This window comes from Amblyomma americanum, chromosome 10 (genome assembly GCF_052857255.1).
Source record: "Amblyomma americanum isolate KBUSLIRL-KWMA chromosome 10, ASM5285725v1, whole genome shotgun sequence".
In the NCBI taxonomy this organism is placed as follows: Eukaryota; Metazoa; Arthropoda; class Arachnida; order Ixodida; family Ixodidae; genus Amblyomma; species Amblyomma americanum.
This window is the reverse complement of record NC_135506.1, coordinates 88260320-88402008: the sequence shown is the minus strand read 5'-3', so window position 1 is coordinate 88402008 and position 141689 is coordinate 88260320. Positions and strand designations below refer to the sequence as shown.

General features: G+C 47.7%; 2 protein-coding genes and 28 non-coding genes across 35 annotated transcripts; 1 reads left to right on the top strand and 29 right to left on the bottom strand.

The window, feature by feature from the left end:
• Positions 1-22560: 22560 nt before the first annotated feature.
• On the top strand, positions 22561-73418 carry LOC144107994 (uncharacterized). Of its 6 annotated transcripts, none has more exons than XM_077641253.1 (4): positions 22561-23145; positions 29486-29587; positions 36290-36441; positions 61650-63700. In XM_077641253.1, the coding sequence occupies exons 3-4, from the start codon at positions 36319-36321 to the stop codon at positions 62145-62147; spliced, it is 621 nt and encodes a 206-aa protein (XP_077497379.1). In that variant the 5' UTR covers positions 22561-23145; positions 29486-29587; positions 36290-36318; the 3' UTR covers positions 62148-63700. The 6 variants fall into 6 exon arrangements, 5 of the variants coding, with proteins under 5 accessions (XP_077497379.1, XP_077497380.1, XP_077497378.1 ...); XR_013309458.1 differs by lacking the exons at positions 22561-23145; positions 29486-29587 and adding exons at positions 34746-36223; positions 71728-71858 and having other exon boundaries at positions 61650-62843; XM_077641254.1 differs by lacking the exon at positions 29486-29587.
• A 13148-nt stretch (positions 73419-86566) lies between these two features.
• TRNAD-GUC (transfer RNA aspartic acid (anticodon GUC)) lies at positions 86567-86638 on the bottom strand. The gene has a single exon. It is a non-coding gene; the product is annotated as a tRNA-Asp (tRNA).
• A 500-nt stretch (positions 86639-87138) lies between these two features.
• On the bottom strand, positions 87139-87210 carry TRNAD-GUC (transfer RNA aspartic acid (anticodon GUC)). Its single transcript has one exon. It is a non-coding gene; the product is annotated as a tRNA-Asp (tRNA).
• Positions 87211-92426: 5216 nt separating this feature from the next.
• TRNAD-GUC (transfer RNA aspartic acid (anticodon GUC)) lies at positions 92427-92498 on the bottom strand. The gene has a single exon. It is a non-coding gene; the product is annotated as a tRNA-Asp (tRNA).
• A 213-nt stretch (positions 92499-92711) lies between these two features.
• Positions 92712-92783, bottom strand: TRNAD-GUC (transfer RNA aspartic acid (anticodon GUC)). Its single transcript has one exon. It is a non-coding gene; the product is annotated as a tRNA-Asp (tRNA).
• Positions 92784-92856: 73 nt separating this feature from the next.
• TRNAD-GUC (transfer RNA aspartic acid (anticodon GUC)) lies at positions 92857-92928 on the bottom strand. The gene has a single exon. It is a non-coding gene; the product is annotated as a tRNA-Asp (tRNA).
• Positions 92929-92999: 71 nt separating this feature from the next.
• TRNAD-GUC (transfer RNA aspartic acid (anticodon GUC)) lies at positions 93000-93071 on the bottom strand. The gene has a single exon. It is a non-coding gene; the product is annotated as a tRNA-Asp (tRNA).
• Positions 93072-93142: 71 nt separating this feature from the next.
• Positions 93143-93214, bottom strand: TRNAD-GUC (transfer RNA aspartic acid (anticodon GUC)). The gene has a single exon. It is a non-coding gene; the product is annotated as a tRNA-Asp (tRNA).
• A 71-nt stretch (positions 93215-93285) lies between these two features.
• Positions 93286-93357, bottom strand: TRNAD-GUC (transfer RNA aspartic acid (anticodon GUC)). The gene has a single exon. It is a non-coding gene; the product is annotated as a tRNA-Asp (tRNA).
• A 71-nt stretch (positions 93358-93428) lies between these two features.
• TRNAD-GUC (transfer RNA aspartic acid (anticodon GUC)) lies at positions 93429-93500 on the bottom strand. The gene has a single exon. It is a non-coding gene; the product is annotated as a tRNA-Asp (tRNA).
• Positions 93501-93714: 214 nt separating this feature from the next.
• Positions 93715-93786, bottom strand: TRNAD-GUC (transfer RNA aspartic acid (anticodon GUC)). The gene has a single exon. It is a non-coding gene; the product is annotated as a tRNA-Asp (tRNA).
• A 358-nt stretch (positions 93787-94144) lies between these two features.
• On the bottom strand, positions 94145-94216 carry TRNAD-GUC (transfer RNA aspartic acid (anticodon GUC)). The gene has a single exon. It is a non-coding gene; the product is annotated as a tRNA-Asp (tRNA).
• Positions 94217-94288: 72 nt separating this feature from the next.
• TRNAD-GUC (transfer RNA aspartic acid (anticodon GUC)) lies at positions 94289-94360 on the bottom strand. The gene has a single exon. It is a non-coding gene; the product is annotated as a tRNA-Asp (tRNA).
• Positions 94361-94432: 72 nt separating this feature from the next.
• On the bottom strand, positions 94433-94504 carry TRNAD-GUC (transfer RNA aspartic acid (anticodon GUC)). Its single transcript has one exon. It is a non-coding gene; the product is annotated as a tRNA-Asp (tRNA).
• Positions 94505-94576: 72 nt separating this feature from the next.
• On the bottom strand, positions 94577-94648 carry TRNAD-GUC (transfer RNA aspartic acid (anticodon GUC)). The gene has a single exon. It is a non-coding gene; the product is annotated as a tRNA-Asp (tRNA).
• Positions 94649-94720: 72 nt separating this feature from the next.
• On the bottom strand, positions 94721-94792 carry TRNAD-GUC (transfer RNA aspartic acid (anticodon GUC)). The gene has a single exon. It is a non-coding gene; the product is annotated as a tRNA-Asp (tRNA).
• Positions 94793-98542: 3750 nt separating this feature from the next.
• LOC144107019 (uncharacterized) lies at positions 98543-99734 on the bottom strand. The gene has a single exon (XM_077640003.1). It carries the CDS (start codon positions 99732-99734, stop codon positions 98544-98546), a length of 1191 nt encoding a protein of 396 aa, XP_077496129.1. The 3' UTR covers position 98543.
• A 134-nt stretch (positions 99735-99868) lies between these two features.
• Positions 99869-99940, bottom strand: TRNAD-GUC (transfer RNA aspartic acid (anticodon GUC)). Its single transcript has one exon. It is a non-coding gene; the product is annotated as a tRNA-Asp (tRNA).
• Positions 99941-100012: 72 nt separating this feature from the next.
• TRNAD-GUC (transfer RNA aspartic acid (anticodon GUC)) lies at positions 100013-100084 on the bottom strand. Its single transcript has one exon. It is a non-coding gene; the product is annotated as a tRNA-Asp (tRNA).
• A 71-nt stretch (positions 100085-100155) lies between these two features.
• On the bottom strand, positions 100156-100227 carry TRNAD-GUC (transfer RNA aspartic acid (anticodon GUC)). The gene has a single exon. It is a non-coding gene; the product is annotated as a tRNA-Asp (tRNA).
• Positions 100228-100298: 71 nt separating this feature from the next.
• On the bottom strand, positions 100299-100370 carry TRNAD-GUC (transfer RNA aspartic acid (anticodon GUC)). Its single transcript has one exon. It is a non-coding gene; the product is annotated as a tRNA-Asp (tRNA).
• Positions 100371-100440: 70 nt separating this feature from the next.
• Positions 100441-100512, bottom strand: TRNAD-GUC (transfer RNA aspartic acid (anticodon GUC)). The gene has a single exon. It is a non-coding gene; the product is annotated as a tRNA-Asp (tRNA).
• A 70-nt stretch (positions 100513-100582) lies between these two features.
• Positions 100583-100654, bottom strand: TRNAD-GUC (transfer RNA aspartic acid (anticodon GUC)). Its single transcript has one exon. It is a non-coding gene; the product is annotated as a tRNA-Asp (tRNA).
• A 70-nt stretch (positions 100655-100724) lies between these two features.
• TRNAD-GUC (transfer RNA aspartic acid (anticodon GUC)) lies at positions 100725-100796 on the bottom strand. Its single transcript has one exon. It is a non-coding gene; the product is annotated as a tRNA-Asp (tRNA).
• A 71-nt stretch (positions 100797-100867) lies between these two features.
• Positions 100868-100939, bottom strand: TRNAD-GUC (transfer RNA aspartic acid (anticodon GUC)). The gene has a single exon. It is a non-coding gene; the product is annotated as a tRNA-Asp (tRNA).
• An 8722-nt stretch (positions 100940-109661) lies between these two features.
• TRNAD-AUC (transfer RNA aspartic acid (anticodon AUC)) lies at positions 109662-109733 on the bottom strand. Its single transcript has one exon. It is a non-coding gene; the product is annotated as a tRNA-Asp (tRNA).
• A 71-nt stretch (positions 109734-109804) lies between these two features.
• Positions 109805-109876, bottom strand: TRNAD-GUC (transfer RNA aspartic acid (anticodon GUC)). Its single transcript has one exon. It is a non-coding gene; the product is annotated as a tRNA-Asp (tRNA).
• Positions 109877-109947: 71 nt separating this feature from the next.
• TRNAD-AUC (transfer RNA aspartic acid (anticodon AUC)) lies at positions 109948-110019 on the bottom strand. Its single transcript has one exon. It is a non-coding gene; the product is annotated as a tRNA-Asp (tRNA).
• A 1190-nt stretch (positions 110020-111209) lies between these two features.
• Positions 111210-111281, bottom strand: TRNAD-GUC (transfer RNA aspartic acid (anticodon GUC)). Its single transcript has one exon. It is a non-coding gene; the product is annotated as a tRNA-Asp (tRNA).
• Positions 111282-123094: 11813 nt separating this feature from the next.
• Positions 123095-123166, bottom strand: TRNAD-GUC (transfer RNA aspartic acid (anticodon GUC)). The gene has a single exon. It is a non-coding gene; the product is annotated as a tRNA-Asp (tRNA).
• Positions 123167-141689: the final 18523 nt, after the last annotated feature.

The window sequence follows — 141689 nt, the reverse complement described above, 5'->3', positions numbered from 1 at the left end:
ATTAATTAGTAAAGGATCAAACATTGTGTATGCACAGCCTCCCAGCTTTACCAAAAATATCCAAGTGCATGGTTGTGCAGATATTCAGAGCGTGTATTGAAAAAACTTTTCAGAATGTACAGCACAAAATCCTCTGCCCATGTGATACTGGCTGCAATGCTTAGCGTGGTGGTATAGGCACGGTGTGTATTTATGGCACCAGCAAAACCAGCCTCATGGCATTTTAATTACCACATGATCTCGTGTAAGGGCCCCAGCCATAAATGGGGTGTACCTCGTTTTAAACTATAGATAACTGAGAAAAACATTGTTATACTTTTTGTAATTCATGTATTGGCCACACCTTCAAAATTCGCACCCAAATTTTAAAAAAAAGTGTCTCCCTGACAGGAGTTTGTACAGTATCACAGCTAAATTTTACGTCAAGGTCTAACACTGACGCACTTGATTTTTCTTTCAGTGCTTTACATGAGCAACAGTTCAGCTTGTGTTCTGGAGCCACAGTTTGTGTTCTTAGCTGTTATCTTTAGTGAAGCATTTTGTGCACTTTGCAGTGTATCTGTTTCTTCTGAAGGGTTATTTGTTGCTAATTAGTTTTGATGTCTCCATTCCTTCATTTTATGGCATTGTTGCGCATGTACTCTGTTTTGACAGGTGCTGCACCCAGTCTCTTTGACGCGAGAGAAGCCTGCGTCGCAGAAGCCACCAAAAGGTGGCTTATGTTCGCGAGAGATCAGGAAGGGGGCCGGACCGCAAGGCGTTGAGCAGCCGGACTGGCTGCATCCAGCGTGCAAAATGGCTGTTATTTATAGAAAAATAAATGCATAAAGGGAATGTTTTACCTGAATGTGGCTATGTATTTTGTAGTGCTCATCTGTTGTGTCTTGAGTACAAAACAATATTCCTGATGGATGTGCAGGTATCCATATGTGCAAGAACGTAAAGTATGAGAACATTACTATTGCAGGTATACAAGCTAATGAATTTCAAATCTAGGACTAGGTGGTTATGCCTCACTCGTTCGAGCAGAATTGCAGCAAGTCTGCTTGCTTCTGGAACCTCAATGTCTGTGACTGCCTGTATATAAGGCTGTTGAATGCACAAGGGCTTTTTTTCTTTTGATGGTTGCTTTTAGTCCCTTTGCCTTTTTGTACCCAAGGATTGTCAATTTTACGTGACACAAAGTTTGATTACAGCATTTTCAGTCATGTTTTTTTTTCTAGTTTATCTGCAAACATCCCTCAACGAGATACAAGATGTCTCATGCACTGTCTGTCGCTGCTCAAGTCGCTGCATATTGCTGGCATTCAGTGCAGCAGTAAGAATACAAAATGCAACTGTGGCATCTGATTCCAGCATGAAAAAAAAAATGCATTTGCAAACAAAGTGTTCTAACCGCTCTTGAATTCATGCTGCCTCACCACCTTTGAATAGCACTGTAAATGCGAAGCAAAAAAGAGATGCATGTAGTGCTTGATAGATTAACAAAAATGTGCAATTCCTTAGATGCCTGGTCCAAGTAGTACTTTGTAACTTCCTTTGCAAACATCTTTTTGCAGCAAAGCTATCAGCTCCTATAGAGCTGCATTTCGCACCATGCCGTCAAGTGGTGATATTGCTGTTTTTTTTAGACTGTCATCTCCTAGAGGGAATTGTATATATTTGAGATATTTGGCAAGTGGTGGCCGCAAACTGCTTCTGTACAGTTAACAAATCTCAGAATGGTCCAGGGAGCTAAAAGCAGCAGCAGTTACTGAAAAAAGGTGCTAGGAAAAAGCTAAAATATTAACTGGCCAACATGATTGGCCTACAGTCAAAGAAACTGCTTGGATTTAGCATGGTGTTAGAGTGCAGGCCTTGTCGTGGTCCAAGGCATTTCCAGTGATTTTCCATGTTTGCCCTTCTTTATGTTGGCTTGTCACCACACCCAAGCACAAACTTTGATTGGTGTCCAGCATTTTGCCAATCATGAAAGCATTGGCCACATTTACCTTGCTTGGGCCAATAAAATTCTGCTGCTTGGGTTTACGCCGTTTCGCCTCGTCTAGGGGCGTGATGTAAAACGATGCTAAACGCCATGCTTCCGTGCCCCCCTGACGACCAGGCGCTCACGCCAGACGCCGACGAATTTACCCGGAACGCAGAGGAAGCCCGCCAACTGGCCCGTATGCACATCTGCCGGCAGCAGGCAACGGATGCACAACGCTATAACCAACGACATCGCCACGTCGAGTACCACCCCGACGACAAAGTGTGGGTATGGACCCCGGTACGACGCCCTGGCCTGCCGGAGAAGCTCCTGAGCCGCTACTTTGGACCCTACACAGTGCTGCGCCGCATCACAGATGTGACGTATGAAGTCCTCCCCGATGGCTCTCTGCCCAGTACGCGCCATCGACCTCAGCCTGAGGTCGTGCACGTACTGCGTATGAAGCCTTACTTTACGCAGTAACGGGCGCCTCTTTCGCGTTTTCTTTTGTTTTATTTTGCCTGCAGCCGTTCGGCGGCCAGTGATCGTTTGTTCGCTTGTTTTCCTTCCTCCCGTTCGCTCCAAGTGCGCCCACGTTTTTGTTTCCTATTTTGGGGGTAGGGGGAATAATGCCGCCAGGTGTCCCCGGGCGGCACCTTGAGGACAAAGAAGTGAGACGCGTGTGCTCTTGCAGGTGGGACACTGCTTGACTGCTTCCGGCGTGTGCCTTGCCCTTTTGGTTCTGCAACCTATTTGTGACAATATATAAACAAGAAATGCAAAAGCACAGTTGAAAATGCGGTTACAGTACAGCTACCAAGACAACAGTGAAGGTATCAAGAATGGTTAGAACGCAACGGAGAGTTCTCTGGTATAGCATTCCATTCAGAAACTTTTCTTGGAAAAAAAGAAAACTTGTACGACGGGGTGCTGAGAAGTTCCTGGCTTTGCACAGAAAGAAGAGCCAGAGTTATGAAAGTGCACATTTATTCTACATATTAGCCCTTCGACGGATGCACTTCTTACATCGTTGGTTCAGTTTTTCTATTCCAATAAAAAAATGTATATATATATATATATATATATATATATATATATATATATATATATATATATATATATATATATATATATATATATATATATATATATATATATATATATATATATATATATATATCAGCAGACAAGTTAAAGGAAATGAGGGGCCCGTTTGAGAAATTTTATGAAGGGAGCCAACAGTCACCGAAACCAAGGTGCATAGGGGAACGTTAATTTTTTTTTTAATGTGTTATGTTTATCAGTAAGATAATAATTCTTAGATTAATAAATTGCTTAAAGAAAATTACTTATAAAGCAGCAGAAAAAACAACCATGCCGCCGGTGGGATCCGAACCCACGACCTCCGAATATCGCGTCCGGTGCTCTTACCAACTGAGCTACGGCGACGGCTGTCCAATCTGCTGCTCTCGTGGGTATTTATGTTTAGTGGGTGTAAGCGAGCCTTGAGAGTGTTCACCAGCGCCACCCTCGACCATAGCGGCGGACGTAGCACGTCCTGTAATACCGCGAGCGTGACGTAGAACGTCATCTAACGGCGAGGGCGGAAACTGTGCGAGAGCCCTCTTATGCTACCTTTGGCATTAAGACTGCCAGAACCGAGACCCTCGTTAAGCTATCAGCAGACAAGTTAAAGGAAATGAGGGGCCCGTTTGAGAAATTTTATGAAGGGAGCCAACAGTCACCGAAACCAAGGTGCATAGGGGAACGTTAATTTTTTTTTTTTAATGTGTTATGTTTATCAGTAAGATAATAATTCTTAGATTAATAAATTGCTTAAAGAAAATTACTTATAAAGCAGCAGAAAAAACAACCACGCCGCCGGTGGGATCCGAACCCACGACCTCCGAATATCGCGTCCGGTGCTCTTACCAACTGAGCTACGGCGACGGCTGTCCAATCTGCTGCTCTCGTGGGTATTTATGTTTAGTGGGTGTAAGCGAGCCTTGAGAGTGTTCACCAGCGCCACCCTCGACCATAGCGGCGGACGTAGCACGTCCTGTAATACCGCGAGCGTGACGTAGAACGTCATCTAACGGCGAGGGCGGAAACTGTGCGAGAGCCCTCTTATGCTACCTTTGGCATTAAGACTGCCAGAACCGAGACCCTCGTTAAGCTATCAGCAGACAAGTTAAAGGAAATGAGGGGCCCGTTTGAGAAATTTTATGAAGGGAGCCAACAGTCACCGAAACCAAGGTGCATAGGGGAACGTTAATTTTTTTTTTTAATGTGTTATGTTTATTAGTAAGATAATAATTCTTAGATTAATAAATTGCTTAAAGAAAATTACTTATAAAGCAGCAGAAAAAACAACCATGCCGCCGGTGGGATCCGAACCCACGACCTCCGAATATCGCGTCCGGTGCTCTTACCAACTGAGCTACGGCGACGGCTGTCCAATCTGCTGCTCTCGTGGGTATTTATGTTTAGTGGGTGTAAGCGAGCCTTGAGAGTGTTCACCAGCGCCACCCTATATATATATATATATATATATATATATATATATATATATATATATATATATATATATATATATATATATATATATATATATATAGTGAATAAACAGAGACCAACGTTTGAAAACAATGTAATTTGATGTTTCTTTCAGCCGTGGAACGGCCTTCATCAAAATGATTCTATATATATATATATATATATATATATATATATATATATATATATATATATATATATATATATATATATATATATATATATATATATATATATATATATATATATATATATATATATTGTATGGTGGGGGTTTATTTAAAAGATATGGGAGGAAGGCAGCAGTGGCGAGAACAATCTGAGGGCAACCAGGTCGGGCACAGACACACGTGACGATAGCAATACGGCTGACGCGCAGGGCCGTCTTCTTCGTTTTCACGAGTCATCTGCTTTGTCTGGGTCATTATCATCTTCACAATCACCCCCGGGGCGAAGAGGAGCCATCCTGGCGACTTACGGCGACTGCAATATGGAGGGGTTGTAGTAAGGCTTGAGACGCTGGATGTGAAATGTCTCGCGGCCGCGGCGGCGGAGATCGGGAGATGGCGTGAGGGGTTCGACGACGTGATTAACGGGAGATGTGCGCTCCAGGACACGGTAGGGGCCGTGATACTTGGCGAGAGATTTCGAGGAGAGTCCAGGAGTACTTGATGGTATTCAGAGCCACACAAGCGTAACAGGAGAGAAGTGCGATGAGGTGTGAGCGTTGTCGTGGCGGAATTTCTGGAGATACTGGGTGTCAGTCAGTTGTGAGTGACCGGGCGATTTGGCGACAATCTTCTGCGTGTTGCGCGGCTTCGGAAACAGGGGTATATTCGGAGGCGTCAGGTTGGTAACGCAGAATGGTGTTTATGGTAGCAGAAGGATGACGGCCGTAAGGAAGAAAGAAGGGAGAGAAGCCAGTAGTAGACTGCTGGGCGGTGTTGTAGGCGAAAGTCACATAAGACAGGATGAGATCCCAATTCGAGTGGTTGGATGCGACGTACATAAAGAGCATGTCCCCGAGGGTGCGGTTAAATCGCTCGGTGAGGCCGTTGGCCTGCGGATGATAGGCAGAGGTGGTACGATGGATTATGTTACACTGGCGGAGCAGGGCGGTGACGACATCGGACAAAAAGGCGCGTCCGCGGTCGCTAAGCAGTTCACGAGGTGCATCGTGACGAAGGACGAAACGTTGCTAAAGGAAGGAGGCAACGTCTGTCGCTGTGGCAGACGGAAGAGCGGCGGTTTCGGCATATCTCGTGAGATGATCAACCACAACGATAGCCCAACGGTTGCCGGCCGCAGTGTACGGAAGCGGGCCGTAGAAATCAATTCCGATACGGTCGAAAGGGCGTGGTAGGCAAGGGAGTGGCTGCAACTCTCCAGCAGAACGATGAGGAGATGGCTTGCGACGTTGACAGGCGAGACAGGCGCGTACGTATTTAAGTACGACGGTGTACATGCCGCGCCAGTAATAGCGCAGCCGGATGCGGGTGTATGTCTTGAAAACTCCTGCGTGACCGGATTGTGGGTCAGCGTGGAAATAGGCGCATATGTTCGTGCGCAGGTGGCGAGAAATAACGAGTAACCACTTGCGGCCGTCGGTGCTGTAGTTCCGGCGATAGAGGAGGTTATCGCGAATAACGAAGTGGGAAGCATGGCGGCGGAGAGCACGGGATGGAGAAGCAGCCGTGGGGTTGCAGAGAAAGTCGAGAAGAGAAGCGATCCAGGGGTCAGTACGTTGCGCTGAGGGCATGTCGCTAATGTGAAGGGACGACGGGGAGACGTCAAAGGTGGAAAGGCTGGCGATCTCGGCTGAAAGTGGGCAGCGGGACAGGGCATCAGCGTCTTGATGCTTGCGGCCGGAACGATAGACCACGCGGATGTCATATTCTTGCAGACGAAGAGCCCACCTGGCAAGGCGGCCGGATGGGTCTTTCAAGGAAGAAAGCCAACAAAGCGCATGATGGTCCGTCACAACGTCAAAAGAGCGGCCATAGACGTACGGGCGGAATTTGGCAAGGGCCCATTCGATGGCCAAACACTCTTTTTCGCTTACGGAGTAATTAGTTTCAGCCTTCGTAAGTGTGCGGCTTGCGTAGGCAACAACGTATTCATCAAAACCACAGATGCGCTGGGCGAGTACGGCGCCGAGGACGACACCACTGGCGTCCGTGTGGACCTCGGTAGGAGCGGTCGAGTCGAAATGGCGCAATATGGGCGGCGCTGTGAGGAGGCGGCGCAAGGTGTTATACGCATCGTCACATGCCGGTGACCACATCTGTAAGTCAGAACTGCCGGACAGTTGTGTTAAAGGCGCAGCAATCGAAGCAAAGTTGCGAATAAACCTCCGAAAGTAAGAGCACAGACCTAAGAAGCTGCGCAAGTCTTTGATGGAAGTGGGTTTGGGAAAGTCTGCGACAGCGTGAAGTTTAGCTGGGTCGGGACGAACGCCTTGCTTAGAGACAACGTGTCCTAAAATTGTCAGCGGACGCGCAGCAAAACGGCATTTCTTCAAGTTGAGCTGCAGGCCAGCGTCAGAAAGGCAGGTCAAAACGTGCTTCAGGCGGGATAGATGGGTTTCAAAGTCGGGGGAAAAGACGACAATGTCGTCGAGATAGCATAGACACATTTTCCACTTGAGTCCACGCAAAATGGTGTCCATCATCCGTTCGAAGGTTGCAGGGGATTACAAAGGCCGAATGGCATCACAGTAAATTCATACAATCCGTCGGGTGTCACAAAAGCAGTTTTGGGACGATCGGCCGCTTCCATGGGTACCTGCCAGTACCCAGAACGTAAATCGAGAGAGGAAAAGAGCTCCGCCCCTTGCAAACAGTCCAGAGCGTCATCTGTGCGGAAGAGCGGATACACATCCTTGCGCGTTATCTTATTAAGGCGGCGGTAATCGACACAGAAGGGTATGGAGCCATCTTTCTTTTTCACAAGGACAACAGGCGATGCCCAAGGGCTACTTGAGGGCTGAATGACGCCGTTTTCAAGCATTTGGTCGACTTGCTCTGTAATAGTCTGGCGCTCGGTTGGAGACACACGATAGGGGCGCTGCCGCAGCGACGCGTGGGCACCAGTGTCGATGCGATGGGTGACGGTGGAAGTTCGACACAAGGAAGTCTGGTGAGCGTCGAAGGAGGAGCGAAATTGATGAAGGAGGTCGAGAAGCTGTGTTCTGTGTGGCAGGGGAAGATCGACGTCATGGAGCGCAAGAACAATTCGGTAGAAGAGCGATCTGGCGTAGAGGCAGGAGGGCTGAGCGCGTTCATGGCGAGGAGCGGGGCATCGTCGGTCTCCTCGCGGATGAGCAGAGATACGATGGGCTGCACACTGCCGAGGCATTCACCAAGGCGCAGAGCGGTAGGGCAGGAAAACGGGTTAGAAACCAAAAGTATCGAAAGGCCAGCGGACACAGTCAGTACGGCGTATGGCAGAGGGAGACACTTGCGCTGCAGAAAAGTATGGCCGGGAGTAAAGAGGACAGTGTCGTCGCCGATAGAGTCGCAAGACAAGTGTATATACAAGAACGGAAGAGCACGGGGGAATGTCGATGTCTTCGGCGGCGAGGGCTTTAACATAGGCAACAGGAGGAGTAGCGTCCAGAAAAGGATTGAGCAGAGAAGAGAACCCGACTTCCGCTCGAGCACAGGCGATGATAGCTTCATGGACGGAAAGGAAATCCCCGCCCAGAATAACAGGATGGGAACAGGAAGGCAGCACGACGAAGTCTATCGTGTAGAGGGAGTCCTGAATCACAACTCGAGCGGTACACGCTGCGGACGGCTTGATGTGCTCAGCGCTGGCCGTACGCAGCGACAGTCCAGCCATCGGCGTCTTTACCTTCTTCAACGAACTACAAAACTTTTCGTTCATAACAAAAATCGCAGCACCGGTGTCCACAAGGGCCAAGACAGTAATGCCCTCGACAGAAATTTCGATCAGATTAGCAGGGGATATGTGAGGCCTTTGAAAGTTCGACAAGGACGCAGTTCTCGCCTCAGGAACTGCGGCACCTAGTTTTCCTCCTGAGGGAGATTGGGGCGACGTCGCATAAGAGAAATGGAGCGGCGCCTCGGTGAAGGTGAACGGCGTCTAGAAAGGGCTGAACGGTCAGGAGAAAAAGGACGATTAGACGGCGGCTCAGCAGATCCGAAGTACTGACTCGTGGAAGGCCATTACGCGGGAGCTGGAGGAGGTGGCGCGTAGACTGGGAGACGGCGGCGGCAAAGCCGGGACACATGACCAGGCAAGCCGCAATTGTAGCAGATAGGCCGGTTGTCGATGGTGCGCCAGGGATTGCTGAGTCGCGGAGCCGGCCGAAGAGAAGGAGCCACCGTTCGCGCAGGTGTTGGAGGCAAAGCATAGGTAGGCGGTCGAGGTCTGGCGACGACGTCCGAGTATGTCAGCGGAGCCGCCATCGGGGGCGGCGTCTGGGCGACAACGTCCGCGTATGTCAGCGGAGCGGCGACAGGTGGTGGCGGATGGGCGGGCGGAAGAGCCTCGGCAACCTGCTCTTGGATGGCGTGTCGAAGTGCCGGAGCCAAATCTGGAGCTTGCCCTGTCGGGTTCGGCAGAAGAGAAAGCTGACGCGCCACTTCTTCCCGAACAAAGTCTTTGATTTGTTGCAGCAGAGATGAGGTGTCAGGTGCTGGTGTCAGTCCAGCAAGCGACTCAACCTGTCGAGGATGCTGTCGAGTCAGGAGCCTCTGCTTCCGCAGCTCCTCGAAGCTTTGGCAGAGGGTGACGAATTCAGCAACGGTGCACAAGTCGCGCGCTACCAGCATCTGAAAGGCGTCGTCGTCAACACCCTTCAAAATGTGTTTAATCTTGTCAGCTTCCGACATGTTGAGGTTGACACGCTTGCATAGGTCAATGACGTCTTCGATGTAACTGGTAAAGCTTTCGCCGACCTGCTGAGACCGTTCAAGCAAGCGTTGTTCGGCGCGGAGTTTCCGAACAGCAGGACGACCAAACACTTCGGAGAAGGTTGTCTTGAAAGCAGACCAGGTACGAATGTCCACCTCGTGGTTCCGATACCACAGGTTAGCCACGCCGGTGAGATAAAAAATTACGTTATTTAGTTTGGTGGCATCGTCCCATTTGTTGTAAAGGCTCACCCTCTCGTAAGAAGTGAACCAATCTTCGACATCCTGCTCATCGGTCCCACTGAAGATGGCCGGGTCCCGTTGGCGAAGGGAGCCGGCGCAGGTAACAGCTGGGCCCACTTGCACGGCTTGATGTTGAACATCGTGAGGCATCGCAGGTGGCGGGAGAGTACGGTTGCGCAATTCCAGGGCTGTTACCCGGCTCCTCCACCAAATGTAAGGCGGGGGTTTATTTAAAAGAGCTGGGAGGAAGGGAGCAGCGGCGAGAACAATCCGAGGGCAACCAGGTCGGGTACAGACACACGTGGCGATAGCAATACGGCTGACGCGCAGGGCCATCTTCGTTTTCACGAGTCATCTGCTTTGTCTCGGTCATCATCTTCTTCACAATATATATATATATATATATATATATATATATATATATATATATATATATATATATATATATATATATATATATATATATATATATATATAGCAGCAGACTGTACAGCCGTCGCCGTAGCTAGGTTGGTAGAGCACCGGACGCGATATTCGGAGGTCGTGGGTTCGGATCCCACCGGCGGCATGGTTGTTTCTTCTGCTATTATATAAGCAATTTTCTTTAAACCAATTGATTGGCACTACAAATTAAAAAAACAATTACAAACATTACCCTATGCTCCTTGGTTTCGGTGACTGTTGGCTTCCTTAATATATATATATCGACTGTTCGCTTTAAAGGTTTATTGTGCCAACAGTTTCGGGAAAGGTATTGCCTTCGTCAGGGCAGGCTTACAATGAAACAGTCTTGTCAATATAAGGACACAAAGCGGGCGAGGATGTATAAACTCCGCCCTCAAAGCAAACTTGAGAGTGAGGGCAAGGGGCCGTATAATGGACCGCGCAGCAGCTCTCACAGGGGCAGTGGCTAAATTAAACACAGAAAAAACGCAGAGCAAAACGGGGAGGTGGAAATAGTAAAGGAGTAGAAAAGACAACGAATTTGAACAGCGATAGAAAAGGGAAAGGAGCGTTAAACACGGCTCTCGACGCACCGGGAGGCCGCACCCCCCCCCCCCCCCTTCTCTACGACACCCCCGCAAGACGCCGCCGAGTCCGCGCCGCCGGCCCGTATCAGGTATCCTGAGACGCTTGCTGGGGACGCGCACGAGAGACACTTGTTGCGCGCCGCAGCGGCAACCTGCAGTGGTGTCGCATGCGTATCTTTGCTTCTTTTCTTCGGTAGGCCCTTCCGTCGGGCTTTTTCTACCAGACATCCTGGCGCCCTTCTTCCCATAAATAAATTAGGCCGTTTCAACCCGTGTCCGGCAGTGCGCTTCCCGTGAAAAAGTGGCAGCCGTGGGGGAAAAAAGACAACAAATATTGAGCGAAGCCCGAGTGCGTTGAGAAGGCAGAGAGGAATTTGGGAGAGAAAACGAAAAGGAAAAAGAGGAGAAAAATTAGTAGCACAAGAGAAGTTTGAAAGAAGAAAATATTAACACAGACAAAAAATAAAAAATAATAAAATATATATATATATATATATATATATATATATATATATATATATATATATATATATATATATATATATATATATATATATATATATATATATATATATATATGAATAGAATGGGGCGCCAACCAAATACCAAATGGTTAATCAGAATGAATAGGGCGCGGAAGACATAGCACAGAATTCAAGAAATCTATCGCACGGAAGTTAAAAAAAAAGAAGAAAATAATAATAATACATGTGTGCGGAAACCGTGAAAGGTTTGCGGCCCGCGGGGCTGCCGCGTGGTCCCAGTGGGCTAGGTGATAGAGTTAGAATATAGGTGTTTATTCCAGATAGAACATAGAAGCTGGCTGTAAGTTGAACAAAGGAGATTACTGACAAAATAAACAATATACAATAAAATAAACAGCTACATTCCCAGCCATTTAGAGCGTGGTTGAAGTTGTCAAGAACAACATCCGGCGTATTTTGATTTATAATGTTGTCCAAATCCTATGACGGGTGAAATTTTCTACGTTGCCTCCCTCAAGCAGGAGAGCCTCCCAGGAGTAGCGTTCATGCCATGGGAGAACGTGCGAAACTTGTGAATGAGGTATGACTCCCTTTGTTCCCTGTAATAGGTGCTAGGGAACCCGTACTGGAGAAGGATGACGCGGATGTTTTCGAAACTGTGGAGTGGCAAACGCAGGTGCTTGGAAAGGGGTAAGCTGGGTAATGATGACACGTGAGCTTTGTGGTTATTAAAGCGGAAGTGAAATGATGTCTTGGTCTGACCAATATACTCTTGTCCACACACCTCACAATGAAGTTTGTAAATCACATTGCTTGAGTCGCAGTCGAGGTCTTCGCTTATGTGAAACACAAAGTTGTCGAACTTGGATTTTGCCAGTTTGGTGTCTAAAATGTGCGGACAGACTTTGCACCGAGGTTTTCCGCATGGGTGGCACCCACCATGGGTAGAGTTCTTCTTTGTTTTCGCATTGACAAGCAAGTCTCTCAGGTTCTTGTCCCGGCGGTACACCACTCTGGGCGGTTCCTTGAATATTAGTGACAACTTATTACTCTGTCTGATTATATTAAAATGACGGCTTAGTATGTTACTTACTCTGGGAGCCGTTGAGGAGAATGTAAGGATTAAGTTTGTTTTGCTGTCGTCTTTGACCTTGTTTTCTGCCAGGATGGATGTGCGCTCTAGGTTGCGAGCGCGTTCAATCGCGTCATCGACTATTTCCCCGGGGTATTTCTGTCGTGACAGAGCGGCTTTGAGAGTCCTTGTATGTTGGTCAAATTCCTCTGTTGTAGAACATATTCTTCGGTATCTGTGCGCCTGAGAGTATGGAATGCTTGTTTTGCAGTGTTTCGGGTGGCTACTCTGGAAATGAAGATATTGCTGCCTATCTGTGGGCTTTTTGTATAGTGTAGTCGAAAGGCAGTTGCCGTCTACCGATATCTGCACGTCGAGAAAATTAATTCTAGAGTCGGAGATACTGTGGGTGAACCTGATTGAGGGGTGCAGGGCATTAAACTGAGCTATGAATTCCAACAGGCTTGCCTCATCATGTTCCCATACAAGAAATATGTCGTCCAGGAAACGCTTGTAGAAAAGTGGTTTTTTTGGCTGTTTCTCAAGGAACGGAATTTCTAGTGACGCCATGAATATTCCGGCGTAGTTAGGTGCCATTTTTGTGCCCATCGCAGTACCGCTCATCTGGAGGTAGTGCTCACCATGAAACTCAAAATTGTTCGAATTCAGGACCAGTTCAAGAAGGACGGAAAGAGTTCCATTGTCCAAATTTACCGAAGATTTTGAGCTTTCGAAGGCTGCCAGTGTTGCCGCTAAGCCGTCGGCGTGCGGGATGTTTGTATACAGGGAGCAAACATCCATAGTCGCTAGAAGGCCTCCTGTGGGGATGGTCAAGCTGGAAATCTCCCGAAGGAAATGACTTGTGTCCTTGATGTAAGAAGGAAAACTGGGAGGGATGTCCTTGATGAGAAAGTTGATAAAATTAGATATGTTCTCCGTCACAGCCCCATTGCTGGACACGATTGGACGGCCAGGATGGTTGGCCTTATGTATTTTAGGGAGGAGATAAAACCGGCCGGGAGCTGGATTGCTCGGCAACATTGATTTTAGCATTGCCGCACTTATTTTACCGTTCTCAGCGAGTCCAGCAAGAGTGTCCTCTATTACTATCACTAGTTGACTTGTGGGGTCGTTCGGAAGTTTCCTGTAGAACTGAGCATCGTTAAGCTGGCGGTGGCCTTCATTTAAATATTCTGATTTGTCCAGGATTACTTTAGCTCCACCCTTGTCAGCCGGTTTTATTACTATGTTTTCGTCTTTACCCAACGTTTCCAAAGCCTGTCGTTCCTTGTTCGAAAGATTACTACGGACCGGACGTTGTTTTCCGTACGCCTTGATGATATCCTTCTGCACCGCAGATATATACATATCAAGGTGTCTGTCGCGTTGTTCGCTCGGTGTCCACAACTTATCTGAGACAGTGGGTATCGTTTGTTGTCTGTCGCTGGTGTGCTCGTGGAAATACTCCCTAAGGCGGAGGTTTCGTGCGAAATTGTCCAGATCCTGAAAGAGTTGAAACTCATTGAACTTACCAGATGCTGGACAAAAAGTTAAACCTTTGGATAGGAGGCTCAGCTGGGCAGGCGTGAGAACCTTTTGTGAAAAATTCACCACATTTGTGTACCCACACGATGATTCACAGCTCTCAGCTGCGGACCCCGTACCAACACTATTCGGAGAGCTGTGAGCCGTTGTGTCATTCTCTTTAGATGGGACAACGGTCTCACGGCCAACAGCTGCCAACCGAACGTTAGAGCTCAACTTGGACGACCTGGTTCCCGTATATTCGTCTGAAGGAAGCGGAACTTTGTCGCGTGTTAGTTTTTTGCTCTTATCGTTGGAGACTTCCTGCCTTCTTTTTATCTCATAGTTTTTCAGTTCGCACAGTTCGGCAGGAGATAGAGCATGCTGGCGCATCTGTCTTTCTTCAACATCTCGAAGTTCGGCAACCTTCCGTTTACTGTGGTTGACCACAGCTTCTGTTAGCTTTAGCGATGCTTCCAATAGTATAATATCCCATTCCTCTTTCTCTCTCTCACTGAATGTGGACATGGACAGTGTACAGCCCAAACGAAGTCCCTTTGGAACAGTACCCCGCGACAGGTAGGACGTTAGGTGAGATGCATGCAGCTCAAATCTCACGCGCTTATCAATAATTTTCCTCACTGACAGGAACGTCTGGGACCACGTCTGATCTCCGTGGGCCGTACCTTTTGCAACAGGTAGTCAGTTGCTCTGTCCAGACGCAGCCTGCTGGGCGGCAATGGCGTAGGTCTTGCGGGTGTTGTAGCGTCGCTCCGGCACTGGCGGTGCCGCTGCGGCGCGCAACAAGTGTCTCTCGTGCGCGTCCCCAGCAAGCGTCTCAGGATACCTGATACGGGCCGGCGGCGCGGACTCGGCGGCATCTTGCGGGGGTGTCGTAGAGAAGGGGGGGGGGGGGGGAGTGCGGCCTCCCGGTGCGTCGAGAGCCGTGTTTAACGCTCCTTTCCCTTTTCTATCGCTGTTCAAATTCGTTGTCTTTTCTACTCCTTTACTATTTCCACCTCCCCGTTTTGCTCTGCGTTTTTTCGGTGTTTAATTTAGCCACTGCCCCTGTGAGAGCTGCTGCGCGGTCCATTATACGGCCCCTTGCCCTCACTCTCAAGTTTGCTTTGAGGGCAGAGTTTATACATCCTCGCCCGCTTTGTGTCCTGATATTGACAAGACTGTTTCATTGTAAGCCTGCCCTGACGAAGGGAATACCATTCCCGAAACTGTTGGCACAATAAACCTTTAAAACGAACAGTCGCGTTTGTCGTAATACTGTACTTACACTTGTAAACTGGCGCATTGGAACCCCTAAAGAATACAATTACTCACCATGGCTGCCAGCAACCCAACGACAGAGCGTCTGATTCGTCATTATCCAAGGCATCCGATCAAATGTGCAATCATCGGCGACTCTCTTACCAAGTACGTACACAACCACTTCACGCCAAGTGACCCAGAGGCCCCCTGCTTCATCTCTTACTGTGGCGCCTCGTATGCCGACATCCCCTTGCTGCTGCAGTACGTCCCTGCGAGTGTGACCACCCTGATCGTCCACGTTGGGACAGTTGACATTGCAAGAAATGGGTCGTCTTCGTCCCTGGAGAGACTGACACTGCTCGTTGAAGAAATTCGCCAGAAACGACCGGAAATTAAGAAGATAGGCGTCAGCCTTCCTCTTCCCCGGGGCCCAAATCGCCGGCGGAGAGGATCAAATCAACGCTTCGTGAAATGGTTCAACGGTCAGGTCTCTAAATTCAAGACCGGAGTTCGTCATCTCTGCAGGCGCAAAGAACTCGGCCCCGGTGTGCGCTACATCGACCACGGATTTACATCGCTGCCTCTGTGGCACTTCCTGGCTGCGGATGGACTGCACACCAGTTTTGAGGGCGTCGGACTGCTGGCCCAACACTTCAAGGCGGAGCTCAACTATGCACTTCATGGTTGGCAGCCGACCCCGTTCGTGGCACGCAGCAGATGCCCTGGACGCCGCTCTGGAGACGCGGTCGCTTCAACACCACCTCCCAGTATACCGCCGCCGCCACCGCCAGTGCCGGAGCAACGCTACAACACCCGCAAGACCTACGCCATGGCCGCCCAGCAGGCGGTGCCTGAACAGAGCAACTGACTACCTGTTGCAAAAGGTACGGCCCGCGGAGAGCAGACGTGGTCCCAGACGTTAATGTCAGTGAGGAAAATTATTGATAAGCGCGTGAGATTTGAGCTGCATGCATCTCACCTAACGTCCTACCTGTCGCGGGGTACTGTTCCAAAGGGACTTCGTTTGGGCTGTACACTGTCCATGTCCACATTCAGTGAGAGAGAGAAAAAGAGGAATGGGATAATATACTATTGGAAGCATCGCTAAAGCTAACAGAAGCTGTGGTCAACCACAGCAAACGGAAGGTTGCCGAACTTCGAGATGTTGAAGAAACACAGATGCGCCAGCATGCTCTATCTCCTGCCGAACTGTGCGAACTGAAAAACTATGAGATAAAAAGAAGGCAGGAAGTCTCCAACGATAAGAGCAAAAAACTAACACGCGACAAAGTTCCGCTTCCTTCAGACGAATATACGGGAACCAGGTCGTCCAAGTTGAGCTCTAACGTTCGGTTGGCAGCTGTTGGCCGTGAGACCGTTGTCCCATCTAAAGAGAATGACACAACGGCTCACAGCTCTCCGAATAGTGTTGGTACGGGGTCCGCAGCTGAGAGCTGTGAATCATCGTGTGGGTACACAAATGTGGTGAATTTTTCACAAAAGGTTCTCACGCCTGCCCAGCTGAGCCTCCTATCCAAAGGTTTAACTTTTTGTCCAGCATCTGGTAAGTTCAATGAGTTTCAACTCTTCCAGGATCTGGACAATTTCGCACGAAACCTCCGCCTTAAGGAGTATTTCCACGAGCACACCAGCGACAGACAACAAACGATACCCACTGTCTCAGATAAGTTGTGGACACCGAGCGAACAACGCGACAGACACCTTGATATGTATATATCTGCGGTGCAGAAGGATATTATCAAGGCGTACGGAAAACAACGTCCGGTCCGTAGTAATCTTTCGAACAAGGAACGACAGGCTTTGGAAACGTTGCGTAAAGTTGAAAACTTAGTAATAAAACCGGCTGACAAGGGTGGAGCTATAGTAATCCTGGACAAATCAGAATATTTAAATGAAGGCCACCGCCAGCTTAACGATGCTCAGTTCTACAGGAAACTTCCGAACGACCCCACAAGTCAACTAGTGATAGTAATAGAAGACACTCTTGCTGGACTCGCTGAGAACGGTAAAATAAGTGCGGCAATGTTAAAATCAATGTTGCCGAGCAATCCAGCTCCCGGCCGGTTTTATCTCCTCCCTAAAATACATAAGGCCAACCATCCTGGCCGTCCAATCGTGTCCAGCAATAGGGCTGTGACGGAGAACATATCTAATTTTATCAACTTTCTCATCAAGGACATCCCTCCCAGTTTTCCTTCTTACATCAAGGACACAAGTCATTTCCTTCGGGAGATTTCCAGCTTGACCATCCCCACAGGAGGCCTTCTAGCGACTATGGATGTTTGCTCCCTGTATACAAACATCCCGCACGCCGACGGCTTAGCGGCAACACTGGCAGCCTTCGAAAGCTCAAAATCTTCGGTAAATTTGGACAATGGAACTCTTTCCGTCCTTCTTGAAGTGGTCCTGAATTCGAACAATTTTGAGTTTCATGGTGAGCACTACCTCCAGATGAGCGGTACTGCGATGGGCACAAAAATGGCACCTAACTACGCCGGAATATTCATGGCGTCACTAGAAATTCCGTTCCTTGAGAAACAGCCAAAAAAACCACTTTTCTACAAGCGTTTCCTGGACGACATATTTCTTGTATGGGAACATGATGAGGCAAGCCTGTTGGAATTCATAGCTCAGTTTAATGCCCTGCACCCCTCAATCAGGTTCACCCACAGTATCTCCGACTCTAGAATTAATTTTCTCGACGTGCAGATATCGGTAGACGGCAACTGCCTTTCGACTACACTATACAAAAAGCCCACAGATAGGCAGCAATATCTTCATTTCCAGAGTAGCCACCCGAAACACTGCAAAACAAGCATTCCATACTCTCAGGCGCACAGATACCGAAGAATATGTTCTACAACAGAGGAATTTGACCAACATACAAGGACTCTCAAAGCCGCTCTGTCACGACAGAAATACCCCGGGGAAATAGTCGATGACGCGATTGAACGCGCTCGCAACCTAGAGCGCACATCCATCCTGGCAGAAAACAAGGTCAAAGACGACAGCAAAACAAACTTAATCCTTACATTCTCCTCAACGGCTCCCAGAGTAAGTAACATACTAAGCCGTCATTTTAATATAATCAGACAGAGTAATAAGTTGTCACTAATATTCAAGGAACCGCCCAGAGTGGTGTACCGCCGGGACAAGAACCTGAGAGACTTGCTTGTCAATGCGAAAACAAAGAAGAACTCTACCCATGGTGGGTGCCACCCATGCGGAAAACCTCGGTGCAAAGTCTGTCCGCACATTTTAGACACCAAACTGGCAAAATCCAAGTTCGACAACTTTGTGTTTCACATAAGCGAAGACCTCGACTGCGACTCAAGCAATGTGATTTACAAACTTCATTGTGAGGTGTGTGGACAAGAGTATATTGGTCAGACCAAGACATCATTTCGCTTCCGCTTTAACAACCACAAAGCTCACGTGTCATCATTACCCAGCTTACCCCTTTCCAAGCACCTGCGTTTGCCACTCCACAGTTTCGAAAACATCCGCGTCATCCTTCTCCAGTACGGGTTCCCTAGCACCTATTACAGGGAACAAAGGGAGTCATACCTCATTCACAAGTTTCGCACGTTCTCCCATGGCATGAACGCTACTCCTGGGAGGCTCTCCTGCTTGAGGGAGGCAACGTAGAAAATTTCACCCGTCATAGGATTTGGACAACATTATAAATCAAAATACGCCGGATGTTGTTCTTGACAACTTCAACCACGCTCTAAATGGCTGGGAATGTAGCTGTTTATTTTATTGTATATTGTTTATTTTGTCAGTAATCTCCCTTGTTCAACTTACAGCCAGCTTCCATGTTCTATCTGGAATAAACACCTATATTCTAACTCTATCACGTAGCCCACTGGGACCACGCGGCAGCCCCGCGGGCCGCAAACCTTTCACGGTTTCCGCACACATGTATTATTATTATTTTCTTCTTTTTTTTTAACTTCCGTGCGATACATTTCTTCAATTCTGTGCTATGTCTTCCGCGCCCTATTCATTCTCATTAACCATTTGGTATTTGGTTTGCGCCCCATTCTATTCATATATATATATATATATATATATATATATATATATATATATATATATATATATATATATATATATATATATATACATATATATATATATATATATATATATATATATATATATATATATATATCTTATTTTTTATTTTTTGTGTGTGTTAATATTTTCTTCTTTCAAAGTTCTCTTGTGCTACTAATTTTTCTCCTCTTTTTCCTTTTCGTTTTCTCTCCCAAATTCCTCTCTGCCTTCTCATTACGCACTCGGGCTTCGCTCAATATTTGTTGTCTTTTTTCCCCCACGGCTGCCACTTTTTCACGGGAAGCGCACTGCCGGACACGGGTTGAAACGGCCTAGTTTATTTATGGGAAGAAGGGCGCCAGGATGTCTGGTAGAAAAAGCCCGACGGAAGGGCCTACCGAAGAAAAGAAGCAAAGATACGCATACGACACCACTGCAGGTTGCCGCTGCGGCGCGCAACAAGTGTCTCTCGTGCGCGTCCCCAGCAAGCGTCTCAGGATACCTGATACGGGCCGGCGGCGCGGACTCGGCGGCGTCTTGCGGGGGTGTCGTAGAGAAGAAGGGGGGTGCGGCCTCCCGGTGCGTCGAGAGCCGTGTTTAACGCTCCTTTCCCTTTTCTATCGCTGTTCAAATTCGTTGTCTTTTCTACTCCTTTACTATTTCCACCTCCCCGTTTTGCTCTGCGTTTTTTCTGTGTTTAATTTAGCCACTGCCCCTGTGAGAGCTGCTGCGCGGTCCATTATACGGCCCCTTGCCCTCACTCTCAAGTTTGCTTTGAGGGCGGAGTTTATACATCCTCGCCCGCTTTGTGTGCTTATATTGACAAGACTGTTTCATTGTAAGCCTGCCCTGTCGAAGGGAATACCATTCCCGAAACTGTTGGCACAATAAACCTTTAAAACGAACAGTCGCGTTTGTCGTAATACTGTACTTACACTTGTAAACTGGCGCATTGGAACCCATATATATATATATATATATATATATATGACAGGTCGTAAAACCAGCTTTCATCAGCATGTTTGACATCAGTGATGTCATCGAAATGACGACCCTTGAGATGTTTCTTCAAGTTCGAAAAGAGACGGTAGTCAGAAGGGGCCAGGTCAGGTGAATAGGGGGAGGGTGGACCAACTGGAAACCCAGGGTCTTCAGTTTGACAGCCACAACTCTGGACGTGTGCGCAGGTGCATTGTCCCGCAACAAAAGGAGTCTTGTTCAGCTAGCTTTCCCCGGCGTTTCGTCTTAATTGTCTGTTTCAGCTTGTCGAGGAGGCCGGCGTAATTCTCTCCGCTTATATTGAGCCCTGAGGTAGGTAGTCCACCAACAGAACGCCATCTTTGTCGTGGAAAATGGACGCCTTGACTTTTTCGCCGATTTCTGGGTGTGGAATTTCTTCGGTCGCGGGGACCCACTGTGGCGCCATTTCTTTGACTGTTCCTTGATTTCGGGATCATAAATGTGGAGCCATATATCTCATCCTCAGTCCCTAATATATCTGAAAAGTACTTCGTATTATCTCAAAACAGCTCTTGATGCGTCAACTCGTGCCTCCTTCTGTTCAGTGTTCATACATTTCGGCACAGTGATTGTGAGGGGAAGGGCACTAAGCCTGACTCCAGAGCACCCTCTATGTAACTCCCTCTTTTCAGAGGAAATAAATGTTTTTACCACCACCCACTTCGCTGAAAGCTTGCGCATGTCTAGGATATTGGTAAGAATAAAACCAACACGCTCACAGAATATGTACAGTATCTGGCCAATTCTTCTGGCGGATAATCGCCGATCCTCAAGAAACAGCTTATGGACATCCTTGATTTTTGCCGGGTGTGTTGAGATTGTGGGGCGCCCGCTACGGAGCTTATCCTGAACAGTGAAACACCCAGTCTTGAAACGAGAAATACAGGTTTTAACAGCGCTTTACGAAGGACACTTCTCCCCTAGTGTTTGTGACATCTAACTGTGAATATCCTTTGCAGACTTTCTCTGCATAAAAAAAAAATAATAACGACCCGTAACTCCACAGGCGTGAAACATGCTTGTGCCTCTGCCATCTCAGGTTCTAGCTGAAGTTAAAAATATTTAACAAAACCAGAAACATCTCACACTTGCGCAGCTACATTAAGAGATATCATGCTTTTTTATTGCACCAAATTAATCTTTCAATTCGACATGAAAGAGGGCAAAGTCAGGAACTTCTCAGCACCCCCTCGTATGTATTTGTGCGTGCTAAAATAGGTTACAGGTAAAGGGTATGCTTATGGCGCGAGGTTCAGCTAGACTCAGGGATGTGATTTTCAGGTCGAATACCAAGTCGAGTAAAGTATAATGAATGAAGGAAATTGAGACAGGCTTCATTTCTTCTATCTGCAAGTGGTTCTAAGTCTGCAACTCTCAACATGGCGGAAGGAGAGTCGCTTGTAAGGGTTAAAAATAAAGCGAGCCGCAAGACGTTGCATTTTTTCTAGTTTTTGGGTGTCATCTGTCGTGTAGGGGTCCCATACAATGCAGGTATATTAGAGACTTGGTGCGCCTTAAATGTATTTATATGTCTTCAGTCTTGCGCACTAGGCGCACATCCGAAACTTGAGAAATCCTAACTTTTTCCGGACGGAGGAACATATATTGTTGATGTGTTTTGTCCATTTGAGCCGTGACGTTATTGTGACATCTAGATACATCTATTTCTTTTACATCTCTGATTACTTTGTTATTTATGTTGTATGTAAAATTAAGTCGGGTACTCATTTTAGTGACGGAGAGGGAAACTGTTTTGTCAAAGTTAAGTCGGGTACTCATTTTAGTGATGCAGAGAGAAACTGTTTTGTCCAAGTTAACCATTTCCCATCCGATACACCATTTTGCTAATGAGGGGCCGAAGGCAATTTATTGTGCCTCAGAAAGAGTGGAGGGGGTGCATGCTTAACGAAAAGCTTCAGGTGGACTGGGAAGGGGGCTTGAACTCGATTTCGGAATCCCCCCCCTCCCCCCGGATAAGTGCCTGTAATGGGTGTGGTTTCCTTTCCAGATCGCTAGTTTTCTTCGCGTTGATTATTAGGCCTACCGTTCTAGTTTGGTTTGAACCATGTCTTCCATCCACTTCTTTCGCCGCAAAATGAGGCTCAATATGGTTTTCCTTTGTAAGCTTTCTTGCTTACCAATTAATCCGCTCCTGGCTTCGAAGTTGTCAGAGCAAAAATTGTAAACCGTGCATACGCAGCGCTTGGTCTGCGATATTCCTTTACAAAATGGCCGCTGCGCTGTACAAAGTCTGTCGAAAAAAGTTTCTAAATATCTGTCCTCTGCTTACCGTTCGTCGTCCGAGGCCAATATTGTGTTTGCTACTATTCTTTTTTTAGTGCATGAGCGCCAAACGCACAAACCTACAGCTGCAGTACCTAGAACACTATCGATGGACGCATCGCGAACGGCACCAGGCGTCAAGATGGCTGCGCCCACGTCGTTGTCGTACTGTTTCCTTGGAAGATGTTTGTTCCGGTAGCTTCCGTGGATTAGTAGAGTTTTTTGAGCCGGCACAGTTTTCGGCGCTCATGCGAGATGTCTCATCTGTGAATTAGTAAGAAGTGCGCGAGTTATGCCCACGCCGTGTTCTTCGCGGAGTCGAAGGGCAGCTAGTGAGTGCCGCGTTTGTGTACTGTGTGTGATTCCTCGCTGCGAGCCGCTGTGTTTTTTGATTTCGTGTGGGTACCGAAACGTCGCCGCCTGCTGACCGAGTTCAAGAAGCACCGAATCTCACTGAGCGTTGCCGCTGTCCTGTTTTGTGTTGTACGTCGCCGCAGCGGCAGCGGACGAAGCCGACCAGTGTGACCGGAGACCCCCGCGCGCGAGTTTCTCTCGCCTTATCTTGTGATCTCGTCACGTGCTTGTGATACCGTGCCATGAAAATTGTGTAGCGGCTGCTGTTAGGCTGGTCAACTTACATGTGATCTTACGTTGCCGTACCGCGGCTGTGAGTGCCGCTGCTTGGTGTCCGTGCGGAGCGCTCAAGGCTGTGCTTACAAATCGTGCTGCGGGAGTGGTGAGCTGCCCCAAGATCGTGATGTTTGTAGGCTGAATTGTGTTTGTGTGCGGGAGCATTCCCTTACACGCCGCGTGGAAGGTTTTCATACTGCCAGCAGCTCCATGAAGCATAGCCCATCGAACAGAGGAAGCGACCTTGACTTGAACACGGCAACATCTGCCAGCGCATATCAAGAGGCTTCTGCGCTCTGCATAAAACACGTGTAGACAGAGTGGCTAGGTCACGCTAGGCGCAGGTTGATACGGAGCACCGTCCGTCAGCCGTCATACAGAATCTGTCTCGTCGTCGTGACCTGAGCCGCCATGGTTAGCCACAGCAGTGGAACAATTGCAGTGCTCACTATGCAGTACAGGTGATTTTCAAAAAAAAGGTCGAGGGTGCTGCCTTATTGGACACTGGGCAGTGCGCTTAGCAGGGCAAAAGAGTTTAGGATTAAGCAGCCCCCACGCTCACCCCACAGCCCAAAAAACCAGTTGCTGTGAGGGTCGTGAAAATGTCTGAGTGCCAACTTTTGTTGCCAGTGCAGGTAAAGGTGCAGGGGGCCTAGCGAGTTTGGATGTGCCACTGCAACAGGTGGTTTGGTCGCTAGGTTGTGTTAAGTTTTGATATCGTGTCCAGTTCAGTTTTCGCGGTAAAGAAAACGGTACTTGTTATAGCTTATTTCCTCAAACAAAATTTGTTTTCAGAAATGCTGGTATGAGCTTTGTTGTCATCTGTCAGCATTGAAATGGAAGATTGCTGCAACAGCACTATAGTTGGGTGCAACTCAGGAAAGAAGTGGAAAATGCCCCTTAAAGGAGTCCCTTCAGCCAGTGGCGTTGGCCAACTCTCCCCCCACCTTTGACCTGTCCCCTTGGACCTGCTACGGTGAAATCGCATGGTGCAGTAGGTGAATGGGAAATAACCACAGCTTAATCAGATTAACGATGGCACCGTGAAAATCAGCCAACACCATTGCCTCGATGATCTCCTTCAAGGGGCATCTGCTGCTTCATTCTTGAGTTGTATCTGACTATAGCTGTTGATCCAGCATCTGGCTGGTGAGACATAACATATGGTGAGACAATTGGAGTGGCTGCGCTGCCATGGAACAATCAAGCCTCTGAGCAAACACCTGAGCAAAATCAGAGTGCACACTTAGTGCTGAGCTCTCAAGTTATTAACAACTGGAGCTTGGTAGCAGCTATCCAATCTCTGGCTTCCATCTTTTCACATTTTCCGTGGCGGGGTCAAAATGGCCCAATTAATTATCACGGGGCTGTAAGGGCAGTTTCATTTCATTTATTTATTTTCTCAAATTACCCCACAGACAGCATATAACTGGCAGAGCTAGCAAAGTGCTAGGTAACCAATAATCAATGAGGTAATAGGTAATCAATAAGTAGTAGGTAACCATCCTATGGAAGTTTAATATGGAAAGAATCGAGCATGCTCTAAGAACAGAGGTAGCCTAAAAGCAATGAAGAGGAAACTAGGCACAGCAAAAAGCCAGATGTATGCATTAACAGAGATGAAAAAGTCATTAGCAATATGAATTAGACAGTTCAAGATGCCGAAGAGTTCTATACAGACCTATACAGCAGCTAATGTAATCAGGACGTAATTGAGGCAGGCACTAACGCACAGCAATGGGACATCCCGCCGGTAATGAAAGAAGTAGTAAAGAAAGCCCTAGGAGCAATGCAAAGGGGAAAAGCAGCTGGTGAGGATCAGGTACCAGCAGATCTGTTGAAGGACGGAGAAGAGATTGTGCTAGAAAAACTAGCCACCCTGTATACGCAATGCCTTATGACGTCGACTGTACTAGAAGTTTGTAAGAGCGTTAACATCTTCTTAATCCATACGAAAGGGGAACTCAAGGACTGGAAAAATTGCAGATCGATCAGCTTATTCTCCGTTGCCTTCAAGGTATTTGCTAAGGTAATCGCAAATAGAGCCAGGGCAACCTTAGACTTTAATCAGCCAGATGATCAGGCAGGCTTTCATAAACGATATTCCACAATAGATCATATTCACACTATCAATCAGGTGATAAAGAAATGCGCAGAATATAACCAACCTCTATATATAGCCTTCATTGATTCCCAGTAAGCATTCCGCTCGGTGGAAACCTCAGCAGTCATACAGGCATTGCGTAATCAGGGTGTAGAAGAGCCTTATGTTAAAATACTGGAAGATATTGTCACGTAGTGGTGACGGCAGTCGAAGGAGCGATGAAAACGGACAAAGGTCTTCTAAAAGAAAACTGTTTATTGGGCTGACTTGCGTCTACAATGGACTGAATCACTCGGCGGCGGCGAAGTGACAAGCATGCTCGGTGGTCGTCGAACAGAATGCCCGCCGCTGTCGGCCGTGCTCAATTTAAAGCTGATAGCGAACTTTCGAAATAAAGTGTGCAAAGTTACTAGAACATTCTGGAACAACGTAGAATCAGCTCTGCCTGGCTGCGATCAATTGAGATAAATCTAGTCGCGTCTTGCGTCGCAAACAAAGCGATAAAGTGGTGTGGCGGCAGATTTGAAAAACGAACAAATACTGCAAATATCCGCAGCAATATATATAGTAACTGCACAGCTGCCATAGTCCTCCATAAAGTCAGCAATAAAATTGCAATAAGGAAGGGCGTCAAGCAAGGAGATACGATCTCCCCAATGCTATTCACCGCCTGTTTACAGGAGGTATTCCGAGGCCTGAATTGTGAACAGTTAGGGATAAGTGTTGATGGAGAATACCTGAATCATCTGCGATTCGCTGCTGACATTGCCTTGCTGAGTCACTCATGAGGTGAACTGCAAATCATGATCAATGACTTAAACCGGCAGAGCAGAACGGTGGTTCTAAAAGTTAATATGCAGAAAACCGAAATAATATTCAACAGTCGCGAGAGGAAACAGCAGTTTAGAATTGATAGCGAGGTGCTGGAAGTGTTATGGGAGTATGTCTACTTAGGGCAGGTCCACGATCCTACTTAGCGTCGTATGCCTTCTTAGGTCGTCAACCGCGTCCGAATCACAAGAGTGAAATAACTTGAAGAATAAGGCTGAAATGGAGCTGACCTGGTAGATTCTCTCAGACTATGAATGACAGTTTACCAATATTCCTCAAGAGAAAAGTGTACAACACAGTATCTTACCGGTACTCACCTTTGTGGCAGAAACGTGGAGGCTAACGAAAAGGATAAAATTTAAGGTATGGGCAGTGCAGCGAGCTGTGTAAAAGAAAATGATAGGTGCAACGTTAAGAGACCGGAAACGGGCAGAGTGGGTGAGGGAACAAACGCTGGTTAATGACGTCTTAGTTGAAATCAAGGGGAAGAGATGAGCTTGGGCAGGGCATGTGATGCGAAGGCAAGATAACCGGTGGCCCTTAATTTAAGGGTAACGGAGTGGATTCCAAGAGAAGGCAAGCTTAGCTTGGGGCGGCAGAAGGTTAGGTGGGTGGATAAGATTACGAAGTTCGCAGGCATAGGGTAAATGTGGTTGGCGAAGGACAGCGTTAATTGGAGAGACATGGGAGAGGCCTCTGTTCTGCATTGGGTGTAGTCAGGCTGATGATGATGAAATTATATGCAAACGGGCTTGGAAGAAGCTGCACAGGCAGCTTGAAATGCCCACCGGCTTAGGTTACACACAACAGTATTAGTAAACAGACATATCCTACTTGAAATAAGGGAGTAATTACTCATTGGCATCCACCCGAGCGCAGCCATAGCCGTCCTTTGAAGCTGTATGGCTGCGCTCGGGCGGATGCCAGTGAGTAATTACTCCCTTATTTCAAATCTACTCCAGCTTGGTGATTTCCCCTAAAAATTTGACCAACATAGGTTACTTGCAGGCAGAGACAGCAATACAGATTATTTGCAGAATAGAACAGTAAAAAATTTTTCACTGCACACAAAAATAAAAAGTGCGCTGAAGTAAGTAGAAAATGCTATACAGTGAAAATAACAATACAGTTGTATAAAAAAAAGATGCCAGACAGCCATCCGTCTAAAAACAATCGTGTTTTTAGGTGCACAAAGGAAGTTATTCTTCAAAGGTGTTTTAATGATAATTATTACACGTCAACATTTTGTGTATCAAGTCCATTCAGAAAGTGCAGTAATGTATTTGATATGCTTTGTTATACACATAAGAGCGTTCCAGAGTTCAGGTTATTACCTTTGGTAGGTTGGCACATTGCGTGTGAAATTAGTAAGCCTGCATAGGTTGTTTATTTTTTATGGCTTCTTTTGCATAACTCTCCACTCGTTTCACATCATATAACTGAATACCTTAACTGAGTACATATTCTCTGTACACTGAAATAACTTTTATTTGCAGTCGCTGTGTTGCACAGATTCACATGCAAACTCGCACTCCCAATTCACTCGGTATCACTTGGTCGGTCATCTGTGTTTGGTCTTGAGTCTTTTCTTTCCAGCTCACACACACTGAAAACACACACACGTGCACATGCAGGTCTCCTTAAACTTTCTTTGCTGGGCCTGCTTGGGCTATACCATTGTATTTTGGAACCAAGACTAAGTGCCAAATGCTCATTCCAGCAACTGCTTTGCATCTCCAGCATTGAACCGAACTACTTTTGCCACATCTTGGAACAAATAAGAGTTGATGCCTCACACAGGAAGAAGAATGTAACAAAGTAATTGAATGCTTGCTTACACTTCAAGAGCCTCTGGCAGAGCAGCTGATATAATAAGATGAGTAACATGTAACTGTTGCTCTTTATCCTATTACACGTCTGTTTCTCATAATTCCAGCACACAACTTCACTGACAGTGCAGACCTCTTGCGTTACCTGTCTTTAACTTATGTCATTATATGAAAGCATTTCCTTTTTCCTGATGCAGAGAGCAAACACCAATTTTTTGGAGGGGCCGGTTGTCTCAGACATCCATAACAAGCAAGCTTAGAAAAGTGGCAGACTGTGCTAGTTGCTTTTGCATATTAAAGGAATGGCAGTGCACAAACACAGACAGAAAGAAGGGGGCAGTGCACAATCAAACACAGACAGAAACAAGGGGACAAGCCTTCCCCTTCTTTCTGTCTGTGTTTGATTGTGCACTGCCATTTCTTTAACAAGCTTAGAAGCCTAGTTGCATTCGAAGAAGTATCTTAGCTATGACACTGTAACATGAAAACATTTAGTTCTGTTCAGAATTTGCCCTAAGGAGCCACCGTTACTGTGATGGTAATTGTAATTAAAAGAAAGCAATTAATTACAGTCAGCAACTGTGTTCAGCTGCCTACGGAGACGCATTTCAGCTGAGTAGCTTTGGCATCATTGGCAAGAAAAGTCATCTAGTCTATTGGCTAGCTGTTGTTAATCCCCACCGATTGATTTTTGCCCATTTGTCTACAAGTGCCTTGCTGTTGCTATCTTTTTGCTGCAAAGTTTGAGTGTGCCTGCAAGTAGTGCATTTGTGGCCACAAAAGCACACCGCATTTTTACCGTTTCATTTCACAACGAGCAGCTGCACTTTCTTTCTTTCTTATGCGTACAGTGTCCAAAAACCCCTTAGCCAAAAGGGTAGTGTTGAGTCCAATACATACTATGGTACAAGGGCAAGCAGACACAAAACAGCAATGCAGCTTAAACCCCTGCCTCTCACTTGTCATTTCCTTCACCTCTTTTGAATGCCACCAACACAGGTACCTTTTTGCACCTGGAACTACATTTATAAACCGTAACGCACGCATATGTGTTGTACCCATACTTTGAGAAGTGAGACAGGGTATTTTTGCTGGGAGTGCCAGCCTCTCTCAAGAGGCAAAGCAATCTTTTGTTTTTGTTTTGCAAGCTGCTAAGAGCAGCATTAAGGTGGTTTGATTACTCCTTTGTGCAAGTACACAAAAACTTGCATAACTGAGGAAAGGTTGCATAACAACTGCATTCTGAGATTCCTTTTCTATGTGCATGAATGGCATGTGGTCCAATTTTAGCTTGCACCAATAGACAGTTTCTTTGTCTCCTTCTCTGAGGCATGCATGCTCAAGCTCTGCTAGTATGCACAACTTTGTTTTTGTTTTTCCATATCTGTCCGTACTGAAGTAGTTTGTTGTAATAAATTGTGATAGAATAAGCGGCAGTTTGGTTGTGAGAGAAGTGCATGGCGGTGAAATTCTTATTTGTTTATCCGATGCATACACAGAAGATGGGATTTGACAAGTTCCCTATAAACACTTTTATGGTGACTGCGTTGCTCAAAAAAACTGTTGCGTAGCTTGAATTGTCTTGGGAGCCATGAGTAACTTAATAGCAGTTTTTCTTCTAATGAAATTCTTGAATACTAGGTGCATTGTTAAACTTAGTGAATTTCCATTTTCTGCTGCAGCCTCAAGAATTTCATCACTGAGCTTCTTCAACGTGGAGTAATTGGCCAGTGCCTGCTTCTTGGTTCACTGGAGCAGCTTGTTTCAGGCACTGTTGAAGCTGTGTGAGGGAGACGTCATCACCACAATTAGCGTTTTGGCCAAATTTTTTTTGGGAAAAATGCTAGCATGGTGATGGCTGCTTGAATTGCTTTTGTGCTCATGCCATGCCATATTATCTGCTGCCCCACAGACTGCAGAAGAACTTGGGCTGCAGCATACCTGTGTGCTTTAAAGAAGGTTTTGTACCAGGGTAGCTCAGTAGTTTGCTTTTGTCTGTGTACAGCCCTGACATCAAGTGACTGAATTTTAACAGCTGTGTTAGGCAGACAGGTTTGTTGGCTGCCAAGCCATGACTGAGTGGCATCCATTGATACCAACTGGAAAGACTGTTTCCCATCTGCATGGCCTCAACATCTTGTCAGATTTCCACAGAAACCCTGAAGAAGCCCATTTAAGTGAAGCCTGATTGCCACGTGCTGGTTCTCTATAAATGGGCCTCTGTGAGGTTCCATGCAATTCTTGAAATTTGTTGTCTTGTGCCTTGAGTAACTGAAATGAGTGACAGTTAAGAACAAGCAAAATAATTTTTCTCTGTGACTCCTTTTTTTTTAAGTGCTACAAACATTGGTTCCAGCTTGGAAGCAATAGCACTCTAAGCTGGGAAAACTAATGAATAAAAACTGGTCCGTATACTGTGCAATGTCAGTGATTGTTAAAGAGCTCCAGGTGGTTGAATTTTCCGGAGGCCTTCACTATGGCATCCCGCATAGCCTGAGTTGCTTTGGGACATAAAAATCCCCCATAATAAAAAAAAGCTGACATGTGCTCTTGATATCTTTTGAGAAACGAGGCATTCTCTGGAACAATTTTGTCACAGATGAAACTGCCATAAATGCACACAGTTCCCAGTTGGGAAAACAAAGTTGCTTTCAAATGTTTGTGCCAGACAACGCCGCATGTTCCGGAGTACTGCACTGCTGACTCTGAGCCATTCCCTAATCTCTCTCAGTATTCACTTGGCGGCACTTTCACCAAGTTTAACCTTCAGCCTCACTTCCTGTATCAACAGTTGCACTTTCGTACTCCTGCAGACACTCAGCCACCCCTAAGACCAACAGGTGGTCGGTGCAGTTTTCAAGGTTAAGGGTATTAGAAGTTGCCGAGTTGACTTTTGATTCTGAGTCCTTATTGCAATGCACTCTGTGTAGCTATTTTGTGGAGTCCACTGTGGGAAATGAGAGTTCTCATCAGCTGGATATTTTTTGGCGGTGAGGCATGAGGCTGTCACTCTGGCATTTGAGCTCCCATCAACATGTCTGAAACAAGCCTGCACTGCAAATACTTTCAGCAAAATAATTCCTTATAGCAGTCAGTGTACCATTATAATCAATGCTGACTGTAATAACAAGACTAAGATGCACGGGCCGCTGCATGCTCACTGTATTTTCACTGTATCTATTCTCCAGTTTAAGGGATGTGCCTGTATTTTGAGTCACTGATGTGGTTGATGGACATGGTCACTAAAGAACCAACTGCTTATACCATCTCTAGCTTAGGTTAGCTAACTGCGCCCACACTGTATGAGACATAACCAATGCACTGAAGAGGCGAAGAACTGAAGCCGCCTGTGTCATAGTGCTTACCTCATTTTGGGCGTCGTTGCCTCTTAACCTTAGAGCCCACTCAGGGGCCGTAGCCGATCTTCTTCATTTCTGCACTAAGTATCCATGGTCTGGACTAACCCGCTGCCCTGTTTCCGAAAGAACTGGGCTAGAAGGTGGCCACTTGATTCCTGGGCCTCCAAGCTGAACTGGGAGCACCCAGAAGCCTTTGACCTGCTGGATGAGATTCCAGAGCCAGTCAAAGCCATGGAAACCCTGGCCAGCACTCACGAGAGCCGCCTTCTCTCTACTCCTTCAAGGAGCCTAACATTGCTGAAATTCGTTGCAGCTCATACAAGACCTACCAATGTTGACATCAAACGTCTCACTTAAAGGAATATAGACAACAAATTCTTGGTTGCATGTTTTCTTCATAATGATGTTTAAGATGTTAATGTGCATGGATCACCATGTAGTATTCGCTTACAACTGCTAGATAATTCACAATTGAATTCCTTCTCTCACTTGTTTTGGTTTATACAGCCGAGTGATTTTTATGACGTCAAAGGTTAGTATAGGTAACATGAAGCATGAAGAAAACTGCAACATAATCACTTCATTACAAAGAAGAAAACATGCAACCAAAATTGGGTGTTTATGCTTCTTTAATGGATTTTCTTGTTTCTCACGTTTTTGGTCCATTGAAAACCACAGCTGGACTCAACCAGTCATGTTTCCATAGCAGTAACAGTACAACACGACTCTGTTATTACATATAATGTTTCTATCGCCACATGTATTTTGACTCTCTAGTGGCTTTTACGTAGACATTTCGAGAAGCAGGATTGTGTAAATTTAATCGATAGTGTGCATGAGTTGATAAGAGAAAAAAAAGAAACTACCTTGTATTTTAATAATCTGTTGTCACTGAAGTTCCTTGAGTTGGTGCCCTAGATGGATGCTGTTTGTGCTTAACTTCTTTATTTTACTATGAAGGTAACCACAAGTCCCGTGAAGTTGGTAATAAGCTTGTTGTCAGGCATTGTAGGAAAACCAAGTAGTTAAGCAAGTACGAAAAAAGGTGCAACAGGTCTTTTCCTACGCTGTCTGGTACTTTTTGCAGTCATGCATATGGTATGCATAGTCGTGTAGTCATGCATATCATGGGAAGAGTTTAGGTATAGGTTAAAGGAGAATAGTTTAGTGATCTTCGAATTGCTAAATACATTGCCTTGCTAAGTAACGCAGAGGCCAGATTGCAAAATTGAGGAAGGACTTAGACAGGCAAAGCAGAGTGTTCGGTGGGTGTAAAAATGAATACTATGAGGAAATCTAAAAATGTTCAGTGGTCTTGGAAGGGAACAAGAGTTTGCGATAGGCAGCGAAGCGCTGGTAGTGCTAAAGAAGTAAATCTACTTAATGCAGCTAGTAACCACTGATTTGGATCACGAGAGTGAAATAACTAGGAGACTAAGAAAGGGGGGGGTTGTTCAATTTACTCAGGTACTCTCGGATCATGAATGGCAATATGCCAGGGTCTCTCAAGAAGAGAATGTACAACAGTTTTATCTTCCTAGTACCCTCTTATGGGATGAAAACTTCTAGGCTGATGGAAAGGGTTGAAATTGAGTTGAGAACAGCACAATGAGCTATGGAAAGGAGAGTTATTGGTGTAGGGTTAAGATACCGACTGAAAGAGAGCAGTGTGGATAAGAGAAGAAAAGCATTAATGACATCTTAGTTGTAGCCAAATAGAAATGGGCATGGGCATGTAATGCAAGGCAAGGGAACTGATGGCCTCTTAAGGTAACTAAGTGGGTACCAAGAGAGGGCAAGCATGATCAGGTGGGCAGGTGAGATGAGGAACTAGCAGCGATGTGGTAGCCACAGCTGGCACTGGACAGGGTTAATTGGAAGGTTATGGAAGAGGCCTTTATCCTGCAGTGGGTGTAGCTAGGTTGGATATGGTGATGTCAATTTAGCTTTTCATGATAATCCTGTCTAGTTGTTATCCAGATTGTTTTATAAATGTGCTATCAGTTGACAAGTGTCAGTTGACACTTAACTATTGTCATACAGTAGCCATTATTTGAGAACCAGAAGATTGCAGAAGTTTAGGAACAAGAGTCGCACAAGAGTGTGGTGTTACGTGGCTTACGGCTTACGCAACATATCCAAAAGGGCTACTTGCTATTTCGTTGTTCACTGAGGGCACTTTTGCCAGTATGATGATATTACATGCATTGCAGCACGTTAACATCAATCTACTCACTGTGTTTTGAGGCAATGGTGGATGACTTCTTGCAAGCTATCGCAGGTGCCAAGCCAAGACCTATGGTTATTGTTTACTAGTGTCCAGGCAGCATCAACTTCACACATTAACGCATAATGTTTTGGTTGGCTCCTGACCTCATGATGAATACAGCAATAGATGCGATGAACAAAATGGGAGTGTTTGTTTTAGTGCATTATTTTCACTGTGATGTTTCACAGCACAATTTCTTATTTTTCATGGAAGAGTACCTGAATGCACTATATTTATGCAGTTGCTAAAAAGTTTCACAGTCATAGATGTGGGTCGTTCTAAGAACTCACGCAGTGGCTTTCCGAGAAGAGCATAAAGCTCAGCTTCAAATTCTCTTTACTGAACAGTTGTACTGCATACTGTATTGAAGTTGTTTCTTGCACAACCTTCAGCAAATTGCTGGGCGTAATTATTGAAAATTCTTGTCACATGTTACACTGCGTTGTGTGGGCACCTTTCAGTGTTCTGTTTATCTGGGTGACGCAATTGGCTCAAAATTCTGTGCTAGTTTCTGCTGGTAGTCAAGAATTTGTTCCTCGCACTAGTTGCTATTCTGTGCCTTTTCTCATGGAGACTGGAATATCTTTCGACGAGTTGAAGAGCCCATCTTGTTGTTTCTTATATGAGGTGCACAGCGGAAGAGGTTACATTGACTAACAAACAAAAATAAACTTTTGCAGACAGATGCTTGATAAATTTGTTACCACTCAGTTACGCACATGGGGCAGGTTAGAAAACAATGCACGCGCTCTGTTGTCCCAGTTTAATATATTGTGTCTAGACTGCTTAGTAGTCAGCCAATACTACTGAGAAAATTCTATGGTGCACGGAACTCTGGTTGGTTAAACTTCATGAAGGTTTCCTAGAATGTTGATCCTGAGCATATGAAATATAACTGACAGAATTACAGTGAAACAGCACAACTGCACATGCACACACAAGAGAAGAAAGGATGCAGGACAGCGCTGCCTAGCAACTGACGTTTGCTGGCACGCCTCACGTGTAAGTACACGCAAGCAAATCCAGAAAACCAGAAAAGCAAAGCATAACAGACCATGACCTAACCATGCACACTGAACATCGTGAAAGCAAGAAAAAAGGAACTTAAGAAGCAGATAACAAATACTGATATTTTTCTGATTTCCACTTCTGAATTCCTTTTTTTTCCTTACTTGTAGGATGTTCAGTGTCTGTGGCCTATCACAGATTGTTGTGGTTTGTTTCCTTTGTCTTTCTGGTTTTTTATTTGCTTGTGTGTACTTATATATGAGGCATGCCAGTAAATGTCATTTGTTAGCACTGTGTTATATCCTTTCTTCTCTTCTGTGTACATATGTGGTTGCGCTGTTTTACCATCTGATCAAACAAACTTGCCTAGCAGTTCGGGTTGGCACTGACAGGGTTTTGTGATGAAATGATTTGTTGCAAAGGTGCTTTTGTTTTTATGTATGTTTTAATTGGTAACAACTTTTACTGTTAAATCTATTTTTTAATGTTGACATCACTGACATCACCCTTGTACCTTTCTTCTTGCACTTGGCAGAGAAATTTCACTCCGTGTTCTCTTCCCAGTCTCATGTCGAGGGTGCGTTCACCTCTCAGGGTGAAATGCGCAAGCTGACAGGTGTAGCATATGCTTCTCGCTGTCACTTGATTTGATGCTCTCCATGTGTTTTGAATGTAAGATACTATAAAACAGAAGCACAAAGTAAGTGGTGCTTTGTGAGGAGTTCCCTTTCAGTAACAATACATTTTGTTGAGTCATCTACCAGAGCCATGCCCGAGCAGTAATACCTTATTGACGCTTTCCGAAACAGAATAGGAGCTAATAGTAGTGACGTACTAGATTTCCAGCCCCCCGAGTACTTCCCATTGTGGGCATTGCTTCAAAGCACTCCATTCTCTCTATCCCGTTGCGACATTGATAACTCTGTGTACGTTTATCAAAATTGTGTTGTGTTCAGTGTTTCTGTTCCCTTTGAATAGTGCTGTTAAACGTACAATGAATGCTTTTCTTTGTTTTGAAGAGACCACTGCACTGAATGAAAGCATTTAAGAAAGAAAAGCAGGCATGCATAGAAGCAAGCGTCTAGGTAGTCACGCAGGAAATGAGGGTTGTCACATGTGCAGGACTTATTGCTCCATAATATGTTTATCAGGCAGCACGAATGAAGCATATAAGTATGCCTTTTAAATTGGAAATGACAAAGCAATCGGAGTACAATATGCAAAACAGTCATGCAATGTTGGCCCCATTGCCCCATTACCTGTTATGTTTGATTCATTCGGGTGCATTTTTTAGGAAGAAAAAATAACCGACTTCGGTGCACTGACCTCGAAATAAATATAAATGTGCAGATTTGACTATAGTCACACATCACTGGTTCTGCTTATGCATCTTTATGAGCTCTTGAAAGAAGGACACTGGTGTAGTGACATGCGTGGGATTTCAGGAATAGCCTACTTAATATTTTTTCTTGTTTTTTCTTCGGTCACTTTTTGTTTTTGAGCATGAACATCATACTCCTCATGTCTGTCATCCTGTCTCATTCTTACTGGACCAAGTGCAGTATGGTTGCAAAACTTAAAGCCAGCTCTGCTAGCTCATTGTGTTGTCTAGAGTCTTCGCTTCTTCAGTTTGGAAAGAGCAAACTGCACTGTTGTAATTCAGCTACAATCCATGCAGTTAGTAGTATACAAGTCAATGGCAAGCAGAGTGACAGTGGCTAGGGAGCTTGTACCAAGGAGACTTCATGCATGTGAAGCACAGAAGCTCAGCACTCCTGATATGGGTACTTTCTTTTTGTACTATTTGGCGTGGCTGTATTTAATGCTGGGCAATAATTACACCACTACAGAATGTGATGGAGTGAAAGCTTTGGATGCCATGTCAAGGGTGGAGTGTTCCAGTGAGCAGCAGTTGGAGCCCCCTCACCTGTTGAGCAAAGACCCAATCGCAGAGGGGACACTGCAGGTGCATGGAGCTTTCCCTGTACAGGCAGGACAGAAGGTGAGCAGGCAGTATCAGCCTGAGACTGATGACTGGTGATGTGGCAGAGCCTTGCTTCTGTGTCTTTGAAGCTGTAAGTGATGTGGCAAAATATGTAATGAGATTGTATTGAGACCCCCATGCGAGGGGTATTCAAACGTGGTTCCTTGTAGTCCTTGTAGTGCTTTTTGGGGTTCCCCAAGCACCGAAAATCCTTATCTGTACTGCAGCTACCACATTTCCTTTTGTCCCCTTTGTTTTTGGAACTAATAGCAGTCTGTTTCGCTATGCAGCTGGTCCTATTAGGTCTCTTTGATTTGCCTGCACTCGCTGCAGTAGTTCCGTGGAGCTCCGCGGTGATTCCGCCACCATGCAGCGTCATTTCAAGTGCAGCTTGGCAGTGGCTGCTTCCAAAACGAATGGTCGAGTGCAGGCCTGGTCGTCTGGTAGCCTTGGCGTCGCTACCAAATCACAGCCAACTGCATGCCGCCGACACCAACAGGTGCCAAAATCCCAAACTACGTCAAGTATTTTCAAGCAAGAAATCCCAAGAAAGTATCGCCATGAACCAGCCCCAGGAAATAGTCGTTTCATAGAAAAAAATGTGTCGTTGCATGTATACACGCAGACGATTTACGAATATGCGCTGAAATGCCGCCTTTGAGGCTCGACTTGGCCGCTTAGGTTTACAAATATGACGCCATGAACACTTCTTCACCTCCTCCTTTCAAGAAAGAACTGACAGTTTAATTTAGAGACCAATCCCATATCTTCTTCGCTTCTCCTATCTACACAGGAGCTCCGCCATATTGCTGCACTACGGCTGCACTTCCACTTGGGAGAGTGCAGGGTAGTCAAGAACTCGTGCTGCACTAAGCTGGCACTTTTGCAAAACGAAGACGGAAGTGCCGCGGGCGCGCGCTGCACTGGCAAAACGAATGCGAAAGTGCTGCACTCCTTGAACTGGTGCAGAAAGTGCAGCCAAATCGAAGAGACCTATTATTGACCTTGATGATGATTATTATTTTGTTGTGGTGCAAGGGCATTTGGGGCCAAAGAGCTCCATTGGCACAAGGTATTTTCTTTTTGCTCAAGGTGGGTTCAAAGACCCATTTTCCTAGCATTTCAATCTAAAGAGGCCGAGCACGAGGCCATGGGAAAGCTTGTACCTACTGTATCATCGGTGGGCACCCAGCAGCACTGGGGATTGAACCCCGCACTGCCCGCATGTGAGGCGGGTGCTCAGACCACTAGGCCACCACTGAACTTGGCCATGTCCTTAGGGACTGCAGGTTGCATGCTATTTTGTGAATGTCAGGCAGGAAAACGAAGAAGTCAATACGCTGTACGCGTCAATGGTGCCGCAAATGTTTTTGCTATTTAGAAAAGCTTATTTAGTTTTACCAAGCCTCACTTCACCTTGACAGGCAATGTCTGGATCTGAACTCTTGTGACAGAGTTCCTGCAGGTAGAAAGACTGTTCACTTGTTTATGCAGTGATGTTAAACATGTCATTGTTTAATGTGCCACAGCGTGTTGTACTCTGCAGCTGGGAAGGGGTGTGTTTAGTCTGAAAGCAAGTGTGAACTCCTCTGAACATTCTCACTCTGCCAGAACTGTCCTCGTTCATTTTGTCCGAGCGATAAAAGGTTGAAATGATGGAAAATTATTTACATTTTCTGACCCAGAGTTTTAGTTTTCTGTTATTTTCACCTGTCAGGTATTAGGTTAAACTGTTTGATATATCGCAATCCGTTTTCGCCGTATAGATCGTTATGTGGTTTGCTTGTATTCGGAGGCCGCTATGGTCGAGGGTGCGGTTTGTGAACATTCTCAAGGTTAGGCTACATGCAACTTACAGTATATGCTCATGTATAGGCCGCCAACGTGTATAGCCCATACCCCTCACTTTTGGCCGCAAGAAGAAAAAAAATAACTAAAATGCCTAGTCCCACAAAGTGCTACAAGATAGTGCTAGCTAGTTTTTCCCACACTGCATCTATTATCATCATCGCTGCACAACACAATGTTTCCGTGGCTTTCTGTTTCTAGTTTTCACGGTGCCTTGCCCAGCGCCATTTGGTTTTTGTTATCCGGTGCTTCATTCGGAAGTGTGTGGACTGCTTGCGGAATCTGTTGTGTTGCGTGTGCTGTCATGTCGTTGTGAGCAAACACCATACCAAACAATTTTAGAGTCACGGGGCTGTCAAAGCCGTGGATGGCACAGAGAATGACCAGCTTTGGGCGCACGCCAACTAGGCGAGCTCATCCGACAGTGCTGAGAGTGGCGATGAGCGGAGCTCCTCTGACGGCAATTAGTGTTAAAGTGGTGATGAATGGTGAAATAAAATGTTCGTATCTTTCGCCAGTTTTTTAATTATCTGACACAGTAGTCGCAGTGCCACCACAGTGTGTTAATGTGCAGCTATAGGCCTGATTCGTGTATAGCACATACCTTAGAAAATCTGATGAAAAAAAGTGTAGCTTATACGCAAGTATATATGGTAAATACTTGGACAGCCGGTGCTGGTACAGCCGGTACAGCACCATACAACACATATGGACGTCGTGGGTTTGGAGAACCCACCATTGGTGCATGGTTGTCTTTTCTTCTACCTTTAATTATCTTTCAGGTAAAAAAATCACATAATTTTCAATTGATAAAAATCACAATAAGAAATGATCCCCTATCCTTTCCTTTGCTTTGATGGCTGTTAATGTTCTTGATAACGTCAACATACTTGAGGTATGGTAATGTTAGTTGTTATGTCAGCCGCCGCGGTGGCTCAGTGGTTATGGCGCTCAACTGCTGACCCAAAAGACGTGGGTTCGATCCCAGCCGCGGCGGTCGAATATCGATGGAGGCGAAATTCTAGAGCCGTGTGTACTATTTGTGTCAGTGCACGTGTCAGTGCACATTATTTGTGTCAGTAACGTGTCAGTGCATGTTAAAGAACCCCAGGTGGTTGAAATTTTCGGAGTCCTTCACTACGGCACCCCTAATAGCCTGAGTCACTTTGGAACGTTAAATCCCCATAAAGGTAAACATAAACATTACTTCTTATGTATGTTAACGTTACTGTTAATGTACTTGAGGTATGAAAGAAAAGGAAAGAAAGTCAGTTTGTTGTCATTGAGATTACTTTCCACACAGGAATTGTTTGAAATCATATTGTAATATTTATTGGAGAAAAAGTTGCATCTTCATGCAATTCTAGCTTATGCAGTACACAATAAAGGACTATAGACACCAAATTTTGCTTGCATGTTTTCTCCTTTCACGTGCTCTGTGAGACATTATTATACGTGGACCACCATGTGATATTTTCATATCACCACTAAGTTATTTACAAGTTCATTTATTTTTGACCCTGCTTCATTTTTATCAACTGAGCAATGGCTGTGATCCATATTTGGTCTTAACGTCACATGAGGCATGAAAAAAAAACTGCTGATACATCGCTTGTTGTGATTTCAGCATTTGAAGCAGGCTGGATTAGGTGTTGTAATGAATTAAAACTATGTATCAGCATTTATATTGCAGTTTTTCTCATGCCTTACATGACCTAAATGTCAACTACAGATCACAGCCATCATTCAGTTTGTGACGTTCCTGCCTGTCAGGAGTCAGTCTCAAAGCAACCTAATTTGTTGCTATCTACGGGTCCTGCTGAAGCGAGGAGAATTGAGCCAACAAGGCAGTAACCCGGCAAAACATTATTTCTCTGCCTGAAGGCGAAACTGGGGGTCTGCTCAACGCTGGCTTTTAGGAGAACTGGTTGTCCGTCCGGCAGGTTGAGGATTCACTCCACTCATCTTGCGTCGGCGGGCTGCAGCTGCCTCGTCTCTCCCGCGGTCTGCCCTTCTTCCCGGCGGCCGGCGCTCTCAACTCTCCTGTGTCTCTTTTCTTCCCGCCACGACCACCGCGCCTCGCTGGAGATTCTCGGATTCTCTTTCTCTCAATGGGGTCTTCCCTGCCCAACGGTCTTTTCGCCGTCGCTGCTCGAGCAGCCGGCCAAGAAGGCAGGCCGAATTCTCAGAAAGCGTGCCTGTTACAACGGAAGGGCTGATCGCCTCGTTGGGGATGTCTCGGGGGGATCAGGTGTCCCTCGCAGGGCATTGCTTTCCTGTAGCCAACGTCTCTCCTCCTTTGTTGGCAGCTCTTCTGGTGCCAGCTGCCGACTTCCTTCGCCACTTCGAGCCATTACGCCGTCTGCTGCTGGTAAGGAAGCTTGCCGCCACGCACTCATGCACACACAAACGTGCTCATCTGCCTGCGCCTGGAGGGGGGGCACAATCGCACAACAAACTGTGGGGAATCTGTAGTGAGCGTTGGGCACCGCACGCGGCCTCCCGTCTTCTACCCTCTAGCTTCCTGTGACCCGTCTGTGTCTGCTGCGCCCACCAAATTCCACACCAGCGCATTCGCAGGCAGATCGAAATCTATAATTCTGCGTATAGACGCAATGTCGCTGGCACAAGTCGGCGGAGTGAGTTCTTGGAACCCTGATTGTGAGCAATATATAGTCTTCATGTCCTTCATTCCTTCGCAACCCCCTCTTCTTATAAAGGAATTTTCTAAGAAAATTCTGTATTCACGTCAGTCTCACAGCACACTGTTCGTCACTCAACTCTCAACTCAACTCCATCTTTCATTGCACAACGTTATGAACGGGCCGGTAACTCCATCAGGCAGAGCAAATTTATATAACCAAACAAAACAGCAAATCTAGGTCTGCTCTTATGGTTAACCACCAGTCAATTACGCATGACAGCTTGGAGACAAAATTTTGCTACTAAGACGAGAATGTGTATCCAATTAGTCATTCTCATAGTTCAATCTTATATCTTGTATCTTTGAATATTGTATGTTTGTATCCCCCCTGCAATTATGCCTTCACCATGCTGCAGGAAATGTGAATAAATAAATAAATGGTAGCAGCGACTCACAGACTCCTCCTTGCATCATGCTCTCCACGAAAAGGCTACGTAAGATTAGGAGGTAGTCAATGCAATTCTTTGACCCTTGGTGTCTTTTTTCATTGGCAGTTTCTGCAGTGTCCTGCCTCATCCTGTCTCAGCCCACGCCAGAAATAGTCTTTCTAACTGCCCGGCGGGTCTTTTGAAAGCCTAAATGTTCTCCGCCTTCCATAGTGTGGCATAACCTCACAACTTCACTTCTCATTAGCAAAGGGACAACAGCTCTGTCGGCAGCGCTGTGCGCTTTGTCTGTGTATCGGAGTATATGACAAGGGTCCAAATGATAAAAGCCCGACTCTTTTCTTTCTGAGCTGTTGCACATGTTTATCAATTTTAATACAGATGGAACTTTCCTTTGCTCCTCGTACAGGCGGGTTTGCTTAATCGCAGGGGGAATCTCGATTACTCTGGGGTCGGCCGCATTGCTGAGCGTGTCTGCAAGGCGATTGGTCTCCCTTGCCTCACGCACGCCTTCTTCTTTGCCTACGCATAGGCTCACTACCACTTCTGAATGCCCTCGCTGGTGATGGCCATCGGTAGAGGTTCTATTTAGTTCCTTGAGACCTTCACTCCTACCCTTGCCTTCTTTCATACGCTGCTTGGAGCAGGCTGTGCGTTCTGGAAGATACCCATGCGATACCTGACGCAGAGGCCAAAAGCATGAAGTATGCCCGAACCTGCCGCACGAGAAGCACACGCCTTATTTGACGCGTCGATTGAATTCTCCCGTCTGCCTGGATGGAGCTCTTCACATATCCGAATGCTCTCTACAAGCAGTTTCTCCAGCCGACCCAGACGTTCACGAAACTCATCCATCTCTTCTCTGCTTTCTGCGCGTCCTACAATCGCAGTGTTCCTGCGGGTCAGTTCAACTGTTCTTTATTAGATGCTACATCCACTGCCTCTTCGAATGCCTTGGGATCATGTTATAGAGCATATCTCCTCAGAAGATGGCGGAGACCATTCAGGAAAATACGGGTCAGCTTTCGCGCCTCGCTTCTCTCTTCGACGCATCGTCACCATTGACATCCCCAAAGGCCTCAACCCCGAGGCTATGCAGCCAGCTCACGAATGAGCGCACGTTCTCACCAACGTTCCGCCTTGCGCTTAGAAACTTCTAGAACTTCCTGCACGCAGGCTCAGTATCAAATCGGTTCAGCCCGAGCGCTTTAAACGACCTATACGAAGTCACGCTGGCCACCTCCTCATCCAACCACACAAAGTCTAGAGCTGCCCTGACCATCTTACACCACGCCATCCCGATTAACTGTTTCTCCTGCCATCCACCAAGATTACTGACCTGCTATATAATTTGGAGAAAATTTCTTATTTTCGGATCGTTGTTGCCCCCCGTGAATGATGGAATCACATCTCCCAACAGCATCTGATTTGCTCCTATCACCCCTTCGTGAAGATTCGGTGATTCTTGTAGCGACAGGTTGGCCCCTTTCTCCTCGAGTATGAGGGTGAATGGTCTCGCACCAAAACTTTAGCAAGATCCCACCGCTGCCACCACTTGTGACGTTCCCGCCTGTCGGGAGTCAGTCACAAAGCAACATAATTTGTTGCTACCTATGGGTCCTGCTGAAGCGAGGGGAATTGAGCCAACAAGGCGGTAACCCGGCAAAACATTATTTATTTCTCAGCCTGAAGGCGAAACTGAGAGCCTGCTCACCACTGGCTTTTAGGAGAATTGGTTGTCCGTCCGGCAGGTTGGGCCTTCACTCCGCTCATCTTGCGTCGGTGGGCTGCAGCTGCCTCGGCTCTCCCGTGGTCTGGCTCTCTTTCCGGCTGCTGGCTCTCATGTCCCCAGTGTCTGTTCTCTTCCCGCCACGACCACCGCTTCTCGCTGGAGCTTCTCGGCTTCTCTTTCTCTCAACGGGGTCCTCCTCGCCCAACGGTCTTTTTGCCGTCGCTGCTCCTGCTGCCGGCCATGAAGGCACGCTGAATTTTCAGAAACCGCGCCCGTTACAACGGAAAGGCGATCGCCCCGTTGGGGATGTCTTGAGGGGGATCAGGTGTCCTTCGCAGGGCATTGCTTTCCTGTAGCCAGTGTCTTGCCTCCTCTGTTGGCAGCCCTTCTGGTGCCAGCTGCTGACTTCTTTCACCACTTCGAGCCATTGCGCCGCCTACTGCTGGTAGGGAAGCTTGCCGCCATGCACGCACGCACGCACATACACACACACACAAATGTGCTCGTCCGCCCGCGCCTGGGGGTAAGGAGGGGCACAATCGCACAACAAACCAAGAGGAATCTGTAGTGAGCGTCGGGCACCGCACGCGGCCTCCTGTCATCTACCCTCTAGCTTTCCGTGGCTCGTCTGTGTCTGCAGCGCCCACCGCATTCCACACCAGCGCATTTGCTGGCAGATCGAAGTCTATAATTCTGCGCATAGGTGCAATGTCGCTGGCACAAGTTGGCAGAGTGAGTTCTTCGAAGTCTGATCGTGGGCAGTATATAGTCCTCATGTCCTTCAGTCCTTCACAAGTTCATGAAACTGAAGCTGGAACTGCATGAGAGGAGAAATTATAAAGTATTTAGCGGTCGTAGGTGATTACTGTGAGGTGATCCATGTATTCTAGTGTCTAGTGCATGATTTGGAGAAAGAAAACATGCAATAAAAATTAGGTGACTCCAGTCATTTAGAGGTCTGTGCAATTTGGCTGCACTTGCTTTACCAATTAAAAGAATGCAGCACTTTTGTATTCATTAATCCAGTGCCTTGCATGCCTCCTGCCCTTCCTTCTCCATTTCTCAAAAGTGCCTGCCTAGTACAGCACAAGTTCTTGGCTGGCTTGCGCTCAGTGGAAGTGCAGCTGGAGTGCAGCAACATGGAGAAATGTATGTGTAGGCTTAAGGAGGTATAACCTCCATCTTAATGAATTAAAAGTTCTTGCTTGAACAAAAGGAGGTGGATAACTGTGTTTCGGGATACTGCTCCATTTTTCTCATTTTGTGTGTTGTTGCTAGAATATCTCGCTTTCCTATGTTTTATGTATGATGGTAGCGAGAGAGCAGAAAGATGGGTTTCTTGAGAGCACAAACGAAGTGAACAAGGCTCCCAACTAAAACTCCCTCCCCCCCCCCCTCCATTTTTCACTTTGGTTATCTTGTTGCTGCTATTTTGGAACTTACCACTTAATTCTTCATGTCTGCTTTCTGAAGTCGCCTATAGAGAACACTGTTTTTTTATAAATTTTTGCAGCAAACCCTTTTTTTCCTTTTTGTACTCTTGTTTCAACCCCATGCTTCTGTACAATGTTTCACTAATTGAGTAAACTGAATAAAAAATTGCGGGGGCACTTAAGAAACTTATGTACATATGAGTAATGCAAAAGCATTCCAATTCTGTTTCTGTTCAATTCTAGTCGTATTCAAATTTTATTCAAATTCTATTCTATTCCTTTGTAGTTGTTAGTACTAGTACTATGATTGGCTAAAAGTTTGTATTTTTCTACCGTTGGTGTCGTCACACCATTTAAACCAATCGCAAATTTTGTAACGCCACCAGTTTTTGGTTGATGCTTGATATTAGTCTTGTAGGGTTTTTAATAGAGGAGATAAATACACTGTCCCCGATTAATTGCAGCTGACTCAGTTCAAAACCGCCAGACCCCACCCCGTGATAGCGAACGCTACCGAGCGCACGTCGACCACAGCAGGCCTTGCTCTGAGGGAACAAAGGAACGACACTCTGGCTGACACAAATAGGAATTCATTGCTACAGCAATAATAACGCCAGCTAGCAACAAAATAAGCTAATGAATCGAGGTCGTCCGACTCATCAGCAAGGTTTCGAGCGAATGCTCGCCCACGCTAAGGCGAGGGATAATCCGAAACTGGACGGGACGAGATGCGGGATCAAGTCTCCCCACCACTTCCTTGCCCCGCTGGCGAAGTGCAGAGCTACGTGTGGAACGTCTGTTCACGCTTACAATCCCAGCAGAAGAGAGCGCGCGCTGCTATTACACTGTCTGTGGCGCCCTCTCTTGTTAGTTAAGGTAACTAACCAGGGAAAGACACGTGGCGCGCCCCTCCTGAGGCGAAGCCGTGGTAGGGTGCACCATAGGAAAGCAAACCACAAGGGGAGGCTACGGGACAGTCCCCACAGTCTCGATGAGCCATCTAATGCTTTCATATTAAAAAATCACCATGGGTAGTCCTAAAGAGTATGCCTGGGAAGGCACAAACTCAGGTGCAAAGTTCATGATATCATGTCTTCTTTGTATGCAAATATCAACTGGAGTACCTTAACTGCATCGACACAGGACTCGGTTAATTTCATTGAACTATTCTTAGACTTTTCTTTAACTCAACTAGTTTCTCAACCTATACACAGCCTTAACATATTAGACTTTGTTCTCACATCGGCTCCAGACAGTGTAAGCCCGATCTATCTCACGAATGGTTTCAGTGATCACAAACTACTCCATTTCACTCTCAAAATGCCGTTACGGCAACGCAGCCGGCCCCAGAATTACATTTTCGATTATAACGGGGCAAACTACAATGCCATTAACCTCGGGTTACAAACCTTCTACGATTCCTTTCTGCAATTCCAGTTCAAAGTTAAACTCATGCAGTTAATGAACACTATATACGCCGCATATCTTTCCGTGCTAACTCATCTAAGCCGTGGTACCACAGGAACCTTTGTATGGTGATGAAAAAAAAAAAGACTTTTCAAAACAGCTATATGGCTAGGAACACTGATATCTTGGGCAAAACACAAAAATGTTGATAAAGAATGCTGCGCGGTCCTACTTAAAGCTAGGCGTAAGTTCATGGCTCATGATCTGCATTCCCTCCGTAAGCACAATTCAAAAAAATTTTGGAGCAACATTATCACCTTGTGAAACTTCTGCAGATTTTGCATTGATTGATGAAGCTGGAGATTCTATTGATCAAGACGAATGCCCTCAGACTTTTAATAACTTTTTCACCGATATGTTCACGAAGTAAGACTATACTCCAAAATTCCAACGGCACCAGATTACGGCTATGGCTACACGAGCTCCATAGACATTACTGTTGATGGCATCGTGTCATTGATTAATAATCTAATATTAACTACCGTAAAAACCGGAATATAGGTCGAACTTTTTTTCAAGAAGACCATAATGGAAAGTCGACCCCCATCTTATATACCGGTGATTGGCGGAAAAACTACGAAAGTCTTGCAACAATGGGCGGCTGAAGTCAACAGCCTCTATCACCATCGCCATCACGAGCAGTGCCGCGATTTTGTGTTTCAGTAGGTGCAAAGCAGAAGCCGACGGCAATTTACTGTCCCCTTCAAGAAAAACGCGATTGAGTACGCGGAAGCTCACAGGAACCTGGCGGCACAGCGCGAATTTGGAGTATCCGAAAAGAGCATTCAGTACTGGCAGAGGCAGAAGCTGCATATTACAACTTGCAGCAACCAGAAGAAAGCATCATTTCGTGGGCGGACCGCAATGTATCCAGAATTGGAAGTAAAGGTTGCGCTGCGTGCAAGATCGCTGCCTGTGACTGCCGAATGCATCCGCATGAAAGCGGTAGAAATTGCGTGTGCCTCTGGACTCACGAGGGCGCAATTCAAAGGCTCGCCATCCTGGGTGCGGTGATTCATGAAGAGGAAGGGCTTTGCTCTACGGTGCCGTACTTGCGTGTGCCAGAAACAAGCACGCGGGTTGATGGGTGCACGATATTGTTAGAAAATTTGCCAGCTGCGCAGACGAGCAGCATTTAAATGAAAATAAATACTGTCACCATTGTGCAACCTGTCGAGTCGCATTTGTTTCAAGGTAAGGGTGTCTTTCAGTGAATTTTTCATTGAAAAAGATTTTTTTCATTTTTAGAATTCGTTAGTTAGGGGGTCAACCTATATTCCAGTCCGACCTATAGTCCGGTTTTTACGGTACTTCATGTGATGTTGATGGGATTAATTAAAAAAATTTTAAAATATATCGTGGCTCATTCCAGCATCATATATCTTTCGGCAGTCATTTTCAACAGGAGAGATAGCATACGAGTGAAAGGTTGGAAAAGTTTCTCCAATTTTCAAATCCGGCGACCGAACTAACGTTGCTAACTATCGCCCAATGTCGCTGACATGTATATCTGGCAGTCTTCTCGCACTCATCATTTCATCTAACACGGCACTACATTTATAGGGCAACACTTTCTTCTTTTCAAAACAGCACGGATTCATAAAAGGGTTATCGTGTGGGGCACAACTACTCGAGTTTACTAATGAGCTGCTTCACGGTATGGACGAAAATCTTCAATCGACTTTATATTCCTTGACTACGCTAAAGCGTTCGACCGTGTTCCACATCGTTGTTTAATAGCTAAACTCTTATCCTTGCGCCTCAATAGGTGGTGCCCAATCTGAATGGTCCGCAAGGCATGCTGGGTACTCCGAATTCCGGGTTGTTCGGCGAGATGTGTGTGTACAGCGCTTTGACGAACTTGAATTCCGTTCTTCATGCGTTAATACGCGCAAGTGAAGTCATAAAAGAGGTCAGGATGCTGTACGTGCATTATTATATCAGCACTCAACATTCCGTATTTGAATTAATGGCGAAAAAGTGTTGTAGTGCTAACGTTCCAGCGTGCGTCGTCTGTTCGCACAGAAGTTCAAGACACTTCATTCACTCGCTAAAAACTTCTCCTGTTGTTACTATTATCATGCAGCTGCTATATTGATCTCTAATATATGTTAGGGTACATATTTCCTAGAGGTTTCACGCTACCAGGCGCTGAATATATGGACGGACTACCAGCAACCGTAGCCTAGCATTATGTACGCGCGCACTGCTGTGCACATTGTAACAGAGTGGCTGCGACGGCGAAGAGCTTGCATCATGCAAATCCTTAGAGAACTTGCAGTGCTTTTTCTACACCAGCCACAGTGGCCTAGTGGTTAGGGCAGTCGGCTACCAAATCGGAGGACCTGGGTTAAATCCGGGTCACGGTGGCCGCATTTCGGTGGCGGCGGAGCACAAAAGGCACCCGTGTGCTGTGCAATATAACCTGTCTTAACTAATCCGGAGCTTTTCACTACGGCGTCCCTCATTGCCCATGTATCGCTTCTAGACGCAACATCACACAATTTGCAATATTTTGTGATTTTGTAGCATTTACAAAGCTTTCATGTGCGCTGCATCAGAGGGTTAATTTCCTGCCACGCAGTAGCACCGGATCTGTCGTTGCCTGCAAGCAAGTTAGACTGCGTTTTATTTGCTGCGCTAAAATTGGCACATGTGGCGCATTGAGCTCCTCCCAAAAATCTGTATTTAACAGTGCTTCACAACCTTAGCAAAGGTGCACAGTCTGTTTTGCTGTCGATTAATGTTCTTGTCAGCTCAACTGCTTTTGTCGAATATTTGCTATGGCTATGGAATAATTACTGCACTAGCTGGCATGCATAACAGCGATCTCAAGCAGTTCGTCTGTAATGTAATAATGCAACTGCATGACAAATGTGTTGCATTTTCAGCCCTACTTTATTCTTTCTGCCAGTACGAACTGCATCGAGCATGCGCCGAGACTTTGTGGCTGAACACCTCTGCTAATGTGCGTCAGGAGCATGGGTAGGCAAGTGACATAGCAGCTATGCCAGCACTGAGAGAGGTGCACCCATTTACTGAGGCTTTGGTACGTGCATAAGAATCTTACACACAAAATTGACTACGAGTATATATATATAGTTATGCACTGCAATGCATTTCACGGCCTGCATGGTAGTGTGGGATGTTACATGCCATTTACATAAAACTTGCAGCTCTAAATGTTAAGAATTCCTGCACTTGATTTCCCCAATGTTGGTTGCTGCATTGTGTTGATGAAAAAGAAGTACTAAAATAAATGCTCTGTTTTATGGCATCTCTTGAATGTTCACTAGCTTCAGAAAGTAAATCATTGTGGCTTTCCATCAGGGCAGAGGTGAGCCTGTAGCCATTTCGCTGTCGTGTACTTAGTGCTCGGAGCCTAGTCGAAGAACCACCAGCCAATGCACGGACAGATGTCCCCAATGGCGGGCACCTCAGCTGTTGATGCATATGTACAGAAATGTGGAAATATAAAACTTATGCATTGTATGCAGAGTGTTCAAGGTAAGGTAGGCAAGGAATAACACAAGCAGCTAGGCAGAAGATTAGCTTGCCTTGTGTTTTTTTTAATGAAAACCTCAAACCAAGGCAAAGCATCAAAGCCTGCTGCACAGCTTCGTTACAGACACCAGAACCTAAACGAAGTCAGGCACAAAGACAAAACAGAAAGCAGACCACAGCCAAAAGCAGAACTAACTTTTCACACAAGCAGCTTTACTGTTGAACTGCAAAATGAGAAAGTTCATCGGCTGTTAATTGGAAACTCTTCTTGTCAAGTGGGTAATAACATCTGATGTAACATTTGTCTTGCAAAAACTCTTGCAGGCACATTTTATACAGCACAGCATGTAATAAATGTGTTTAATGCAGGAGATCTGAGTGACAAATAGTAAATAATAATAAATAGCATGGTAGAGCATAAAAAAAATCATGCTTCGGCTTTTCCAGCACACACAGAAACTTGATCCGAGTTGTTTTTCATATTTTCTACTAGTTCCTTTGACCAAGTCTTCTGCAATGTTGAATGAGAGGCATTCCCACCCAGTTTTAGTTATGGCGGGAACACTGCGGCATAGCTTGTATGTTAACTGACTTTCGTAAACTCTCCCTAAGACGCTAGGGATACCAAAAAAACTGGAATGTCTGTGAACACAATGTGTTCCTTGGCATTTTAAAAGTAGCAGTTTTATAGCATGTTTATTACTCTATGGTTACGGATAATTGACCCGGCCAACCACCAGACCAGCCTTTGCCGTCCTTGCGGCATCCTGCACTTCTTGAAATCACCGTCACTTTCAATAAGTCAACCATTCAGTGCAATATTCCGTCATGCAAGCATGCAGTGCATCACACGTAAGCTATAGAGATGTAGACATTTATCTACTTCTCATGCATGTTCAGTACCTAGACAGTTTTCAAATGATGCTTTGCTATGCAGCAACAGTTCAGTATTATAACATTTGTCTCAGATGTCAATTCTCCTATGTGCTGTACAATGAAAAGTAAAAGGTGATAAACAGCTAGACTATGTTGGATGCCATATATTTTTAAGTTCGGTTATCCTGAAGTGAAGCTTCTCATAACTTACTGCCTCAGAGTATAAAAAGAGTGGTGGTGAATAACTTTTATCACTTTGTAATGCGATCACCTTGTCTGTCACCCTCCCTCTTCGCACACAGGAATGAAGAAACATAACTGCAACATGCGGGTCTACGCAAACGGGGAAATTTAACATAACAGCTCGCTTACAATTTTTCAATACTTGCTGCGTGCACATGTCTGCTGGTGAAAACATGTGTTTCACTTTGGGCATGAAGTTAGCAAATCTATTCTCATATAACAATTAATAAATCCTAAAAGTCCTCGTAAACATACACTGCAACCAGCAATGTCAGGCAACGGGACTCCGCCGTGGCCGGTGTCGCCGTTTCAGCAGCTGACGGCTGTGAGAGCATAGGCCTGAAGTGTTAGATCTGAATTCCAGCAACTCGTATGCAGCACAAATTTCTAAGGAATAAATCGTCCTGTCCTTTAACATCTTGTCGAACTATAGTGACGGAGGCTGAATAGCACATATCTGCACATCTATGACCGCGCTGTTCTGCCGCCGTCATGCGAGACCGGCTGTGGCCGAAGTTGTCCGAGACAGAAATTGGTGTTCCTCAGGGAGAGAAAATAGCCTACTTAACCAAATTCCCAAACTTCCACAATGCTCTGAAACGTTTACCACCAACAAAATGCTTGAACCAAACAATGCCAAGGGTTGTCCGAGTCTGCCAGCGGATCGGGACGGCGTACTGTTTTCGCTGTTCACTACTTGACGGCACTCGGAACATGTTGCATTCCGTTGCAGTGAAGTTGCTGCAGTTTGAGGCAGCGCACAACACCATGTTTTCAGCGATGCGAGCATTGGTATTAAGGAAAGAAAGGTTGAAACCGCACGTCTGCAAGCAATGCTTATACAAACGAAGCCGCAGGAACGACCTGGAAGTCCAACTTCACATGACAGAGCTCCGCCCTGACGCAATGTCCACCGTAGTTTGGGCACCACCTATTTTTTAACAATTTCTTGAACAAGAAACTTTTCATCATTTCATAAACAATTCACTTCTATTGATAACTATTCATTTTCTTATACCGCAAGGCAGTGCAATAGGCCCGTACCTACATCAGTGACCTACCATTAAGCATGACCTCGACCATCAAATTGTTTGCTGACGAGTGCATTATTTATTGCAAAATCTGCCCTGTTAATGACCACATCACTCTTCAGGACGATCTACACCGCATTAATAACTGGTGCTCATCATGGCAAATGTTCCTTAACACTGATAAATACCAGTTAATGACATTTAGCCATAAAGAGTCGATTACCTTTTCACTTATTTGCTTGAAGGAGCGTAGACACCTAATTTTGGTGTCTTGTTTTCTTCTCTACAATGATGTGCAAGGCACTACTACGCATGAATCACCATGTGATGTTCGCCGGCGATCGCTAAATAATTTATAGTCACATTTTTTCTGTCATGCTGTTTCGTTTTCAGTTTCAACAGCCGAAAGATGGCTATGACGTCAAAGAGGGCTTTTGAGTCACATGATGCATGGAAAAACGCCATATAATTGCTGCTTCATCGTTTTTATTTACTGCAGTACTGAAGCCAGCCTTCCACAAGAGCCAGAATGACAACTAATGTGGAAGCAGCGATTATATTGCACTTTTTCATGTTTCACGTGACCTGTAAGCACACGTTGATGTCACAGTCTTCATTTCACTGCTGAAACCGAAACTGAAACAGCATGAGAAAGAAATGTGATTATAAATTATTTAGCCGTCGTAGGAAAATACCAGGTAGTAATCCATGTATAATAATGCCTTGCACATCATTACAAACAAGAAAACACGCACCCAAAAGTTAGGTGTCTATACTCCTTTAACCACTGACCAGTCACTCTTGCGTCATCATGCAAGTACCTTGTCGTCCACTTTTAACCTGATCTCTCATGGAAAACCCACATGGTAAAAATTACTGCCAAAGCTAACCGTACATTAGGATGCGGTATTTAAAATGTAACCTTAGATGTACGCCTTCTTCCTTACGGCAGCTCACATATCGAACATTTGTCCACCCTTAATTTAAATACACATCTTCCATTTGGTCACCTCAACAGGACTACTTAATTCATTCCCTAGAGCGCATGCAAAATCATGCTGCTCGCTTCATTGCTCGCAACTATTGCCGACATTCCAGCATAACTAGTAACATTAAAACATCGTTGTCTCTTCCATCCTTAGAATCTTGCAGAACAATAGCACTTATCTGCCTCTTCCATAAAATCGTTTACAGCTGTCGTTCCTTCACGCTACCTCTTGCACAACTGGCCCGCACATCTCCCCAACTGCATAATCACTTAAGTTTTTAAAAGCCTTTCTACAAGGACCACCACATTTAACTCATCAGCCCTGCCCCGTGCAATCATTTATTGGAATCGTTTTCCTGACAACATTATTCTCATCTCAAGTCATATTATTTTCAGAAAAAAAATAGCAGCATTTTGTTCTGAATTGTGTTCTGAATTGTGTTTTACAATTTAGCTATGTTTTCTGGTTGGCTGCTTCTGTTTCGCATTCGAGTTATGTAACCCCTCTCATATAATACTGCAGTCGGAGCCCATGAGGTATTTGAATAAATAAATAAGTTAATAAATAGCATGCAAAAATATAGGCCAGAATGTACAGCAGCCTCCCCACAGCACTGCCCCCTGTCCTCTGTGTGGATGCACCTATAACCTCAAGGAGGCTATCAGGGTCTTGTTTAATGGGTGTGTAGCATGGCAGCCATGCTCAGTTTCGGTGGTGAAAAAAGACGACCCTGAGGTCTGAAGCTTGCTTGCTGACGGAACGCTGGGCCAGGATTGTTGTCTGACACCGCAAGTGACCCGTATTCAACTGCTGTACATTCTCCCTGTCATCCTGGAACTTCGTAGCTGCAGTTAACTCCGACGTCCGATATGCCTGAAGTCACCAGCAGACAGCTCCCTTCCCTATGGGCTCCAGCAGCGTGACTCCGGGCGTCTTCAGCGACACTGACGACTGGTTACTGTCATACGAGCATGTCAGCGCCTATAGCAAGCAAGTGGGACAATGCTACCAAGCTTGGTAATGTCCTATTCTATCTCTTTGACGTGGCTAATTTGTGGTTTCGCAACCACGTGGCCAATTTGCCTACCTGGTCCACGGCCGGGCTCGAGTGGCGGCGGCGGCACGCGCTTTGTACGGCCTGCGCACTGAGGGTGTTTCCTGTCTGCCTCCATTGCGCGATCATGGCGCTGCAACCCTACCGCTCTTCAGCCAGCGGACTGGCCGCTTGCATGTGACATGCTGTGGCGCGCGTTGGCGCTTTCGCTCGCTGATTGCGTTTTTGAAGCGCTGCAAACTATTTTCAATCTATTCAGGCTAGTATATACTCAATCCACAGGACTGAACCTGCCTTGCGCATTGATTTATTCGAGTTGCATATTGTTTATAACCAAAGATGATGTGAATTTTTACCGTGTAGTAATATTCTGCCGGATATCTCAAATATACTCCTTTTTATGGTCGCAACAGATCATGGTCACTGTTCGCAAAGGGTTTACATTGCTCATTTCACTACTAGTTGAAGCTAGCTGGCAGAGTGAGGTGCTACTATGAACATGACTGAAACAAGAAGAAAATTAGCTCTGTTATCATACAGGTATATTGGCCAAGAGACTTCGAGATGAAACAAATACGCCTTCCCAAGTGTTATGACTTCGCCTGCATTTGAGCAACCTTACTTTAACTTAAAGCTAACCGTTTATTTAACTCTACTTAAACTTAATTCCTAGGAATGCACTCCTACTTAATTCCAACTTAAATTACTAATTAAACACTGCCACCTGGTTTTGAGAACATCAAAAACAAACCTCGACGAAAAATTTGTGCTACAAAAAAAGGCAATAACACACGTAGCTGTAATAAGTAGAAACCTGGGCAAGCTGGTAGGTACTTATTCAAAAAACAGCGCAACCAAGACAAGGACGACGGAAGGAAACAACACTAGCGCTTGTATTGTCGTTTCCTTCCGTCGTCCTTGTCTTGGTTGCGCTGTATTTGGAATGAGTAGCTGTAATCAGTTTCACAGCCCATGCCCATCCTTTCTTCCTTGAATATAAAATTATGTCAGTTAATATTATGCACGAATATCCATGTCCAATATTCTCAAACAAAAATTTTGAATATTTGAAAATGGTAAGGTACTAATTTATGGAAATATTGGAGGTAAGCAAATATTGAAGGCTCTGTTTAACAAATTTCAAGAAAGTATGGAAATATAGGCTATTGTTGTATAGTCTCATCAGGATTTAGAAAAAAAGAACTGTAAACAATCAGTATCGCATTTAGGTATTTGCCAATTTAATCGAATATGCTTAAAATGGACTGCAAACTGAATATACAAGGAGGAGAGAGAAAATTCAAGTTCGGTTAAATTCTTGGTGGTTTGTAGCATACACCTACATACATATTGCATGCCAGTCTCACCTATGCCACATATGCAATTTGAATTCATTGCTTTCTACCGCATTCATTGTTAATAGCTTCCGACGCCATATACATTTTGAGAAAGGTCCTACATATGATTAAGCTGGAGAGGAGCCTAAAATTTTGCAATGAGGAGTGCTTACATCTACTCTGTCATGAACCACCATCTGCAGTACCCTTTCATTGAGAATGTGCGGCAAGTGACAACCGTGCGAAATAAATTTAACATATTGCGAATCGTGGGTTTAACCAATTTATCCTTGCAATATCTACACTGTACTCCTTTTCTTTTCTGAAACTTGAATGTGACATCACTGACCTGAAATCATCAGCTATGGAACTCACCCACTGTAGTGAATTATTTACGAGCCAGTCTGCTGCACCAGATATGTTATGTAGTGAAATTAGTGTTTTGCTTAGGCATCCAGTGGTAATATTTGAAGGTATCGACGCTACAGACTGTTTCATAAAGGTGATATACGTATGTGATCCACTAAGAGCTTAAGATCTCTGCCGCTTTGAGTGAACAACCACCCATATTCTTGCGTGCGTACTTCTAGAGCTTGTTTTTACCTTGGCTGGAACCATCATCTGTGGTTAGCCACTTCTAATTATGTGCGACAAGTGATTACCACGAGAAAAAAACTGATCACAGTATAAATTGTGCATTGAACCCCTCAGTACCTGCCCTATAGTTTTGATTCCTGAAATGGGGAGTGTGACTTGTCGGTATTTTTTAACAGCCTGCGCTATTTGAACAGTTATCCTCTGTAGTTCTATCTCCATAAAGTACATGCATGAGTTTTTCCCCTGCTTGTGTTTTTTTTTTCCGAGGCGCCGATTGTCATTAACCAGCACTCAGAAGTGCGAAACCGGGCGCGCACCACCAGCCGCCACAGATGCAAGCGGCCCACGAACGGTAGGGTCACCACGCTCCTAGCGGCGGCAGAGAGCGCGATTGACATAGACGAGCCCCCATTGTCCACGTTCGGTGCGGAGGCTATACAAGGAGGACACACTCTCCTCGAGACCAGCTGTGCCTGGTCTTCCTTCAAGACCAGTTTCTCGGAGGTATTCGGCTGCCCCGCTGTGCACAAACTGCATGCCGAACAACTTCCCTGCACCCGAACGAAACTTTCACAAGTTACATCGAGGATGTTGTCGACCTATGCATGCGCATCAACTCATCGATGCATGAGGTCGATAAAATTAACAACATCCTGAAAGGTATCTCCGACGACGCGTTTCAGATGTTGCTCGTGAAGAATCCGCAAACAGTTGTCGACTTGACCTAACTTGGCCAAAGTTATGATGCCCTGAAGAAACAGTGGGCTTCTACTCGCCGTCCCAGCGTGCATGACGAGTTGCTTGCTGCACCGGTGGTTCGTGGTCTCACTTCTGTCCCGACTTCACTGCTGCCTGAGATCAAGGCTTTTATACGGGAAGAGGTAGCCCGCCAACTGTCACTTCTTCCTGTGCCTGGAGACCCTGCGCCATCATCCCTCGGTCCCGTGCTTCAATGTGCCATCCAGGAGCAGGCGCCGATGTTTTTCCCTCCAGCCCTTGGCTTTCACCTGTGACTCCCTGACTCACCTACACTGCTGTTGTCGCCAGACCATGGCAGCCTGTCATGCCGCCGCCACTACCGCCAGCACCTATCCGTCGTAACTCGCCTCCTCACCGCGCTGTCCTGAACCCATGGCACACCCAGGATGACCGGCCCATGTGCTATGCCTGTGTGTTTCTAGGCCATGTTCTACGGCTCTTTTGCTAACATGTACTGAGTTTCCGAGATAGTGAACGCCCATTCTGTTACGTCCGTAAGCCTCCTTCACCACCTCTTTCCTCCGGCCCTTCTACGGACTCCTCCCATCTTGAGCTCCCCTTCCCGCCCGGAGGAAAACTAATGGCCACAGTTCCGGGGGCAAAAACTGCTCTTCTATCAAACTGTGTAGTTACTATGTAGTACGGATAGTTGCAATACAAAATGAGAGGAGTAGCATTAAGAGACAGAAGAGATCAGAGTGGATCAGAGACCATTGTGAGGTAATGACATGTGATTTAATGACATACTGGTGAAAATCAAGATGAAATGGGCTTGTGCAGGGCATGTAATGTGAAGCCAAAGTAACCGATGGTACCTCAGGGTAATGGATTGAATCTGAAGAGAAGGCAAACGTAGTAGGTATGCAAGAAACTCAGGTGGTCAGATGAGATTGGGAAGTTTGCGGGGAAATTGTGGCCGCAGCTGGCACAGGATAGGTTAACTGCTGGGATATCAGAGGCCTTTGTCCTGCAGTTGGCATAGTCAGGGTGGTGATGGTGATGCAGTATGCTTACACGACTTTGCTAATGAGCACTGCATTCACCATTGTCCGTATAGTCTGTTCTGAAATGAAAGTCAATAAACTGTTCCACATAACCGCAACTGTTTGTATCTTTACTTGGATCACACCAGTGCAAATTAACAAGTGTTTTTGGTTCAATACGCACTTTTTAGCAATTTTACTCATTTTTTTTTTTGCTTCGATGTACTCGGTTTCATCATCTGTAACGTTGGTTGCAGGTACTAGACATCTAAAGATGTGAAGCGGCTTATTTCTGAATTTTCAAGAAAAAGCTATTAATTAAAAAAACGACAAAAGCAGTACATTTTCATAATTTAATTTTTAAAAATTTTTGTGCCGTATAAAGTTGCATGCTTCAAATTATATCGAAAGCCAGTATCTATGCAAATGTCATCAAAATAATTGTGGAGTGTTTTCTGAAAATTTGAATTTTTTGTTAATTATTGAGCAGTGCCTGGTTTCTCATGTTTTGTACTGTTCAGATTGCACTCATCTCATGAATAAATTTTTTTCGGAAAAAATATTTCTAGCTTTGATTAAAGGGTAAGTTTTCATGAATATTTGAAGAAATTGGAGATGGTCTAGAGCAGCGTCTGGGGCATTTGGCGTGTAATGACCCTTCTGCATCCCAAAAAATGGCCTGGCATAGCTAAGGTTAAGCCTAGGATGCGAAGCATGAAGCTTACACTTTTCATTCCGCCGAGCTTCCCTGTTTGTAGGCGGCATCTTGCTGTATGACTGCCTCGGCGTGAGGAGTGGGGCTCTTTTATACAATGCCGCGACGACAATCGCCCCCTAGCGGGAGGAGCGGGAGTTAGCCTTGGTGGTCGCGGCCGCGCGAGTTGAGCCCCGTCTCTCCTCAGCTGGCGTGACATCAGACCACGTGCTCGGCTGCAGCGCCCCTAGCGGGAGGAGCGGGAGTTAGCCTTGGTGGTCGCGGCCGCGCGGCGACTGCGCGAGTTGAGCCCCGTCTCTCCTCAGCTGTCGTGACGTCAGACTACGTGCTCGGCTGCAGCGCCACTAGCGAGAGGAGTGGGAGTTAGCCTTGGTGGTCGCGGCCGCGCCAGGCTGGGCTATGGTTGAGCTAAGTAGTGTCCCTATTATGCTTCGCATAAAACCTGTTGCCACAATCTCTCCAGCTGACCACTGCACACGAAAATTTTTTGCAAATGGTGACCCTTTGTACGGCCTATGCATGCACTCTTTTTTTTTGGTCTTCGGATCGTGGTTGTAGACCCAGTTTCAACACCCATAACAGTTTGAGAATGGTTGTTTCCTGTCTTATTATGCAATATAAATTCTTTTGGCTATATTGCTAGCAACATTTTGATTGAGGCAAGCATCGTTCATAAGGTGTGCCGAGCTTGAAGCTGAACTTTCCGAAACTCCTTTTGAATGCCTTTTAGCTGGGCGATCACTACAGGAGCTAAAGCCAAGCTACAGGAGCTTAAGCATGTAGCACACCATGTGGGCCTCTGAAGGTCCTGCAATCATGGTGAAGATTGGGTTATTGGGAGCGCCTAGCCTTGTATTATGGAAATTTCATTCCCCATCACTCGCAAGCGGCAATGCTGGCCAGTCGTGTTTGTGTCGGCCTCATATTGTTTTTTTATTGTTTGGCTTATGGGGGTTTAACGTCCCAAAGCCACTCAGGCTACAAGGGGCACCGTAGTGAAGGGCTGCAGAAAATTCGACCACCTGGGGTTCTTTAACCTGCACTGACATCGCACAGTACACGGGCCTCTAGAATTTCACCTCCATCGAAATTCGACCGCCGCGGCTGGGATCGAACTTGTATGTTTCAGGTCAGCAACCGAGTGCCATAACCACTGAGCTACCGCGACGGCTGGTCCCCATATTGGGGCTACCTAACAAGCAGATGAGGGGCATCTTTAAAAAGGAGTGAGGGTCGTGGAAAGGGGGTCGCCCAGGGTGGGTGCAACATGGGACGAAAATAGAGGATCTCTCTCCCAGAGTGTTCATGGCTAGAAATTATGCACTCAGGCTTCTGTCCCCCACTATGAGGTTGGCAGTGGCTTGTACTCGGATCCCATCCTAGTTGGGCGGTCTCCCACTTGTCTCCCACTGATGAGTATCTTGGAAAGGGAAGTGATGGGAAAGGGTGGAGGACAGCTCACCCCTTTTGCTATCTGTGACCGCTTGGATGGTGCAGAGGTACGCAACTATGACTCAGATTTCCACTCAGTGTGTAATACCCCATAGCTGGAGCCTTCGAGGTGTGCTTTTAAATAAATAAAAATAAATCAAATTCGTAACATGGTGAGCAAGTGGCTGAAATTCAAGTCCTGCTGGGTGGATGAGCAGCCCACGATGCCCTTTGCAAGGGTGAGCAGGTGCCCCTGAATTATGGCAGCCATTTCGGCAGCAGTATCAATTTTACATTTTTCAGTGCGCTTGTGAATATAACTTCTTCTGATGATAACCAATTGATATGTGGGAAAGGAGGTATAAAAAATATAGGGAAGCAGAGTTATTACAATTTTGTTTAAAATGAATAGCGATCCCGGGCACAGATTTTGGTGCATGTTTATAGGTACAGTAAGATACAATTTAAAAGAACAGCAGTTAGTAACAGTGGGCCACAATCTGTGGTGTTCTATATGATTCCGGCTAATAAAACCACCTTTTTGATGTTTCACTGTGCTGAACAAGCTAGAGGCATCAAAATTTTTGAGCTTATAGTTTCTTCTCTTGATTAGCTTCTTGTTTAGGTAGCAGGAAAACCAATAACAATGGTCTACTTTTTGTCACGGAGGAATTCTGTTAGGCAGTACTGAAGTGAGCAGATTCACTGCAAACTTCAATTGTATCCAACTATGGTAGTTGCACACTGCCATGTTTCGTTAGTTTGAAAGGTGACTCGTACGGAGGGGTAAGAATATATATGTCTGTCATCAGCGTTTTGCTTAAAAATCTTTCAATTTTCCATTTTCGAACTTCTGAGCATCTCATATTTATAGGTTCTTCTGCATTGGGGGAGGGGGTCGTGGGTCACAAAGCTTGTTTTAGGTAAGCTCAGCTGCTATAATGAGATACAACTCAAGTCTGCAGTGAAGCTCCGCTTTCATTCAGGAGCACCAAACATAATTCCTGCGGGACAAAAAGTGGACCGTTAACGCTTTTCTTGTTCACTAAACAAGCCGCTAATCATGTGATGTAATGATAAGTTCAAGAATTTTGATGCCTATAGCTTGTTTGATACAGTCAAACAGTAAAAAGCTGGTTTCCTTCACTACCATGACTGGCCAGTGGAGTAATAAGACGCCATGGTGTGTAGCCCAGTATTACCAGCTGCTGTTTTTTTTTTAAGTTGTATCCTACTATAGTTCATGTGAAGAGACTGGTATGCTATGCGCCTTATTTTACCAAGAAAGGCAAATCTTCACGAGTAGTAATGTGGTGGAGATGAGCTTGTTTTCCGCTAGAAACATGCATGAAGCAAGTACTGACAAGCAGTTGTGATGCAGAGAAGATGTAAGCATAGTGGAAAGCTTCTCGGAGATTTGTAGACATTCTCGGGACTCGACATTCTTGCAGTGTTGCCTTCTTCTTGGAAAAACATATAAGAACAAGGCCTGACATGCGCTTTTCCTGTGTGGTTCTTCTCTCTTGTCCCGTCCTTTTTGCACAGTTATTCATTGTTTTCATAACACCTCCTACTGTCCTGAATTGGAGTCGTGGGCAAATTTCTAGTCGTCCCAATGCACGGAAATTTTTTAAGTTTAAGCAGAATGTTACAGACATGAAGTGAAGGGCATGTTGTTAGGCACCATATGGGTGCAGCTCAAGTAATCAGATATGTATTTCAATAGGTACTGACCGTGGGACAGCAGCTCTGTACAAAGCGATGAACCGTTTTTGAAGTAATCTGTCTACCTACAGTCTTTTTGATCCTGTCTTGTCCTAGTTTGTTTCACTGGCTCACATTTTCAGTTAATGACATTCGCTGGTTTTGAAAATTGGTGGTTGTTTAGGAGCAGGCTGTTGGCTTGCACTTGGACAAAGGGACTTAATCAAGCATGTGCGTAGTTTTAATCAGAAACTGTTCAATATCAACTAATATGATGGTGCTGTGAAGAAAAGCTAATATTTTTGCATCAGACGCAAAAGTTTTTACACAATAGCTTTTACACAAAATTCAGTTCAGGTTTGTGAAAAATCTTCAACTGAAAGAGGAAACGGCTTCCGTCAGGCTTACACTTTTTTGCATGTATCTCTTACAGTTGACAACACATGCGACACGCCTCAAAAACGAGATTGCCGCTGGGAAGCTGAAGCTGATCTCCAAGCAGGCGAGAAAAAGTGATGTCTGGAACAAATTCTTCGAGCTTGTCGATGCCAAGACCCTGTCACCATCAGGGCACGTGCAGTGTAAAAGTTGCCAGCGCTTTCTTAGTTATGACGCTGGTAAAACAGGGACCTCGCATCTGAACAGGCACAAGTGCAAGCCAACGGCCGAACACACCCCAGCCACACCGTCCACAGTGCCGGCTAGCATTAGGGACAACTTGATGGCGGCTTTTACCAATTGGTGTGCGAAGAGCATGCGGTCTTTCGACATCTTCTCTTACGATGAGTTCCTAAAGCTTGCTGACAACCTAATCGCCACAGGTGCACATTATGGAAGCGTATCTGCAGAACAGTTGCTACCGCATCCCTGTGCAGTTACCCGCGAAAAAGCCGATAACAAAAGCTGCCCATTAGAGAGACTTAACGCCTGAGAATTTCATTTCCATTGCATAGTTGAGCAATCACTTCTCATGCTGGCCTTCGAAGTTTTAGCACGCTGAAGAAACTAGACCATTGTACCTTTGACCCAGCACAGTCCACTGTACCGTAGTGAGCACTTGTCTAGACTATACAAAGGTTGGCTTACTGGAACGTGATTGAATGGCCACGGGTGATTCCTTTCCTCATATCGAGCCCAACAAGGCATATGACTGAACGGGAGTACTTTCAACGAGAAAAAATATTATCTCATTTTGTCTGATGTGAAAGCAGGTCTCTTCTGCTAATTTTGTCCTGTTTTGCCACCGAGACAGTTAGAAAAAAACACTAAATGGTTCTTCTTTAGCCTCTTGTAACTGAGCCTTGATTAAAATTGGCAAAACTTCTTTAAAAAGAGAAAACTTTCAAATCTCATTGTAAAGTGAGATGTACTGTATTAGTAGTAGATTTAGGCAAGGCTCGGGAAAGGCTCTTCTAAAGGCTTGTCATGATTCAGCGAACATTGTGGCAAACCAAGTACACTCTCAATGGTTGCATCAAATACATGAAAGCACTGCCCAGCTGCTCACGATCAGTGATAATGTTGTGCTTCTCGTAGGCACAATTTTCTCTTTCTAGGACATCGGAACAGTGCAGTGGTCATTGCAGGAAGCAGTAATGCGGGTTGCGAAAGTGATGGGAACGTTATGGTGAGTTGCTATGTTCCGGAGTGTAGTGTTGTGCAAATGCTCAGCCTTGGGTTAGAGTACTTACTATGCAGTTGCATTTGATGAAATCACTGACATCGCTCACGTTTGCCAACTTTTCTTGGTGTTGGGGCAGGAACACAAGTCAAAGGTCAGAGAAGAATTTGTGCTCTTCACAGATGCGCAGAAATCCAAGCCTCGATATTCTAGCTGCCACTTTGAGTGTAGCACCTATAAAGAGAAGGAAGGTCGAGAAAACACATTGGAGCCTACATTGACCGGCACTAAACTTGACAGGACGTCTGAACTTTGTGGCGCCATTAAGGATATCCATAAAGGCTGCTTCAGTCATGCATCTTGAACTTTAGCCTATCGAAAGCTTCAACCATGCTAGGCATTTGGAATACAGCCGGGCAATACAGGAAGTCATGGCTTTTGTTCTTGACTTTGTCAAAATGAAGCGCCGTGCTAAAACATCACTCCACCAGCAACTGACCAAGTTGTTCAACACACACTGAGGTGAGCGCCATTGCGGTGTCCTTAAGTTTGTAGGTGTCTTGAACTGATTTCAAGGGAATCTGGCATTTGCGTATGGATTTGGCGCCATTGCGCAGCAGCAGTATGGAAACAAACTGCACAGCAGCGTAGGAGATGACATCGAGAGTGCATTGTGCTAAATGGGCTACCGTTGTCTTAATAGGGAGAGAAAGTGACAGACGATCAATGCTAATGGCACGAAGAGGTATGCACTAGCATTGTGACTCCGATTGTGTGACCGATTTGTGTCTGCAAAATGAATTCACTCACACCAATGCTAAATAAAGTTTCAATTTGATAACTCATTTATTGGCATGTTCGGCCACGCTGATACAGAAGGGGAACAGGTTTTCCACATTACATAGCCGTCATCACTCGGTGTTGCTGTCCAGGGCCATAGCGTGCCCAGGTTTAGCGGCGGATGCACACAAAAACTTTTTCTGTTGTGTCAGGTCGTTCCTATGTGGTTTTCTTTGCTCGCATAGTGGTCCCTGCGAATGCATGCACATACATGGCAGTTGCTACACTGTTTTGATGTCTACCTTGCTTTGGCTATGGGAGGAGCGGGCGGCAAAGCCATTCAGATTATTTCTCTCACTCACCTCTAGGATTTTGTGCATGTACAGATCGGTAGCACTAAAGGTGGATTAGGAACAATCTGAAAGTGGCAGCAGCCGTAACTCTGCTGCAAGAGAAAGCACTGCATGCTTCATTTCACGGTGCTGAGTCTGTAGTTGCAAGCGCCTCTCTTTGTGATGTTTTGCTGGTGACTATTGAAAAGCCAGATCTGGACATTCGCAGCACATCTGAAATTGTAAAAGGCATGATTTTGTCCTCAGTGAGAAGCACATCTTACCGTTGATAACGCATCTAAAGCAAGCCTTGCACAGTCTGCAGGCTTTGCTGAAAGCACGAGAGTCACGCTTCAGTGAAAGATGCACTATGCGAAAGTGCCTTCGCAGATGGGTTCAAGTATTTATATTTCCCTTGTGGCATCCATCATGCAAGACTTGAAGCGCCGCCTTCTGAAATAACTGATTGGTCAATATTTATTGTCGGAACTCACTTCGCCTCACCTAGTGCACTACTGAGAGGCTCAGGACAACCTAATGCCGCATTCCAATCAGGAATCCGGGACATGTTTTCTTCCTTTGCGTTTTGAGATGCCAGCATCAGTGGGTTATTTGAAAAGATGGATTGTGTGCTCCTTCACAGATTCAGGACTCTGCTGTGGATCACCAATTCAAATCATCATCCTCAGTGTAACTATGGTCACTATCTGTCAAGTATAGCTCATTGATGGAAATGGATGCATGACAGCTTTCATGGCGTTTGCTCGTTTACTCTGTGGCTTGCAAGCTGGAAGATAGAGACAAGTCCGATTCTGTCAATAGGTGTAAAACACTGGAGCAATGTCCGAACATGGGGACTCCATGCTCCCAGTTAGCATTTGTTAAACAAAATTATAATTGTCTATCGCTATCAGAAATGTTTGCACAGATCACATGTTCGAGACAAAATAACGCAGGATTTTTTTTCCGGTGAACCAATCTAATGTGCATAGTAATGCGACATTATTCTGAACTGTATAGCTTGCTTAAATATGTATGCCTGTAAAAAATGTGAATTTGACGTCAGAATTACCTGTACACAACTTTTATTGTCTGTAAACTTGTACTAAATGTAGGTATGCGCTAAAACTGCGGAATATGTCATTGCACGCCTATATGCAGTTAGTACCTGCCTTATGTTTATGCATGTGGAAGATTTTAGCGGCATATAGTACATTGATATTTAGCAGCATATATATTACGGATCTATGGTATTCTTAAATGCTTGTCTGTTTGTTTTCTGAGGGGATTAATTTTTGTCAGGCACAGGAAAAGGTGTGCTGTCTTGGCATTTTCCTTGGCATGTAACTTTGTCTTCATTATTCTTCAGTTGCAGCTTTGTGATCACTTAAGTATTAGTAAATATCCCTGGCTCTCTATATTGTCTGCCATGAATTTTTGCAAGGATTGTGAACAGAGAAGCAGTTAGTAAGGGCGACGTGCCACTTTGTTCCAGAGCTTCAACTCTTTGGATGAACAACTTTTCTGAGATATGCTGACCTTTTGTATGAGCTATGTATCTCTCATCTATCGAGACCATGGTAGACCAAACGAGTATATTTGTATTGAGCCTTTTGTTACTTTTTTGCGGTATCATTGCTGAAGTCAGCCTGAAAAGCCAGAAAACTGAACTTTACTTGGAACACAAGCTGCTTAGAATTGCGCTCAGTGTACCTTTAAAGTATTGCAGTATGGCAGCATGCTTACACAGCAACAACGCTTCCCAATTAATATACTGGTTTTTGTTTTATAAGGTCCAAAATTTTAAAAACTAGGTTTTTGAGGTAAAGGAAAGCTTTTTGCAGCATAGTAATGCCAGTGCTGGTGGATGCCATAAAATAGGCAAATCATGTTAACTAGCGATTACCTAAATACTAACAGTTAACTTCTTTAACTGTTATCGATAGGCACCTGATTACAATTAAAGATTCTTTCCGGCCATTAGTAATAGCCAGATCAGTTTTTAGAATTTTGGTAACAGCGTTACCCTCACCACTGTGGCTCAACTAATTTAGAGCCATTTCTCGCGCCATTCGAAAATCGCGCAGTTGCAAGGACGACGACGGGGGGGGGGGGGCAGAGCGGCGTCAATCAAATCGCAACACTCCGCGACGCACGTGCAACGTGACTTTATGGCGGAGCACTCCGTCGTGGGGCACGGCTCGGTAGGTGTAATGCACAGGTGCTAGCTCATCTTCACACTTGATGAAAAATGTGCTTGTCGTCAGATAGCTTTGTATCCACCTAAACATCCATCCATCAATTCCAAGAACCTGTAGCGCGTCAAGGATGGCCTCGTGTTACGTTATCATAAGCACCTTTGATATCAAGAAAAAGTGCCGCGCACATGCGCTCTTCTGTTGCTGAAACTGTGGACACAAGATCAATGACGTTGCCTACCCCACCGGAAACCTGCCATGGCATTAGGGTACACTTTCTAGTGTTTCAGGTATACAGCAATTAAGGCGCATCAGAATCATTATTTCCATGGTTTCTCCCATACAACTGGCCAAAGCTATTGGCCTGTATGATGAGAGGTCGAGCGGTGATTTCCCCAGTTTTAATACTGGCATCATGCGACTGGATTTCCACTGGGGAGGAACACCATCGTCTTGCCAAGAATGGTTGTAAAGGTTGAGTAGCACCCTTCATGCGTCGTGGCCAAGGTGGCGCAGCGCAGCATATGTGATGCCGTCTGGCCGTGGTGGAGAAGAATATTTACTTTCCGCAAGGACAGCATTGAGTTCCTCACGAGTAAAAATATCCATTGCTGTATCCCGTGATGCAGGAGCCACACGCTAGGAACTCGAGGCAGTCATCGCACCCGCAATTTTCCTGCAGAAGTCAGTTGCAACTTCAATCTGCTGAGGGTTTTTATGTAGAGCTAACGCACGGAAAGTTTGTTTTTGCTGTGGAACCGTTCGAAGCCTGCACACCATCCATCAAATGGGCTTTCGAGGATCCACAGATTGACAGGAGGACTTACAGCGCTGGTCCACCAGCGTTCCATTCGCTGCTTGATTTTTCTCTGCAAACATCGTGCCTCTCTAAGGTCCCTTAAGCATTTGGTCTTTCTGTAACGTTTCTGCACGGGTCCAATAGCATGTAGATCTTCTATATCAGATTCTATACCAAGTGCGTCCAGACAGAATACAAGGTTGATGGTATCATTCACGCTGTGAAGGTGTCCTGTCAGCGGTGCATCACCAGCGCCTGCTGATAGAAATTTGCAGACTAGGTGGCGACGTTCCAGTTACAATTTTTTTGTACGCTGCCATGGAAATGATTGAAGCCACTTGGTTAAACTGGCAGTGGAGAGCAACACAAATTGCTTCTGTAGGGCAGGGTTTAAGACTCAAAATCGATGCAGAACACCCTTGACCACCCATGTAAGCAGACACATGTGGATTTGTTTCTGCACATCGTTGATGCACAGCTGGGCTGACCTCATGTCACCTGCATTGGCTGTATTGTTGCGGATGATCGCATCAACATTGCAAAGCCATTTCTGATGAAACGACTGTACGGCAAGGGCATTTCCCGACTGCCAGGAATCCGAGAAAGACGATGATGAGGATGAGGCCGACCGACTATCATCTGCCGTAAACGCTTCAATTGCAATTAGTGATAACGTGTCCTTAAGCAGGCTGCTGGCAGCGAGGTGCTCGGAGAGGAGCACTTGGCCACGCTTGACAGCTTGGAAATTGGCGAAGCAAACGCATAACTGACTTTTTAAAGAGAGAAACACCATATTTGTTAGGCATTGTATTTTTTGGCTGCAACAAGAGACATCCACTTACTACGAGCCTTGGATACAACGAACGATATCCACGCGACGGTCAGGTTCGTTATAAATGGGCTCGACTGTATTTTAAAGTGTCCGGCACGATGTGGCTGCTTCGAACTGCTGGTCACTGCACATAATTTGCTAACTGGAAATACATTCCTTTAACACATGAAATGCATTTACACCTGAACACATCGACAGTGCACAGGCAGAGCATTCGTCTCGAGTGCAAGAGGCCCCTAGTTCCAATCCCAGTGCCCCCGCAGTGTGCTGCACCGGGTAAAATGAAATGAAGAATAGTGTTGAGGGCACAGATATGAGTTCCTTGATTATATCTGGGGGGTGAGGCGTAAGACCCCCTGGAATGCCGAGCAGTAAGAGGTCTGAGGTGCGACCTGATCCTGCAGGGACGAGAGCCGTTTCGCCGCCCTCTCGCATATGAGTTTGGCCGCGACCTCGCATATATTTGGCCACCACCTCGCATATGAGTAAAGCAATTGACGCAGTGGCCGTGTTTCGATGGAGATGAAACACAAAAGGAGAGCAGAAAGTTGGGCTAGTTGGTTTATATGCATACTGAAGAAGTTGGCGCCGAAAAACGGGGACAGTATGCATATCAACCAACTAGCCCAACTTTATGCTCTCCTAAGTGCTCGTCTTTGTCTCGCTTGTCCTCTTTTTTGCCGCGCCAATTTCTTCAGTGTGAAACACAAAAGGCACCTGTGTGCTGTGCAATGTTAACGCACGTTAAAGATCCCCGGCCTAGTGGTTGAAATTCCGCAGTCCTCCACTACGGCGCCTCTCTCTTCATTCTCTCACTCCTACCACCCTTCCCACACTGCTCAGTATGAGTGTCTGCTGAGAACTGAGACAGTTACTGCGCCATTTTCTTTCCTCGAAACCAACTTTGACGTGCTGCTGTGGTCCAGTGTCTTTGGCATTGAGCATTTGATCCAAGCTCGTGGGTTCAATCCTGGCCCCGTCGGCTGTATTTCAATGGAGGCGAAACACAGAAACGCCTAGTATAGAGGAGGCACTGCTTGGGCTGAGCGATGTCTGCACACGTTAAAGAATTCCCCATGGGTGGTCTAAGTTACTCTGGAGCCCTCCGATACTGCGTCCCGATCATAGGTAATGTGTCGTTTTAGGACTTAATGAGACCCTGAAATGATTTTGACAGTCATATTCTAATACAACAGGCCTGTAGAGGTGGTCTTTGTGAGTGTTAAAGTCAAACTTAAAAGCTCTCCGTTAACCCTGCAGATAACAAATTATTTTAAAGATTGCTTCTCGCAACCAACTAGGGCGACACGTAACCTTAACTCACTTCACCTCACCTTACCTTACCTTATGTCACCTCACCTCACCTCATTCTTACCGCCCCTCTCGCCCTGATGCACAATGGGAAATTTGAGCGAGCCTTCTCATTGGCCATGCCCAATTCATGTGTGCGATGCAGCGCACAGTCCTGACCTGTTTTTATTTTTTTCTTCCGCACCAGCGTGCAGGAATGTAGGCGGAGACTCGAGGAGCATCATTTTTAATCTCCGACACCTTCGGTGGTAATGAAGCTAAGTTAAAAATCTTTGCGGTGTGGTGGCGAATGATGGAATACCGATCGCTCATGTGCTTTACCTAATTCTAATAAACATCCTTTCATAGACCCTTCCAACCTAGCAATTTAGAATTTCAAAGCTATGCAATTTTCATTTTTTCTCAGCTCTCGCGGCTTCAAAGCAACCAACCAAGGTGGCGGTTAGACCTGTGACGCGGCAGATGATTCTAAGAACCACTGTCTGGACAGGCCACAGTTGGAAACTAAAGAAGACGTTTAATTCAATAACCTTCCTGAGACAAATGAGCCTAGAGGTGGTGTTCGAGAAGTTATGAGCCATTAAATGGGAAGTTATAAGGCTCAGGTCAGATAAAACATCTATAGTGTTAAACGGTGTTGGTAAGTTTGCAAAGATGAGGTGGCCGCATCTGGCGCAGGACAGGGTTAATGCGTAAGCACTATACTTAACCGGGTCAAACCCCACCAATAATCTTGTGGCATCGCTAGCCTGGAGTGTGGAGAAATAAAATAAATATTGCAGCAACTGGGTTTCTAACTCGCGGCGGCGCGAACAGATCAGCTTCACTAGCCACTGCACGAGAGTACTATGCTATCGCCATAGTCGATCACACCTTGTATGAAACTGCAACACATTCTCGCGCTGTGAATTGCATTTCGTCATCTTCATCAACTTCCATTTGCAGCGCAGATTAGAGCTTCACCTGAGTCTAATGTCGCCAGACGGGCCGACGACCCAAAAAAGCAAGACAATGACGCAAAAAGGCGAAATACATGCTTTCGCTTGTCTAATCGGTTCAGCAATGCTAAAACCCTACCACTTTTTTGTTTTACAAGATCTGGTACCCTCTGGGGAGTGGCGAAATTTCGTCGGCTACTGGTTGAACACGAACACACGTGATAGTCACAGGAGCGGTCCGGTTCCTTGAAGCGCCAAATGCGCTCGCGAAGTGGCGAGTGTGTGATTCGCAACTGGCTGTGTCTGTTGCATGCACCTGTCACTAACATGAACTGCACATATGCAGTAGAACCTGCATGCACAGTTTTTTTTTTTTTCTCAACGAGTGCAGCTAGAGGAAGGAGGAAGAGAGACTAATGAATTCTGGAGAGATCTGCCTGGTTGTTAGCCTAACATGCTACTCCAGAGCTGGAGTAATAGGCGCGCATGCGCCGAGTGGCCGTGCGAAAAAGGCGGAATTGGAGGTCAGTGAAAGAGGAAATTGAAAATTGGTTTTTAAGAAAGGAAATCAGGTAGTAACTCTCACATATCTCCCGTAAAGGAAGGGATAAAAGGAGTGAAAGAAGAAATGAAGAGGTGCTGTAGTGGAGGTCTCCGGAATAATTTTCACCACCTGGGGATCTTTAAGGTGCCCTGACATTACACAGCACATGGGTGCCTTTTGCATTTCACCCCTATCAAAACGCGGCCGCCGTGGTCGGGTTCGAACCTGAGTACTCCAGCTAAGTAGCCGAGCGTCCTGCCACTGGGCCACTACGGCGAGTCATCTAAAAGGCCTTTATTTTGCAGTGGGTATAATTGGGATGATGGTGATGGCGAGGATATTGAGGACTAATTGAAGTTTACCTCCGTCGATAGGTTATATACCGATACCTATGGACTAACGGAAAACTGAGCTTTCGTAAACTAGAAAAGGCCAAAAAATGAACAGGTGTACGTGTCTCTCTCAGAGGCCGATTTCGCAAGTATAAACGGCGGTGCGGTGCGTTGGCACAGTTTTTTCATGGGTTCCAGAGGATAGTGTACAACGCTTCTATTATTATTATTAGTGGCTCTTTATCAATAAAATAACAATGGAAGGAAAAAATGTTAGCCGCGGCAATACGCCATCGAAACCTGAAGTACCTGAGCTGCTACTAGCGTGAGTAAAATGACATGGAGAGGACAGAAAGAGGTAAAGAAAGGGCTTCAAGACAGTGATCGCGGAGTCATTTTCGGGGCAGACATCAAGAATTTGAGATGAGTTGTGGTAAATTTGTTGAATGCGATTTGGCTAGTAGTAAATGTGTCTGTTGGGCGGGACAAACATCAACACAGCCAAAAAGTGTGATGGAACAGGGTAAGAACAAAATTTGGATGGGGTTCTCTTATATGTCCCCTTTCAGCGAACATCGTCCGGAAGCCACGGTAAACCTGCTCACGAGCATGTAGCCTACCTTAACCGAAATAATGCGATACTTGCCGTCCGAATCGCTATCCAGCAGAAACAAAAACTTCGGCCCCGAGCGCATTTCGGACCAACTGCAGCATCGTTTCTCTTTGCCTTTGACTACGGGGCCAGTGCCGCAGCCTTCTTTCACCGTGAGTTTTCGTAGCATTATCTGCTGACCTGCCTCCCCTCTCTCCGGCGCTGTTCACAGGCCAGCACGAAGCGGCGTCGGCCTGTCCAGTGCCGCCTCTGCCCGGCGACCTTCACGCAGGTGTACGGACTGACGCGCCACGAGCGCACGCACACGGGCAAGCAGCCCTTCCGATGCGACCAGTACTCGGCGTCCTTCGCGCGCAAAGATCACCTGAACCTGCACATGTGCAACCATGCCACCGTGAAGGCCTTCAAATGCCACATGTGTAGCAAGGCGTTCCTCCGGTCGGACCTCCTTCGCCGGCACGTCAGCGTCAGGCACCAGCGGCACCCTGGCTAACACCTCTAAATCATTTCTACCAACTGCAATACAGGAATGGAATGAATTGCCAGATACTACTGTCATGGAAAGTGACCCTGTCAAATTCAAATATTGGTTACTGTCTGTCTTTGAACATTAAATTTGTCTAAATTTCTTTTCTCACCCTTAGTTTGATGTGTTTGAGCAGCTCGTTTGTAATTCCCCTTCTCTACTCGATTGATTTTTTTGTAACTGTTTTAATTGTGTTCTCATTTGATGTTGCTGATTGTATTTGTTTTCCTATCTTCCCTCATTGTATGTTATATATGTTTTACTAGATTTGTTTTTTCAAGGCTCTTTGGCTTTGTTCTTGTATTGTCGTATGTACGTCGCCCCCCTCCCCCTTATATAATAGCCTGTGAGGGGCCCTTAAGGTGTCAAAAAATGATGATGACGACCTGTTCTCAAGGCCCATATAGGTTCCAAAATGCACTGAGTTCTACCAATCCTCTTGCATAGCCTGGATCCGTACTTCGGCGTGACGTCACACAAGTGAGGACCTGCGTGCGACCGCCTTTCATGGCAGGCTGTACGTACAACACTCGGCCTTACTGGACAGGGAAGCTCAGTCTGGTGTGGCACAAAGTGGTTCTGCGATGCCAGCTGCTGTTGCATGTATTAAGGTAGCATCTCCAGCTTTCTTCCGTTGGCTTAAATATGATGCCGCCTTTCAGTGTGAAAGCAGTCACTGTTCAGTAAGGAGACATGCTAATTGGGCACACAGATTTTGCCAACTTCTCGTATAGAGAATGAAGACTACACGCTGTTACGTCGAGTATAACTTAATTCACCCTCCAGCAGGAGTACTGAATGGTGCTTCGCCCGAGGACCACCATAGTGTCTTCTGGAATACCGCTGCAGCGGAAACCGCGTTTCCACGGAGGCCAAACGCAAAAAGCACCCGTGTGCTGTGCGATGCCAGTGCACGTTAAAGATCCCCACGTGGTGAAAATTATTCCGAAGACCTCCACTACGGCACCTTTTTCTTCCTTTCATTCCCTCCTTTATCCCATCTCTTACAGGTGTCCCGGGGTTCGGGTGTACGCGGAGACAAATGAGACAGTTACTGCGTCATTTTCTTTCCTCAAAGCAAATTTTATTTTTTTTTTCAAACTATGTTCCTGCCAAAGGGTGATGTATAGGCTCTGCACTCCGAACAGCGGTGGCGCGCATCAATGCAACGTTGCCCAATCCAACCCAGGACACTAAAAATGAAGGACGTGTTTCATGAATCAGGCATGACACTTGTATCGCTGCCACTGCATCTTACTGTTTTCACGCGCCCTCCCCTTCCTCCTGGATTAATGTAAGCATCATTCAAACTTAGCAGACCAACAAAAAGACCTGGAATAAGCTTCTTTTCACGAGGCTCTATTTCTGCCCAAAAATAAAAGCTTTCTGCTCTCGCTCTTGAATGTTGTTACTCTCCTAGCGAGCCAAGAGGCTGCCACTGATGGCTGCAGTGCACACTGCGACCCGTTAGGTGCTGTGTGCGCCTATGTGAACACGCATCGAGTAGACTCGAGTTGACGCAGCAGAATTACTTCTGATACACTATCGTGGGCCACCACCCATACCAAGGTGGCAGTGGCCTCAGCTTTGCTGCAGTTTCCGTGGCATGAAGTAACATCCCTGATGTCTTTGAATACTTGCAACTTCCAGTTTACACCAAGGCTGTAAGAAAGGGGTGTGGTTAAATTCGTTTTTTTTTTTCAAAATGTCCACAAAGATTTTAGTGCACGAATGTTTTCTCCACTGCCCAGCGTTACACAGGGATGCTCCTGTAACGTGGCGGTTTAAGCAATTGATGCAGTTCCCGGGAATGCCACAACATGAAGCATTGCCACGAACATCATTGGTTATGGGTCTTAAAGGGATTATGCAATAAATTAAAAGTCGCTTGTAAATGTTTTCAATGCTTAAAAATGATGCTAACAAGCATTCAGACTAAGTATGAGTCTTCGGAACTGACCCAGAAACTTATTATGAATTCTTAAAAACGTTTCTTTTTAATTCGCGGGTCGATTGGTGTGCTCGTAGTGACCGATTTAGGAACTAAAATCGTGAAAAGAGACGTCACTAGCTTTAGTGACGTCGGCAGGTCACCACACGCTGTCATTCTCTGGAGCCTCGAACAAGCGCGAGCCATATGCGCCTTCGCCCATATGGTTTCAATTTACATCTGCCGCCTCTTTCTGTCGGGAATTCCGGAGCGACTCGCAGTCCCTTTACCTTCCGATGACCATCGCGGCCGTAACAGCGAGCAGTCGCGCCTCGAGCTCCGGGTCAATAACTGCTACTTCAACAGACGACAAGCAAAGGAATTCAACGTGCGCCGCAATCCAGGGGCCGAATTACGGAACGGGTAAATCACAAACGTCAAAAACGGATCAGTTAGCATCGCTCCTATTCGTCGGCCCTGGCCGGCGGCCATATTGCTTTTTTGCGCCATGGGCGATTGCAGATTACATCACGGATGTGGTACATGTAATTACATTGCACATCTAATTGTGCAGGCGCAAATTGATTGTTTTTGTGATCGCCTCGAGGCGGTCAATTTGACCGTTTCGCTTGTGACAGAAATTGGCGGCGGTCTACGTGGCGATGAGGCGGCTGCGGCGGCGCGCGAGCAACGGCGATGGAGGGTGTTTGATTTGCCAGACGAGCTTTCCGGCGCCTTTTTCAACTGTAGAAGACTGAGGCGGCTGTGCGATGAAGTCGCCGATGAACTGGGAGGTGTGCGTGCAAGCGCGTTATCGGTGCGGCGGCAGGTGTGCAGGAACCCCGGAACAGGGTGGGGGAGGAGGCAAGGGAGGCAATCGCTCCCCCCCCCCCCCCCCCCTTCCAGCCTCGAACTGCACGCACCTGGATCAGATTTTTGACAACTGAAGCACTTCAGTTCTAGGACTCTTTTAATTAGTGCAAATCACAGTAAGGCTGAGATACCTGACTTCGATCGTAGCAAGATGTAAAACATTTCGTATGTGATTAACCTAAACCAGTCATGTCGCAGAAGTCGACTGCCTGACCCATGTACATGATCACGATTAGCAGAATTTAAACAGCCAATGCACAAACGTTTTAATTCAATTGCTCACTCTTCGTGCCTAAAGCTTCCCATTGCAATTCGTTTTATATTGCGCCGTGTATCTTTGCACCGATTGTTCGTTTGAGCCCAAAACCGCCGGCACGAGGATTTATCATTTTGTTTTGTAATGCGAGATAAGACCAGACTTATCTCCATTGGCCATGGCCATGTGCAAATGCTTTCACATTTTTCCAGATTGTTTTAGTTGCTTTTAAAGCGAAAGCCTTACTACTCCAGCCAGCGAGCCATTTCGGCTCGTCGCGCCGTATGTCATATGCCGTGGCCCACGAACGACCTTGAGCTGCCGTCACCTAGCAACGCAGCAGCCGCGCTCCAACAGACGGCGCCGCGGTCGACGCCGCTGTCGTCGCCGCTCGCTCCACCAGACGTGCTCAGCTGGGGTAGAGGGAGAGGAGGTGTCGCCTCGCGGGCTATATATATATATATATATATATGTGTGTGTGTGTGTGTGTGTGTGTGTGTGTGTGTGTGTGTGTGTGTGTGTGTGTATATCTTGAAAAAGATCGGTCCTCCGATCGAAACGTCGAGTCAAATAAAAATGTTTCCTTAAATGAAGCGTATACTTCGATGTGTGTATATATATATATATATATATATATATATATATATATATATATATATATATATATATATATATATATATATGCGCTTCGCCTCAGTGCATTGTGGAGCACTAGGGCATATAATCAGGCTTGCGATGATTATATGCCCACTAGATGCATGCGAATGTCCGGACCCCGTAGAGTATCTGTTACGGGTCCAAATGGACTTATTTTTGTAAATGTGGCGGAGAGTTTGAAGGATGCTTCACTCCCGCCATCGGTTGGCCCGGTATTGCACTACCGCCGGGATCGGCTTTGTCTTTAGCGCGTCTTTACTATCCTGGCTTTCTATCCCGTCTTTCAACTCTCCTACTATCTGCACGTGGTAGCGATTGTGGCTCGGCTAGAGCCAGTGAACAGGCCTGTGCACTTTCCTTTTCTTTCTTTCTTCCTGGCAACAACAGACAGTCAGTGCATTGTGGGGTGCTTGACGCATTCTGGCACGGCTCGGCCCAGTATTGCACTGCCTCCGGGATCAACCCGGGGCCTATTAGCGCGCGGCGCCTTTACTTTATATCTTTCTTCTCCTATCCTTTAACTCTCCTACTTTCAGCACGTGGCAGCGAGCGTGGCTCGGCTTGAGCCAGTAGGCAGGTCCGTGCACTTTCCTTTCCTCCTGGCAGCAGCATTATAGTTCACTGTATTGTGGTCGTTATGGAGAGCGCGAAAGAGACGCAACAACGACAGAAATAAGCGAGGAAAAGACAATGCGCTCAGGAGACGCCAGAAGAGCGCACCGCACGACTCGAGAAGCGTCATCATCATCATCACCATTTATTTTTCCTTAAAAGCCCCAATGGGGCATTACATAAGGGGGGGGGGGACAAATGGTAATAACGGGCCACAAAGGTTGAATACAAATATAAATGCAAGCACAAATAAACACAGTAGCGGCTAGAAGTATTGCCACGTGCCGGAGTGACTCTTCAACTGCGGAAGAGACCGCTTTGAGTTCTCGAGAGTGTCGGAATGAGGCGCTGCGTAGACGACGTGCCAAGGAAACGAGGCTTTCGCAATTCATTTAAGGTTAACCAGAGCTGAACTACAGCCAATTTTTGGTTCTTTATATAGAAGGTTCGTTGCCAGCTTTAAGTTGAGTGCGGCCAAGAACTGCAGGCATTCAGTTCAATGACCGCCGAGCACGCTTGTGGCTATGGCCGCCACGAGTTCAGTTCTTCGTGGGCGCGAGTCACCCCCTCACGACAGTTTTCTTTGGAAGCATTCTCGTTGTCTTCGTGACTGCTGGAGTGTCGTCACCACAACGTTGACAGTTTGCAGTAACCTTTGAACATTGCAAAATGAAAAAAAATAAACAATAGTAAAGATATAATATTATCTTATAAATTAGCATTAAATGAATAACAAAATAAGCTCCTCTTTCGTTACTGGCGGGATGGCGCATTGCTGTGCGCTACTGTCTCATTAACGCTTCTATTACACTGGCTACTGTACAGATTTGTGTAGAACTCTTCGGCTACGTTAACTATCTTATACATATTGCTAATGACATTGGCCTTCTTGTCTCTTAACGCACACATCTGGTTTATACTTATGCCTAATTTCCTCTTCACCGCTTTTAGGCTACCTCCGTTCTTTAGAACATGCTCGATTCTCTCCATGTTAAACTTCCTTATGTCGGCTACCTTGCGCTTATTTATTAACTTCTACAGCCCTGTAAGATCTATTCTGTCGGTAGGATTAGACGCCATCATGCTGTGGCGTTTTTTAATCAGATCTTTCGTCACCTGAGATAGCTTTCCTGTATCCTGTCGAACTGTCCTCCCGCCTACTTCTACTGCGCACTCTGTAATGACGGCTGTCAGATTATCGTTAATTGTATGAACATCAAGATCGTCTTGCTCAGTTAAAGCCGAACGTCTGTTTTGCAGCGATATCCTGAATTCCTGTACTTTCCCCCTTTCGGCTAACTCGTTAATGGACTTCCTCTTCACTAGCTTCTTCTGTTCCCTCTTGAAGTCTAAGCTAATTCGAGACCTTACCACTCTGTGGTCGCTAACGCGCACCTTTCCGAGGACAGCCACATCCTGAACAATGCCAGGTTGAGCGCATAGTATCAAGTCGATTTCATTTTAGTCTCATCACTGGGGCTCTTCCAGATCCACTTCCTGTTATCTCGTTTGCGGAAGAAGGTATTCATAATCCGTAAATTATATCTGTCTGCAAATTCGACTAATAACTCTTCTGCTATTTCTAGAAGCTATCCCATAATCGCCTACCGCGTGGTCGCCAGCCTGCTTTTTGCCCACCTTCGCATTGAAGTCGCCCGTCACTACAGTGTACTGCGATTTTACTTTATTCATTGCCGATTCCACGTCTTCATAGAAACTTTCAACGGTCTGGTCATCATGGCTGTGTTATCGTAATCGGTCGGAAGTATGTTATGTTCGTCTTACCGCCTTTCCCTTTATAAATCTAATTCATTTTACTCTTTTTTCCAGATGTGCGGAATTTGCTTATTTGTTATGAATGCTTCTAATGCTTTTATTAGCGTCTCCTTGCTTCTTGGGCCAAGTTCATTAGTTAGCTTGATTCGTGTTTCGTCTATCCCTGCGGACGTGCATTTTGGAATATTTGCTTCCGCCTTCTTCCAGTTATGATTAGTCAGTTCTAGGCTGCTATCTATTGCGCTGCCCTGTGTCGCTCCCTCAATTCGGGCGAATACCATATCGTCTTTCCTAAATGACTAATCTATAACTGTTGTAATGTAGTTCACAGCGTCACCTCCTTCTAAACATTTTCCCTCGGCATAGTGAATCTGTTCCTGCTAACTGTGTCTCACTTTGCCCAGCCAGCTTATATGATGAAGGTATTGGTCACGAGGTAATTGAGTTCCTACAACTTCGTACGCTTTTTTTTTGCCTAATATTTTCAAATTCAAACACAATATTTTGGCAAAACAAAATATTAGTTATTTTGATCGCTGAGTATTTGTTCAGTCTTTTCTCTTGCAAAAATTCAGCAAGAGGTCCTTCGCCTTGCAGAGGGGTGGCGCCCTGCTGTAATTGGCTGATTCCTCGCTGCGTCAAGCGGTGACGTCACTGTCAATAACGTTTCATCGGAATTGTGATCGTTCCGTAATACGGCCCCTGACCGCTATACTAAGGAGGAGAAGGAAGAGCTGGCTCACTGATGCTTAGTTAGTGGCACAGAGGGCCAGAGCGAGAAAAAAAAAAGAGGAACCTCCCCGTCGGGGAACCGAACCCCGGCCTCACGCGTGACAGGCGGGGATACTGGCCACTATACTAACGAGGATTCTTTTCTTTATTGCCTGACTTCGGCACGAACCGCAATACACAAATACACTTACACGGCACAATGAACAATACTTAACACTATCCGCCTGGCGGGTTGTGGCTTCGTCATATTAAAACTCAAAACTCTCTAAGCGCCACCAAAGGCTCTACTCTTCCGAGCCACTCGGGAGCTTTAGGAGCGAGTTTGTGAATTTCAGTATACTTATGCATACACTCCTGAAGATAGATCCGTGCTGGCCGTGCATCAGGATCGCAATGATATCCTGCAATTCTGGAGCGCCAAATACTGTGTAGGCCCATTAGCATAATAAGATCGAATGGTGTCCCATCCTCACTCTCTACAGGCAAGTACCGTATTCAATGAGAATCTAGCGGAAATTCCTTTTTTTAAAGTCCTTTGCAAGATGTCCCAGAAGTATACCCCCTCCCAACAATGCAAAAAAAAAAAACGTGGTCTATGGTCTCCGGTTGTTTACAGATTAAACAATGTGATCCCCAAGGTTGAAATAAATGCTTCCCCTCCAAAAATTTCTTTACTGGTAGTGTACCGGTATGCAACTTAAAGAAGATTGTTTTTGCACTTGGCGGCACCTGCATCGCCTTCACACGCTTAAGTGCGTCGCGTCCCAGGGCTCCACTGTATACGGCCCTGTACATAGGTTGTGGAAGAACTACATCGCACAAATCCCTATACAGCTTCTTCCTGCTAACAGAAGACTAATACTCATACGAAAATCGAATAGATAGGAATCGAACACTCGCGACAACCTCTCTAAAGTAACCAAAAATACCTACCGATAAACTTTCGGTTGAGACAATAAAATCCGGCAGTGTATTTCCAAGCCTTAATTGGCACACAGTGCGCAAAAACGGATCACTTACATCACGCACAAAAAAAAAATCTGCTTACGACCTGCCGCAGAAATAAGTGCCCCAGACTGAGGCCACCGTCGTTGACCCGCATAAACAAATTCGTCCGGCTGCATCGTTCCCAGCCCGCAGCCCACACAAAACGGCAAAGATCCGGCAAAGATCCGGCAAAGATCCGGCAAAGATCTCTCTACGTTCATCCTTGCACAATGCAACACTTGCATCACGTACCACAACCTAGACATAAAAAACAGATTACACACTGTGGCCCTTGCGAAAATAGACAGATGTTGCCCTTCCCAACCCTCCACCTTTTCACGCTTGGTTTGCGTCTGTTCTCTTCAGTACGGTTCGCTATCGCGATAACCGTCTAGTGGGACGCCCAAGTACATTACTGGGGTCGTCACCCAGGACATGTTTGCAAAATTGTCGGGCTTCGTTGGCCATTCTCTGTGCCAAAGTCCCAGGGACTTTGACCAATTCACTTTACGGCCTGTGACTTTGCTGAATTCTTTTACGCATGCCATGGCCTCAGTTACACCTTCCCGATTCACTGTGAACACTGTGACATCATCCGCATGGGCCAGCAGCTTAACATCCGCCGCTTGCAGCTGGAAGCCACAAATTCTTTCACTTTAAATGATATTCAAACACAACGCTTCGATGTAAATGCAGAATAGAAGGGGGCTAAGGGGACAACCCTGGCGCACCGAACGCTGCAGTGGAATGGGGGCCCCCAAACTCTTATTTACAATTAATCTCGTCGTGCAGCTCCAGTACGCCAAGGTCACCCCCTCGCGAATAATGAACCCTGCATTTACATGGTCGAATATGCAGAACAGGATTTTGTTCGAAACGCAATCAAATGCTTTCTCAAGATCTAGCTGAAGGATGGCTACACCGCTATTTGTTTGATAACAGATTTCAAGCACACACCTTGCTCTATGAATACTGGTAACAATGGTGCGTCCCTTGATCCCACACGTCTGGTGAGGACCGACTATATCTTGAATAACTGACTGTAGTCTATACGGACTGAAATCGTCATGATAACTTTATAATCTACGTTTGTGAGTGCGATAGTACGATATGCTGTGACCTGTTGTAACTTTTCTGCTTCATCATATTTAGGAATTAACACTGTGTGGGATTTACCGTAAGACGGAGGCAATTCATTTACTTTGTCGGCTTCATTATACACTGCTGCCAGTACTGGCACTATTTCGTGTTTATATGCTTTGTAAAAAGCCGCACTTAATCCATCAGGTTCAGGAGATTTTCCAAGGTTCAAATTTTCTATCGCATGCTCGACCTCTGAAGCAGTTATCTACAGCTCCAACCTTTCTGTTCGTCATATAATCGCGGTAAAGCGCTAAGAAACTTTTCCTAGAATGCGCTCACATCCACTTCTTGCTTTGCAAACAGCACCTGATAATATTCAAGAAATGCCTGCTGGATATGAGCGCTTTCTCCAGATAACGCCCCACCCCAATCAATCTTTTCAATGTGGTTTCGCTGAGCATGCGTTTTTTCAATTCCTAGCGCTCGTTTTTACGGTGTCTCCCCAGCTGCTACATCTTGCGCCCTAGCCCGCACAAGCGCGCCACGATAGCATTCTTCTTCGAAGAGTTCAATCTTGTGTTTTATTTTTCTAATGTCGTCCATCCATTTTCCAGGCTCTTCGCTTTCTTTTTCGAGAAGTCTAGCCAGTAAAGATCTTACATTTTCTTCCTCACGCTTCTCCTTTTGTCGTATACAGCTTGACCTTTCGATCGCTGCTATCGTTATCTGTTGTTTGCAATGTTTCCATTGCTGCCATACTTTCAGTTCCCCGCTCGTCTCTAATTTGCCAATTTCTTCATTTACTTTCCTACTAAATATGTCGTCTGTAATGAGCTTATTATTTAATTTCCACATCTCCCAGGAAAATTGATTTCCTCTTTTCTTTGTCCCTATCCCACACTCCACTAAACAATGATCAGAAAATGATATCGGTACTACACTGTAGCTACTGCATTTTGAAATAACATCCGGCGACACATAAATGCGATGTAGCCGTGCATGGCTTGACCGCTGAAAATGTGTGAACCTCACACAATGCTCGCCTTCTAAACATTCCGCCACAACATCGAGGTTGCACGTCGCTATAACTTCTAGGAGTGCCTCAGTGCTTCTGTTCCTAACCGCCCGTGCACTGGTTTTATCACAACCTCTCAGGGCGAAATTGAAGTCACCCAGTTAGATCAGGGATTTCTCACAAATTAAGTACTTTTGTACGTTTTGAAACGAAGACTGTCCTTTCATACACCGCATTTGGAGCGCACACACAAATGATGAGCGAATATGTTTTGTTGTACACGAAGTCAACCAAAACACACCTACCCGATGGACACGCCATATATCCCTGAACCTCAAGTCTCGGTAAATTCTTAACAAAAATGACACAGCCCGCAGACGTGCCTATAGCGTGGGACACTACTGCAAAAAACCTAGACGTGAAACGTCGCACCATGTTCCCGGTCTCATCTTCCCCGTCAATTTTGGTTTCCTGCGCTGCCAGGACGTCAATGTCATGCTCAGTTAAAATGCGGCATACCAGGCTCTGCTTCTTCTTGCTTGCCAGTCCCCTGACGTTAAGTGTACCGACTTTAATGGGGGACGCAAGAGCCATTTTCATACAGAAGAAAGAGGCCGGGATCATGGTGCTTACCCTTTCCGTCTAGCGCGTGGCTAGACGACGTCTTTGACACCGGAGCCATCCGGTGCTGGTTCCAGGCGTGGCTGCGGGGGCGGTTTGTCGAGGGTTCTCCTCTCCGTCGACACATTCGGTCCTGGTCGGATGGATGGCCGCCGTCCTTGAGTCGTTTTTGCCGGCGGCTCCTCGACACTGGGGGCTGCATCGACACTGGGGGTCTCCATCGGCTCCGGTCTGGGCGTGTGGTCGCTTCGCTGGGGCAGGACCACTGGTAGTACGGGCGCCGCTCTTGTCAAGGTTCTCGTTCGGAGTCGCTGGCTCGGTTTCTTGGAACGCCGGCACGCTCACTGCATCTCTCAACGTCTCCATCCCATTTGTCGAAGATTCTGCCAATTCAGGCTTCCGCCCACCATCGCTGCTGGAGGGTCCCGAACAGTCCGTCGCGCCTGCGTGTTTTCGGGCTCCCCTATGCCTTTTGCAGATTCCTCGGCCTCGGCTACGTCCATCAGGAGTTCCGCAGAGTCGTCTTTCGACACAGCTCTCGTAGCTACCGCATAAGTGCGGACACAGTCGGTATCCGCGTGACCGTACCGCCGACATGTCCTGCAGCGGGGAACTTTACATTCACGCCGCACGCGGCCCGTACCGTGGCAGCGCAGGCACTGCATTGGACGTCCAGGCGCCACGAGAAGAGCCAAATCTCCGGCGACGCGTACCTGGTGTGGTAGGTCATCCACTTTCAGACCGGCCTTCAACTTCAGTAGGACAGTTCTTGTCGTTGAGCTCTTGTCATTGACGCCTTGGATCGGCCACCGCTCTCGCGTAACGTCGGTCACTTTGCCAAATGCCGCTAATGCCGTCCGGATGTCGTCGTCGGCCACACCATGAACCACCCAGTGTAGCCGCAGCTTTACTTGCTGGTCTTCCGGGTCGATGATGAGGCAACGGCGTCTCTTAACTTGCAGCTCATTGAAGGCGAGCAACTTCTTTGCTGCCTCCGTGCTCCGCTGGGTGACTGCCCACACATGGTTGATTTGGTACGCCACCAACCCGACCACGTCGGGGAGCGTACCGGTGTCGGCCAGGGCGTCGCGGAAATCTTCGACCCGAAACGGCCTCGCTCGCACGTCTCCGTGATGATAAACTGTGTTGAAAACAACACGTCCTGTTGGCAGTGTCGCCAAAATTATCTGGTACTTTTTATCTTCGCAGTCATCAATCCTGTTTCCGCGGCCGTCAATGGCCGCTGTCGCCGCTCCGCTGGAGCCCATGATGCTGCGATCCGACCAGCTCGGCTGCCGGAAGCAGAATCGGGGATACTTTTTCTTTATTACCGGTAAACAATACATAAAAATCTCTAGCCACACTTTGGCCGAGACAATGGGTTAAAACTTTTTCATGTTAACCAGTTCATCCATAACTGCCACCCAGTCCGGCGGCTGGGGTTGACTGCGGAGAACATCTCTCAGGAAGACTGCACTTTCTATAAAGTTTTCTCTCACTGGTCGCACATTTGCGTCGGCGTGCCTGGCCGCCATTCTCGTTTTTCAGATGCTGTGGAGGCCCAGTAGCATAAACATGTCGTAAGGAACCTCCTCACTTTCTATAGGTAGAAACCGGATGCCATAAGGAGTTACAGGTAGTTCTTTCTTCAATGTTCTTTGCAAGATGTCCCAGTGGAAAACCGGGTCCCAGCAGTCGATAAACACATGTTCGATGGTCTCGGGTTTTTTGCAGAGTATGCAGTCGGTGGTCCAGGGCACAAAAATGCCTTTATCGTTTAGCCATGTTTTCACTGGAAGGGTACCGGTATGAAGTTTAAAGAAAAAGGATTTGACAGTCGGTCTTACCGGCATCTTCTTAACTCGCTTTAACACATCTTTGCCTGGGCCTCCGCAGCAAAAGGAACGGTATAAGGGAGCAGGTATAAATATATCTAGCAAATCTTTGTACAGTTTTTTCCTGGGTACAGCAGATAGATACTGTGTAGAAAAGTGAGCGCTCAAAGTGCAAAAGGCTGCCACAACTTCACGCAAAAAACCTGTTACAGCACGATTCGTGGCCGGGTAACTGGACACAACAAATTCCGGCAACACGTTGCCTAAGCGCACCTGCAACATTGTGCGCAACAAGGGATCGGTTTGATCACGTAGAAACAAAAATCTTGAGTCAACTTGCTTCAGAAACAAATTAGAAAGACCAAGGCCGCCCCTTTTGACCGGAAGGAACAGATTAACTCGACTTGTTCGCTCCCAATTTGAGCTCCAAATAAAGACAGCAAACACTCTATGCAGCTTCTGCAGGTTTGCTCGGGTAATGAGCACGAACTGCAATATATACCAAATTCTGGCTATTAAAAATACATTGCACACACTTGCGCGCGCGAAAACAGAAAGGTCACGTCCTTTCCAGCCATCCGCTTTTCTTCTTGCACTCTGCGTTATCTCACCCCACAACTCCGTACTGCTTTTATAGTGCTCCAAGGGTACCCCCAAGTACTTCGCAGGGGCGGTCGTCCATTTCATGTTAGCAAACACGGCAGGTGTGCTGTCCCAATCACCGTGCCAAAAACCTATGCACTTATCCCAGTTAATTTTGGACCCAGTCTTTTTGCAATATTCCCCCGCAACTTTCACAACTTCTTTAACGCTTTCTTGATCCGCGCAAAAAACAGCAATATCATCAGCGTAAGCAAGCACTTTTACTTGCGCAGACAGAAGAGTGAAACCGCAGATCCCATCATTGCGCAACAGTGATAACAGAAAAGGCTCAAGGTAGATCGCAAAGAGCAAAGGCGAGAGCGGGCAACCCTGCCTGACCGAAGAACACACAGGTACAGGTTCAGTCAGCTGTTTGTTCACTATAATTCGGGTAACACAGTTGTCGTACGCCATCTGTACACCTTGCATTATCACAGAGCCGACGTTGGCATATTCTAGAATGGCGAAAAGAATGTCGTGCGACACTCGATCGAAGGCCTTTGCAAGGTCAAGCTGTATCATGGCAACTCGGCCCCCGAAGGCATCGCAGCATTCAAGAACAGTTCTAGCAATGTGCACATTTGTTCCAATGGTGCGACCTTTATTACCACACGTTTGGTGGGGCCCTACAAGGTCCTTTATGACCTTTTGCAGTCTGTTGGCAAGAATCTTCATAAACACTTTATAGTCAACGTTGGTTAGGCTTATCGGCCGATAAGCCCCAACGGACAGAAGTTTAGCCTGGTCCTCACTCTTGGGTATTAAAACCACGTGTGCTGTTTTAAATGATGGTGGCATTTTCTTCGTCTCATAAATTTCGGTGCAGACGCAGTGGAGAGCTTGGGTGAGTTCGGCTTTGAACTTCTTATAAAATTCACTACCTAAGCCGTCAGGACCGAGAGATTTTCCGGCACTCAGCTCTTCGATTGCTCTTCCCACTTCGCTTACGCTGATTGGTACCTCCAGCCCTTGTTTTATATCGTCTCCTAGTTTTGGCATACGGGACAAGAACGTGTTTGCAAACCCCTCTTCTTCAAGCCGTCGCCGCCCAAGCAATTCCCGATACTGCTCAACAAACGCCAACTGAATCACTTTGCTATCATTCGTTACCTCGTTTCTGTACCTGATTTGTCTTACTTCGTTCTGAGTCGCGTACTTCTTTTCGTCACTAAGCGAGCGTTTAGTAGGTACTTGGTCAAGCCAGAGACGTTCAGCACGGGCCCGTATCATGGCAGCTGTATACTTGTCTTTTTCGATAATCTCAAGTTTACTTTTTGTATCTCTTATTTCTTTCTTATATCTTTGGCCACTATACTAACGAGGAGACAGAAGCTCTGGCTCACTTTTTTTTTCTTTATTGCCTGGCTTTGACTCATAACATTTACACAAAAAACACTCAACAAAAAACACACAAAACGCTATGTACATACGACACTGTCGTGGTCAGCCTCACCGACGCTTAGCTAACGGCACAGGGGACGAAAGCGAGAAAAAAAAAGGCGAAGCTCCCCGTCGGGGAATCGAACCCCGGTCTCCCGCGCGACAGGCGGGGATACTGGCCACTATACTAACGAGGAGACAGAACCTCTGGCTCACCGACGCTTAGCTAACGGCACAGGGGACGAAAGCGAGAAAAAAAAAGGCGAAGCTCCCCGTCGGTGAATCGAACCCCGGTCTCCCGCGCGACAGGCGGGGATACTGGCCACTATACTAACGAGGAGACAGAACCTCTGGCTCACCGACGCTTAGCTAACGGCACAGGGGACGAAAGCGAGAAAAAAAAAGGCGAAGCTCCCCGTCGGTGAATCGAACCCCGGTCTCCCGCGCGACAGGCGGGGATACTGGCCACTATACTAACGAGGAGACAGAACCTCTGGCTCACCGACGCTTAGCTAACGGCACAGGGGACGAAAGCGAGAAAAAAAAAGGCGAAGCTCCCCGTCGGTGAATCGAACCCCGGTCTCCCGCGCGACAGGCGGGGATACTGGCCACTATACTAACGAGGAGACAGAACCTCTGGCTCACCGACGCTTAGCTAACGGCACAGGGGACGAAAGCGAGAAAAAAAAAGGCGAAGCTCCCCGTCGGGGAATCGAACCCCGGTCTCCCGCGCGACAGGCGGGGATACTGGCCACTATACTAACGAGGATTTTTTTTTCTTTATTGCATGGAAGAACTTCTGTAGAAAGGAGGAAACTTCAATCAGACTAGTTCGCGTCTCAAGTTACCGGGCTGCTTAACATCAGCCCCTCATAGCCCTAACTCACCACTGCATCCCCATCAAAACATCAAAATTCAGGGAGGCACACACAAGCATCCAGGCACGGCAGCCAGCTTGGAGGTTCGACGCGAGCAGCATATACACTCCTCACCAACGCACACTGTTCCCGAAACACAGATTTGGACGATCTTGGTGGCTCGGCATGTCTGTCCATCATACGGCTTTTCCAAAGACTGAATAGTCCCATCAACACAAACACGTCATAAGGCACAACAGAGTTTTTGTCAACAGGCAGAAATCTATTAGTGTATGGTGTAATTTCAATGTCCTTCTTAAGAGTTCGTTGTAGTATGTCCCAAAAGAACATGGCATCACGGCACAGGATGAAGCAATGATCAATTGTCTCAGGCACGTTACACAGACGACAATTCACATTCCAGGGTACAAACATCCCCTTGTCATTAAGAAATGTCTTGACAGGCAGCGTCGCTGTGTGTAGTTTGAAAAAGAACGTTTTAGCAGCTGCCTGAACGCACATCCGCCTAACACGCTTTAGAACACTGATGTCCAAAGACCCCAGATAAGGCTGCCGATACAATGGTGTAGGGAACAAAGACTCAGTGAGAGCCTGGGTCATCTGCTTTCCCGAGAGGCTATACAGGTAATCTAAAGAGAAGCGCACAGTGAGAAAATTGAAAGTGTCAGCAACCTCCTTAAGAAATCCCCATAAAGTCCCCTCACGAGCCTGTACAGTCGGTGCGAATAAGTAAGGCAAATGAAAACTAAGCCGCCTAATGAGCACAGCTACCAGAAACGGGTCGTTTGCCGATTTGAAAAAGAAAGAACGGGAAACGAGTTGATGCACGAACAGGTGAACAAGGCCCACTCCACCACCCTCTAAGGGAAGGAACAAGTTGTCACGCCTCATCAGCTCCCATTGAGAGCGCGAAACGAATGCTGCAAATATTCTATGTATTGCTTGCACCTTCCTCCTCGCACAATGCAGGACTTGAAGGACATACGCGAGCTTTGCAAACAAAAAAATGTTACAGACCTGTGCCCTCGCAAACACTGAGAGTTCCCTACCCATCCAAGCCTGTGTTTGCCGCCGTAGAGTTACAGTTTGTGAATCCCAGTAGGCTGTACTGTTGCGAACTTGGTGCAGCGGAACGCCTAGGTACTCAAGAGGGCTACAGTTCCAGCATATACCACCGCACTGGCTTGGCCTAGTTCCCCAATGACCCAACCAAAAGCCTTTGGATTTCTCTAAATTAAGAGCCGCGCCTGATACATCGCAGAACTGTTTAGTCAAGTTTAGAGCCTCGAGTACACTCTTTTTGTCAGAACAAAAGAGGGCGACATCATCAGCGTAAGCTAAAACTTTAACTTCACATTGAGCCAGAGAGAAACCGCGGATAGCTGCGCTGTTAATTATACTGAGACAGAGGGGTTCCAGATATAGGGCAAACAACAATGGAGACAGTGGACATCCTTGACGAACAGATGCTTCTAGTGGTACTGGTTTCGTTAGCTCCTGATTAACAATAACCCTTGTATAGGAGTTCTTATAGCACAGCCTTATGCCTTTGAGCAAGACGTCCCCAATATTTGCATACTCCAAGACCGCGAACAAGAAATCGTGCCGAACTTTATCAAACGCCTTAGCCAAGTCAATTTGAATCAGAGCTACTTGGCCTATCTCATCTGATACTGTCTCTAATACTGAACGTGCAATATGGATATGTGTTTGAATACTGCGGCCTCTAATACCACAGACCTGATGCGGACCTATCAAGTCCAAAATGACGAGCTGCAGACGACTGCTAAGAACCTTGGCAAAAATTTTGTAATCAACATTGCAAAGGGAAATTGGACGATATCCCTCAACAGTTTTTAACCGATTAGTATCTTTGCTTTTGGGAATTAATATTGTGTGCCCAGGATAAAAAGTGGGAGGCAGGACACCCACATCATAAGATGCTTTGAAAACTTCCATCAAAACAGGCACTAGGCAAGGCGAAAATGTTTTATAGAATTCGCTAGTAATACCATCTGGCCCAGGAGATTTCTGGCTCTGCAGGGCAGAAATGGCTGATTGAATTTCATCCAAAGTGATAGGTCCCTTCACTATAGCACACTTCTCATCATCAAGTCGAGGGAAGTTTCCGAGCAAGGAACTATAATCGAAACCCTGACTTGGATCTTCGCAACTGCCAAACAGCTTCCGATAATAGTCGAAGAAAGCAGCAAGAATACCAGGCGCATCACTGTATGTGCAATCACCATACTGAATTTCCAATATTTCCTTCGCAAGAGCATTCTCTCTTTCATCACTCAGGGCCCGACGAGAAGGTTGCTCATCAAGAAACCTTCGGGACCTAGATCGTATCAAGGCCCCCTTATATCTGTCTGTCGCAAATTGTTGAAGCTGTGCTTTTACGTTATTAATCTCTTCGAGATAGGCACCCGGGCTTACCCTCTCTAGCTCATGTAGCTCCGTTAGGGTGCGCCCAAGCTCACGAAGGTGGTGTCTCTTCAGGAAAGCGATTCTTGCTGAGGCCTCAATTGCCAAGTTTTTGGTCTCCTGTTTAAACAAGTCCCACTTTTGAAAAATGGAAAGATCACGGCGTGACCATACGTCCTTCAAACCAGTAGGTACAGCACGCTGAAAGATTTCGTCTGAGAGCAGACAGTTATTCATCTTCCACAACTCCCATCGAGGGTGATGTACATGCCGAGTGTACTTTCCTATCTGAAGAGACACCATACAGTGGTCACTGAAGAAAATGGGCCGCACCCAGTAGCCAAACACACTTGCTAATGCGTCAACAGAAACGTAAATTCTGTCAAGGCGAGCATTAGAGGAAAACTGAAAATGAGTGAAATGTATACTGTCGCCTTTTTCCTGCCCCACATCCACAAGACTATATTCAGAAACCAAATCGGTAAGATTTCATCCAAAGTGATAGGTCCCTTCACTATAGCACACTTCTCATCATCAAGTCGAGGGAAGTTTCCGAGCAAGGAACTATAATCGAAACCCTGACTTGGATCTTCGCAACTGCCAAATCTCTTACATACCACTGAACGGTCCTCATCCCTACAAACGCAATTAAAATCTCCCAACAATATAATTTTGCGGTCCGTGCGCAAATGTTCAACTAATGACAGAAAAAAAAGCCTTCTATCGCGCTGCTTTGTGGGGGCATAAACACAAATAATCCGCCACTGTACACCTGAAATTGTGAGATCACAGCATATAAGTCGCCCCTCGTCATCTATGCAATAAGACATGGCTGTCATCTCTAGCGTGTTCGCCAGGAATAGCATACAACCTCCGGATAAGCCTCTCGCGTGGCTAACAATAATGCTGTATTCCGACAAAAAAGGCTCAAGAGCAGCTGCTGTCTCTTCATCAGAGGACAACTTTGTTTCCTGTATAGCGGCTACACACACACTCCATTTCTTTAAGAGATGCCGTACCTGCTGTTGCCTCCTACGATTACGCATACCCCTAACGTTAAGGGTAGCGACTTGATATGCTGCGACGCTCGCCATTTTGGTGCCAGTCTTAACAAACGCCATCCCCTGGAATGTGGTGGCCCGCCGCCAAATTGGCGGCCTCTCGGACAGACATCGCCCTCCTCTTTAACACCACCCTTCCCGTGGCCTCTACACATTGTGCCTTCTGGTCAGCGCCATCGATACACACCTCGTCAGCATCTGCAGGAGTTTCAAAGGTGCGGTGCTGTCCATGTCTTCCTCTGAGACAGCCAAGGCCTCGGCCCACGAACCCGAGGGGAGCACATCACTCACTGCCACACTGACCGCCGACAGAGAACCTGACACGCCAGAGATCGACGCCACACACATCTCACCGTTACCCTCCAACGACGAAGCAGAATCAGCATCAGAGGAGGATCGGCGAGCATTCACTGGCTGTATCGCCTCGACTGACTCCACAGGAGGCATATCCGGACGTTGACCTATGGCAACGAGGTGTTCCTGTGCAGCAAGCACAGCAGTCTCTGTAACACTCACGGGGGGGCCCGGGTCCGGCGGTTTTCGTCCTGGAGGCGTGGATGCTAGATGGCCAGTCGCTTCATATTCCGTGTTGTTTTGAGGTGTTGAAGTCTTCTGTTCCCCATCTATTCGATGCTCATGACTTAGTTCTCCGGTCGCGTCCACAACCTCAGACACATCCATAATGTGTTCTGATGCCACGTCATCTTCCCGTGACCACTGGCCTTGACGCAGCCTGTCAGCGTAACTCAAGACACAGTTCTCCGCAGTATGGCCAAAGCGTCGGCACTGAGTGCATCGAGGCGTGCGACACTGGCGCCGGACATGTCCAACCCGGCTACATCGGAGGCACAGTGGAGGTCTCCCTGGGATAAGGACTAATGCCTGCACTCCATAAACATTAAGTGTGTGTGGAATGGTGCTAGCTGACACTCCATCCTTGAGTGTGAGGGAGAGTTCACGGTTCGCCGTTTCTATATGCTCCATCCCTGGGCACCGCCACTTTTCACGCTCCACAGACTGGACCATGCCATAAGGCTCTAATGCTTCCACAATCCTCCGGTGTTCCATATAGCGGGGAAGCCAAAGGAGCTTAACCTTGACGTTCTTAGTATCCGGGTCAAACACCATGCACCGCAGTCCTTTGACAGGAAACTCCGCTTTGTTAACAAGCTTCTGTTTGGAAGAACTACTCTCGCAGGTAACCATCCACACGTGGCTCATTTGGTATTGACCAATGCACAAAATTTCCCGGAGATCCAATATCTGTGCGAGTGCGTTACGGAAGTCAGGTGCTCGGTACGGGCGACCCTTAAGGTCAGCATGCAGGAAAACGGTATTAAGGACAACATTACCGGTTGGCAATCGGGGAAGGACAACTTTGTACGAGTCCGTAGTGTCCTGAGACGTCGGTAGACCTCGGCCAACGGCCGATGCGCTGTTTCCAGCATGGAGCATGTTGAAGCACAGCCGCTCAGAACGGCGTCTTCCTCTTCCTCCGGTGACGGCTGTCACCGAGGAAGTGACGGCTGTCGAGGCACTAACGAGGAGACAGAACCTCTGGCTCACCGACGCTTAGCTAACGGCACAGGGGACGAAAGCGTGAAAAAAAAAAGGCGAAGCTTCCCGTCGGGGAATCGAACCCCGGTCTCCCGCGCGACAGGCGGGGATACTGGCCACTATACTAACGAGGAGACGGAATCACTGGCTTACCGATGCTTAGTTATTGGCACAGGGGACGAAAGCGAGAAATAGAAGGCGAAGCTCGCCGTCGGGGAATCGAACCCCGGTCTCCCGCGCGACAGGCGGGGATACTGGCCACTATACTAACGAGGAGACAGAAGCTCTGGCTCACCGACGCTTAGCTAACGGCACAGGGGACGAAAGCGAGAAAAAAAAAGGCGAAGCTCCCCGTCGGGGAATCGAACCCCGGTCTCCCGCGTGACAGGCGGGGATACTGGCCACTATACTAACGGGGAGACAGAACCTCTGGCTCACCGACGCTTAGCTAACGGCACAGGGGACGAAAGCGAGAAAAAAAAAAAGGCGAAGCTCCCCGTCGGGGAATCGAACCCCGGTCTCCCGCGTGACAGGCGGAGATACTGGCCACTATACTAACGAGGAGGCAGAAGCTCTGGCTCACCGACGCTTAGCTAACGGCACAGGGGACGAAAGCGAGAAAAAAAAAGGCGAAGCTCCCCGTCGGGGAATCGAACCCCGGTCTCCCGCGTGACAGGCGGGGATACTGGCCACTATACTAACGGGGAGACAGAAGCTCTGGCTCACCGACGCTTAGCTAACGGCACAGGGGACGAAAGCGAGAAAAAAAAAGGCGAAGCTCCCCGTCGGGGAATCGAACCCCGGTCTCCCGCGTGACAGGCGGGGATACTGGCCACTATACTAACGGGGAGACAGAACCTCTGGCTCACCGACGCTTAGCTAACGGCACAGGGGACGAAAGCGAGAAAAAAAAAGGCGAAGCTCCCCGTCGGGGAATCGAACCCCGGTCTCCCGCGTGACAGGCGGAGATACTGGCCACTATACTAACGAGGAGGCAGAAGCTCTGGCTCACCGACGCTTAGCTAACGGCACAGGGGACGAAAGCGAGAAAAAAAAAGGCGAAGCTCCCCGTCGGGGAATCGAACCCCGGTCTCCCGCGTGACAGGCGGGGATACTGGCCACTATACTAACGAGGAGACGGAATCACTGGCTTACCGATGCTTAGTTATTGGCACAGGGGACGAAAGCGAGAAATAGAAGGCGAAGCTCGCCGTCGGGGAATCGAACCCCGGTCTCCCGCGCGACAGGCGGGGATACTGGCCACTATACTAACGAGGAGACAGAACCTCTGGCTCACCGACGCTTAGCTAACGGCACAGGGGACGAAAGCGTGAAAAAAAAAAGGCGAAGCTTCCCGTCGGGGAATCGAACCCCGGTCTCCCGCGCGACAGGCGGGGATACTGGCCACTATACTAACGAGGAGACAGAAGCTCTGGCTCACCGACGCTTAGCTAACGGCACAGGGGACGAAAGCGAGAAATAGAAGGCGAAGCTCGCCGTCGGGGAATCGAACCCCGGTCTCCCGCGCGACAGGCGGGGATACTGGCCACTATACTAACGAGGAGACAGAAGCTCTGGCTCACCGACGCTTAGCTAACGGCACAGGGGACGAAAGCGAGAAAAAAAAAAGGCGAAGCTCCCCGTCGCGGAATCGAACCCCGGTCTCCCGCGTGACAGGCGGGGATACTGGCCACTATACTAACGGGGAGACAGAAGCTCTGGCTCACCGACGCTTAGCTAACGGCACAGGGGACGAAAGCGAGAAAAAAAAAAGGCGAAGCTCCCCGTCGGGGAATCGAACCCCGGTCTCCCGCGTGACAGGCGGGGATACTGGCCACTATACTAACGGGGAGACAGAACCTCTGGCTCACCGACGCTTAGCTAACGGCACAGGGGACGAAAGCGAGAAAAAAAAAAGGCGAAGCTCCCCGTCGGGGAATCGAACCCCGGTCTCCCGCGTGACAGGCGGGGATACTGGCCACTATACTAACGAGGAGACAGAAGCTCTGGCTCACCGACGCTTAGCTAACGGCACAGGGGACGAAAGCGAGAAAAAAAAAAGGCGAAGCTCCCCGTCGGGGAATCGAACCCCGGTCTCCCGCGTGACAGGCGGGGATACTGGCCACTATACTAACGGGGAGACAGAACCTCTGGCTCACCGACGCTTAGCTAACGGCACAGGGGACGAAAGCGAGAAAAAAAAAAGGCGAAGCTCCCCGTCGGGGAATCGAACCCCGGTCTCCCGCGTGACAGGCGGGGATACTGGCCACTATACTAACGGGGAGACAGAACCTCTGGCTCACCGACGCTTAGCTAACGGCACAGGGAACGAAAGCGAGAGAAAAAAAAGGCGACGCTCCCCGTCGGGGAATCGAACCCCGGTCTCCCGCGCGACGGGCGGGGATACTGGCCACTATACTAACGAGGAGACAGAACCTCTGGCTCACCGACGCTTAGCTAACGGCACAGCGGACGAAAGCGAGAAAAAAAAAGGCGAAGCTCCCCGTCTGGGAATCGAACCCCGGTCTCCCGCGTGACAGGCGGGGATACTGGCCACTATACTTTTTTTTTTTTTCTTTATTGCCGGTATTTGACCCACATGAAAAGAAAACACATATTCATACATAAGCACTAAAACACAATCAACATCTTTGTTAAAACAACGGCCGCCCAGCTTGTGCGGTCACGCTCATGCTAAAATTCCTTCATCGCCAATAATAACTCAACACGTGATAGCCACTCTGGACTACATTCCAGCATCTTTTTTTCCTGAACAAAGTTTCTTATGCTTTCTTTGAAATATTGACGTGCCGGTCTTGCATCGACATCGGCGTGCCTTACTGCCATTCTGCATTTCCAAATACTGTGTAGAGCTATTAGCATGATCAAATCAAATGGGGTACCGTCATCACTTTCAATTGGCAAGTAGCGAATTCCGTACCCATCAAGCGGAAATTCTTTTTTGATTGTGCGCTGAAGCACATCCCAAAGGAACACAGCATCCCAGCATTCAAGGAACACATGCTCAATTGTCTCCTCCTTTCTGCATATTATACAGTGAGTACCCCAGGGAACAAAAAAACCTTTTTCAGCCATCCACGGTTTGACAGTCAGAGTTCCAGTGTGTAATTTGAAAAAGAAAGTCTTAACACCAGACGGGACTAACATTGCCTTTACACGCTTTAGTACCTTGTTACCTATACCTTCCCTGTAAAGGGACCGATATAAAGGCACGGGGAGAACCACACTACAGAGGTCTTTATACAGTTTTTTCCGGTTGACTTCACTCAGGTATTGCAGTGAAAACCGCGCCATCAAAAACCTACATGAAACCACAACTTCGCGTAGAAAGCCATGCACTCCACCGGGCATACTGCCAGCAGAGACAACCATATTAGGCAAGTGCTTCCCCAGGCGAAGTTGACAGACAGTGTGTAGAAACGGGTGCTTAACGTCCCGAAGAAATAAATACCGATTGACAACCTGTCTCAAAAACAAATGTGACAAACTGAGTCCTCCATTTCGAACTCGTAGAAATAAATTGGTGCGGCTTGATCTTTCCCAAGAAGATGCCCACACGAACACTGCAAACACCCGATGAAATTTTTGGATATGAACCCTGGAGCAATGCAAGACTTGAAGGACATACCAAAGTTTGCTCACTAAAAATATGTTGCAAATTGTGGCTCTCGAGAACATTGACCAATTCCATCCATTCCATTTATTCACTCTTTCCCTCATTTTATCCACTTCACTCCTCCAGTAGGCTTCGCTGTCTTTGTAACACTCAAGAGGAACTCCCAAGTATTTAACAGGAGTCGTAGTAAAACTCATGTTGGCAAAAGTGTCTGGGGCCTCCGGCCAATCCCCGTGCCAGAATCCCAGGCACTTACTCCAGTTTACCGCGCTGCCACTGGCCGCACAAAAACTTTTAACACACTTAACAGCCTGTGTTACACTGTCGTAATCATTACAAAACATGGCTATATCATCCGCATAAGCCAACAGTCGGACTTCTAACTGATGTAGTTTAAAACCGCGCATACAATCGCTCTGTATCACGCTCAAACAAAATGACTCTATATACAAACAAAACAACAGTGGCGAAAGAGGGCAACCCTGGCGCACCGAGCGTTTGACTGGAATGCGTGAACCCACAACCTTGTTGACAATTAGACTTGTCGTGCAATCCTGGTACGCCATGGCGACCCCGCCTCGAATGATTCTACCCACATTTACATGATCTAGAATGCACAGAAGAATTTCATGAGGCACCCTATCGAAAGCTTTCTCCAGATCAATTTGGATCATTGCCACTTGTGTGCCCATTGCGTCGCAGCACTCAAGGATACTACGCGCTACATGTATATTTGAGAAAATAGATCGGCCTTTAATACCGCACGTTTGATGCGGCCCCACCAGGTCAGTAATGACTGTCTGCAATCGCTTAGCCAAAATTTTCATCATTATCTTATAGTCTCCATTTGTGAGGCAAATTGGACGGTAAGAAGTTACTCTGCGCAGTACAGAGGGGTCTTCTGATTTCGGTATAAGAACAGTGTGGGAGGATGTGAAGGAAGGCGGCAGTACATTGAGATCGAATGCCTCATTATAGACAGCAGCTAAAACTGGTGAAATTATTCCTTTTAGACGTTTATAAAAGGCTGAGGTCAGACCATCCGGGCCCGGAGACTTCCCCGGCTGCAAGCTTTCAATAGCGTTTTTCACCTCCTCTACTGAGATAGCTGCCTCCAATAGTTCCTTCGTACTGTCGTGTAGACTGGGCATCAACAAAAGGAAGTCCTTCTTGAAACGATCAATGTCAACTGAGCAGTTTGCAAATAGCCCACTGTAGTGCTCGAAGAAAGCGCGCTCAATATCTTCTGCTGTGTCACTAACTTTTCCACCAACTTCAATTTCCACTATCTGATTGCGCCGCGCGTGCCACTTTTCTGCGCCCAACGCTCTTTTTGATGGTACTTCCCCCGCTATCAGCTTTTCAGCTCTCGCTCGCACCAGAGCACCGTGGTATCTTTCGATGTCGAACTGTTCTATTTTATGCTTTAGTGCGCGAATATCGTCCATGAACATGCCGGGTCTACTACACTCTTCACTGATCAATTTTTCTAAGTTTCTGCGCATCGTTTTTTCCTCTGCCCCCTTTTGTCTGCGTATAGCGCTCGCCCGCTCCAATGCTTTCATTTTAACTGTCTGCTTGAAGTTCTCCCATTTTTCTCTGCACGTCGTATTACCCATATGTTTCATTGCATCAACTTGCGTCGTCACGTCTGCCATAAAAATTTCATCATCCAGTAATTTTGAATTCAATTTCCATAACTGCCACTCGAAGCTTCTTTTCCTTTCTTTCGTGCTTGCTACTAGAAAACTGACTAAGCAGTGATCAGTAAATGAAACAGCGCTCACTCGGTACTCCTTGCAAAAGGGTACCAAATCAAGGCTTACGTATGCTCTATCCAAACGAGCGTGGCTAGAAGCCTGAAAATGGGTGTACTGCGTATTTCTTCCACCACCAAGGCATTCAGCCACATCCGCCAAACTACTGTTCCCTATTATTTCATTTAGGGCAGTCGTGCTTGCATCCTTGTACGGTCGGGTGCTAGTTTTGTCCCGGGATGAAAGAACGCAGTTGAAATCGCCAATAAGAATGACCAACCTATTACACTGGGTATACTGTTTTAGCTGTTCAAAAAACCTGCACCTTTCCCCGGCAACAGTCGGCGCATACAAACAGATTACACGCCACTCCAAGGACGACAACAAGAAATCACATACAATAAACCGTCCTGACGTGCATGACGTAACGGCTTCTATTTTAGCTCCTAGACTATGTCGGACCAACAATGCGCAGCCTGAAGAATATCCCACGGAATGGCTCACAATAGCACAGTATCGCGCTACGAATTGCTGCACCATGCCCCCGGTTTCCACGTCGCCCTCGACTTTCGTCTCCTGCACTGCTAGAATGTCAAGGTCAAAGTCGTTTAACAGGCGGTACAGTTGACTCTGCTTCCTCCTTCAGGCAAGCCCTCGGACATTTAATGTTGCCACGCGAATGGACTTATCCATAGTCATCATAGCAAGGCGGGAAAGAAAACCGGCGGCATGGCGTTACCTCACAACTGCGGTTTGATCCGGAGTGTGCTAGCACAGGGCGGTCCTCACGGCGGCGTAGGCGGCGATTCCGCCGTCTTGCGCGCCGCCGAAGTGTTCGGCAGCGGTCGAAAGGAAGGACGCCGTCCAACAGTCGTCTTGGCTGGCGGCTCGTCTGCAGCAACGACACTAAGCTCCTTCCCATTTTCGCCTGCGTCGTGAGGTCGCTTTGCAGCGGCACTAATACTGTCGCTGTCCATCACGGTGACTGGTGCCGGCTCGGTGGGTGGTTTCTCGCCTCCTCCGGGAGAGGGGTGGCCCGTAGTGCTTGCCTCATCCTTCTCGTTCCCGCCTTCTGCGTCGTCATGTCGCCGCTTGTCTGCGGGTTTATCTCCGCCGTCAATTAGTTGTTCCCCTTGAAAGTTTGACGATGCACCTTGCGTAACCAGGTTACGGCTCGTCCTTGCTGTTTCCTCTGAGTCTTCCTCGTCCATCAGGTGGTCCGATATGTCGTTTGCCTGCACTGGTCCGGCTACGCTGGCGTACGTCTTTGCGCAGTCAGCATCGACGTGGCCGAAACGACGACAACGACTACAGCGCGGCACTTTGCAGTCGCGACGTATGTGCCCGGTGCTCTTGCAGCGCAGACACAGAGGAGCGCGGCCCGGCACAACAACAAGAGTTAGCTCTCCGGCTATCTTGAGCTGATGCGGAATATCGTCTATTTTGACGTCGGCATGCAATTTTAGTCCAACTGTACGAGTCGTCGACCCTTTTTCAGTGACACCGAGCGCCCGCCACTTCTCCCGTGTCACTTCTAACACCTTCCCGTAGGGCGACAGTGCCACGCGAACGTCTTCGTCGGTAACGCCATGCAGCAACCAGTGCAGCTTTACACGAACCTCTCGGTTATTCGGATCAATGAGCAAACATGGGCGATCCTTTACCTTCACGTCGACGGCCAAAAGAAGCTTCTGAGCAGCATCAGCAGTTGTCATTGTCACAGCCCACACGTGGTTCATTTGATACGCCCCCAACGCCACAACGTCGGGAAGCGCACCAAGGTTGGCCAAAGTGTCCCGGTAGTCTTCAACACGATAGGGCCGGGCTCTTGGATCGCCGTGCATGAAAACGGTGTTGGCGACGATGCGTCCGGATGGCAGATTGGGCAGAATAACCTGATAATCTTCGGCAGTAGCCGCAAAAAACCTGTTACCGCGGCCCGACTGGGCCGCTGAAACCGCTCCGACGGAGCTCATGATAACACGTCCGTCACGCTCGGTGGCCGGAAGTGGAATGACTGGCCACTATACTAACGAGGAGACAGAAGCTCTGGCTCACCGACGCTCAGCTAACGGCACAGGGGACGAAAGCGAGAAAAAAAAAGGCGAAGCTCCCCGTCGGGGAATCGAACCCCGGTCTCCCGCGTGACAGGCGGGGATACTGGCCACTATACTAACGAGGAGACAGAACCTCTGGCTCACCGACGCTTAGCTAACGGCACAGCGGACGAAAGCGAGAAAACAAAAAGGCGAAGCTCCCCGTCGAGGAATCGAACCCCGGTCTCCCGCGTGACAGGCGGGGATACTGGCCACTATACTAACGAGGAGACAGAAGCTCTGGCTCACCGACGCTCAGCTAACGGCACAGGGGACGAAAGCGAGAAAAAAAAAGGCGAAGCTCCCCGTCGGGGAATCGAACCCCGGTCTCCCGCGTGACAGGCGGGGATACTGGCCACTATACTAACGAGGAGACAGAAGCTCTGGCTCACCGACGCTCAGCTAACGGCACAGGGGACGAAAGCGAGAAAAAAAAAGGCGAAGCTCCCCGTCGGGGAATCGAACCCCGGTCTCCCGCGTGACAGGCGGGGATACTGGCCACTATACTAACGAGGAGACAAAAGCTCTGGCTCACCGACGCTTAGCTAACGGCACAGGGGACGAAAGCGAGAAAAAAAAGGCGAAGCTCCCCGTCGGGGAATCGAACCCCGGTCTCCCGCGTGACAGGCGGGGATACTGGCCACTATACTAACGAGGAGACAAAAGCTCTGGCTCACCGACGCTTAGCTAACGGCACAGGGGACGAAAGCGAGAAAAAAAAGGCGAAGCTCCCCGTCGGGGAATCGAACCCCGGTCTCCCGCGTGACAGGCGGGGATACTGGCCACTATACTAACGAGGAGACAAAAGCTCTGGCTCACCGACGCTTAGCTAACGGCACAGGGGACGAAAGCGAGAAAAAAAAGGCGAAGCTCCCCGTCGGGGAATCGAACCCCGGTCTCCCGCGTGACAGGCGGGGATACTGGCCACTATACTAACGAGGAGACAGAAGCTCTGGCTCACCGACGCTCAGCTAACGGCACAGGGGACGAAAGCGAGAAAAAAAAAGGCGAAGCTCCCCGTCGGGGAATCGAACCCCGGTCTCCCGCGCGACAGGCGGGGATACTGGCCACTATACTAACGAGGAGACAAAAGCTCTGGCTCACCGACGCTTAGCTAACGGCACAGGGGACGAAAGCGAGAAAAAAAAGGCGAAGCTCCCCGTCGGGGAATCGAACCCCGGTCTCCCGCGTGACAGGCGGGGATACTGGCCACTATATACTAACGAGGAGACGGAAGCTCTGGCTCACCTACGCTTAGCTAACGGCACAGGGGACGAAAGCGAGAAAAAAACAGGCGAAGCCTCTCGTCGGGGAATCGAACACCGGTCTCCCGCGCGACAGGCGGGGATACTGGCCACTATACTAACGAGGAGACAAAAGCTCTGGCTCACCGACGCTTAGCTAACGGCACAGGGGACGAAAGCGAGAAAAAAAAGGCGAAGCTCCCCGTCGGGGAATCGAACCCCGGTCTCCCGCGTGACAGGCGGGGATACTGGCCACTATATACTAACGAGGAGACGGAAGCTCTGGCTCACCGACGCTTAGCTAACGGCACAGGGGACGAAAGCGAGAAAAAAACAGGCGAAGCCTCTCGTCGGGGAATCGAACACCGGTCTCCCGCGTGACAGGCGGGGATACTGGCCACTATTTTTTTTTCTTTATTGCCGGTATTTTGACCCACATGAAAAGAAAACATATTCATACATAAGCACTAAAACACAATCAACATCTTTGTTAAAACAACGGCCGCCCAGCTTGTGCGGTCACGCTCATGCTAAAATTCCTTCATCGCCAATAATAACTCAACACGTGATAGCCACTCTGGACTACATTCCAGCATCTTTTTCTCCTGAACAAAGTTTCTTATGCTTTCTTTGAAATATTGACGTGCCGGTCTTGCATCGAGATCGGCGTGCCTTACTGCCATTCTCCATTTCCAAATACTGTGTAGGGCTATTAGCATGATCAAATCAAATGGGGTACCGTCATCACTTTTAATTGGCAAGTAGCGAATTCCGTACCCATCAAGCGGAAATTCTTTTTTGATTGTGCGCTGAAGCACATCCCAAAGGAACACAGCATCCCAGCATTCAAGGAACACATGCTCAATTGTCTCCTCCTTTCTGCATATTATACAGTGAGTACCCCGGGGAACAAAAAAACCTTTTTCAGCCATCCACGGTTTGACAGTCAGAGTTCCAGTGTGTAATTTAAAAAAGAAAGTCTTAACACCAGACGGGACTAACATAGCCTTAACACGCTTTAGTACCTTGTTACCTATATCTTCCCTGTAAAGGGACCGACATAAAGGCACGGGGAGAACCACACTACAAAGGTCTTTATACAGTTTTTTCCGGTTGACTTCACTCAGGTATTGGAGTGAAAACCGCGCCGTCAAAAACCTACATGAGACCACAACTTCGCGTAGAAAACCATGCACTCCACCGGGCATACTGCCAGCAGAGACAACCATATTAGGCAAGTGCTTCCCCAGGCGAAGTTGACAGACAGTGTGTAGAAACGGGTGCTTAACATCCCGAAGAAATAAATACCGATTGACAACCTGTCTCAAAAACAAATGTGACAAACTGAGTCCTCCATTTCGAACTCGTAGAAATAAATTGGTGCGGCTTGATCTTTCCCAAAAAGATGCCCACACGAACACTGAAAACACCCGATGAATTTTTTGGATATGAACCCTGGAGCAATGCAAGACTTGAAGGACATACCAAAGTTTGCTCACTAAAAATATGTTGCAAATTGTGGCTCTCGAGAACATTGACCAATTCCATCCATTCCATTTATTCACTCTTTCCCTCATTTTATCCACTTCACTCCTCCAGTAGGCTTCGCTGTCTTTGTAACGCTCAAGAGGAACTCCAAAGTATTTAACAGGAGTCGTAGTAAAACTCATGTTGGCAAAAGTGTCTGGGGCCTCCGGCCAATCCCCGTGCCAGAATCCCAGGCACTTACTCCAGTTTACCGCGCTGCCACTGGCCGCACAAAAACTTTTAACACACTTAACAGCCTGTGTTACACTGTCGTAATCATTACAAAACATGGCTATATCATCCGCATAAGCCAACAGTCGGACTTCTAACTGATGTAGTTTAAAACCGCCCATACAATCGCTCTGTATCACGCTCAAACAAAATGACTCTATATACAAACAAAACAACAGTGGCGAAAGAGGGCAACCCTGGCGCACCGAGCGTTTGACTGGAATGCGTGAACCCACAACCTTGTTGACAATTAGACTTGTCGTGCAATCCTGGTACGCCATGGCGACCCCGCCTCGAATGATTCTACCCTCATTCACATGATCTAGAATGCACAGAAGAATTTCATGAGGCACCCTATCGAAAGCTTTCTCCAGATCAATTTGGATCATTGCCACTTGTGTGCCCATTGCGTCGCAGCACTCAAGGATACTACGCGCTACATGTATACTTGAGAAAATAGATCGGCCTTTAATACCGCACGTTTGATGCGGCCCCACCAGGTCAGTAATGACTGTCTGCAATCGCTTAGCCAAAATTTTCATCATTATCTTATAGTCTCCATTTGTGAGGCAAATTGGATGGTAAGAAGTTACTCTGCGCAATACAGAGGGGTCTTCTGATTTCGGCATAAGAACAGTGTGGGAGGATGTGCAGGATGGCGGCAGTACATTGAGATCGAATGCCTCATTATAGACAGCAGCTAAAACTGGTGAAATTATTCGTTTTAGACGTTTATAAAAGGCTGAGGTCAGACCATCCGGGCCCGGAGACTTCCCCGGCTGCAAGCTTTCAATAGCGTTTTTCACCTCCTCTACTGAGATAGCTGCCTCCAATAGTTCCTTCGTACTGTCGTCTAGACTGGGCATCAACAAAAGGAAGCCCTTCTTGAAACGATCAATGTCAACTGAGCAGTTGGCAAATAACCCACTGTAGTGCTCGAAGAAAGCGCGCTCAATATCTTCTGCTGTGTCACTAACTTTTCCACCAACTTCAATTTCCACTATCTGATTGCGCCGCGCATGCCACTTTTCTGCGCCCAACGCTCTTTTTGACGGAACTTCCCCCGCTATCAGCTTTTCAGCTCTCGCTCGCACCAGAGCACTGTGGTGTCTTTCGATGTCGAACTGTTATCATCATCATCATCATCATCATCATCAGCCCTACTACACCCACTGCAGGGCAAAGGCCTCTCCCATGTCTCTCCAATTAACCCTATCCTTTGCCAGCTGCATCCACCCTTTGCCTGCAAACTTCTTAATCTCATCCGCCCATCTAACCTTCTGCCGCCCCCTGCTACGCTTACTTTCTCTTGGAACCCACTCCGTTACCCTTAAAGACCAGCGGTTATCTTGCCTTCGCATTACATGCCCTGCCCAAGCCCATTTCTTTCTCTTGATTTCGACTAGGATGTCATTAACCCGTGTTTGTTCCCTCACCCACTCTGCCCGCTTCCGATCTCTTAACGTTACACCTATCATTTTTCTTTCCATGGCTCGCTGCGTTGTCCTTAACTTAAGCTGAACTCTTTTCGTTAGCCTCCACGTTTCTGCCCCGTAGGTGAGTACCGGTAAGATTATGCTGTTGTACACTTTCCTCTTGAGGGAAATTGGTAAACTGCCACTCATGATCTGCGAGAATTTGCCATATGCGCTCCACCCCATTCTTATCCTTCTAGTTATCTCCCTCTCATGATCCGGATCAGCTGTCACTACCTGCCCTAAGTAGACGTATTCCGGCACCATTTCTAGGCTCTCGCTGCCAATTGTGAACTGTTGTTCCCTTGCTAGGCTGTTGAACATTACCTTGGTTTTCTGCATGTTAATTTTTAGACCCATCGATCTGCTCTGCCTGTCTAACTCGTTGATCATGATTTGCAGTTCACCTCCTGAGTGACTCAGCAAGGCAATGTCATCAGCAAATCTCAGATTATTTAGGTATTCTCAATTTATTCTTATTCCCAACTGTTCCCAATTCAGGCCTCGAAATACCTCCTGCAAACATGCGGTGAACAGCATTGGCGAGATAGTGTCTCCTTGCCTGACGCCCTTCCTTATTGGAATTTTATTGCTGACTTTATGGAGGACTATAGTAGCTGTGCAGTTGCTATATATATCTTCCAGTATTTTGACATAAGGCTCTTCTACCCCCTGATTACGCAATGCCTGTATGACTGCTGAGGTTTCCACTGAGTCGAATGCTTTCTCGTAATCAATGAAAGCTATATATAGAGGTTGGTTATATTCTGCGCATTTCTCTATCACCTGATTGATAGTGTGAATATGATCTATTGTGGAATATCCTTTACGAAAGCCTGCCTGATCATTTGGTTGATTAAAGTCTAACGTTGCCCTGACTCTATTAGCGATTACCTTAGTAAATACTTTGTAGGCAACGGATAGTAAGCTGATCGGCCTGTAATTTTTCAAGTCCTTGGCGTCTCCCTTCTTATGAATTAAGATAATGTTTGCATTCTTCCAAGCTTCTGGTACAGTCGAGGTCATAAGGCATTGCGTATACAGGGTGGCTAGTTTCTCTAGCACGATGTCTCCTCCATCCTTCAACAGATCTGCTGTTACCTGATCCTCCCCAGCTGCTTTTCCTCTTTTCATTGCTTCTAAGGCTTTCTTTACTTCATCTTTCGTTACTGGCGGGATGACGCATTGCTGTGCACTGCTGTCTTTCTCATTAGTGCTCTGATTACATTGGCTACTGTACAGGTCTGTGTAGAACTCTTCGGCTACGTTAACTATCTTATCCATATTGCTAATGACATTGCCCTGCTTGTCTCTTAATGCATACATCTGGTTTTTACCTATGCCTAGTTTCCTCTTCACTGTTTTTAGGCTACCTCCGTTCTTTATAGCATGCTCGATTCTCTCCATATTAAACTTCCTTATGTCGGCTACCTTGCGCTTATTTATTAACTTTGATAGCTCCGTTAGTTCTATTCTATCGGTAGTGTTAGATGCCTTCATGTTTTGGCGCTTCTTAATCTGATCTTTCGTCACCTGAGATAGCTTCCCGGTATCTTTTCGAACTGTCCTACCGCCTACTTCTACTGCGCACTCCGTAATTATTGATGTCAGGTTATCGTGCATTGAATGAACATCAAGATCATCTTCCTCAGTTAAAGCCGAGTATCTGTTTTGCTGCGCTATCCTAAACTCCTGTGCTTTCCCTCTTACGGCTAACTCGTTAATGGTCTTCTTCTTCGCTAGCTTCTTCCGTTCCCTCTTCAAGTCTAAGCTAATTCTAGACCTTACCATTCTATGGTCGCTGCAACGCACCCTTCCGAGGACGGCCACATCCTTAATGATGCCAGGTTTAGCGCATAGTATGAAGTCGATTTCATTTTTAATCTCACCATTGGGGCTGTTCCAGGTCCACTTCCTGTTTTCTCGTTTGCGGAAGAAGGTATTCATGATCCGTAAATTATTTCTATCCGCGAATTCGACTAATAACTCTCCCCTGCTATTTCTAGAGCCTATCCCATAGTCACCTACCGCGTGGTCGTCAGCCTGCTTCTTGCCCACCTTCGCATTGAAGTCGCCCATCAGTACAGTGTACTGCGATTTTACTCTATTCATTGCTGATTCTACGTCCTCATAGAAGCTTTCAACGGTCTGGTCATCATGGCTGGATGTGGGTGCGTAGGCCTGCACCACTTTCAGCTTGTACCTCCTATTCAGCCTAATTACTATTGCTGCTACCCTCTCGTTAATACTGTAGAACTCCTCTACGTTGCCAGCTATATCCTTATTAAAGAGGAAACCCACACCTAGTTCTCGTCTATCCTTTAACCCGCGATAGCACAGTATGTGTCCGTCCTTTAGTACTGTATACGCCTCACCTGTCCTCCTAACTTCGCTAAGCCCGACCACATCCCATTTAATTCCCGCTAGTTCCTCGAACAGCACTGCTAGGCTAGCCTCACTAGCTAAAGTTCTAGCGTTAAACGTTGCCAGGTTCAGATTCCAATGGCGGCCTGTCCGGAGCCAGAGATTCTTAGCACCCTCCGCTGCGTCACAGGTCTGACCGCCGCCGTGGTCAGTTGCTCTGCAGCCGCTGGGGACTGAGGGCCGAGGGTTAATTGGTTTGATCATAGAAGGTTGTGGCCAAGTACTACACCAGGGTGGCCAAATCCTGCTCTGGTGAGAGAGTGCGTTGTCGGTTCTGGTCACCGAGATAAGGCCGCACTCCAGGCCTGGTTATGCAATTCCATCGACACGCGGATTTTTCTTTTTTTTTTTTAAACCCGGTGGAGAATTGCGCGGCACCAGGATTTGAGCCCCGGTCCTCTTGCACGCGAGGCGGATGTTCTACCTCTACGCCATCGCTGCAATGCCGAACTGTTCTATTTTATGCTTTAGTGCGCGAATATCGTCCATGAACATGCCGGGTCTACTACACTCTTCACTGATCAATTTTTCCAAGTTTCTGCGCATCGTTTTTTCCTCTGCCCCCTTTTGTCTGCGTATAGCGCTCGCCCGCTCCAATGCTTTAATTTTAACTGTCTGCTTGAAGTTCTCCCATTTTTCTCTGCACGTCGTATTACCCATATGTTTCATTGCATCAACTTGCGTCGTCACGTCTGCCATAAAACTTTCATCATCCAGTAATTTTGAATTCAATTTCCATAACTGCCACTCGAAGCTTCTTTTCCTTTCTTTCGTGCTTGCTACTAGAAAACTGACTAAGAAGTGATCAGTAAATGAAACAGCGCTCACTCGGTACTCCTTGCAAAAGGGTACCAAATCAAGGCTTACGTATGCTCTATCCAAACGAGCGTGGCTCGAAGCCTGAAAATGGGTGTACTGTGTATTTCTTCCACCACCAAGGCATTCAGCCACATCCGCCAAACTACTGTTCCCTATTATTTCATTTAGGGCAGTCGTGCTTGCATCCTTGTACGGTCGGGTGCTAGTTTTGTCCCGGGATGAAAGAACGCAGTTGAAATCACCAATAAGAATGACCAACCTATTACACTGGGTATACTGTTTTAGCTGTTCAAAAAACCTGCACCTTTCCCCAGCAACAGTCGGCGCATACAAACAGATTACACGCCACTCCAAGGACGATAACAAGAAATCACATACAATAAACCGTCCTGACGTGCATGACGTAACGGCTTCTATTTTAGCTCCTAGACTATGTCGGACCAACAATGCGCAGCCTGAAGAATATCCCACGGAATGGCTCACAATAGCACAGTATCGCGCTACGAATTGCTGCACCATGCCCCCGGTTTCCACGTCGCCCTCGACTTTCGTCTCCTGCATTGCTAGAATGTCAAGGTCAAAGTCGCTTAACAGGCGGTACAGTTGACTCTGCTTCCTCATTGAGGCAAGCCCTCGGACATTTAATGTTGCCACGCGAATGGACTTATCCATAGTCATCATAGCAAGGCGGGAAAGAAAACCGGGGGCATGGCGCTTACCTCACAACTGCGGTTTGATCCGGAGTGTGCTAGCACAGGGCGGTCCTCACGGCGGCATAGGCGGCGTTTCCGCCGTCTTGCGCGCCGCCGAAGTGTTCGGCAGCGGTCGAAATGAAGGACGCCGTCCAACAGTCGTCTTGGCTGGCGGCTCGTCTGCAGCAACGACACTAAGCTCCTTCCCATTTTCGCCTGCGTCGTGAGGTCGCTTTGCAGCGGCACTAATACTGTCGCTCTCCATCACGGTGACTGGTGCCGGCTCGGTGGGTGGTTTCTCGCCTCCTCCGGGAGAGGGGTGGCCCGTAGTGCTTGCCTCATCCTTCTCGTTCCCGCCTTCTGCGTCGTCATGTCGCCGCTTGTCTGCGGGTTTATCTCCGCCGTCAATTAGTTGTTCCCCTTGAAAGTTCGACGATGCACTTTGCGTAACCAGGTTACGGCTCGTCCTTGCTGTTTCCTCTGAGTCTTCCTCGTCCATCAGGTGGTCCGATATGTCGTTTGCCTGCACTGGTCCGGCTACGCTGGCGTACGTCTTTGCGCAATCAGCATCGACGTGGCCGAAACGACGACAACGACTACAGCGCGGCACTTTGCAGTCGCGACGAATGTGCCCGGTGCTCTTGCAGCGCAGACACAGAGGAGCGCGGCCCGGCACAACAACAAGAGTTAGCTCGCCGGCTATCTTGAGCTGATGCGGAATATCGTCTATTTTGGCGTCGGCATGCAATTTTAGTCCAACTGTACGAGTCGTCGACCCTTTTTGAGTGACACCGAGCGACCGCCACTTCTCCCGGGTCACTTCTAACACCGTCCCGTAGGGCGACAGTGTCACGCGAACGTCTTCGTCGGTAACGCCATGCAGCAACCAGTGCAGCTTTACGCGAACCTCTCGGTTATTCGGATCAATGAGCAAACACGGGCGATCCTTTACCTTCACGTCGACGGCCAAAAGCAGCTTCTGAGCAGCATCAGCAGTCGTCATTGTCACAGCCCACACGTGGTTCATTTGATACGCCCCCAACGCCACAACGTCGGGAAGCGCACCAAGGTTGGCCAAAGTGTCCCGGTAGTCTTCAACACGATAGGGCCGGGCTCTTGGATCGCCGTGCATGAAAACGGTGTTGGCGACGATGCGTCCGGATGGCAGATTGGGCAGAATAACCTGATAATCTTCGGCAGTAGCCGCCAAAAACCTGTTACCGCGGCCCGACTGGGCAGCTGAAACCGCTCCGACGGAGCTCATGATAACGCGTCCGTCACGCTCGGTGGCCGGAAGTCCAACTGGCCACTATACTAACGAGGAGACAGAAGCTCTGGCTCACCGACGCTTAGCTAACGGCACAGGGGACGAAAGCGAGAAAAAAAAAGGCGAAGCTCCCCGTCGGGGAATCGAACCCCGGTCTCCCGCGTGATAGGCGGGGATACTGGCCACTATACTAACGAGGAGACGGAAGCTCTGGCTCACCGACGCTTAGCTAACGGCACAGGGGACGAAAGCGAGAAAAAAAAAAGCGAAGCTCCCCGTCGGGGAATCGAACCCCGGTCTCCCGCGCGACAGGCGGGGATACTGGCCACTATACTAACGAGGAGACGGAAGCTCTGGCTCACCGACGCTTAGCTAACGGCACAGGGGACGAAAGCGAGAAAAAAAAAGGCGAAGCTCCCCGTCGGGGAATCGAACCCCGGTCTCCCGCGTGATAGGCGGGGATACTGGCCACTATACTAACGAGGAGACGGAAGCTCTGGCTCACCGACGCTTAGCTAACGGCACAGGGGACGAAAGCGAGAAAAAAAAAAGCGAAGCTCCCCGTCGGGGAATCGAACCCCGGTCTCCCGCGTGACAGGCGGGGATACTGGCCACTATTTTTTTTTTATTGCCGACTTTGACATTCAGAACACACAAGATGAACGATTAAAACGTGTCGGCAGACCTTTGCCTGACACGGCGTGTTAAAATTTTTTCAGTCTTGCCAAATCATCAAGCACATCGATCCATTTTGGCTGTTCAGGGAGGGCCTTATACGCCTCCCTAAATCGCACAACATTTTGAATGAAATGTTCCCGTACAGGTTTCACTTGTTCATCTGCATTGTTAAACTCCATTCTGGTTTTCCACAAGCTCTGAAGTCCCAGGAGCATTACTGCATCAAATGGAAAATCATCTGTTTTGTGAAAAGGTAGAAATCTTATGCCATATGCATCGAATGATAGGTCTTTCTTTAAAGTTCTCTGAAGGACATCCCAGAAAAAAATGGGATCCCAACAGTCCAAAAACACATGTTCAATGGTTTCCGGTTTGTGGCACAGGAAACAGTTTGTTGACCAAGGGACGAAAAGACCTTTATCGTGCATCCACGTTTTCACTGATAAGGTATTAGTGTGGAGTTTAAAGAAAAAGGATTTGATCGCTGGCAATATTGGCATCTTCTTAACTCTTTTAAGTACATCAGCTCATGGGCCTGCAATGTGTGGCAATCGATATATCCGCAGAGGAAGCATTGTGTCCACTAAGTCCACGTACAATTTTTTTTCTTGACATTACACAAATACTCCATGGAAAACCGAACATGCAGCATTCTGTACGCGAGCACAACTTCTTTAAGGTACCCTCTTATCGCACCATTTACATGTACCGAACTTACAAGGTCAGGAAGAAGTCGACAAAGCCGTACTTGCATTACGGATACTGGCCACTATAATAACGAGGAGACGGAAGCTCTGGCTCACTTACGCTTAGCTAACGGCACAGGGGACGAAAGCGAGAAAAAAAAAGGCGAAGCTCCCCGTCGGGGAGTCGAACCCCGGTCTCTCGCGCGACAGGCGGGGATACTGGCCACTATACTAACGAGGAGACAAAAGCACTGGCTCACCGACGCATAGCTAACGGCACAGGGGACGAAAGCGAGAAAAAAAAAGGCGAAGCTCCCCGTCGGGGAATCGAACCCCGGTCTCCCGCGTGACAGGCGGGGATACTGGCCACTATACTAACGAGGATTTTTTTTTCTTTATTGCCTGGCTTTGACTCATAACATTTACACAAAAAACACTCAACAAAAACACACAAAACGCTATGTACAGTACTCACGGATTGAAATAGGACATTCGGAGCGCGTGGCCGTCGCTTCATGGAGCGCCGCCCGTAGACGCTCATGGAACCAAGGTGGTGCATTGTGGTATGGCGCGAGAGGGAGAACATCTACAAAGCAGAATTGTTCCTTCCAGTAGCCAATGAGCCGGCCTGTGGTTTACCACATGCCTGCGTGGCACTGCAAGGCTAGCGCTCCGAATGTCCTATTTCAATCCGTGAGTACTGTACATACGACACTGTCGTGGTCAGCCATCATGAGTCTGGCTTCGTCATACTATAAAATTCACGAAGCATACAGAGCGGCTCTAGCCTCGAGAGCCACTCGGGAGGCTCCGCAGCTGCTTTCTATATGACCAGAAAGCAGTCCATTCTTTCCCGAAAATAAATTCGGGCAGGTCGTGCGTCTTTGTCACAATAATAGCCTGCCATTCTGGAGCGCCATATACTGTGGAGGCCCAAGAGCATTATGAGATCAAATGGTACCCCATCCTCATTGTCTGTGCTTAAATAACGAATTCCCTGCGCGTCAAGTGGTAGCTCTTTCTTTATTGTCCTTTGTAACACATCCCAAAAATAAACCCCTTCCCAGCAATGCAAAAAAACATGGTCTATTGTTTCGGGCTGTTTACAAATTAAGCAGTTCGATCCCCACGGTAAAAAGAAATCCTTTCCTTCCAAAAACTTTTTAACTGGGAGTGTCCCGGTCTGTAATTTAAAAAAGAAGGTCTTTACTCCTGGTGGCACCTGTATTTTCTTTACCCTTTTTAAAACATCACCTCCAGGACCTCCACTGTACAAGGCCCTGTACATAGGCTCTGGGAAAACAATATCACAAAGATATCACAAAGGAAATTGTTGGACCCCACCAGACATGTGGAATAAAAGGGCGATCGATTTTTTCCAACATTCACAAAGCACGCAGTGTACTTGAAACCTGCGATGCAATTAATGGGCGGGTGGCCATGCTTCAGATTGATCTCGAAAAAGCTTTTGATTGTGTTTCTCATGAAATCTTGTTTTCCGTTTTAGACCATGTGAATGTCGGTTCAGTTATCCGTCACCGGTAGCGGGGTTAATTGGTCCAAATGCCTCGGACTCTGGCATGGATGGTGGCCATCCCACCCGGACCATTTTGCCAACGTACCGTGGACGACGACACCGGGCAAGTATTTGGGCGTTCCGCTCGATGCTTATCGCGAAAGCGAGGAGTATTGGAAACAGCAAACGAAAGAAGCACGTGACAGAGCTGGAAAATGGAAAGGCACCAATCTCTCCATTTTCGCCAGAGCTACAGTCTGCAACCTGTTTTTTATTAGCAAGCTCTGGTATGTGATGCAGGTTTTGCATTGCTCTCGGGTGCACATTCAGAAATTACACCGGATTTTTGCCGTCTTTATATGGGCTTCCGAATGGCAACGTTGTAGCCGAACGAACCTGTTCCGGCGGGTAAAAGACGGGGGGTTGGGGCTAGGGCACCTCTTTTTAAGGCAGCTGGTGAACCGTTTTTTGTTTTTTCGCGACGTCTCAGACCCGTTATTGCGCACCGTGTGCCAGGTGAGGCTGCGGCGATTGCTGCTCGAGTTTGTTGTTACCACAGAAGAGCTCTCGGGTGGAATTTTTGGTTACTACAAAGAGATTGTAGCAAGTGTTAGGTTTCTTTCAGCGCGTTTTTCTAGCGATTATTTGTATAAAACTAAAAGAAAGAAGTTGTATACTAACGAGGATTTTTTTTCTTTATTGCATGGAAGAACTTCTGTAGAAAGGAGGAAACTTCAATCGGACTAGTTCGCGTCTTAAGTTACCGGGCTGCTTAATATGAGCCCCCCATAGCCCTAACTCACCACTGCATCCCCATCAAAGCATCAAAATTCAGGGAGGCACACACAAGCATCTAGGCACGGCAGCCAGCTTGGAGGTTCGTCGCGAGCAGCATATACACTCCTCACCAACGCACACTGTTCCCGAAACACAGATTTGGACGATCTTGGTGGCTCGGCATGTCTGTCCATCATACGGCTTTTCCAAAGATTGAATAGTCCCATCAACACAAACACGTCATAAGGCACAACAGAGTTTTTGTCAACAGGCAGAAATCTAATAGTGTATGGTGTAATTTCAATGTCCTTCTTAAGAGTTCGTTGTAGTATGTCCCAAAAGAACATGGCATCACGGCACAGGATGAAGCAATGATCAATTGTCTCGGGCACGTTACGCAGACTACAATTCACATTCCAGGGTACAAACATCCCCTTGTCATTAAGAAATGTCTTGACAGGCAGCGTCGCTGTGTGTAGTTTGAAAAAGAACGTTTTAGCGGCTGCCTGAATGCACATCCGCCTAACACGCTTTAGAACACTGATGTCCAAAGACCCCAAATAAGGCTGCCGATACAATGGTGTAGGGAACAAAGACTCAGTGAGAGCCTGGGTCATCTGCTTTCTCGAGAGGCTATACAGATAATCTAAAGAGAAGCGCACAGTGAGAAAATTGAAAGTGCCAGCAACCTCCTTAAGAAATCCCCATAGAGTTCCCTCACGAGCCTGCACAGTCGGTGCGAATAAGTAAGGCAAATGAAAACTAAGCCGCCTAATGAGCACAGCTACCAGAAACGGGTCGTTTGCCGATTTGAAAAAGAAAAAACGGGAAACGAGTTGATGCACGAACAGGTGAACAAGGCCCACTCCACCACCCTCTAAGGGAAGGAACAAGTTGTCACGCCTCATCGGCTCCCATTGAGAGCGCGAAACGAATGCTGCAAATATTCTATGTATTGCTTGCACCTTCCTCCTCGCACAATGCAGGACTTGAAGGACATACGCGAGCTTTGCAAACAAAAAAATGTTACAGACCTGTGCCCTCGCAAACACTGAGAGTTCCCTACCCATCCAAGCCTGTGTTTGCCGCCGTAGAGTTACAGTTTGTGAATCCCAGTAGGCTGTACTAACGAGGAGACGGAAGCTCTGGCTCACCTACGCTTAGCTAACGGCACAGGGGACGAAAGCGAGAAAAAAAAAAGGCGAAGCTCCCCGTCGGGGAATCGAATCCCGGTCTCCCGCGTGACAGGCGGGTATACTGGCCACTATACTTTTTTTTTCTTTATTGCCGGTCTCCGACAGTGCGCAGTAACACATGATGGTACACAGAAATAGAAACAAAAAATAAGGCAGACAAAAATGCCGCAGCAGTCAGCTTTGTACTGACGTTGTCATATTAAAATTCTTTCAGCGCTGTCAAGGCTTCTACTCTCGGCAGCCACTGTGGTACAGGCTCAAGCGACTTCTGCACTTCAACAAATCTCGCTATACTCTCGCGAAAATACATCCGGGCGGGCCTCGCATCCGGATCACAATGGAAACCGGCCATGCGGGAGCGCCATACTGAGTGGAGCCCGGCCAGCATTATGAGGTCGAATGGAATTCCGTCTTCATTGTTTATTGCTAGGTATCTAATGCCGTGTGGGTCCAGTGGAAAATCTTTTTTGACCGTTCGCTGCAGAACATCCCAAAAGTACACACCTTCCCAGCAATGCAGAAAAACATGATCTATAGTTTTGGGCTGTTTGCATATCATACAGTCAGCTCCCCACGGTAAGAAAAAGCCCCGTTGCTCTAGGAATTTCTTTACTGGCAGTGTTTCAGTGTGTAGCTTGAAGAAAAAGGATTTCATTCCAGGCGTCACCTGCATTCTCTTTACCCTTTTTAAAACATTCTGACCGGGTTCTCCACTATGCAAGGCTCTGTACAATGGTTCCGGAAAAATTCTGCCACACACATCTTTATACAGTGTTGTTATTTTCACTGAAGAAAGATAATCAATCGATAAAACGCGCCGACAAGAATCGTACACTAGTCACGACCTCCTTGAAAAAACCTGAAATGGATCCATGCATCACATTTGTGCCAACAACAAAGCTAGGCAACGCACCTCTTAATCTGACTTGGCACACTGTGCGTAAAAAAGGATCGCTCGTGTCACGAAAAAACATAAACCTATTAACGAGCTGTCGCACAAAGAGATGCGACAGGCTAAGACCGCCGTCTTTCACCCTTCTGAACAAGTTCGTTCGACTACACCTTTCCCATTGCGATGCCCATATAAAGGTGGCGAACACTCTGTGTAGCCTTTGCACATTCAACCGCGAGCAGTGCAGTTCCTGCATCAAATACCACAACTTACAAAAAAAAAAAGATTGCACACTGTGGCCCTGGCGAAGAAAGAAATGGGAACCCCCTTCCACCTGTCTGCTTTTTCTCGCGTTTCGTGCAGCTGGCTTAGCCAGAGGTCGTCATTGTTTTTGTAGCATTCCAGAGGGACACCTAGGTACTTCGCTGGGGTGTTCACCCACGTCACGCCAGCAAATGTGTCTGGGGTTGTCGGCCATTCTCCATGCCAGAATCCCAGGCATTTACCCCAGTTAATTAAACTGCCCGTGAGATCCCGGAAACACTTCACTACTTCAACCGTTGCTGTAATACTTCCTTGGTCGATGCAGCATACGGCGACATCATCGGTATATGCTAAGAGCTTTACTTCAGAAGCTTGCAGTTGAAACCCGCGAATCGAATCATTCTGAATAATAGCCAAGCACAGTGTTTCAATGTAAAGACAAAATAAAAGTGGACTGAGTGGGCAACCCTGGCGTACAGAACGCTGAACGGCAATGGGGGCCCCCAGACTCTTGTTTATGATAAGGTGCGTGGTGCAATTCCTGTACGCCATGGTCACTCCATCTTTGATAATCGAACCGACATTAGTATGATCGAGAATAGCGAACAAAATAACATGTGGGACACAGTCAAAGGCCTTCTCTAGGTCGAGCTGCAGCACAGCGACACAAGCTTTCATGATGTCACAGCACTCAAGCACGCACCGCATCTTATGTATGTTAGTCACTATAGACCTGCCCCTGATTCCACATGTCTGGTGGCAGCCTACTAGGTCTTTAATCAATGTTTCGAGTCTTCTTGCTAAAACTTTCATTAAAATTTTGTAGTCAACATTAGTTAAAGAGATTGGTCTGTAATATCTCACCTGTCTAAGTTTTTCTGCGGCATCAGTCTTAGGTATAAGAAAAGTGTGTGATGTACTATAAGACTGTGGTAAACCTTTCATGTGGTACGCCTCATTGAACACTACCGTGAGCACTGCAGCCAGCATTTCTTTGAAAAACTTATAAAATGAGGCGGATAAGCCATCGGGCCCAGGCGACTTTCCGTCGTTTAAGTTTTCAATTGCTAGACATACTTCACTTTCACTTATTGGTCGCTCCAAGAATTCTCTTATCTCATGGTCCAGTCGCGGCATATGGCCAAGAAATGTCTTTTTAAATCCGTCCAAGTCGGCATGATGAAACGCAAATAGCGCCTGATAATGCTCAGAAAACTGGTGCCGAATGCCCTCGTTATCATTCACCACGACGCCATTCCGCTCTATCTCGGCTATGTGGTTTCGTCGGGCGTTTGTCTTTTCAATCCCTAAAGCCCGCTTCGTAGGTACCTCGCCTGCTTTCAGTGAATTTGTTCGTGCACGCACCAGCGCACCGCGATAGCGCTCTTCTTCGATCAACTGCAGTTTCTGCTTTACATTCCTGATATCATCTTTGAAAATGCCGGGCGTTTTGCACTCCTCTGCTATCAGTTTCTCCAATATTGTGCGCAGCTCGGTTTCCTTCATTTTTCCTTCGAAACGAATCGCACTGGCCCTGTCAATTGCTGTGACTTTAATCTGCTGCTTGCATAGTTCCCACTGCTGACCCAGATTAAGGCTAGTGTTTGGTTTTATTCTGTTAATTTCTTCTAATGTTTTTGTTACAAATTTTTCGTCGCCAAGTAGCATAGAGTTCATTTTCCACATGTCCCATACAAAGTGTTTCAGTTGTTTCTTTGTTCCTATTGCGCATTTAACGAGGCAGTGATCAGTAAAACATATTGGTACAACATCGTAGCTACGGCACATCGGGATCATATCCAGAGCAACGTATATGAGATCCAGGCGTGCGTGGCTAGAACCCTGGAAATGAGTGTACTTTACCGCGCATGCGCTCTGTAGGCATTCAGCCACATCTGCTAATTCCGCTTCGGCAACGACCTCAGCTAATAAGTCCGTACTCCTGTCTCGAAAAGCTGTGCAGCTGGTTTTGCCCGCAGAACTCAGTACGCAGTTAAAGTCTCCCATAATAATGAGGCGTTTCTCAGGCATCATGTACTTCCTAACATAAGCAAAAAATTATGTCTTTCCTCCAATGTGTTCGGCGCGTACACACAAAATCACTCGATATTCCGCGTTACACAAATACTTACCACTATACTAACGAGGAGACGGAAGCACTTGGTTACCGATGCTTTGTTAGTGGCACAGAGGGTAAGAGGGAGAAAAAAAAAGAAGCTCCCCGTCGGGGAATCGAACCCCGGTCTACCGCGTGACCGGCGGGGATACTGGCCACTATACTAACGAGGAGACGGAAGCACTGGCTTACCGATGCTTAGTTAGTGGCACAGAGGGTAAGAGCGAGAAAAAAAAGAAGCTCCCCGTCGGGGAATCGAACCCCGGTCTCCCGCATGACAGGCGGGGATACTGGCCACTATACTAATTTTTTTTCTTTATTGCCGGGCTTCGACAGAATACAACAAAAAGCATACACGGGTAGACACCCAAGCTACAAAAAGGTAGCCTACAACCCCCAGAGGGCCAGGCCTTGCCAGTTTAAAATTCCCTGAGTTCCGTCAAAGGTTCGAGCTTTGAAAGCCACTCAGGGGGAGATGCTTGTGTTTTCAGCACCTCGATGAACTTGTGCATTGTCTCACGGAAATACAATCGCGCAGGCCGCGCATCCGGGTCACAATGAAAGCCTGCCATTCGGGAGCGCCATATGCTATGGAGGCCCGCGAGCATTACTAAATCCAACGGCATGCCATCTTCTTTTGCTGTAGGCAGGAATCGGATTCCATACGGATCCAATGGTAATTCTTTTTTGGTGGTCCTTTGAAGGACGTCCCAAAAATATACCCCTTCCCAACAGTGCAAGAAAACTTGGTCGATTGTTTCTGGCTGTTTACATATAAGGCAGTGGGATACCGAAGGTAGGTAAAACCCCTTTTTTTTTCTTGGAAAGATTTTACAGACAGAGTCCCGCTGTGAAGCTTGAAGAAGAAATTTTTTGTTCCCGGTGGTACCTGCATTTTTTTCACCCGTTTCAGGACATCTCTGCCTGGTCCTCCGGAGCATATTGCCCTGTACATTGGTTCCGGCAATAACACGTCACATACATCCTTGTACAATGTTTTCCGCTGAACATCATTTAAATTATTTTTAGAAAATCTGGCCGTCAAAAACCTGACGCTAAACACAACCTCTTTAAGAAAACCAAAAATACCTCCAGTCATAGTCTCCGTTCCAACAATGAAATCTGGCACAGCACGCCCGAGCCTGACTTGGCATACGGTACGTAGAAAGGGATCTTTAACATCTCGGAGAAACAAAAATCTTTTTACTATCTGCCGTATGAACAAGTGCCCCAGACCAAGTCCCCCTACCTTGACCCTCCTGAACAAATTTGTCCGGCTGCACCTCTCCCAGTTTGAGGCCCATATAAAGATAGCGAAAATACGGTGCAGCTTTTGCACATTTAACCGTGAGCAGTGGAGTACTTGCATCACGTACCGGAGCTTGCTTATCAAAAACAAATTGCACACAGTTGCTCTTGCAAATACAGACAAATTGGCACTTTTCCATTTTTCGGCTTTCTCACGCGTTTCTTCAACCTGTGTTTTCCAAAAAGGCTCAGTGTCCCTGTAAAATTGAAGTGGAACATATAGGTATTTCACGGGTATTGTCACCCAAGAAACGGTGACGAAAACAGATGGAGTTGACAGCCATTCTCCGTGCCAGAATCCCATGCACTTGCCCCAATTCACCAAACTTCCGGTGACCTCACTGAAACCCTTTACTGCTTCGATTGTCCTGCTTATGCTATCTTGGTTAACGCAGAAAACAGCAACGTCATCTGCGTATGCTAAGAGCTTCACTTCTGATTCCTGTACACGGAAACCATGAATAGCCTCGTTGCCTATAATGTTTAGGCAGAGGGTTTCTATATAAATACAAAACAGCAGGAGGCTGAGGGGACAGCCCTGGCGTACCGATCTCTGCACACTAATGGGGGCCCCCAAGGTCTTGTTTACTATTAACCTCGTAGTGCAGTTACGGTAAGCCATGGACGCACCCTCTCTTATAACAGAACCAACGTTAATGTAATGTAGAATGCAAAGCAGCAATTCGTGCGCCACAGGTCAAACGCCTTCTCAAGGTCAATCTGAAGAACTGCGACCCGAGCATATTTTGCGTCACAACACTCAAGCACGCACCTAGCCTTGTGAATATTCTCAACAATGGAACGCCCCTTGATACCGCACGTTTGGTGAGGTCCGACTATTTTATGCATTACGGTCTGTAGCCTGCCTGCAAGAACCTCCATATAAATTTTGTAGTCGACATTTGTGAGGGCTATGGGCCTGTACGATGTTACCTGTCTGAGTTCAAGTTTCAGTTTGATCGTTTTTTGGTATGAGCACAGTATGCGAGGATGCATATGATGTAGGCAGAGCATGCAACACATACGCTTCATTAAATACCACTGAGAGGAGCGGTGCTAGTTCCTTCTTGAAAGCTTTATAAAAAGCCGCGCTCAGGCCGTCGGGCCCCGGCCACTTTCCTGAGTTTAACTTATCAATAGCCTGTTCCACTTCATGTTCGCTAATTGGCAGCTCTAATCTTAAGCAGAATTGACATCTGAGCTAGTTGGTTTTTCATTTTCAAAAATTATATAAAGCGCACTTAGGGCAACAGACAAGGGAGACCAAACAACACAAGCGCTTGTGTTGTTTGGTCTCCCTTGTCTGTGGTCCTAAGTGCGTTTTATATAATTTTTGAAAAAAAAGCTCTAATCTTCTCTGTCTGCGTCATCAATACGTGGCATGAACCCTAAAAATATCTTCTTAAATCTGCCCACATCAACATGCCTCGAAGCGAAGAGCGCTTGATAGTAATCAAAAAAAGCCTTTGCAATGCTGTCATCGTCAGATGCAGTGGCACCGCCCCATTGAATTTCCGCGACATGGTTTCGCCGAGCGTGCGCCCTTTCCATTCCTAACGCCCGTTTTGTGGGTGTTTCGCTCGCAGCGAATTCCTCAGCTCTCGCGCGCACAAGTGCGCCGCGATATCGCTCTTCCTCTATCGTTTCTAGCTTTTGTTTCTTTTTTCGGACGTCTTCACTGAAAACGCCCGGTGCCTTGCATTTCTGAGCTAATAACTTGTCCAGTAAAGACTTCAAATGCGCCTCGCTTAACCTTTCTTGAAAACGTATGCAGCTGGCCCTTTCTATTGCATGTACTTTTATCTGCTGTTTGCAACTTTCCCATTCTTCTCCAGCTGCCCGATTGCCATTAATGGTTATTTTATTAATTTCCTGGGCTGCAAACCCGGTGAAAATTTCGTCTTTAAGAAGCTTATTATTGAATTTCCAGAGGTCCCACTGGAAAGAGTTTTTACGTTTTACCGCGCCTATACTGCATTTCACCAAGCAGTGGTCCGAGAAAGTTGCAGGAACAACATCGTAGCTGTGACACTTTGGCGACAGGTCGACCGATACATATATTCTATCAAGGCGGGCATGGCTACTTCGTTGGAAGTGCGTGAAAATCATGCCGCGCTTGTATACCACACATTCAGTCACGTCCTCCTATGCAAACTTATCGATCAAGTGACGGAGAAGTTCGGTGCTTTCATCGCGGTGGGACCGCGTGCTGGTTTTGTCAGCCGCGCTCAAGACACAATTAAAATCTCCCAACAGTATCAGGTGTTTTTCTGTGCGTAAGAAAGGCTGAATGCTCTCAAAAAAAGCTACCCTGTCCTCGCCCACGTTAGGTGCGTAAACGCAAATTAGTCGCCATTAAGAGCAGGCGAAAGCAAAATCCACTACTACGCAACGACCCGAAGGGCACGATGTGTACGCCTGCACCTCGAGGCTAGGCAGCTTTTTTATAAACACCATGCATCCGGCAGATGTGCCGACGGCATGGCTCACGACCGCATAGAATCTTGACGTAAAACGTTGCACGATGCTCTCGGTGTCTTGTTCCCCTTCCACTTTCGTTTCCTGAATAGCAAGCAGATCGATATTATGATCTGTTAAAATGCGGTGCACTTGGCTCTGCTTCCTCTTAGCGGCAAAACCTCTGACATTGAGCGTTGCAAAAGTCAAGGAGGTTGCAGAAGCCATATTTAAAACGTGTGAGACGCCGAGAGCACCGTGCTCACCGTTCACGTCTAGCACGAAGCTAGACGCCGTTGCCACCACCGGAGCCGTCAGGAGCGGATGCCTGGTTTTGCTGCGGAGGCAGTGGAGGCGCCTTCTCGGCGACCCGCTTGCCTGCCGCAAGGTTGGGCGTTGGCCTGAGTGTTGGTCGCCTGGACTGGCCTGTCTTCGCTGGCGGCTCCTCAACGCCGCCATCTGCGGGCTTGTCCCCTTCGTTGTCGGTCGCGTCGTGAGGTCGCTTGGCTGGGGCGGCGACGGTCGTCACACGGGCGCCGCTCTGGTCCATCTGTTCCTCGCTGGTCGGTGGTTGGTCGACATTTTTAGCCACATGACTGGTCCCGTCGCTGGATGACCCTTCATTTGTCGCAGCAGGGATTATCGTCCTCGGTTCCTTCCCACCGCCGCTGGACGTGTTTCCGTCGCCGCTCGGGTGCCCCGAAGACTGAGTCGTCACCGCCGGTTTCACCGTCACGTCTGTTCCCTTTGCCGCCTCTTCTGTCTCGGCGACGTCAATAATGTGCTCCGTCGTGTCGACTCCCATTTCCAGCCCGGTTGCCACTGCGTATGTGCGGACGCAGTCACTGTCGGCGTGTCCGAAACGCCTGCATTTCGAACACCGGGGCACTTTACGATCTCGCCGAACGTGGCCCGTGCCATGGCAGCGCAAGCACTGCATCGGTCGCCCCGGCGCCACAACAAGGGCCAACTCCCCGGCGACACGTATCTGGTGAGGCAGATCGTCGACCTTCAAACCAGGTTTCAGTTTTAGGAGCACAGTTCGTGTTGTAGATCCCTTGTCGTGGACGCCTTGGACGCGCCATCGTTCCCGTGTAACTTCGGTTACCTTCCCGAACGCAGCAAAAGCCGTCCGGATGTCTTCGTCGGCCACGCCTTCCAGCATCCAGTGGAGCCGTAGCTTGACTTGTTGGTCTTCCGGATCGATGATAAGACATCGCCGTCCTTTCACTTTGAGTTCCTTGAAGGCGAGAAGCCTCTTGGCTCCTTCAGCGGTCTTGAAAGTCACAGCCCAAACGTGGTTGATTTGGTACGTCACCAAAGCCACCACGTCAGGGAGCGTACCAGCCTGGTCCAGCGCATCACGAAAAACCTCGACCCAAAGGGCCTAACACGAACATCGCCGTGCAGAAAAAGTGTGTTTAAAACCACACATCCGGTAGGCAGCTGCGGCAAGATCACCTGATAATCCGTATTTTCGTTTCCCTCGATCCTGTTCCCGCGGCCAGCAAGGGCTGCTGTCGCCGCTCTGCCGGAGCTCATGATCCTGCGTCCTTCACGCTCGGTGGCCGGAAGTAGAATGCTGGCCACTATACTAATGAGGAGACGGAAGCACTGGCTTACCGATGCTTTGTTAGTGGCGCAGAGGGTAAGAGGGAGAAAAAAAAGAAGCTCCCCGTCGGGGAATCGAACCCCGGTCTCCCGCGTGACAGGCGGGGATACTGGCCACTATACTAACGAGGAGTTTTTTTTTTCTTTATTGCATGGACGAACTTCTGTAGAAAGGAGGAAACTTCAATCAGACTAGTTCGCGTCTCAAGTTACCGGGCTGCTTAATATGAGCCCCCCATAGCCCTAACTCACCACTGCATCCCCATCAAAACATCAAAATTCAGGGAGGCACACACAAGCATCTAGACACGGCAGCCAGCTTGGAGGTTCGTCGCGAGCAGCATATACACTGCTCACCAACGCACACTGTTCCCGAAACACAGATTTGGACGATCTTGGTGGCTCGGCATGTCTGTCCATCATACGGCTTTTCCAAAGACTGAATAGTCCCATCAACACAAACACGTCATAAGGCACAACAGAGTTTTTGTCAACAGGCAGAAATCTAATAGTGTATGGTGTAATTTCAATGTCTTTCTTAAGAGTTCGTTGTAGTATGTCCCAAAAGAACATGGCATCACGGCACAGGATGAAGCAATGATCAATTGTCTCAGGCACGTTACACAGACGACAATTCACATTCCAGGGTACAAACATCCCCTTGTCATTAAGAAATGTCTTGACAGGCAGCGTCGCTGTGTGTAGTTTGAAAAAGAACGTTTTAGCGGCTGCCTGAATGCACATCCGCCTAACACGCTTTAGAACACTGATGTCCAAAGACCCCAAATAAGGCTGCCGATACAATGGTGTAGGGAACAAAGACTCAGTGAGAGCCTGAGTCATCTGCTTTCTCGAGAGGCTATACAGGTAATCTAAAGAGAAGCGCACAGTGAGAAAATTGAAAGTGTCAGCAACCTCCTTAAGAAATCCCCATAAAGTCCCCTCACGAGCCTGCACAGTCGGTGCGAATAAGTAAGGCAAATGAAAACTAAGCCGCCTAATGAGCACAGCTACCAGAAACGGGTCGTTTGCCGATTTGAAAAAGAAAAAACGGGAAACGAGTTGATGCACGAACAGGTGAACAAGGCCCACTCCACCACCCTCTAAGGGAAGGAACAAGTTGTCACGCCTCATCGGCTCCCATTGAGAGCGCTAAACGAATGCTGCAAATATTCTATGTATTGCTTGCACCTTCCTCCTCGCACAATGCAGGACTTGAAGGACATACGCGAGCTTTGCAAACAAAAAAATGTTACAGACCTATGCCCTCGCAAACACTGAGAGTTCCCTACCCATCCAAGCCTGTGTTTGCCGCCGTAGAGTTACAGTTTGTGAATCCCAGTAGGCTGTACTGTTGCGAACTTGGTGCAGCGGAACGCCTAGGTACTCAAGAGGGCTACAGTTCCAGCATATACCACCGAAATGGCTTGGCCTAGTTCCCCAATGACCCAACCAAAAGCCTTTGGATTTCTCTAAATTAAGAGCCGCGCCTGATACATCGCAAAACTGTTTAGTCAAGTTTAGAGCCTCGAGTACACTCTTTTTGTCAGAACAAAAGAGGGCGACATCATCAGCGTAAGCTAAAACTTTAACTTCACATTGAGCCAGAGAGAAACCGCGGATAGCTGCGCTGTTAATTATACTGAGACAGAGGGGTTCCAGATATAGGGCAAACAACAATGGAGACAGTGGACATCCTTGACGAACAGATGCTTCTAGTGGTACTGGTTTCGTTAGCTCCTGATTAACAATAACCCTTGTATAGGAGTTCTTATAGCACAGCCTTATGCCTTTGAGCAAGACGTCACCAATATTTGCATACTCCAAGACCGCGAACAAGAAATCGTGCCGAACTTTATCAAACGCCTTAGCCAAGTCAATTTGAATCAGAGCTACTTGGCCTATCTCATCTGATACTGTCTCTAATACTGAACGTGCAATATGGATATGTGTTTGAATACTGCGGCCTCTAATACCACAGACCTGATGCGGACCTATCAAGTCCATAATGACGAGCTGCAGACGACTGCTAAGAACCTTGGCAAAAATTTATTAATCAACATTGCAAAGGGAAATTAGACGATATCCCTCAACAGTTTTCAGCCGATTAGTATCTTTGCTTTTGGGAATTAATATTGTGTGCCCAGAATAAAACGTGGGAGGCAGGACACTCACATCATAAGATGCTTTGAAAACTTCCATCAAAACAGGCACTAGGCAAGGCGAAAATGTTTTATAGAATTCGCTAGTAATACCATCGGGCCCAGGAGATTTCTGGCTCTGCAGGGCAGAAATGGCTGATTGAATTTCATCCAAAGTGATAGGTCCCTTCACTATAGCACACTTCTCATCATCAAGTCGAGGGAAGTTTCCGAGCAAGGAACTGTAATCGAAACCCTGACTTGGATCTTCGCAACTGCCAAACAGCTTCCGATAATAGTCGAAGAAAGCAGCAAGAATACCAGGCGCATCACTGTATGTGCAATCACCGTACTGAATTTCCAATATTTCCTTCGCAAGAGCATTCTCTCTTTCATCACTCAGGGCCCGACGAGAAGGTTGCTCATCAAGAAACCTTCGGGACCGAGATCGTATCAAGGCCCCCTTATATCTGTCTGTCGCAAATTGATGAAGCTGTGCTTTTACGTTATTAATCTCTTCGAGATAGGCATCCGGGCTTACCCTCTCTAGCTCATGTAGCTCCGTTAGGGTGCGCCCAAGCTCACGAAGAATCTCTTCGAGATAGGCATCCGGGCTTACCCTCTCTAGCTCATGTAGCTCCGTTAAGGTGCGCCCAAGCTCACGAAGGTGGTGTCTCTTCAGGAAAGCAATTCTATACTAACGAGGAGACGGAAGCACTGGCTTACCGATGCTTAGTTAGTGGCACAGAGGGTAAGGGCGAGAAAAAAAAGAAGCTCCTCGTCGGGGAATCGAACCCCTGTCTCCCGCGTGACAGGCGGGGATACTGGCCACTATACTAACGAGGAGACGGAAGCCCTGGCTTACCGATGTTTGGTAGTGGCACAGAAGGTAAGAGGGAGAAAAAAAAGAAGCTCCCCGTCGGGGAATCGAACCCCGGTCTCCAGCGTGACAGGCGCGGATACTGGAGTGTTTTTTTGTGTAAATGTTATGGGTCAAAGCCAGGCAATAAAGCCACTATACTAACGAGGAGACGGAAGCACTGGCTTACCGATGCTTTGTTAGTGGCACAGAGGGTAAGAGGAAGAAAAAAAAAAGCTCCCCGTCGGGGAATCGAACCCCGGTCTCCCGCGTGACAGGCGCGGATACTGGAGTGTTTTTTGTGTAAATGTTATGGGTCAAAGCCAGGCAATAAAGCCACTATACTAACGAGGAGACGGAAGCACTGGCTTTTTTTTTCTTTATTGCCTGGCTTTGGCTCATAACATTTAACCAAAAAAACATTCAACAAAAAACACACAAAACACTATGTACATAAGACACTGTCGTGGTCAGCCAGCATGAGTCTGGCTTCGTCATTCTAAAATTCACGAAGCTTACCACGTCGGGGAATCGAACCCCGGTCTCCCGCGTGACAGGCACGGATTTTATTCTTTTTCTTTATTGCCTGGCTTTGGCTCATAACATTTAACCAAAAAAATATTCAACAAACAACACACAAAACACTATGTACATAAGACACTTTCGTGGTCAGCCAGCATGAGTCTGGCTTCGTCATTCTAAAATTCACGAAGCATACAGAGCGGCTCTAGCCTCGAGAGCCACTCGGGAGGCTCCGCAGCTGCTTTCTGGATGGCCAGAAAGCAGTCCATTCTTTCCCGAAAATAAATTCGGGCAGGTCGTGCGTCTTTGTCACAATAATAGCCTGCCATTCTGGAGCGCCATATACAGTGGAGGCCCAAGAGCATTATGAGATCAAATGGTACCCCATCCTCATTGTCTGTGCTTAAATAACGAATTCCCTGCGCGTCAAGTGGTAGCTCTTTCTTTATTGTCCTTTGTAACACATCCCAAAAATAAACCCCTTCCCAGCAATGCAAAAAAACATGGTCTATTGTTTCGGGCTGTTTACAAATTAAGCAGTTCGATCCCCACGGTAAAAAGAAATCCTTTCCTTCCAAAAACTTTTTAACTGGGAGTGTCCCGGTGTGTAATTTAAAAAAGAAGGTCTTTACTCCTGGTGGCACCTGCATTTTCTTTACCCTTTTTAAAACATCAGCTCCAGGACCTCCACTGTACAAGGCCCTGTACATAGGCTCTGGGAAAACAATATCACAAAGATCATGGTACAACTTCTTTCTTTTAGTTTTATACAAATAATCGCTAGAAAAACGCGCTGAAAGAAACCTAACACTTGCTACAATCTCTTTGTAGTAACCAAAAATTCCACCCGAGAGCTCTTCTGTGGTAACAACAAACTCGGGCAGCAATCGCCGCAGCCTCACCTGGCACACGGTGCGCAAGAACGGGTCTGAGACGTCGCGAAAAAACAAAAAACGGTTCACCAGCTGCCTTAAAAAGAGGTGCCCTAGCCCCAACCCCCCGTCTTTTACCCGCCGGAACAGGTTCGTTCGGCTGCAACGTTCCCATTCGGAAGCCCATATAAAGACGGCAAAAATCCGGTGTAACTTCTGAATGTGCACCCGAGAGCAATGCAAAACCTGCATCACATAGAGGGGGCGCTGCGTTCGCCGTGGTGAGCAGACGTGCTCATATCGGCTCCGTCGTTAATGCCCGCTTTGGCAGTGCTGATTAGTTTGGATTACGAAGATTTTATTACCACTGTGTTGGTGAAGGTATCCGCTATCATCCGATACCCGACTTTCCATCCAAGGTGCGTTTTTCATCGATTAATCGGACTTTTCCTGGTTCACCGCCAAGAGGAGACGCTAGGCCGAAGCGAACCCAGGGCTCGCTAGGCCTAGCCAGCTGTTCTTCTGCCACAACATGGAGGGTTCCGCCGCCGCTTTGACGCACGGTTCCCAGGTTTCCCAAATGTGCGTGCAAGTAGAAGGAGAAGAAATTACGCCCGAGGAATTCCGACGCTCGCCCGGATGGCTGCACATCGGCGGGCACACGAGCCGAACACGCCTGCAAGGAACGCAGGGTGAGTCGACTTCTCGTGCCGATACTCCGAGCTCTCGACAGAAGCCTAAATTCAACAAGAACGTTAGGAGCGCAGTTATTCGGGCGGCTCGCATGCCCGCCATGCCTGTAGAAGAAATTAAGATCGTCGTGCGGCCCCGCGATGGGCTCGATATTTTCAAGGCAGGAGCTGCATGCGTGGCTAATGCCATCATGGCGGCAGCGGGAATTGAGACGGCAGACCGAGCTGAGGATATGGCGTGTCCCAATACCCAGCAGAACATTATGGTGCTCAGAACTCCGAGCGAGGAACGAGCGGAGAAGTATGCTCGAATTCAAGCTATCAACGTCCGAGGCAATATATACGAGGTGCGCGCGTACGGAACGACCGCCCACGACACAGTCAAGGGCGTGATCAGGGGCATAGCACTCGAGGACAGCGAAGCCGAAATAATGCAGCAGATTGTTACCAAGTACAACCCCCTCGCCGCAGGGGCGAAGCGTATCGGAAACACGACGACAGTAATCGCAGTGTTCAACGGTATCAAGGTTCCCAAGTATGTGCGTTACGGATCCACGCTCTACCCGTGCAGTCTCTACAGGAAGCAAATAGAAGTTTGCAAGGTATGCGGCAAGGTCGGCCACAGGCGCGACGTGTGCCCCACACCGGACGTTCGCGTTTGCCTTGCCTGCGGTGTTTCTAATCCAAGAGAGGGCCACAAGTGTGTCCCCAAGTGCAAGCTCTGCGGAGAAGAACACCCCACCGGGGACCGCCTCTGCAGAGCCAAATACAAGGTTCCATACGTCGTACGGCGACGGCGATGGGAACGCCGTAAAGCCGAAGAAGAGCAAAAGCAAGCACTCGAATCAAGCTCGTTTCCACGCCTAGGACGCTCCCGCTCGCGCAGTGCGTCCCGTAGTGGATCCCGCAGCGCGTCGCGCAGCGCGTCGCGCCATGCCTCACGCCACGCTTCCCGTCATGCCTCGCGCAGCGCATCCCGCGGCCGTGACTCATCTGACGGGAACAGCTTCGGCGTTCAGCGATCGCGCTCCCGTGACAGAGTCAGCTGGGCCGACGCCGCAAAGGGCGGAGTTAAAAACAGCAGCGGCAGCTCCAGCAGCGCCACTAGTGGCCGAACCACGCCGAGCAGCTGGCAGGCGTGGATTACCAGCCCCTACTACAAGGAACTCGAACAACTCCGCGCAACCAACGCGACGCTGGTAGAAACCACGCGCCGGCTCGCCCAAGAACTAGCCGAGGCCAAGAAAGAACTCCAAGCACAGCGAGCCCAGCCAGCCACTGTCCCAGCTCAGCCATCCGAGACACGTACACCCGCCGTTATCACCGAGCAGAAAACCGACACGCCATCACACCAAGGCACACAATCAATGGATACAACCCAAGACGAGCCCCAGCCGGAGCAGACCACTGACCCAACCCCCAAGAAACGAGCACGCACCTCATCACGACAGTACAAGGACCTGACCCAATTGGAAACTCAGCTCGAAGCAAAAATCGAAGCGTTCGCCAACACCTACGCCAGCACGGCTGCCGTCACCGACCAACGCCTGGCGCGGCTGGAGGAGCTGATCACCACGTCCTTCTGCACCATACAAGAGCGTTTCGCCTTCATTGAACAGACCCTTAAGCCCATAGTACGCAGCCCCACCTTTGTGGCGCAATTCTCCAACCACCCATACCTTCAAGAAGAGACGCAAGCCCCAACTCCGACACAACCATGTCCCAGCCCCAAGCCACAATAGGATCGCTACCGGGCCTTACGGTCTGGCAGTGGAACTGCAACAGTTACAACAGCAAGAGAGCAGTGCTGCAACAACACATCACCACAGTAACCAAGAAACCCGACATCATCCTGCTGCAAGAAACGGCGACGGTGACCCCCACCCTCCCTGGGTATCGCGCTCATGTTAGCCCGGCGGAGGGACGGGGCGTCTGCACGTTCGTCCGCAAAGGGCTCACGTTCATCGAGCACCAACTCAAACACGGCCGCAGCAGGGTGGAATATACCTTCACCGAAATCATCCCAAACAAACAACGGAAAGGCAGCCTGTTCATCGCCAACATCTACAGTAACCCCAAGCACCAAACACAGAAATTCAAGACCCTACTACACACAGCCAGCACCCAAGCCAAAGACAACACGTTGCTGATCGGAGGGGACTTCAACGTCGCCCATCGAGCGTGGGGTTACGTGAAGGATACGGCCAAGGGACGGGACCTATTACAAGATATCCTGGACCACAACTGTGCCCTGATCACGAACCCCGCTCATCCCAACCGCATCGGCAACTCCGTAGCACGAGACACCACACCAGACCTTACGTTCATCAAGAACGACCACACGGGCAAAGTAACGTGGCACAACACCGGCGTCGACCTGGGCAGCGACCACTACATCCTCGAAATTACGATACCGAACCAATTCCGGGGCAACACCATTATGCACAAGTGGACGGACTGGGACGGCTTCCGTAAGGGACGTCCCACCACAGCACAAGACATCACAGACATCGAAACCTGGACGGAAGAGCTTTGCGATGCTGTGCACTCGGCCACCAAAACCATCGAAATGGACGAGGACGTCATCGCCATGGATAGCCGCCTGGCCCATCTGTTCGAGGCCAAACGTTCGATACAGGCGCGCTGGAAGCGGCAACGGTGGAATCGCAAATTGAGAAAGAAGGTAGCCGACTTAAACAGGGCCATTGAACACCACTGCAAGGTCCTGTGCCGTCAGCAATGGAACGAAATCTGCAACCGAGCTGACAGGCAACAGCATCGCGGTTGCACCTGGAATCTATTTCGGCACCTCCTAAACGAAACCAAGACCAAGTCACACCAGCGCGACCGCCTCGCCCGCCTCCTGCACACCACCACACAACAACAAGGAAAAGACGCCGTTATCAAGAGCCTGGAAGCCAAGTATCTGCCGGACACGCCAACGGAAATCCACCCGCCGTACGGGGGGCTGCCCAACGCGTGGCTCGACCGAGACATTACCGTGTCAGAGGTACGAGTAGCGCTGCACGAGCTCAACACCCGCTCAGCAGCCGGCCCCGATCTCGTTACCAACAAGATGCTACGAAACCTCGACAATGCATCGATCGAGGCACTAACCCGTTACTTCAACGAATGCTGGCGTTCGGGCAAGCTCCCCGGACAGTGGAAAATGGCAAGAACAATCCTGATCCCGAAACCGGGCAAACCACCGGACATCGGCAACCTGCGTCCCATCTCGCTTACATCCTGCGTGGGCAAGGTGCTGGAGCACGTGGTGGCCAACCGGTGGCAGGAATACCTGGAGAAGGAAGGCCTCTATCCGGACACGATGATCGGCTTCCGACACAGACTCAGCACACAAGACGCCATGCTACAACTAAAACAAGAAATCATCGACAACAAGACACAAGACAGCAAAGTAATTCTGGGGCTCGATCTACAAAGCGCATTCGACAAAGTCAAACACTCAGCCATATTAGCACAAGTATCACGACTCAACATGGGGGTAACGAGCTACAATTACATCCAAGACTTCTTGACCAACCGCACGGTGGAACTGCACGCCGGAGACCTCAGACTCCCCGAACGCAAGCTCGGTAGCACGGGTACCCCGCAGGGTTCGGTCATCTCGCCGTTGCTCTTCAACCTCGTTATGATCGGGGTAGCGAGGGCAGTAGCGGGGACCGGCGTCCGGCACACGATCTACGCCGACGACATTACCCTGTGGGCGGCCGGCGGCACCGACGCCAGCATCGAGCAACAGCTACAAGCCGCGGTTACCGCCATCGAGCAGCACCTTGACGGCACCGGCCTAGTGTGCTCGCCCGCCAAATCCGAACTGTTCGTCCTCACACCATTACGACCGGGACGGAAACGCGCTCCCCCTCGGGAGTGCGATCACATCAAGATCATGACCGCATCAGGGCAACGCATCCCCGAAGTTCCCAAGATCAGAGTCCTGGGCCTGCTGCTAAACAAGAGCGGCCGCAACGACGAGACCATCAACAAACTTACCACCAAGGCAATGGACGCCATCCGGCTCATACACCGAGTCTCGACACGACGGGCGGGCATGCGTGAAGACAGTCTCGTGCGCCTCGTCCAGTCGTTCGTGATCAGTCACATCGCCTACGTTGCGGCCTACCTCAACTGGCAGGTCACTGACAGGAACAAGATCAACACGCTGATCAGACGGGCTTACAAGACGGCGCTGGGCTTAACGGAGACCACGAGTACGGCTCGGCTCCTGCAGCTCGGCGTCCATAACACCCTAGAAGAAATAGCCGAGGCGCAGCTCACCGCGCAAATGGAGCGCCTCTCTACCACCAAGACGGGGCGCAGTATACCGACATCCCTGGATTACAACCCCCGAACCCCCAGCCGGCAACCATTCGAGATCAGCGAGGAGGCGCGGGCTCACATCCATGTGGACCCCATCCCGAAGAACGTGCACCCCGAATACAACCAAGAACGGCGGCAGGCACGGGCCCAGGCCCTCATCGAGAAACACGCCCAAGACCCGCACGCCCGGTACGTGGACGCAGCGGAATACAAACGAAAAGGCTTCGCGGCAGTGGTCGTTGCGGCGGCTACCGGCACCACGACAACGGCAGCGAGCGTGCGGTGCACGGACGCCACAGACGACGAGGAGGTTGCCATCGCTCTGGCGATCTCCGAGGCCGAGTGTCACACCGTGCTCAGTGACTCGAAGAACGCCGTGCGCAACTTTGCCAAGGGGCGAGTGAGCGCGCCGGCGGCCGCCATCATCGGCAAGCTCCAGCCCCAAGACCGCCGCAGCACCATCCGTATCAAGTGGTTCCCGGCGCACGCGGGCGAGTGTGCATCCTCGCCGAACCACAACGAGACGGCCCATTCGGCGGCGCGAGCGCTTACCCTCCGCGCGCCCCCGAGAGTGACCGTTCCGTGTGGTGGTTCGAAACCAAGGACCGCGTAACCAGTTATAGCGAAGTTACCATGTGTTACCGCCTAGCTCGACGGACAATGCCGCCTCCCCACCCGGCACTCAGTCGGGAGGAGGCCGTCATCCTAAGACAGATACAGACCGGGTCACTCCTCGCCCCGGCATTGCTACACGTACTTCACCCAGAACTCTATCCGAGCGATGTGTGCAATGTTTGTGCAGCTGGTCCGGCGGACCAATGGCACATCATGTGGGACTGTGCCAGGTTCCCGACCGAGGCTACCTCCAGGATATACCCGCCCGAACTTCAAAGTGCAGTGCAGTCTGCAGACAAGGACATTCAACTATGGGCCGTCCAGCAGGCCCGGGGTGCGCTCGAAAAGCACAAGCCTCACGACCCACCACAAACGGGCCGAACGGGGGTAGTGCAGAGGAGGGCATAACCCCGGGTCGACGCTTGGCCAACGTCACGACGCGTCAAACCGTCGGTTGCCGGCATTTTCAATAAAGTATTTCCTACCTACCTACCTACCTGCATCACATACCAGAGCTTGCTAATAAAAAAACAGGTTGCAGACTGTAGCTCTGGCGAAAATGGGGAGATTGGTGCCTTTCCATTTTCCAGCTCTGTCACGTGCTTCTTTCGTTTGCTGTTTCCAATACTACTGGAGTGTTTTTTGTGTAAATGTTATGGGTCAAAGCCAGGCAACAAAGCCACTATACTAACGAGGAGACGGAAGCACTGGCTTACCGATGCTTTGTTAGTGGCACAGAGGGTAAGAGGGAGAAAAAAAAGAAGCTCCCCGTCGGGGAATCGAACCCCGGTCTCCCGCGTGACAGGCGGGGATACTGGCCACTATTTTTTTTTTCTTTATTGCCTGGCTTTGACTCATAACATTTACACAAAAAACACTCAACAAAAAACACACAAAACGCTATGTACATACGACACTGTCGTGGTCAGCCATCATGAGTCTGGCTTCGTCATACTAAAATTCACGAAGCATACAGAGCGGCTCTAGCCTCGAGAGCCACTCGGGAGGCTCCGCAGCTGCTTTCTGGATGGCCAGAAAGCAGTCCATTCATTTCCGAAAATAAATTCGGGCAGGTCGTGCGTCTTTGTCACAATAATAGCCTGCCATTCTGGAGCGCCATATACTGTGGAGGCACAAGAGCATTATGAGATCAAATGGTACCCCATCCTCATTGTCTGTGCTTAAATAACGAATTCCCTGCGCGTCAAGTGGTAGCTCTTTCTTTATTGTCCTTTGTAACACGTCCCAGAAATAAACCCCTTCCCAGCAATGCAAAAAAACATGGTCTATTGTTTCGGGCTGTTTACAAATTAAGCAGTTCGTTCCCCACGGTAAAAACAAATCCTTTCCTTCCAAAAACTTTTTAACTGGGAGTGTCCCGGTGTGTAATTTAAAAAAGAAGGTCTTTACTCCTGGTGGCACCTGCATTTTCTTTACCCTTTTTAAAACATCAGCTCCAGGACCTCCACTGTACAAGGCCCTGTACATAGGCTCTGAGAAAACAATATCACAAAGATCATGGTACGGCCGCACTATACTAACGATGAGACGGAAGCACTGGCTTAGCGATGCTTAGTGGCACAGAGTGTAAGAGCGAGAAAAAAAGAAGCTCCCCGTCGGGGAATCGAACCCCGGTCTCCCGCGTGACAGGCGGGAGACTACTGGAGTGTTTTTTGTGTAAATGTTATGGGTCAAAGCCAGGCAACAAAGCCACTATACTAACGAGGAGGCGGAAGCACTGGCTTACCAATGCTTAAGGTCCGTTCGATTCGCCTGCACTTTTTTCTTTATTGCCTGGCTTTGACCCATAACATTTACACAAAAAACACTCAACAAAAAACACACAAAACGCTATGTCGTGAACTGGTTCTCGCGGTGCTGCACTTCGCCATTCGATTCAGCGGTGCAAGATGGCGCCGTCTGCACGGCGCCATTCGTTTCAAAAAAGTGCAGACGTTGTGCAGGTCTAGTTCAGGAAAGTGCAGGAAAAGTCTGCACCTCCTCCATGGTCGGTGCCGAAATGGTGCAGCTGTAGCCGCCATGGAAGCAGACGACGGCTTTCGCGACGATGGATTGCGCTTTGCGATAAACGGCGGACATACTCAAATTATTCCACACATCGATGACAACAGTGCCTCACACAGGCCCGCCGACTCTCATGGAACGTGAGTGGCCACCCGAGAAGGCGACGACGGAAGTGGGGACGGCGGCCCTCGCCGGGACGTTGCGTTTCTCGACCATAGTGCTCTCGACGGACCCGTAACCGGCGTCTGTCGATCCTTTCTACTAATAAAGTTATATTAGTACTCAAAGCCGGTTATGTTAACTAAAAACTAAACACGTGCATGCAGCGCATGATGCACGTTGTTATAACAACCGCTTAGCATGCAAGTCGGCGCGCGCGCACCTCAGTCGTGTTCAGTAAAAGAACACACGTGCGTTTCGCTTAGCTGCCGCAAGGTTGCATCGAGACTGCTTCATGCCAACACTTCGCTGCGATGTGCTGTTTGAAAATTCTTCACGCAGTTCGGGATGTTGGCGGCCGTTGATTTGGGCGCCACGCTGCTGGTTGCAATTTGGTGGCGACGCCAAGGCTAGCAGACGACCAGGCCTGCACTCGACCATTAATTTTGGAAGTAAGCAGCACTTGAACTGCTGGAACTGGCGCTGCACGCTCGCGGCACCGCCACGGCACCGCTGCGGAACTTTACAGAACTGGTGCAGGGAGTGCAGGCGAATCGACCGTACCTTTAGTTAGTGGCACAGACGGCCATAGCGAGAAAAAAAGAAGCTCCCCTTGGGGGAATCAAACCCTGGTCTCCCGCGTAACAGGCGGGGATACTGGCCACTATACTAACGAAGATTTTTTTTCTTTATTGCCTGTTTTGCGGCCAACAACAATACATGTTTACACATACACAAATGATAGTTGAAAAGGCGCTTACCGCTCTTTGGCATGCGCCGGCGTTTAAAAGCGCTTCAAATTGACAAGAGCGTCTAATACCGGCAGCCAGTCTGGCTGCTCACTGCTTGCCTTACACACTTCGCGTATGAAAGCAATACTTTCAATGAAGTACTCTCTAGCAGGCCTTGGGTTCAGATCGGCACGATGCACAGCCATCCGAGTGCGCCATATGCTATGGAAGCATAGGCATATCATATGGCACCCCTCCTTCATTATCGGTAGGGAGAAAGCGGATGCCGTACGGTGTGGCAAATCCTTTTTTATAGTGCGTTGCAGTATGTCCCATAGAAAAACCAAATCTGAACAGTCAAGAAATATGTGGTGAATGGTCTCCGGTCTTCTACAGTGGAAACAGCTTGCAGTCCACGGGACAAAGATGCCTTTTTGCTCGAGCCACGGCTTGGCCGGGAGCGTCGCGTGTGTACTTGAAAAAAGAAGCTTTTCACAGACGGCCTAACCGGCATCCACTTTACCCTCTTCAAAACATCTTTACCCCCTCCATACGGATACACAATGAACGATACATTGGCACTGGCATACACACATCAACAATATCTTTGTAAAGTTTCTTCCGCGCGACATTGCTCAGGTACTGTACAGAAAAGCGCGCCTGAAGGAAGCGGAAGGACAAAACGACCTCCCGTAAAAATCCTCGCACACCTGGCCCGTAGACCAGAGTAGATGAGACAACAAAAAACTGCAAATGATCACGCAGTCTGGTTTGAGTTATAGTCCACAGAAATACATCAGGTTGGTCTCGCACAAACAGAAACCTGGAAGCCACTTGCTTCAAAAACAGGTGGGTTAAAACTGTCGACGCACACATGAGTTGCAGAAAATACCAAATCTTCGCGGTGAAAAATAGACTGCAGACCGTTGATCTCGCAAATATGGAGAGGTCCCGCCCTCCGAACTTCGCTGTTTTTTCCTTAATGCGTTCCGCTTCGTGCTTCCAGTATTCTGCGGTGTCTTTACAGTGCTGCAGAGGCACTCCGAGATACTTTGTTGGCGAGAGCGACCATTGCATATTTTCAAACAAGCTGGCATGAGGCCCCATTCACCGTGCCAAATACCGACTGATTTGCTCCAATTGATACTACTTCCCGTCATCTTGCAGAACTTGGTTGCCACCTTTACTGCGTTGCTGACACTGTGCTTGCCGGCGCAGCAAATCACAATGTCATTAGCGTATGGCAAAAGCTTAACTTCTCTTGAGCAAAAACTAAAACCGGTAATAGCCTTGTTCTTTTTAATGCTTAATGAAAATGGCTCGAGAAACAAAGCGAATAATAAAGGTGACAAGGGACACCCTTGTCTAACAGACGATTTCACTTGGATTGAAGTGGTTGTTGTGGTATTTATTACAATCCTAGTAAAATTATTAGCGTAACATAGCTCTATTCCCTCTTAAAGTATCTTGCCGACGTTAACGTGTTTCAAGAACCTAAAAAGTACTTCGTGGGCAACTTTATCGAAAGCTTTTTCTAAATCCAACTAAACCATTGCTACCCTCCCACAGTACGCATCGCAGCGCTCTAGAACAGTTCTTGTCACGTATATGTTCGTTTGGATAGAACGTCCTCTAATGCCGAATGTTTGGTGCGGTCCCACTAGCTGTTGTACTACTCGTTGCAGTCTTTTACCTTATACTTTCGCAAAATCTTACAATCTGTGTTAGCCAGCGTTATCTGCCGGTACGCACGCACAGACAACAGTGCAGTAGGGTCATCAGATTTGGGAATCAGCACCACATGGCTATGTCTAAAAGACGGAAGCAATTTTTTTGTGTTGTATGCTTCGTCTATCACACAATGTAAGACCATTGTCACCTTATCTTTAAAAGCTTTATAAAATTCCGAACCGAACCCGTCCGGTCCTGGTCCTTTTCCGGTGCTTAAGTCATCAGTAGCACTTTCTATTTCTGTTATGGTAATTGGTGCCTCTAAGCTTTCGTTCACTTCTTCTAGCTTTCGCATGAGCTTTAAGAACTCTGTTTCAAATCGTTCTACGAGCTCTAGTTCCCGGCCAAACAGTTCGCAGTAATAATCTGCGAAAGCGCACTTAATCGATTCCCTGTCTCGCACAACTGTGTCTCTGAACGTTATCGCTCTTATTTCGTTGCGTGTAGCATAGCTCCTTTCGTCTGACATGGATCGTCGAGTCGGGGCTTCCCCCATGTACAATCTTTCAGCACGCGCCCGTATTACCGCTTCTAGGTATCTTTCTACATCGATTATCTCAAGTTCGCTCTTCACTTCTTTAAATTCTTTATCGAACCTACCCGGTGACGAAGCTTCTTCGTTAAAATAGCAGTCCAACTTTTTTTTCCCTTCATTTTCTGTTTTCCTCTTATTCTTGCTCCGAACGCTGGCTCTTTCTATGGCAACTATTTTCGCTTCTTGTTTGAATAGTTCCCACGCCTCAGTGTAGCTTTGCGTCTTGCATGCAAGCACGTCGTTCATTTTGTCTTGCGTTTTCTGTATAAAATAATAATCATCAAGAATCTGAACATGGAACTTCCACAGATCCCAGTAGAATTTCGATGGTTTTTTCAGACCCAACGTCATAGTGACCAAACTGTGATCACTAAAGGAAACTTTTTTAACATCATAATTGGTACACGCCGACACCAGTGTTGCCGAAACGTAAATTCGGTATAATCTGGCGACGCTACTTCGCTGCTGATGGGTAAAGTATTGCGACGTTGGATTAGACATAAAGTAACCCAGATTTGCTAGGACTCGGTCTTCTACACACTCGCTCAGAAACACTGAACTCGCGTCTCGAACCGGTGGTTGTCTCGCTGGATCTTCTGATCTGCACACACAGTTAAAATCCTCCAGCATGGCAATGATCCTTTCATCACTGTTTAAATGTCGATCAACACTTTCAAAAATCATTTTTCGTTCACTTGCACTATTTGGAGCATATAAACAAATAACTCGGGACTTATTTGCATGTAGAACAAAGTCACACAAAATGAAGCGGCAACTGTCACTAGCGTAAACACTCTCTATAAACACTTCAAGAGAATTTTGAACAAATAAAGCACATCCACCCGCTGTGCCAATAGGGTGAGAAATGCAACACAATATACCGCGCTCTGAAAGGTTCCACCGTGCGGTTCGTTGCCTCTTCACTTTCAACTTTCGTTTCTTGAACAGCAATTACATCTAAGTCATGTTCTATGAAAAGCCGGCTAAGTTGGTACTGTTTCCTACGATTAGACAAGCCGCACACGTTGAGTGTGCCTACATGTAAACTTGTTTCTAGGTTGACTGCCATTTTTCCTTAAAGAAGCACCCGAACCGCACAGTATCACCTTCACTATTGACATCTGTTATCAAAGTAGCATTTCCAACAACCTGGACAGTCGCTTGCGCCCTTTGGCTGATTGAGGCGACGCTTCTTATGTCACCGCAAGAAAGCGTCTGTACCTTAGTCATTGTCGCTCGCCGGCGGGTTCGACAGGCTCACTCGGCCTGGGGTCACGTCGGCGGCAGCGCCGACGGCTTCGGCTCGGGCGGAATTTTGGGTGCCGGCTTCAATGTTGATCTTCGGGTGGGTGTAATTTTCACAAGCGGCTCCCCGCCGACTTCTTTGCTTGTGTCGTGCGTCTCGTTGCCGCTATCGTCGTGAAGTCGCTTTGCCGCGGTGGCCCGACGCTCGACATCACAACGTCTTCCGTTCCCTGTTGCGTGACGGTTGCAGTGTGAGGTGCGTTAATCATCTTTTCGTCATTCTTTTCGGGTTGTCGTTGGTGGACGTTGTAGCGCTCCCCGGCTTACGCTCCTCTGTTGGTACGCTCTGTGCCTCTTCATCCGCAGGAGGAAGCGGACTAATGGCGTTTTGAGCTGGCGGTTCAATCGCACCACCAGCTTCTTCTTCTGCGTCGACCATATCCATGAGGTGCTCAGCTTGTACTTCATCGCTTGTGCCGAGTCCTGTTACATTGGCGTACGCTCTAATGCACTTGCTCTCATCATGGCCGTAGCGCTTGCACACGGTGCAGAGCGGCACTTTGCACTCTCGCCTGATGCGCCCTCGACTGTTACACCTTAGGCATAACGGCGGGCGACCTGCATGGTACGACCAGTAGGGCGGTACTTCCGGCAATATGTACTTGATGTGGCATATCCCGGAGAGTCAGTCCGGGCTTTAGTTTAAGAACAACTGTGCGGGTAGAACAGCTCTTGTCAGCAATGCCTTGAACGCGCCAGCATTCCCGACACAGGTTCTTTACTTTCCCGTCAGGGCCAGCGCATCTTCGTCTGGAGCGTTACGCAGCACCAAATGCAGTTTCAACCGGACATCCTGGATATTCGGATTAATTAAAAGGCATCGTTTGTCCTTAACTTTCACTTCGCCAACTTCCAGTATTTTCTTCGTCGCTTCTGCGCTACTGAAGGTGCCGCCCACACGTGGTTCATCAGAAACGCCCCCAGAACTAGAACGTCGGGGAGCATTCCCAGGTGAACCAACGTGTCGCGAAAGTCTTCAACATGAAAAGGCCTGGCTTTCAAATCAACGTGAAGAAAGACGGTATTCAAAACGGACACACCTGTTGGAAATTGCGGCAGCACAACTTGATAACCCTGGGAATCTTGAGCAAAAAACCTGTTTCCGCGGCCCTACTGGGCCGCTGACACCGCTCCGACGGAGCGCATGATAACGCGTCCGTTCGCTAGCGCGGCCGGAAGCAGCACTATACTAACGAGGAGACGGAAACACTGGCTTACCGATGCTTAGTTAGTGGCACAGAGGGCCAGAGCGAGAAAAAAGAAGCTCCCCGTCGGGGAATCGAGCCCCGGTCTTCAGCGTGACAGGCGGGGATACTGCCACTATACTAAAGAGGAGACGGAAGCACTGCCTCACCCACGCTTAGGTATGGCACAGAGGGCCACAGCGGGGAAAAAAAAGGCGAAGCTCCCCGTCGGGGAATCGAACCCCGGTGATTCTAATTCCGGCCACTGGCGAGTGCGGATGCAGCATCATGAGCTCCGGCGAAGCGGCGATAGCGACCCTTGCTGGCCGCGGAAACAGGATCACCAATAGCGACGACACGGATTATCAGCTGATACTGCCCCAACTGCCAACAGGAAGCATCGTTTTGAACACCGTGTTTTTGCACGGCGACCTGCGAGCGAGGCCCTACCGGGTCGAAGATTTTAGGGATGCTCTCGTGCCTACCGGTTTGCTGCCGGACGTGGTGGCCCTGGGAGCCTACCAGGTCAACCACGTGTGGGCAGTCACCCTGAACGGCGCGGAGGCTACAAGGCGGCTGCTGGCCTTTAAGGAACTGAAGGTGAAGAACCGTCGCTGCGTCATCATCGACCCGCAGGATCATCAGGTGAGGCTTAGGCTTCACTGGCTGCTGCACGGCGTGGCCGACGAGGACGTGCGGACCGCATAGGCGGCATTTGGGACCGTCATGGACGTTAGCAGAGAGCGGTGGCGTGTGCAAGGTCTGAGCGACAAGGGTTCCACGACGAGGACGGCCGTGCTGAAACTAAAGAGGGGCATGACACTTGAATATTTGCCGCATTAAATACGGGTTGGAGGAAAACTCAGTCGTCGCACCCGGTCGTCCCATGCAGTGCTTGCGCTGTCGCGGCACTGGCCACGTCCGGAGAAAGTGCAAGGTGCCG

Bases quoted from the DNA above. Each gene is read 5' to 3' on its own strand.
- LOC144107994 (XM_077641251.1), top strand. From the start codon at position 36,112: ATGCAGTTAGTAGTATACAAGTCAATGGCAAGCAGAGTGACAGTGGCT. The intron at 36,224-36,289 runs GTACTTTCTTTT...ACACCACTACAG, and splicing joins GCTCAGCACTCCTGATATGG to AATGTGATGGAGTGAAAGCT. The intron at 36,442-61,649 runs GTGAGCAGGCAG...TATCTCTTACAG, and splicing joins CTGTACAGGCAGGACAGAAG to TTGACAACACATGCGACACG.
- LOC144107019 (XM_077640003.1), bottom strand. From the start codon at position 99,734: ATGAGCTCCGTCGGAGCGGTTTCAGCGGCCCAGTCGGGCCGCGGTAAC.